Raw genomic sequence first — 121,896 nt, 5'->3', positions numbered from 1 at the left:
TGCTGACAGTGTGTATTACACAGTGTCTGGTAGCTTTTTTGTCTCAATAAAATGTATATTTTCTGAATATAAAGATAATGTATAAACGTTATGTGTTATATGAAACACCTAAAATGACAAAAAAATGGAGATGGAGGGCTCTTCCACATCAGAGACCTGTTTTTAAAACATTTAACTAGAGTACATTGATGAGAGATATACTGTTCCACACTCGCACACAGTTCCACACATACGCTTGGAAGATGTCCAGTAAACCACAGTCTGATTTATAGTCAAGTCAAGTCAAAATTTATTTGTATAGCACATTTAAAACAACCACAGTTGACCAAAGTGCTGAACAGGCTTAAAATGCCAAATACATAAATATAAAACTAAATAACAAATAAGAATAAAAGAAAAACAATAAACATAATAAGAATAATAAAAGAATTGTGGCACAATAGAAGATGAAGTCAAAGTGTCAAGCTCAACTCGAATTGAATGCCAACAAGAAGAGGTGGGTCTTAAACAGCGATTTAAAAGTTTTTAGGGTCTAAGCAGTTCTTATATGAATAGGTAAGCCGTTCCAGAGATTAGGGGAAGCCACTGCAAAGGCTCGGTCACCTCTATTTTTGTGCCTGGATCTTGGAACATCCAAGAGCATCTGGTAAGGTCGACCTCAGTGCTCTAACTGGAGTATGATGATGTAAGAGTCTTGCTAGGTAAGATGGCGCCAGCCCATTTAAAACCTTAAAAACAAGCAATAAAATCTTAAAATAAATTAATCTCTGGGTTTGCTGGCAACCTCAACAGTGGTAATAAGGGAGGGAGGGAGTAATGTTCATTTGTAAAAAAGGTCAAAGTGTAGCCTATTAGTAACACTGTATATATATCTAAATAAGTTTTGAAACATAAACTGTGAGCTGGGAGGAATTTGGGGGATTTGGAGGTCACTATACTGTCAATAACAAAAACAAGGAGTGTATCTTTCAGTATCAAATTTGAACTTTTTCTCTTTTTTCTATTGTTTTTTTGCAACTTTTATATAAAAAATATATCTATATACTATATGTAGCCTAATATATAACATTTTTTATAATCTTTCAGAAGGGTCAAATGTTTTCAACTATTTCTTTGCAAAGGCTTTGTGTCAAGAAATTGAAATGGAGTTTTCTCATTGTGTTACACATGGTGTGAACTATGCCATAGCTTTCAGGGGGGCTCACTTTTTTTTTAATCAGGCGGGAAATTTTGGGTGAATTTGCAAGTAAGCTTCCTTGTTTTCTTTTGGCATATCTGTCTATCTATCTGAGAAATGAGTAATGGCGATTTGGAGTAATGCAGAGTATTGTAGATTAATGCGCACACTGTGGGACTAAGAAAGGTTTTTTTCCTATTATCTTTAAGTTAAAGTGAGTTAAATTTATGATATTGCATTGCCACGCTTCGATGGTGATGGCAAGAATCGCATGCATGCCAGTATCTTGATTAAAGTGAATTGGTGATGAATAACCCTCATGCATGAATCATACATCAATAATAGCCTAATTTTATACAGAGATTAGATACAGAGAAATAGAAATGCATGGCAAAAATATTATTTAATAATAATATTTTAGAGACCCCACCCCCTTCTCAAAAAAAAAAAATCACAAATCATGTTTTCGGGGTAGCTCATGTCTTACTAAGATGAGCCAAGCTCACTCTGGCTCCCCCATAGGTCGCACCCTGGTGTTACACTGTGAAGAGATGAGTTCAACTTCTAGATTTACAATTTTCCCCGAGGCGCATGAAGGCAACAGGGGAGATGCGTTCACGGTCAGTTCAGACCTCAGACCTCGTTCGACGTCACTGCCACTTCCACCATGTTGGATCAGGAAGTGGGCAGAGTCGAAGCAGGAATGCCGAGCCGAGCTTAACGTTAACGACCGTCTTTACTCGATCGGTCGACCGTTTTTCACCTTTAACACTCAGGTTGTACACTGTGTCGCTTTCTAGCTGGTCGAGGTAGGCGCTTTTCTCCGGATTTGATCGGTTTTTGCAGCATCAGATATGACTTCTCTCGCGCAGAGGACCTCCGGCCTCGTCCAGCGGAGGACCGAGGCCATCCGCAGCGCCGCCGCCGACAAGGAGCGGGAGTCCGGCGGGGAGGAGGACGACGCGCGCCGCGGGGACGAGGAGGAAGACGACAAGGGAGACTCAAAGGAAACCAGACTCACACTGATGGAGGAAGTGTTGCTCTTGGGCCTCAAGGATCGAGAGGTGTGGGCTGTTTTTAATCCGTCCACTAGGTTAGCTTGTAACTCCGCTCAACGCTAACATCAGCTAACAGTTACGTTGCGTCACCAATCGTGTTTGCAAACGTCAACAAAGTTCGCTAATGTTTCCCAGATTTGCTTTGACTACAGACACAGCTTCGAGGTTTTGATTTAGCGGGTAACGCTAGTCAAAATGTATGTCAAGCAGCTTGTATTCGCAATGCTACTATGTAATAATTATTTATAATCATTGCATTGTTGGTGTTGAAGTGGGGTAAATGGTAAACGATGAGCGGAATCTAACATTACTTAGCCGCATATCTTGGATTGATTTACCCTGGCAGTTTTCTTGACAGCTCACCAGTAGCGACGTGCCTCCTTTCCAACCTGAGAAAGGTTACCTACCACCCACCAACACGTCAGCATGGCGGGTTAACAAGCGCTGCACCTTAGCTGATATTTTTCCTCCTCCTTCCTCCTCCTCCTCCTCCTCCTCCTCACAGGGCTACACGTCTTTCTGGAACGACTGTATTTCCTCCGGTCTTCGTGGGTGTATGCTGGTCGAGCTGGCCCTCAGGGGGAGGCTACAGCTGGAGGCCTGCGGCGTGAGGAGGAAAAGCTTGCTCTCAAGGAAGGTGAGAGAGATGGTGATGTGTTCAGGTGTTCAGAGGGAAGAAAACAAAGATCCTGTGTTCAGGCTACCCTCGGAAAATGTTCTTGTTTAGTACAAGACACCCTTGTGAGCGAAATCATGCATTTCTGTATCGTACGAAGAATCTGAATCAACTATACTAGTCAAGCATGTTTATGCATACATGGACTCCGATTTAGTGGCTCTTAATGCACATAAACAAAATAACAACATAGTTATCTTCAGAAATATACACAAGAAATGCCTGTATACAGATTAATTATTTATTAAAGTAAATTTTATTTGTATAGCACATTTCATACACACAGGGGGCGATTTTACCGTTAGGCGATGTAGGCAAGTGCGTGGGGCCTCAAACAGCTAAACAGATTTATAATGATGTTTAGATATGAAAAATATTGAATTATGTTACTATTTTAACTCATTGTACCCTGAAATAACTTAGAAAAGGCCCTCAAAGCTCCTAATAAACCGTATACTTCAGAGGAAAACATGACAGATAAATGTTACTGGTTACGTTGCAGATTCAGATTTTACTCATAAAATATAACGAATAAAATATGATGAATTATTATTCATGAAACTATTCAGCATTATGTAAAATAGTTAGAATTAAAAGCTCCACCTTGAACATACGTGAAGTAAATTTAAATACATTGTGCTGATGATGCCTCTCTTTCAATCTTCACTTTTAAGTAAAAAATTTGAATGCAGGACTTTCACAGTATTCTTACTGTGCGGTACTAATAGTTTATAAAAAAAAAAAAGTTTTGAGTATTTCTTCTACCACTGCCAATACCAACATTCCCAGTTAGAGAAAGGGTGAAAATAAAGCAAGACGGCGTTTGCCTGGGGCCCCCAAATCACTAAATCCGCCCCCGCACACACAGTTAAGCTCAATATGCTTTACAGTAAAACACAGAAAACGTTAAACAAATGAGATGGTAAACACACATAAAATACCCACACACACACACACATATGTAAAATATAGTTTTTATAACCCCTGTCCTATTCCCACTACAGGATGGACAACATCAGGCTCACACACACCACACACACTTAAGGGATCTCCTCACTAAACTTGTTTTATTGTGTGGAGGAGAGCACACAAGAGACTGCGTTGTGATTCCTGTTCACCCAGGATGTGAGTTTAGGTGTTACAGACGGAAACAGTCCTCCCTAGTTCAAACACATGTTTCCCTTTTTGTTTGCCAAGGTGATCTGCAAGTCAGATGCCCCGACGGGAGATGTGCTACTGGATGAGGCCTTGAAGCACATTAAAGAAACCCAGCCTCCAGAGACTGTTCAGAGCTGGATAGAGCTGCTCAGTGGTGAGATAAGCCTGCTGAGTTTGTTAACCAAAACCAGCAATAATCATTTGATAGTTTCACTTGTTGAACGTGTGGATGGCAGGTGTGTGTGTGTGTGTGTGTGGGTGTGTGTGTAGGGGCTATTTTTGCTCTTGTATCTGAGTTATCAGTATACCTTCATTGACTAATTGTTAAACTTATATTGCATCAAATGAGTATTTACCGTTTTAAAATTACCCATCATGAACAACTCTATTCAAAACTCTACACACGAGTAAATTCAGACAGTTGATGTGATTAAAATGACATTTACATACACAGTGCGGCTTTAATGTCCTAAAATGGATCTCTTGTTGTCCTTTAGGAGAGACCTGGAATCCCCTGAAGCTGCACTACCAGCTGAGAAACGTCAGAGAACGTCTGGCAAAAAACCTTGTTGAGAAAGGCGTTCTCACCACAGAGAAACAGAACTTCCTGCTTTTTGACATGACCACGCATCCGCTCACCAACAGCACCATTAAACAGGTGAGGTACAGCGATGTTCAGTGACTCTTTGTTGTGTAATGAAGGTGATTCAGTTTAGTTTTCTTTTTATACGGTTCATAGTTAATACATAACATTTCCTGTTTTGGGGTTAGCATTACAACAAGAATAATCATACTGTAACCGAGCAATGACTAAACCTCTTCCAGCAGTCTACGTCATATAGCAAGGTCTGGTGTACTAGAAAAACGTTGCTCGCCTGCTTTGCAAAATACAACCATGCAGTTCTATCTCGTGGGGTTAATAAAACTCCTGCACATTTAAGCTATCGTCTCTTTTAAGAAAAGATACTTAGAGAAGAGGCGGTAACAAGCTCTTGCAGTTTTGTTGGATTGTGTGATACAGAAATATGTTTGAACCCATTTAAAATAAATATATCAATGAAATGCCAGTTTCGCTAATAATTTGTCAATGTTATTTTTGGGGGCTGCAGCTAATGATTATTTCCATTTCTCGATAATCTTTTGCTAAATAGTAATAATAGTAAAATAGTGAAAAAATGGCATTCACAGTTTTCTCAGAGCACATTGTGATGTCTTCAATTTGCTCGTTTTGTCTGACCAACAGTCCCAAACCTTCAGATATTCAATTTTCTTTCATATATGACAAAGAAAAACAGCAAATCGTCACTTTTGAGAAGCTTGAACCAAAGAACATTTGGCATTTCTTGCTTGAAAACTGATTGAAATGAATGATCAAAATAGATGCCTTTTAAATTTTCTTTTGGTCAACTAATTGTTGCAGCTCTAATTATTTTCTGAACTAGTTCTTTCACCTGGTTGAATGTACATGATGATTAAATGTGATGCATATAGCAGCCATAAAAACACATTTGTTAATATTTTTGCCTACAGCGCCTCGTCAAGAAGGTCCAGGACTCCGTTTTGGAGAAGTGGGTCAACGATCCTCACCGCATGGACAAGCGGATTCTGGCCCTGATCCTCCTGGCCCACTCATCCGACGTCCTCGAGAATGCCTTCGCCCCACTCCAAGACGACCAGTACGACCTGGGCATGAAGAGAGTCCACACCCTGCTAGAGCTGGAGCCGGAGAAAGAGAGCGCGAAGCCCAACGCCAATGAACTAATGTGGGCTGTGGTGGCCGCGTTCACTAAATGAAAACACCTGATTCGGTTGGACTGGAAGATCTGGCTACGGTCTGTTATTTAATTGGTTGAAGGACTTCACTCTAATAAGACAGACTTCACTCTAATGAGACAATCTATTTTGGTTGGGGAGCTTGTTTGTACATCTATTTCGGATGACATTTTGGCGGTAGTCCATATTAACCCAGTGCAATCTGATTGGTGGTGGGCTTCACCAAGTCACTTTTGGTTGGTTGGAATGGTCTCTAAAATGACAAATGACTGGCTGCTCTCACACAGCGAGGTAAGTTCTCTACCGCTGGGGAGCCGGATATACTTACGAAAAAAAAAACATCGACACTACAAACAGACAGGCTTCTGTTATGTTAGATGACATCAATGAACAAAGCAGGTGACAGCAGTAGTCATGGTGAATATGAAGATTTTGACTGGGGCCAAGTTTCCCTTCCACACACATCATCTCTCCGTTACTACAAGATCTGGCCAGAATCAAACCCTGGTCTCATCTCCATACTCTCTCTCTCTCTCTCTCTCTCTCTCTCATGCATATGCAAGGATAAAAGGATAGCTAATCACACAGCTATCGATAGTCTCCTGCTTCCACCTGTTGGTTCCCGACTCGTGTTGGGAGTACATGCTGAGGGTCACTGTTAGAATAGACTGCCTGGATGTCTTCTGATTCGCTCTGTCTCCTCTCCTCTCTTTGAATCCTCCTTTCTTCTTCACTCCCATTTTTTTGAGGAGGAAAGAGAGGACCCAAATAAACGCTCCTGCATCATCAAGCGTGAGCCGGGTAATTTGGCCCTTTTTATAGACCTAAATGAAGAATTAAATCTTGAGTCTAGCAAAACTCTTTATGTTATTAGTTTCCTCTTTCTTGCAAACTGTCTCACTCTGTAAGCACAGGGTGAGATCAGTCTTCCATTTCTATTTATGTTGCTAATCGATGCTTGGGAGTAGCCTGCCATTTATCAACTATTTTGCACAGTCAATAGCCCTGTATGTAGGATGATATTTATAGGGATTTTTTTGTTTGTGAAGATGAGGTTAAAAATGATAAACCTTAGCAACCACAGTATAAATATCTCACATATTTTGTCTACAGCTATTTACTTCATGAATACTTAAAAATCATTCCTCTGGACATGTAGAAAAGCTTCTGCTCACGTTTTCCACGTGCGAGGCCCAGATGTAGGAAATACAGACGGTGATCTAATCTGCTCCGATTTGGATCTCTGTGATGAGCCTGCACAAGGTTTACAGTATGATCTTCAGCAGTCGCTTAGACTTTACAACCGGGCTGGGAAATTAGGTGAAGTTAGGCAAAAAGGCTAATTTCACTTCAGAAAATTTTAAAGGGTTGATTCACCCAAATCATTTTTTTTTTTTTTTTTTAAAGAAAACACATCTTCTCAGACATACAGATATTCATTCATTCATTAAGGGTTTGAGATATCTGCCTCTATAGTTATACAATGAGAGTGAAAGGAATTTCCTTTTAAGATGCTCATCAGCAGGAAAACACTCAGAAGGAACATTTCTTTCCAGTCAGTTTTCCAGTTACTCTAAATAATACACAGACCTCAGTGCAAATAGCTTTCATGAACAACATGAAGACTTAATATAACTGACAACAGCATGTTCTGTGGATTATATCACCAGAAGCAAATAGAGAGGTAAGTGAGAAAATGTTTTTTTTGTTTGTTTGTTTGTTTTTTTTATTTTATTTGGGTGAACTGATCCTTTAAGTTTCCCTCTTGCAATATAATGTATCTCTCATTTTGTATGTCATGTCATCATTAAGTGTTATTTCCATGTTGTACTGTTTGATACATGCAGATGATGGGAGGGTTACTTGGGCCCCAGATGAATCCTTGTTAAAGAGTGAAACAGTTTGACAATGATGCAAATCTGTTGGAGAAAAAAAACGATCTCCAAATATGCTTTAGCGCAGGTCTGAGAAAACTTCTGTTTCAATGTGAACGAAATTATGGTTGTGAGCATCATTCTGGTCTGATCTACGTATGAAGTTACATCACCTATTGTTTCATGGCAGACGTAAAAAGTTATGTCCTTTTTCTACCTATAAACAAAAAACAAAACCTACAGGTATGAGGAACTGTCGAGATCTGTTTACAGCAAAGAGACCATGCATGCTATTGGTGGAGGGCTGGGGTACTTGTGGATTTAGCTAAAGAGGAAAGGCTTGTATGTAATTATTAGTCATTTTATGTGTACGATCTAATTGAACTCAATGAAAGGGATCTTCTCTCCTATCCTCTATAATTCTGTATGCTTTTGTATTACCACACAAAATAAAGTAAGGATCCTTTAAGTGCCTGAATTTAGAAATGTTTTCCTGTGGTGGTTTTTATTTCGTATTGTACAGTGTGTGTGTATATATATATATATATATATATGTATATATTAGTAGATTATATCCTAACAGCTACTCTTCCTGGGGTCCATAGAGGAAAAAGATTTACTACAATGTCATGCAAATCAAAAGTTTGAAATGAGAAAGTGTCCAAACTTGTATGCACGTACATGATACGCGTGCTTAAATATATATATATATGTATATATAAATGGAAGATAATTTATTTCATAGTTTGCTCTGATTAAACTTGCTGAATTATCCTCTAAATGCATCATACAAATAACTTCATGTGCATCTTAGTCTGATAACTGTGTATTAGATTCATCTGATGGTGCTGAAATGAAACGATTTGGAAAATCGGTTAAATTTGTAAGCTGTTTATCAAGAGAAAATTCAAAACATTTCCTTGTTTCTGCTTCTTTAACGTGAGGATTTTCTGTTTCTGCTTTTTTTTTTAACACGATAAACGTTTTGGACAAAATTTGCAATTTTAAGACATCACCTTGGGCCCTGGAAAGTTGAATTGCTGTTATCTGACATTTTATCAAGGAAATCAATGCATTAATTGGGAGAAAAAAACAACAACAGATAAATAGATATGAAAATTATTGTTAGTTGCGTCTGTTTTTTTCTTACCACCACTATGGTACATATGACCAGGCACAAGATTTCATGAGTATGCATCTTTTATTACCATCCCATGCAATGCTTCAAAAAGAAAGAAATTGGATAAGTAACCAAGTCTTAATTATTCCAAGTCTTCAATCAACATAAAAGCGATAGACTTATAGAGCAGTGTCTTTCATGCGTTAATGTCCACATACAGCATGTGTGTCCAGATCACACGTGACAAACAGCATTTTCTGACAGTTCACTTCCCTTCAGATGTTCCTCTTTGTTCGAGTCGCCCACAGCTCTGAATGCGTGAATCAACAGAATCTGAATTTCTCTGTAGAGCTCCAGTCTTGTATATGACAGCAGTCTGTCCAGTGACGGTTCATATTCAGCAGCTCCATCTGGTTGTTTTCACCAGCTTAGTGTACATCCAACTTGAGAGCCAAAACACAGCCACCATTGATGAGTCCACAGCTGAGACTCTTCTGCTTTGCCTCTGATTGCCATCCGGCTATCCGATTCTTCTTCATGTATCTTGAAGTGATATCTCATTTGATTTTAGTAACGTTCTTGTAGTTTCTGATCAATATTTCCAGCAGTTTGTATCTCCAGTAAAGCTCGTCCCCAACTTGACGCAGCTCAAGTGCACAGAGATTCACAGTGGCAGCAAGATCTGAAGGGAAAAAAAACATTGGTTGAATATCCATGTTGCAATACACTTATAGACAGTTGAAGCTAATTTAAAAACCAACCAAATTCAATCAAATCTTAGATACTCACCTTGGCCAGTCATTTTTTATTGAGCGATAACGTCTCTGCCTGTCCGGAGAAGAGAAGAAAAGCTCTATAGATTCAGTTTGTCTTTTCCCTCAGTGCTTATGTAGCGCTGTTATTGCGGTTTGACAAGAAGGAACTGGTTTGAACTATTGATAGCAGTGCAGCTTACATAGTCCCACTGGTTGATGATGTCACAGCACAGCTGAGGAATCCCCGTCGGTCACAGCCAAGTACCTCCCACCGTTAGGTACAGGACTCTGTTTACAGTAGTTATGGGCTCCCTTAATCAGTTGTATTACATAAAATGCTTACCATTTGTACACCTTGAAGAACACAACACACACCTGTGTTGTTTGTGCAAAGAGGTGTTTTTTTTTAATTTAATCAACATAAACATGCTTTTGTGTGTAGACTAAAGGAGGAATTTACAGTAATATATCATGGACAGGTCATGTGACAATGTTAGAAGCAAACTGGTTTTCATGAGGTCACATGTCATGTTTACTTCCCTTTGTACACAAAGTAAACACAATGTCCAGCTGCAACGTCTCACATGGAGCAATGTTTCATCATCCAGACCATCTCATACAGACCACGCTGTCCCATAGATAGAGTCTGAATTTTGAGAACACTTACATAATCCCACCATAAAGATTTATTACGTTTTTCAGAGTATGATTTGAATGCACAACAACAGGAGCATGATAAGATGTTTGGCTGAGGTTGTTTTTTTTCCAGAATGTACAGCACAGAACACAAATGTCATTTCACAGATCATATAAACAAAAACACCCGAAATTCCAAATAGCTACCATGTCATGTGATCACCAGAAGGTCTATTTTACATCAAAAACATGATATATTAACAGACATCCTACACATCATTGCTCTAGCAGACAAAAGCAGACAAAGCATCCAAAGCAGACAACCTTCATTCAACAACAAAGCAGCATTTATTCCACCAACACCACCTCTAATTAAATTACTCACACCAGAGTGGTGACCTAAATACAGCAAGAACTAAATAAAAGATTTGTAATGTGAAAGATAAATGTGCATTTAAGTTCCTTCGAACCCCGTGTGATTCGCCTTCTCAAAGTAGGCTAAACCGATAACACATGATGTGTCTTTATACTATGTGTGTAAAATCATAGACATGTCAAGGCTTGCCCTGCAGTTGTGATTCTCGCTCTGAAGTAAATGGGGAAGTACCATGGAAATTACAGCAGTCTGCAGTCAGGTGATCTGTGCTACTGCCGGCTGAGTTCATGCAATGTAAGAATGTTTGTGGACAGTAAAATGTGACAGAAAATTGCAGAAGAGACAGTAAGGGCTTTTTTAAATTAAAGAATAAGGAAAGAAGATACAGTAAAAACTGAAGGAAATGCAAATGAGTTTAACGTCAAGCACAATCTAGTTCATGCAGAGTGATCGTATGGTTGCAAAAGGCATGAGCCTCGCTGCTGATAATGATGTTGTAAAACTTTTTTTTCCTTCTAGGTTGTCTGTTAATTACCACATCCTGAAGGTAGTATATGAAGAAAGCGAAAGATAGAGAGAGGGTGTTTTCAATGTAAATGAACTATAAACACACTTATCAGAGTTACTGTACAGACAAAATGTTTAGTCAACTGATATTATGTGTGTCACCAAACTGCTTGTTGTTGTTGACGTGAAAATATCGTCCAACATGTTACTTGGAAGATAAAGAAATCCTGCCACTCCCAATCTGTAAGTGCAACAGGGAACAAAGAAGTTGTAGTTTAACATTAACTATAACTAATGTTCAACTAAACACGGTTGACAGGTTGGTCTTAACTGTTCTACTCAAACTCCAGATGGGAGTGGATAGATTGTGTATATAAAACCATAAAGGACATAAATATCCTTAAGTTTATAAAGTTTATAAGTTTATCAAAAAAAAAGAATGTGTGCAGAATTGTTACCAATGAAGCTGTAGCAGAATTCGACTACTAGGTCAAAGGTCATAAATGAGTTGCTACTGACAATATATGTTATACCAAGAGTTAATTTTTGATCATATAAAAAGTGCTCTGTATTGAATCATGATATACTGGAGTTGAAGGCCATAGAAAGTGCCACACAGGGTGGTTTCATTGATAAAGTGACAAAAAAGTATATATTTGAGTGTGTTTTCAGTGTTATAGTTTGTTAATTTAACATTATAAGGAGAGTTCTGACACATGAGCTCCAATGTTTCCAGCATTCCTTGAGTTAAATGGACATCTGCCTTACAAATGACAGACTCAAAGGTCATCCTCTAAAAATAGATGAATAAATACATAAAACCACGCTCAAGTTCACAAATAACTTCATTTAGATGAAAGGAAAAGGTCAGATTAGAAAAAAGGTCAGAACCTAACTCTGAGGTCACTATTTAGTGTTTTATAATTTATAATATACTAGCTATGTAGTAGTACAGAATTTAAAATAAATGAATATAAACATAAATATATTATATTAGTCAGAGGTGGAAAGAAAGTACATTTACTCCAGCACTGTATTTAAGTACAATTTCGTGGTATTTGCACTTAAGTAATACTTGAGAACTACTTTATACTCGTACTTCTTATACTATACTTTTTACTCCACTACATTTATTTAATAATTACATAATTATAGTTACTTATTAGACTACTTAGATGTCTACTCTACATTTATATATAAGTAGCCTACTGCTTGCATGTGAATGCATTAATAATAATACTACTAATAATAATACTAATACTACTACTTCTGGTACATTACCTACTTTTTGGTAAAACCTCTGTACTTTCACATAAATTTAAAAAATTAAGGCAGGACTATTTTTTTTAGTGTGGTATTGCTACTTTTACTTAAGTAAAGGATCTGAATAGTTCATCCACCACTAAGCATAATCCATTATTATTACTGCAGTACTACCTGACTGGCCTGTACACACCTTTATTATTCACCAGATGGCAGCACATTCAAACTCAGCGTTACAGCTTGACAACTGTCTGCTACACATATCAATCCAATCTATCCTACATACTATCTATTTATAGATGGGTGACAAATTAAAGGAACAACTGGTTCAGGTCTGAATGCTCTACCCCTACAGTTAGGGGATCTGGTGGCTCTGTTATGCTGTGGGGGGCATTTTGCTGGTATGGTTCGTGTCCACTGGTCCCCTTAGAGGGAAGGGTCACTGCAAATCAATACAAAGTTGTTCTGAGTGATCACCTTTATCCTATGATGAAACATTTCTATCCTGATATCCTGAGTGGTCTCTTCCAGGATGACAATGCCCCTATTCACAGGGCAGGAGGGATCACTGAATGGTTTGATGAGTATGTCGCCTATCTGTATCTATCTATAGTATAAAATCATGCAAAGAACTTTAAGAGGGTTTATGAAATTGTTTTTGATCATTTAAATGTCAAATTATTTCGGCTAATAGTCAGTTTTGTAGTTTGTGTATGTAACTGTTGCTCATTTGATTACACTGGGACAGCGACACTTTATTAAAGTCAACATTAATAAAGGACAATGACAAAGTGATGACATATACATTTCACATATTGTACACTGAAGGTAACATAATTTTAAGAAATATATTTAAAAAAAACATTCAAAAATATATAAAAATGTGTAAATTAAACATATAAACACAACAACAACAACAACAACAATAATAATAATAATAATAATAAAAGAAGAAGAAGGACAAAAAAAAGTCTGATACATGTGTAAGAATTGTATATAGGTGATATTAGAGCAAAAACAAACAAATAATTTGATCAAAAAATGAATTCATGACAGTCAACTGTAGAAAGTATTTTTATTGTTGTGTAATTTACATTTAGTAAATTTACATTTAGTTGTTGTTTGTTTTTTTCTCTCAACTGTACTGAAAACAGTCAAATTAAAAAGACAGTAACATGTATGAAAAGCAAAAAGAGGAAACAAAGTGCCTGGGAATTCAATTATGACATATGACAGTAAAATGAACTAAAAAAAACATTGGGTAAGGGGATTGTGCAAGAAGCTTTGCATTCAATAGAAATAAATAATACACAGGAGGATGATAAATAAATAAGTAAAGGTGCACAGATTAATAATCAAGTAACATTAGTCAATAATTTCATGTTTTAAAATTGTTTGGGTCCTTATTGCTTTTTTATTTTGCAGCTTGACTTGTACTTGAATTGTAATAGAGCTCAATTTGAATTAGAAATAAGGTAAAGTTTGTTTTTCTATTGGTCCGTTTCATTTTATGTATGTGGAATTTGCCAAACAATTATAAATAGTTGGATTAAAAAGCTAACATTCTTGTCCACTAGGTTATTTAAATAAATAAATTAGGATATCACCTCCCTAAAGCATGGCCATTTGAGCAGATTTTCTAGATAGGCATAATACAAGATGCACGTCAGATGACAGGTAACTGTGACGTCAGGAGTGCAGCCTCAGCATGTGCCCAGCCCACACTGTGGCTTTAAAAAGCAAGAAGAGAAAGTGTCAACTGTCAGTCAGTTAACAGACCTGTTGTAACTTCAGTCTCCTGCTGCGTCTGCTGCATTTCACAATTATGAAAAATCTACATTTCAAGGATTTCTTTTGGGTGAGTTTCTGTTTTTGTGTTTTGAATTTTTTGTGGTGTGTGTTCATTATTACTTTACACATAGACTTTTGGTTGAAAAAAAAGTGAGGCATGTCAGTAAACCCAGCCATGCAGAGGGCATATTAGCAAAGTAACTTCACTGAATTTAACAGCAGTTTCTCTTTTGCTTTTAGTTTTGCAATGAAAATGTGAACATTTGTGGTTCTCGTAAAATAAGCTACACTTGAAAGCCATCAGTAGTAAAGTTATGAAGAAAGTAATTTGTTTACATATTCCGATATAATTGAATTAGCACGGCAAGTATGTAGCCTCTTATCTTTTATACGGATAAGAGTCAATAACCCACTGATTTCAACATGCACATGGTTTGGATGATTACTGTTGTTACCCTCAGCTTATCTAAATTATGGAGAGGTGCAGTTCAAAACACCAATTTCTTCACTCTTAGTCAATACATACTGAGGTTAAAGTGTTTATTTATGTCTGTGTTCACTGTTGTCTTGGGAACTTCATTGTGTGAAGTTAGAGTACAGCAAGTTTAGACAGTCTGCCAGTCTTACAGTAAAGGATTGGGTGTTTTCTGCCTGTCCAGGTACAGAATCTGTTTTGAGGCAATAATATTTGTGTAACGTAATATAATATATATTTATTAACTAGACATACAATCTAAACGAATCTGATGAACAGAATGAAACATTTTCCATCTTATCGACAGAACTCTGACCTGACCTGCACATCAGGTTATGACGCCATCATCCAGTATCTCAATGATGGCAAGAGGACCTGCAAGGAGATGGAGGACTTCATGAAAGCCAGGTAATGAGGTGCTTAAAATATATGATGTCATGATCTATGTGTGTAATAATGCACAAATATCTCCATGTAAATTGTGGTCTAGCCCAGACCAGCGAGATTGTAATCTAGCTCCTAATTACCGGTCAGTTGTGCCAGTTGGAGCACTAGACTGGTTGCCATCATGCAATAATAGGCAACAAGATAGATAAGCACTAGGGGTGTGGTCGAGTACAAATACATGATTCGGCAAAGCACAAATAGTGGGGTTTCTTTCACGAACATTTGTTTCATACAAATATTTTAAAAATGATTTGTTTGCAGGAAGAAAAAAAAACCCATGTCAAATACCAGCACGCAGGTCGGTTACATCGCTATCTGAGTCTCTCCTCTGTTCCGCTGTTACGCCTATCAGCAGGTCTCAACAAGGGGAGTCACATCCACCTGCTACATGACGCACGTTTCCTAATTTGGACATCACTCCCAGAGTCGGGGGTGTTCCCAAGAGATAAAGCTGAGCTACTGGCTTTCCATAACCTGTTGTTCCCCTTCTCCTTTCCACAAAGTTAGGTTGTAAAAAATAGGAAATAAATGGAAAGTGCAAATCGATAATCACTTTGAAGTTCCTCCTTATACATTACACGGTGTGCTGTCTCTGTGTTATGGGTGTATAGATAAGTAGAGGTCTGTCTGCAATGAGGCAATGAGTAAAGTTTTAGCTCAGTAGTCTGCGCAGTCGTCTATGATCTGGGAGACTCCAGTTCAAGACCCAGTGTGGGGACCTCCTTTGTAAGGTAGTTTATTCATGAACACTTATTGTTCACACTTGTTGTTCATAACACTTTTCTAAAATTAAAAGCGTAATAAAAACAAAAACAGGATTTTTAAGCCTCTTTCCACTTTTATTTGAATACAAATACACATAATTTTGCTGCCTCAACAAATATAGATACACATACAAATACTGGGCTCTCTGCACATCCCTAATAAGCACAATATAAGCTGCAATGACTATCGATCAACAAAAAATTAATCTGCAACTATTTTGATTAGCAATGAATCATTTCAGTCATATTTCAAGTAAATATACCAAAGATTCTCTGGCTCCAGCTTCTTAAATGCGAGAATTTACTGTTTTTCTTCTACATATATAACAGTCAGTTGAATATCCTAAGACCCCGACTGTTTGTTGGACAAAAGAGGCAAATAGAAGCTCACTGTAGACTCTAAGAAATGGTAAATGGCATTTTTTCTATATTTCTTTAACATTTTGTGGCACAAACAATGATTCCATTAATCAAGAAAGTAATCGGCAGATCAGTTGATAGTGAAAATAACTTTGGGTTGCAGCCTTACATAAGTTTAGGATAAAAAAGAGGAACATGAACTGTAGACTGTGGAGTCATTTTTTGAGGAACTGATGAAGTTTATTGATGAGAAGACAAAAACTTTGTTGTGGAAGTGGACATGAAAAGATCAGAAACAGAAGGATTAAACATCTCTTTGCAAGGTTGAAGCTGCTCAGGAGTGTACACTCAGATGCTCAAGAAGGTGAACTAGGTGCAATAAGGTCAAAACTGAGAGAAGGATCAACATGAGAAATACATAATTGATGACAAAAGTCTTTTTCTTGTGTTTGTTCTGCAAACCTCATGCAAAATAGCATTAATGGCATCATTTGCAAGAATTAGTTTCCAATCTGTGAATGCTGTGGTAGAGAAAGCTGCTGTAATAACCATATTAAACGCCAGAAAGGTAATCCCCCAAACAGACACCAGAATAGTAGTTGCTTACAAGAACTGATGTTTGTCCAATATGAAGTGAATAGCTGGACTTGAATATACAGCAAATTAAGTTAATGTAACATTCTTATCTGTTACACTTAGAGCAGGAACAGAAAACTGTTTCTACTGCCCACAGCGCTGTAGCTCTAAACCTTTCATAACAAATCACTTATGATGAAGCATCAGCAAGATGGACTTTACAATACAGACACTTATAAAGTTTGACATTTTAATTCCTTCTTCCTCATATAATAAGTAATCTGTCCTCTCTGCCTCTCTCTGTCATGTACCTGCACGAGTCCAGTTGGCAGTCAGTGATTCAGTGAAACAGGGCCATTGTGGTGGCATAATAAAACAAACAACTGTTGATAAAGCAAAGGAGGAAATGGAATAATACCTCAACTGGAAATTCCCTTATGTAAGAATGGCAAGCGATTTTGTAAAACTATAATGATTTGCAAAATATCAGCAGTCACACTTACTTTATAAACAACGGTGTCGATATGCAAACATGAAATTAAAATGCATAATCATAATATGATATCCTCATTGATGGACTTCATTTAGAAATGCATGCAGTCATTTGTACTAGATAGTATGCACAATGCACATGCAGCTACACAGAGAGCCCTTGTTGTGGATGAACACTTATTGTTCACACTTGTTGTTCATAACAACATGTCTGTGATATTTAATGGTTTGTGGGTTTCCTGATCGTTTATACTTAGCTCTAGCTATCTGTCTTTTTCCATATTCAGTACTGTGCAAAAAGCATGTCTGACAAAATGCTGTAAAGTGAGGATGCTTTTAAAAATAATGTTCAGTAATCAGAAAAAACAACATCGAATCAATCACACTTTGCCTTTAAAACAGCACCAGTTCTCCTCGGCACACTTGCACACAGTTTTTCAAGGTACTTGGCAGGTTGGTTGTTCCTATATCTTGGAGAAGTTCTTCTGTGGATTTAAGCGTCTCGGCTGCTTCCATCTTTTCATGTAATCCCAGACTGACTCCATGATGTAGAGATCAGGGCTCTGTGGGGGCCGTACCATCTGTTGCAGGACTCCTTTTTCTTCTTGTCAAGATGGTTCTTTATGACTCCGGCTGTATGTTTGGGGTCATTGTCATGCTGCAGGGTAAATTTGGGACCAATCAGATGCCTCCCTGATGGTACTGCATTATGGATAAGAATCTAAACATCTAAAGTGCCTAAAACCTTTGCACAGTACTGCATGTATTTGCCCTTTTGATTTTCAACTGACATCTATCAAGCCATTAGGATGTTACTGATATATCATACTGTATTATACAGTCAAATCACTTTGAGAGATGACAAAGGGTCATTGTCAGTCAGTCTAGACTAGGAGCACTTCTGTTTGACGTCTGTTTTTCCAAAACCATTTTTATATTTCTTTTGTATTTTGGAGCAAAACATGATTTTCATGTTAAGGTTTTAGAAGGACTATCAGTCTTGTCCTGTCTTTGTTCTCATCTGTTACACTAACTGATAATTTCATATGGGTAGTAATGATGGTAATTTCTCAAAAATTGTTCTCTTTCATTGATTGTATGGCTACAACTGATGACTACTTTCATTATTGATTAATGTTGATTATTTTTTCAATCAATCCATTGGTTGTTTGGGTCTATAAAATGTCAGAAAATGGTGAAAAATGTCAATCATTGTTTCCCAAAACCCAATACGCAACCTCAAAGGTCTTGTTTCAGTTTACTATCATAGAGGACTAAAGAAACCAGAAAATATTCACATTTAAGAAGCTGGAAGCAGAGAATTTTTGTATTTTTTCTGAAAACATGCCTCAAAATGATTAATCGATCATCAAAATAGTTGACGTTTGATTATCTGCCAATGGACTAATTGTTGCAGCTCTAATTCTTTGTATGAATGCTTGTATTCTGGACTCAGTTTTGTTTGTTTGTTTTTTTCTTTCAGGGCATCAATTGAAGAGAAGTATGCCAAAGATCTCCTTGGTTTGTCCAAGAAGGTGTGTGGACACAATGAGATGAAGTAAGCACCCTCACTGTTGAGATGCTGTTATTTGAGATTTAGTTACAGTGAGCCTCAGATAACAAAATGAATGAGTCTGTCTCTGCAGAACTAGTCTAGTATTTATTAGTTTGGATTTATGGGCAATGCAGAAGAGAAGATGCGTGAGCCTGCTCTGTGGTTCTCAGCGAAAATGTTGAAATATTCTAATCAGCATATGCTGTGGAAATACTCTACCTCATTACAACATAGATTATGAACTATTACACCATATGTATATTTCAGGAAATCTTGTTGTTCTCTGTTTTAGAGAGATAAAATATAGAAAAAATGTTTAAAAAAATGCATCATAATGTGACTCAAACAATGGTTGGATCATTTTACAGACTGTTGCATCTAAAGAAAGTAATCTCAGTTGATAAGATTTGATATGTTGGAGTAGACATGTTGTTTCTGTATCAGCAAGTCTAGTTCCCATTCTGTGCATGGTCACATGATCAGTGTAGCTTCATTTCTGCAGTTTCTGTTTGAAGATGTTAAGGTTTGGAAGAGGAAGGAAGACTAAGCGGGGGAGGGTGAGGCAGGGAATATTATTTACTTAGTTGGTTATTAATAATCCTTTCCATTAAAGATGCCTCGTTGAGTTTTCTTGTAAACAAACAAAAGTTACTGTTTATATTCAGTGATTCTTGTGTGAGTCAGTGGGGTCCAACTAATGTGTTAATATGTTACTAATTTCCTTCCTCATAAAACATTTACAGAGGAGATCATAAAACTATTTGAAATCGTTCACATTGGATATATCCATGTTTGCTTCATTGCAGTCTTCTTGTTGGCACATTACCACCATCAACTGTCACAACATGTCAAAAATGCACAATACAAACAAACAGGAAACCCTACTCATAAAAACATTGCTACAAAAAATTATCCACAAGGTGCCTTTAATGTCCTCAATGTGTGCTGTGCAGTGGATAATAAAAGGACTTGTAGATTCATTGTGTAATGTGTGAAATCCTTCTGTAATATGCTTTTCTTTTGTTTTTTAAGCACGTTAAAAAGATCCCTGGACATGTTCAAATTACGTAAGTGCTTAACGTTTTTAAGTCTTGAAAGTGCCTGTCATCCACCATTGTTTACTTGTCTTTCTCAGTACATGTTTTCTGTGTTGGCAAGAACTGTAGTTGTGTTTTTACCCCGCAGAGACTGAACATGTGAGTCTGTCACACTTACAACTGGCACAGAGCATGAGAGAGGAGGCCAAGAAACTGGAGGAATTCAGAGAAAAACAAAGAGAAGCGAAGAAAAAGGTTGTTAGTTTCATCAGCGCTTTGGTGCACCAAGGTGACAGTCTTGTCAACACATATGCAGACGGTGACTAGATGTTGTTGTTGTCATTTCAGATAGACCAACATATGGACGCTCTCCACAAACACAAGTCTTCACAGTACAAGAAGACAGTGGATGTAAGTAAAAATTTAAATATATTTGAATGTCACCCAGAGTTAATTATTACAGGCTCAACATGAAATAAATTATTGCAGTGTCACACCCAGACTATCCCTCAAGATATTTTCTTGGTTTCTTTTCCTTGTAATGTGTTGGGCTGATTAGCATGTGGACTTTCAGTCACGTGCAGAACACACGTGTTGACTGACCTGTCAAATTTAAAGACAAAGTGTGTTATCTGCATTAACATAACATAAACATCAAAAAGTGATATTACCGAGCTTGTTCTTTTAACTGGTGTCATGCACTCTCTAAGGTAAATGAAAACCAGAAGTATTGAGAGAAAGAGATGCCACCAGATAGTACTTTTATGATTGTTGCCATCGGAGTTTCAGGTGTGTTGTGAAAGCAGTGAAAAAAGCCATTCTTATCTCTTCTCTGTTCTTCCTCTTTGGTGGGGGAAGTTCTGTTGACCAGTCTGGGAAGTGAACTGCAGGCCATCATTGATCATGAAAACTAATGCCAAAAAGAGAAGTGTTTCTCATGCACTTTTCCCTAATGAAAATAAGTCAGCAGCAACAGAAATTATTTCAGGAGATACAGGCTGACCTGAAATAGAGAACAATATAAATCTGCTGAATGGACCTTTTACAGCTCTTGTATTGATAAACAGTTTAACTGCATTAAAAAAAAAAAGCTCTGATGGTAACTGCTGTCCCCAGTCAAAGAAGACGTATGACCAGAAGTGCCGAGATAAAGAAGAAGCAGATCAGAACGTGAACCGAAACACCAACACCAACAACACCAAGCACATGGAGAAGGTACAGTTGCAACAGTGAGCCTCTGCACTGATGGCAGATTAGTGTGTTATCCTCCATCTTTGGTCTGGCACAGGGTTTGATCTGAATTGTGCAGCTTTTCAATGAGCAAATATGAGACCAAATCAGTGAACATGACAGCATCAGAAAGCTTATTTTCACATTGGATGTGCTGTGAATGTGCCAGTTTTTCCACCGCATAGTTCATCAGTGTGGAAGAAAATGTGAACTTCTCAGTTCCACTGCATTGTATTTGACTCCGATACAGATACGGCCACTGTTAAAACATTAGTGTTTGCATAATAAATTTACAATTGCGTCAGATTTCCTCCATCTACTGTGCGTGTATCAGCTTACTTATCTCCGAGAGGCATCACATTGACGCTGACACCGCATGATTTCCTCATGGGCAATCATTTCTGTATTTGTTCCATGTTATATTGTCTTAGCCATACACCCACTACTGATGGCTTCATATGTTCTTTCTTCATCTTCCTTCAGCTCTACTCAAAAGCGCAACAAGCCAAGCAGAATGCAGAAGAAGCAGGTAAAAAAAAAAAAAGTGCCAGGGGGCTCTTGTAGATTCTGACATACACAACTATGCTGATTTGAATATGGCTTTAGTGTTGATAAACCACATAAGTGACAGCAGTGTTTAGCACAGTTTTGTAGGAAGTACTTGTATATCTAGTGTATTGGTGTGTATTTAAAGCAATTATAAACAATATTTCAATATTGACAATACATGACTACCTCCATGTGAAAGAAGTGACTCATAGTGATGAAGTCACAGATAATTATCACCAGACTCTGCTGTTTTAGTTCAGCATCATTTTCTGTGTCTGCCCTGCACCACACGGCAGACAGCAGAAAGTTAGCGGCTAGCAGTGGAGAATTAAGCAGTTAAAGGGGGCAGATATTTCCCTCAGGAGTTGGAGGAGCTAAAAGGAGAGGGAATGTTGGCCTTACATTTGTCAGGTGGCAAGACATGACTCAAAATAATAGCTAATGTTCCTTTGTATCAGCTGGATGTATAGATAGGCAACTGTATGTACTGGAACAAGAACTCCTCACCCTCAGAACTCAAAGTGGATCATGATTGGGATAATTTGAACTCAAACTGAATCAGTCAAAGATGGATCAGTCATGTAGTCGTGAGTGATCTGGTGCTTGTTGTTTTACTTGTATTGTTAGTATATTGTTGGTGTTTTGTGCTGTTTTGTATGTATTTTATGTACTTTAAAGGCCCATCTACAGACGGGCATTGCAAACTAACTTAGACTATAAATACTGTAGCATATGCCATTAGTTACGTGTCCCTATACAAATAAAACCATTAAATAAATAATATGTAATTATTGCAGGTTTAAATACTGTGTTTGATTTTCAGACAGGATATACCAGCAGAATGTGACCTCGCTGGGGAAGGTCACAGATGAATGGCTGAAGGAGCATGTCAAGGCCTGCGAGGTAAGACTCTCAAAGACTCAAGGTTGACAAAATGGGGATATAGCACACGCATCATGTAAACGAGCCGAATGTTTCCTCCACAGATGTTTGAAAAACAGGCAATGGAGCGGATCAACTTTCTGAGAAACACAGTCTGGACTCACCTCAACTTGCTATCCCAGCAGTGTGTGACCAGTGATGAGGTAAGGCCCAGTTACTAAAGTCAGCAAACTAAGAAAAAACTTTTTTATTATTATAAGAATCTTACTTTTATAAGCTTTATCAGACAAAATCTCCAAGTGTATCAATAAAAACAAGACTTACTTGGACTCTGACCTTATTTTTACTTCCCCTGTTTGTGTGTGTGCGCAGTTGTATGAGGAAGTGAGGAAATCGCTGGAACAGTGCGATGTCCAGGAAGATATTGAACACTTTGTGAACCTCAGACGGACTGGCGACAAACCACCAGGTATGAATGCAGGAATACTATGTCATTAACAATAAATCAGTGCTGGAACAGTGCTAAGAACACACCCAAATGAAGGTTGTTATCAGACCACAAAAAAAGGGTGCAGTGTTCAATCTAAATACCTTTTGCAGTTGCCAGTATGAAAACAGTGTCAGCCTTCCTCTCTAACAGCTCCAGTAATGTACGAGAACTTCTACAGTGGTCAGAGGCCTCCATCTGGAGCGCCACCCCCCCGACTGCCTCCACCAGTCATCAGGTAAACATGTCTATCCTTCTATTTGTTCATTTCCATTTGCGTTGTTCTTTATTGTTTACCTTGTTTTGTGAATTTGCAGGAGAGGGCCATTACCTGATCCAAAGCACAACAGCAGGGGTATGTCTTTTATTTACTCTCTTTAATTTACATGTCAGTCTTCTGGCATTGTGTATGAAAGAGGTATTTTTAGCTATGGCACCGAAGCTTGTGGCTTTACTATGAACTACACGCTTCTGCTTTTCATACTTAAAGATCCCCTCCAGACATGTTTTAAGAAGTTTATAAAGTACTTCTTCTTCTTCACGGTAAAGTCCATCCTTAGTGTGCGTGTACTGCAGCTGCAAGTTTCCACATCACACAAGTTGAATATTGGACCAGGATTGGCACCGGACTAGTTGTGATGTCACAAATCATGCTCAGACCTGCCCCTTAAATCTGATTTTAAATGAGCTCAGAGAAGCTTTCCACTTTCAGCAGATGAAGTGTGAAAACAGCCTTCTAGTGTCAAACTCTGCACATACATCATTCTGCACAGTGAAACATTCAACTGTACTGTAGGAACAAGAAGCAGAACACATTTTTGAGTGGAGGGGGACTTTAAACACCACATCATTTTGACCTTTTGATCTTTGTTTGGTTGCAGAAGACACAATCTACTCGACAGTGCAAGACGCAGGGTACAGTGTTGTTCAATACTAACACACAGATCTGCCGGAGGAGTCATTGTAGATCCTATGCAACGCTGGGGCTTTGTGATGGACACGAAGGTTACACATGTCTCATCACTTCCTCTTTTATGATTTCCTGTAAAGATAAGGTCTTACCAGATGGAAATGCAGTGTCATATATATGTGTATATATATATTTTTAGCGAGGTTTGTAGCATTTTGAAAGTATCACTGTGTTATAAACAGTTCAGTAAACATCATTGTTTTTATTTTTAAGTCCTTGTGTCTATTCTTAAAATCAAAACAGGCTAAAATGAGAAGTTTTGCTCAGTATTTTGAAGAAAATTACATTCTGTACAACGATACAGAAGCTGATTACACAAGTAAACACATAAAATCAGCTAATTATTATGTAAACTTAAGAAGAGTCTCTTTATTACCCACACATTAATGTGCAACACTATATTCTGCATCATTGCATCCTAATTTATCTTCAGTTCTGTATTTATTTCTGTGGATCTGCACTTTTTAAAAAAGTGTTGAACAGACATTCACAAAATAGCATAAAGTGTCATCTGTTGTTTTCAACTTGTTTTCATTTCCTCTTAGATGTGAGGGTAGCCTGTCAGATGACTGCTATTTTGGGATTGGAAGCTAAATGCTCACTGTTATTTATCTACAGTATGCAATATATGAATAACAAACCCTACATCCTAACATTTGACAGTCTTATTGTTGGCTTTATGTGCTTCATTGTTGGAATATTTGCACATTTACTTTGCTTTATTTATGTTAAGAACACATCATTTGTAAGAAGAAAATGCTACAAACTGTAGGAGGGATTAATTGGCATCTCACTGTGCAATTAACCCGGTGTTGGTTTTGTATCAATAAAATTATTGTTCTTCACAGCACTTGAAGTCTGAAAGTTTCTCTATTCTGAGTTTGTCTTCTTATTTCCATGATCACTCCTAGCAGGTGACAGATTTGATTATTTTCATTACTGACCTGGGCGTGGTGTGTGATACTGGATTAAGGTCCACACATTTTAGCTGCAGCCCTGACTTGCTCCATCTACAGACTTAGTACTTGGTTTAAATCTTACTTTTCTGTGTCCAATATGCCTGATCCCTGTTAACTTACTGTGAACTATGTAATTGCATCAGTTGGTAATGCTTTATTTCACAAGTCCCTTAATTTTATACTGATTGCCTGGAAATTAGTTAATTTTTAGGGCATTTTGCAAAAAGGCCTGGTGCAATTTGGTACAAATTGTAAGACAAATGGACAGAAGTTGGTTAAGTTGGTAAGTACTCACTCAATTTTTGGGTTCATATGTAGTTCTTAATTTGCAAAAAAATCTTAATAAATTAGATTTTTAACAATCCTTTAACATATAGAAAAAAAGATACTTACTTACTTACTTACTTTGTAGTTTTGTGGGTCAAACAATATATTAGCATATTAGGTTTGCAAGTTTCTTAAAAACGCTTTCAGTAACACTTTATATAATGGATTTCTTGCATTCCTACTATTTTCCAGGGATTGTATTCACAAACATTGTGACAATACTCTCAGAGAACTGATAATTTAGCCTAAAGGTTTCTCGCAAGGAGTCCTAGCTTAGGAGTGACATAGGAAAATTCTCAGAGCAACTCTGAGCAAGGAGGGGACAGAAACTTTTAACTTAGTGAGGAGGTGTGGTTAGCCCTGTTGCTAGGTATGACACATTATTTAAAAATGTGTGATTGGTTTATCAAAAATAATAAAAAAAAAAAAACTCTTTTAAGTGATAATGGGCCTAGAATGAACAGTGAAATCGATAGGCCTCATCATAGAATTTATTCTTTCTTAAGACATGGTGTTATTATAAATACTATTTTATGTAATGAACATCTGTGTTGAATAAATTGTGAGCCTTTAAACGAAGCTTACGAAATGTTTGAAAATAGTCCTACTTGCAAAGTAGCCTATTCACATGCTGATAGTTGTTACATTTGTTTGCTTACATTTATTTACCATGCTGGTAATTTTAGTATTTAATCTATTTGATATTAACGGCGTAAAAATGGCTCAGATTTCATCAGTTTCTGTGATTGCTGGCCAGTCAATATAAGTAGCAGTGTTGGTTGGCATGTAAATCTTTCTTTTTTCAAGCTGCCAGCAAATTCCAAAATTTTCCAAATTTTTCATTTCTGGAGTTATTGTGTTGGGTGGGAGATGTGAGCACAACTCTAATGATATTGACCACAAATATTATCCCTGCAATCTGTAGCGTTTCATTAACTTACTGTCATTCAACCCTCTGTCTTACTGCCATTTCCTCCTCTGCTTAAGAAACTCTTAAGCCTCTTTAAAGTCCTCCTCCCTACTCATAGTTTTTCACCTTTGGAGTTCTCTTAAGGGCTAAGATGCTTTGTGAATAACTTCCATTTTTACCAGAATCTAGTCTTAACTGTAAGGGGAAATTCTTAGAAAATGTCTAATTCTAAGCCTTTTCTTAGAATTTCGTCACTAGGAGAGTACAAGGAAACTATGAATACGGCCCCAGGACAGTCTTTACATAATTTCCTAGTTGTTGTGTAACTGTTCATTCGTAAGACATTTCTTTGTTTTTGTAATTTCTTATAATTTGTACCAAATTGAACCACCCCCTCTGTAAAATGTCTTAAAAATTAACAGTTAAAAACCTGCAAATTACACAGAAAATTTCAGGAAACTAATATAAAATTAAAGGACCTGTAAAATAAAGCATTTCCCAATCAATCAACCATGACACATTAAAAGGTTCAATAAAAATTAATACAGCTTTATTTCCACCACATTTGGCAACATAATTTTCTGTTTTTTTTCTCTCAAATTTCAGTCTTTTTGCATTTCATATTATTCGGTCTTCCTCATGTGGGTGAGAGTTCCTTGTAACCATCATTGCCCATATATGTCCACTGTTTGTTTGCAGGCGTCCATCCTGAATATCAGAGTCGAAACAGGAAGCACTTTGTCAACAGGACTGTACAGTAGGTGCAGAGCCCCGTCGACAGCGTAAGACAAAGGTATGCTGGTTCTTCAGTGGCAAATAAATCCTTTGTTGGTCGGATGTCACACAGCATGCTCTGATTTGATCAGCTCCAGAATCACAGGGATGGTCTTCTCACCTATAGCAGACAGACAGGATCAGAGCAAATGTAATGCTGGAGAAAAACAAAACAAAACCATATTTTCCTTTTATTTTTATGTGCAGAATAATCTGCTTCAAAACTGTATATCTCCATATTAATATTCTTATGGTTGTATTTATATAATTATTGTATAATTGTAAAATGTACATATATTACTACACTTAAAGTACAGTATCTGTACACAACAGGCAGGTAATTTCTCTTGAAAAAAATTTAAATGTATAACAAAGGGTGTTCCTCTATTAATAAAATCATAATTTGCTTGACCAAGATTTTAGCAGCTGTCAAATTATGAACACTGCAAAGCCATGCCTTGTTTAACTTTAGACAGCAACTGAAGTGCCTTTGTCATGTTTTTTCACTTGGGTTTACCTTCTAGACTCATCCGAGGGTTCTCTATCTTCTTTTCAAGCAAAGAGTCCATCAGCTTCCTCAGGTGTTTGAAGATCACACCGATCCTTACAGGAGCCTTTAAGATCGAACATAAATTGAAGTCAATAAACCAGGAATGACATCCATTTCATTAGTCTACAAAGTCAAGCTTGGGAGCCCCAGAACAACTGCAGTGACCTCTGACCTGGAAATGCATCCAACTGTCTAATGTGATGAGCCTTTCTCTGTGCTGAATATCGATGTCACCTCCAAACAGCAGCATGGGGAACGGAGATATCAGAGTTGTGTCTCGCAGGTAGATCTTAGTGTATTTCACCTGTAGATAAATGTTTATTAGCACAACTGTGAATTATTGATAACAGATATTACACACATAGACACACATTCTTCATCCATACCTTTTCCTGGTACAGCAGCCAGCCGTGTGTCTGCAGGTTGCGGTTAACGGATGAGGGGTGGACCTGAGCCTTGCCTTGCGGGGTCTCCACTGTGCAGGCCACTCGCTCGAGCACATCCACAGAGGTGGTGCACAAGACCCGGGCCACACTGTCGTAGAGCCCGGCTGTCAGCACTGCGTTCAGGACGGAGATCTGCTGTTTGGACAGCGTGGACACTTGTGGCTTTAAGTGAGAAGAGGAGCGAGACGACCAGAAACCTGCCTGCTCCATCATCTTCATCAGGTCATGCTTCACATCCTGGATAAGAGTCAAACATGTGGGATTAGACAGGAAGTGGAAGAGAAAATGATCTGCGAATAAATGTATATGTGTGTGTTACCTCTATTGTAATGAGAGCTGTTCGATTGAGGAAGTGTTTTCTGCAGAAGGACATTTCTGCTCTCTGACCCTCATTCTGTGAGTTCTTCCACCTGACAGTATGACAGGTTAACAAAAGAAAATAGGTCATCAGGAAATAACAAAATCAACAGTAATTCAGGGACTCAAAAAATGTATTTTGATAGAAAACACAACACCTTCCAAACAGTGTGAGTTATACATTTTCTACTAAAAATCTCAAATATGCAACTTTAGGAAAAATACTCAAGCTGTCTTTGAAGTCAAGCCTTTAAAAGTATTCAGAAAAGTCTGTACCCCAGATATGCATTGTATATGGTCAGGTGATCAGAGTTGGCTAATGCTAGTGCGGCTTTAGCCAGGTTGGCTTCCTCCTTTCTATTCATTGGTGTGGAGAAGGGAGACTTTTCAGTGATTGCAGCCGCGATGGTTGCCTGAAACAAAATGGCAAGATATGAAACAAATAATAATTCAAAAATATATATTTATTACATAATATAGTTATAGAAGTAGTGATATAATAAAATACCAAGATATAGTCATTACACAGTCGCAAAATATTAGTTAGAGAGTGTTTTCTGAGAAATGAGACAGCGGAACGTACTATGGGCTCCAAGCAGCCGAGAATGGCTCCATAGATGAGCATCTTGCCAATCTTCACATTGACGGGCAGGCTCGCCAGGTGGTGTCCCAGAGGGGTGAGGAGATGATGGTTAAGGTGACAAGCACCGATCTTCCTCAGCAAGTTGACGGCGTTACTGACCGACTGAGGCTGCGGAGCATCCAGGGCCCGGCTCAGAAACTCCTCTGGGGAGCCGTACTGACATTTCTACCAGAGGGGAGAGAGGGGAGAGAAGAACATCTAGGAGAACATCTAACAGAAGCTTCAATAATGTTTCCACATGTGGTAGAAGGTTGAAGTGTTTGGCTTTGAGTGAATTTTCATTTTTGTGCGACTGAGTATGGTGCATTAAATACCATAATATGGAGACAGAGCTCCTCCAGGGGGACCCGTAGTATCTCTGGAATGGAGTAATCCATGAAAGCGTCAAACCTGAGATGAAACAGAAATGCTGATGTGTATAGGTGTTTTTTTGTCTGAACACATCCTATTTATCTGATGGGAAATGATCAGTTTCCTACTTTCTGTTCTTGCAGGGACCTTTTTAACACCACATAGAATACTATTTAATTCCTGTTTCATGATAATTACAGTCAAAGAATGACAGGAAAAAAGGGCTTTTTTTGAGAGAACTGGATTTGATGCTTTTTAAGACTTTTCTGGACCTGCAGATGCCCTGTTTTGATTGAGTTACCATCTCCACTTTACCTGTATTTCGGGTAGAGTCTGAAACAGAAGCCATTACGGACTCGTCCTGCTCTCCCCTGCCTCTGGAGGGCGCTGGCTTTGGACACAAAGGTTTCCACCAGAGAACTCATCTGGCTGCTCTCATGATACCTGAACAACACAGAACACTGGAGTTAAGTCTCTCTGCAACCAACTTCACTTATGAACTTATGAACTTCCCGTTACTATAATTATTTTCTTTCTACTTAGTATTTATTCACAGAAACTGGCAATTAGATAAAACATACTTTGACAACTCCTGTCACAGAAGCCATTAAACAGATATAATAACTTACATCCCATGAGGACAGAAATATGTTTTAACTTCATAGGAGATAATATAATAACACTACAGTATGAGAGACTTTTTCTGACATTGTTTATGAGCCCTTACTTATTTTCTTTGGTCTTCCCAGTGTCGATGACAAACACAACGTCAGGAATAGTCACACCTGTCTCAGCAATGTTGGTTGACAACACAATCTAACAGAGAGCATAGCAGTACAGATTTTTAGAACTTATTGTGAATATATTGTATTTGTTCAGTTTCACAGTGCTTCAGTATAACACATTCTGTAGTACCTTCCTAACTCCATAGGAGGGCACTGTGAATGCTGCAGCCTGGTCCTTTGAAGAGAGAGTAGAGTGCAGAGCGACAATCTTGTACCTTAAAGTAACAGACACAACTACAAGTTAAATAAACTGTTTGGGGCAAGACTGTTATGGGTGTTTATTAGATAACAGTACATGACATTAATGGACATATGTCACCTGTTTTTGTCCTTGAACCTCTTGTCTGAGGAGAGCAGGTCGTGGAGCTGCTGGATGTGAGCCAGACCCGGGAGGAACACGAGAATGGCCCCATCCAACTCCGCAAATTGTGGAGATTTATCTGGCAGAGCACAAAGGCCAGAAATTTTACACATTAAAAAAAAAAGCATGCATAAAAATGTACTTTATGCTGTCTGAAACAAGCATGATGATGTGTTGTACCTAGGTAGTCTAGAAGGTCAACCAGCAAATCCATGTTGATCTTATTGGGGTTCGTATACTGCAGCACCTGCCGAGTCCTGCTGCTGAAGTGGTCCAGGTCAGGACCTAGGTCCCAGCCTGCAGATGAGTCCCTTATTATCACTTCCTGAAAGAAAGAGAAGCATGTGTGCAAGTTCCCAGACATTAGAGCATTTGATGAAATAACAACAGCAACAATAGTGATTATATAACATTAAACTAGGAAATAAACAGATGAATAAGAAAAGACTAAAAGGAAATAACAATTGTCTTCTTCTTGTCTTTATTTCCACAAGCAAACGTCTAAGAAGGAGATATTACTGCTGCAGAGATCCATCATTACCTGATGCTGTAATGTCTTGCCACCTTTTTGAGTGACAGAGATGCTAACTTCCTCTTCTTCTTCAAGAATTTTCTGGCTGTACTCCGAGTCCTTTTCCAGGACGTACCCTGTCTGCTCCACGATGTCTTCCAAATGGAACACCTGGAAATAAAACCACAGGCACTTGAGTACAGGATTTCCTGTTTCCTCTGCCTTCAGGTTCAAGTTCAAAATTCAAAAATGCATCTGTAAATGGAAAAAACAGATGCAGCTTATCCCTGTAATCCACCTCCAAAGACGCCAGAACAGACAAAAAGGACATTTAAAATAGATAACTACACCAAAACAACAATAGCTCCTCTCACCTCCACTGGGAAAGTCCTTCCAGGGATGGTGATTACTGGGCAGCGGTTGAAGTAGTTGGAGAACTTGTCACAGTCCACTGTGGCGCTCATTAGGATCAGCTGCAGGTCTGATCTCCTCAGAACAACATCTTTCAGGATGGTTAGCAGGAAGTCTGACTGGACACTGCGTTCGTGGACCTGAGAAGATGGAGGTGTGGATATTAACCTGAGGGTGGGAAGGACACTCTAAAGTCATTAGAGATGTTTTTAAACAAAGTCTTTAATCCAACAGAAACTGGTACCTCGTCTACAATGATGTGCGTCAGGGAGCTGAGGTGTCTGTCATGCTGGAGTTTCCTGAGCAGAACTCCAGTCGTACAGTACAGCAGGCGGGTCCACTCCCCGGACTGATTCTCCATCCTGATCTGGTATCCGCACAGCGACGACTGAAACATGATTTCCACATGAAACATGATCGTTAAAGCAAGTGAAAGTTCATCCTATAAGCCTGCATTATTATTTGTATGACAGCTAATCACAATGTTTCAAATTAAGGGCCATCAAGCCTTTAGATGTCTTAGCAAAGATGTATTTTCACCTTCGATCCCGGTCCATCCTCACAGCCAAGCTCCTGGCTGACCCTGCAGGCCAGGCTCATGGCAGATATCCTGCGGGGCTGAGTCACCACGATGTTGCAGGGCTGCGCCACTTTACCCCCAGTCAACAGCTCCTCCAAGAGGAACTGAGGGATCTGAGTACTCTTTCCGCTGCCCGTCTCTCCAGCCACCACGACCACAGGGTGGCGCTGCAGAGCCTCCAGGACACGATGCCGGTGTTGGAAGACAGGAAGCTGCTCTCGCTCTGCCTTGAGGGTGGGATACTCGTTGAATGACTTGGGTTCATTTCACGTAAAATGTCTTAAAGATGGTAAATTGTACAATGCTTAGGTGTGTTTACCTGTAGTTTGTGGGCCAGTGGTGAATTCTTCAGCTTCATTAAAAGCTCTCTGGATGCCTCGAGTGCTCCTTCCCTTTCCCTCCTTCCTCCTTTTTTCTCACTCTTGTCCTCCAGTTCTTCTCCTCCCTCTCCGATGTCAAGAGCAGCCAGATTCTCCCAGGACTCTTCAGGCTCTTCATCCCCATCGCCACCTAGCCCCAGCTGGCCTTCGGAGCCAGACTCCTGCTTCTGGTTCTGGTTCTGCTGCTGTTTGAGTCTGGTCAGTAGGCGGGAGATGAATTGGTCTCGAGGTTTGTTGGCAGCGGTGCGGCTTTCTTCCTGTTGCTGCTGCTCGCTGTCTCTCCACTCCAGCCAGACATCTCTGTAAGTTGGTGGGAGGAGCTGATGCACCGACTGAGAGCGACAGATAGAGAAAGGGGGAGTGAATCAATTGTTAAAAGAAAATTTGAATTAGAATATACGGCTAAAACAGGTCAAGCTGCACAGAAAAACAGTGCTATCTTCTGCTAGGTTACATGTATTACCTGTCCTTTAACCAGGGTGTAGAGTGCCTGTGTGGCTGCCAGATGTTGAGCCTGCATGCTGTCTTCAGTCAGTATGGTTGGACAAACTTCCACAACATCATCTGGCCTCTGAACACGCACCCTAATGGATACAAAGACATCACATAAAGACAAAATATTTCTAAAGGGCATGACTGATTGATATTTTCTTAGTGTGTGCACACATGTGGCATACATGCTTGAGTTAAAATGTATACAGTATATACTACTGTATGAAGGCCTAACTGGTCAGAAAGGAAGTTCAGGACCACAGCTTGCTCCCTGATTGTCCAAACAGAAGAAAACCCTGAGAGACCCCTGGGAAGAACCTCGCTCATCAAATTTTCAATTTTTCAACACATCAAAACTGTCTTAAGCATTTCTCCCTTCGCAGGTGTATCTCTCCAGTGCTACACACAAAACAGAGTGTGTCTTTTTATGTGACAGCATTTGTATATGGGAACAGAGATGCAGAATCACACACTTACTTGCATCTCCAGTATCTGCCGGCAGGAACCTTGTGAAAAGACGGCGGGGGACTCTTGGGCAGGTTCTTTCGGACCCAGTCTATGAGGAACTGTTTTGGAGACTTCCCTGTCCAGCTGCGAGCTGTGTAGTCAAAATTGCGAATATCCTTTGGCTCGTTCTTTTTCACAACTGCAGAGGTAAGTGTAACAATATGGTCAGCAACACAGTGTGTATCAGAGAGAGGTCACTTATAATCAATTATTGCATTAAAAAACATGACCACTCACTTAACACTCTTTTTATCTGTGGTCAGTGATGTGTCGTATGTATGTACAGCATCTATTACAGTGTATTACTCTTGAACCATATCAATACAATTTGAAGCTACTGTAAGCTACATTACTACATTAATAGTTATGTTTCACATTTACTATATCCTGTAAAAAATTTTGAACCTTTTTTTTTAATTCAGTTTGGCTCAGAAGGTGTTTATTTTTGAGATGTACCTTTCTGTGCAGGAGGGTCCTTTTCAGCTTGTTCAAATAAGTTGAAGCTGAGGTCTTCTTTGTCCTCAGTGACAGGAAGTATTTTCTTCTCCTTCTGAGGCGCATCCACCACTTTTATAGCTGGATTGAACATCGGATGGGACTCCAGTTGCTTCATTTCTAGAAACAGAAAATACATTTGTTCTATGAAAGTCAAAAGTAAGTTGAAAGAAATTGTTTAATCTCTGAATCTGAATGTTAAAGCACACACACCTTGCTGTATGACGCGTATTCTGTCCTGTGCCATCCTTTGGCCTGCCTTGTCTCCTTTTGTTTTGGCAGCAGTTGCCATGTCTTTAGCATCATACAGCTGAGCAGTGAGGATCAAATACCTATCGTTCTACACGGCAAGAAACAACACACGCTATTATAGAACAACTGCACCATGCCACATACTTCATTGATTTGATTTATTGAACAGGACAGTGTGCAGTATTAAGCATAAATGATGCACTGCACCAGAGTTAGCTTGAAGCTAATATTTAATGTACCAGAATATCACAAATCCTAACTTCATACAAAAACTGAACGGCTGTCATCAACCAATCTGATCAACATTTCTAAATAAAAGTATAGAGAGCATCTCTAACCACAAAAATGTGCTATAGTGTCCACCATACAGAGAGGCTATTTAAGAAATATAAAAATAATTTTGGGAAATATCCTTATTCACTTTTTTGCTGAGACTTAGGTGACAAGATCGATACCACTCTCATATTTTTCTGTTAAATATCAAGCTACAGCCAGCAGCCAATTAGCTTAGTTTAGTATAAAGACTGGAAATAAGGGGAAACAGTTAGCCTGGCGCTGTTGAAGGTAACAAAATCTACCAATCACCACAGCTCACTACTTAAAATGTGATGTCCGGTATGTTTAATGTGTACAAAAACCAAAAATGTATCTAAATCTCAGTGAAAAAGCAAAAAACATATTTCCCAAAATGCCCAACTGTTCCTTTAATTTAAAAAAAAATCTCAGATTTAAGTGTCTTTAATTTTACTTACTGGATCAAACTTTTCGTCCAGTTCAGGATTGCGCACAGTCTTCTTCCCTCCTTCCTCCTCTTCCTCCTCCTCCTCATCACTGCTCTGCTCTGCATACCTTAAGATCCAATCCTTCATGCTTGCAGCTTCATCCTTCTCTGTGGCCTGGCAAAACACCACACTTATAAGGTTTAATGTGTCACAGTACACGTCTGTTTACCCAAGACACACTTGTAAATAAACACACATACCTTGGTGGTCTCTTTGCGGGGATTACTGGGTGCTTTGGGGCTCGGGGGTGCAGGTTTCTGCTGGGCAGGAGGCTGGAACCTGGGTCTGCTCCTCTGGCTCTCCTCCTGCATCTGCTGGGTAAAACCTTCCGGCAGCTCCTCTGGTAAATAGACAAATTAAGAAAGTTATTGCTTTGACAGCCTTGTTTCCTCAGGATGACATCTTAAACAACTACTGATGCTCTTTTACCATCTTTAAGGTTGAGGCAAAGCCAGTCGAGAGCAGAGTGGAGATCCCCTCCGTACAGCACACTACTCTTCATCGCCTCCTCAATGTGCTCTCTCTTGAAGTTGAACTTCTGCAGAGCTGTGTAGAGATCCTGCAACCACAAACAAAACCCGAATACAACAATGTCCCACAGAAAAACATTGATATATGTATTAACTGTGTAAAAGTTGGAGAGTCGGTTTTGTCTTTACCAGTAATTTCTTGTTTGTGAGTCGGCCTGATACGGGCCCTTTGTCACAATTTTCCTGTCTGAAGTCATTGATCAGCTTGATGATCTTTTTCTCCAGGTCAGCTTGAATTGAAACCTGCGTTCGAAGGAAAGTTTTGGTCTCATCCCAACCATTAACAACATTTTGAAGCATGAAACACACATGAAAAAAATGTGACTCACAGCTAAATAAATGATGGACTATTTCAGCTGCTGGGACATTATATAAACAGCCCATTTAAATAACTAATACTACAGCATGTCTGACTGATTTACCTCACCCTGTAGTAAAGTCAACAACAGGTTACAGATGAAACATTTACTAGGCATAAAGAGTAATTAAAGAGAAATCCTGTCAAGCTGCACAGTAAAGATAAAGTACACAGTTAATGAACCAACGACTTACTTTAAGGATCGATTTATCTGAGACTCCACCTGTGTCAACCTGGGCAGTGTTGGCAAGACTGTAGGTCTTCGGAGCTGGAGGAGGAAAAAAGTATGTTTTACTTATAGATTACATCACAGATTTACTATCACACACTATTGTGCAGATTCAGCTACAACTAACAGCTGTTTCCATTTTGATGGATTGATTGACTGTTGGAAGTGTCTAATGTACAGTCAAATGTCCACCACAAGTTACCAGACACCAAAATTTGTTTACCAATCTGACAAGAACATTGTTCACACATCTGCCATGAAGCAAAAAAAAGGGGATTTTGTGACTTTTATTAACCTGTAACCAGACGAGGTATGTTATTTTTTACTTATCAAATTACTAAAAATAAGGACACTGTGACGAAAATATGACGTCCCATGTGCAAAAGTTCTCACAGTGAATCTGCACAACCCTGCAGCCTCGCGGTTTATGTACTAGTTTGTTTACTTGTTTACTAGTTGAAGTAAAAACAGTAAAAGACAAGTAAACATACATACAAGGCTGAACACACAATATCATTAATGTCTACACAATATAATGCAATCTATCCCACCACACACTACAGCTGGGAATGTGTCAACACACTCTGACAGTCTGTACCTAATGGAAGGACTTTTAGGATTTATTTATCCACTCTTGTACGGAGTAGATAAATGTTTATGATATTACGTCCATCTCTGTACAGATAAAAGTCATACTTTAACGCTGAGTGCCTGCCTGACTGTGTGAACTGTATAGTGATGTTTCTGGTGTCTGAATTTTGGGAATGACACCGATAGAAACCAAACAAACTCGGGAATGACGTTTTCGTGCTGGTAGATAGTTAATACCACCTTTTGACTTGTTCTCTTTGGCTGGTTTAGCCGGCTTGTTGCTGTGTGGCTGTTTCTTCGACTCCTCCGCCACGCTGTTCCCCGCTGCAGCGGCACCAGCCCTGCCCGTTGCTGCTGCCGCCGCTGCCGGAGCCACCGGAGCACCAGCCGCCGCCGATTTCTTCTTCTTACCACCCATTAAGTCACCAAAATACTGCCTCCTCTATGCGACTGTATGATGGCGGATCATCAGCCAAGCGCTGAAAGGTGGTGGTTTTAAATAAAGAGCAAAACAGAGACTGAGTCCTCACACTTCGTATATATGACGCGTCACTTTTGGACCACCCGGCTGCCGTAGAGGAAGTGTTACCGGAGAGCAACCTCGTGTTGTATTGTGGGAAGTGTGCCCCTAACAATCATGGCAGACGCATTTGGAGACGGTTTGTTCAGCGTGTTTGACGAGGAACAACAAAGTGCCACAAGCAAAAAGATACCTGCCTCACTGACTCCAGAAATAGGGTAAATGTTTGGGGTTTTTCGCATAGTTAAGTTTGGGGTTTGAACTTTAAGAGGGAACCTGATTGTAGCATGAAGTGTGCTCGTGTCTGATAACGTTAACGTCAACTGACGAGTTAGCGAGCTAAATGACAGTTAACTCGTTTATGAGACACCAGATAAAGTGTGTAGCGGTACCGATAAACGTATTTTAATGTTTTACATATAATATGTGTAGGAAGTTTAAATTTCAAACTGTTTAGCTAACCTTTCCAGCGTAAATTCAGACACCGTCGGCTAACAGCAGCTAACATATGTGTCTGCCTGTGTTTTTCTATTTTGCAGCAAAGCTGTTGTTAAAAATGGCACTGACAAGGAGGCTGGTCCATCTCCCAGGGTCAAGAGGGAGGCAGACAGCGACGGTGGAGAGGAGGTGGTGTTTGGGAAGAAACCACGACTGGAAGCCGTATCTGCGAATGACCTAAAGTGAGATGAAGTACATCTTAGAAGACGGGTTCGCAATGTTTCAAGTCTGTCTTAAAACAACAGTCATATGCCCAAATGAACATTGAAACAGTAATCATTAATCATTAACAGTAATCAGCTGTAATCATTCCTCCTGTTCATACCAGATGATCCCTTCTTATTGTACTATCACTTATATTGAAAGTGCATTTGAAGGGGATCAGTTAATAGCCAGTATGAACAGAAGGAATGATGACAACGAGGAAAACATCTTTCAGTGTTCATATGGACACCTGACTGTTGTTTTATGACAGAGTTTGCAGTCACTAATCATTGGTGGAAAGTAGCTAAATAACTGCATTCACTCAAATATTGTACAGTATTTGGGTTATTCCTACTTTACTGGAGTATTTCTGTTTTATGCTACTTTATACTTCTACCTCTCCCCTACTTCAGAGGGAAATATTGCACTTTTTACTCAGATTCAGATTTTACACACAAAATGTGTGATTGACAAATGGAATATAATGCTTTGTTATAGATGAAATACCCAGCACTTTGTAAAGTAGTTAAATTTAGTTCCACCTTGAATACTGCTTACACGAGGATGAATTTATAATTATAATCCAATAATATAATGTTGAAACTGTGCTATAGAGTGATTACTTTACTCTTTACTTTAGTTTTAGTTGAAACTGTCAGAAAGGTGTTAATTCAACTCTTTGTCATTCAAATCGATGATTTTGAGTGTTGTCACTGTCGGGTGGAATATTGGCTTGAGATGCTGCAGAATATGCAAAATATTTTAAGTTGCTGCTTTTGCTCTGTTCCAGTCTTGCAGAATTTATGCCACAAGTGAAGGTGGAGCAAGTTGAGACTGTTGAAGGATGTTCCCATGAGGTAAAGAAAGCAAATCAAAGAAAATTTACAGATTGACATATAAAAGGAAAACCAGGAAGTTGTCTTAGTAAGGCACCACAAGCTGCCAGAACAGCACTGTGTAATTGTGGCCCTGTTTACACCTGCTATTAACATGCGTCTCGGGTGATCTGATCACAAGTGGATAGCTTTAAGTACGTCTGTGTACACCTGGCATTAAAACGCGTCTCCACATGCGTCCTGAGTGACCACTTGTGATCGGATCTCACTTCCCCGCTCTATATGCAAATAAACACGGACATCATTTCCGTTTTCAAAGATCAAATTCGTTTGTTATTAATTGGCGGGAGGATCTGACTCAACTTGTTTGATAACTATTAAATAACTATTGAATAAATATTCAGGATATATATAAATATTCCGTGTCGGAATAGAGAAAGAGAGAGCGTTATATGCAGCGATCTCCCCGCAGCTGCGTGTTTCCATTGAGCGACGCTGCACATTTACGCACAAGACACAGCAGCAGAACTTCATTCCTTATTTAAATTTCCGACACGCTGACAGCAGCGGTCAGGATCTAATGTTAATTCATGTTCCATGTTCTTCTACACATCCAGTCGGTCAGCTATTACACACACAGTCCAGGTTCATACTGTTTGGAGTCGGCAGCCGTCCTCCTGATAAATCCTGAGCTTTGAAGAGGAAAACCGGTTAGGGGAACGGGAAAAACAGGAAAAAACAGGAGGTGGATTATGTTTTTAATTCACATGAAATACAAAATAATTTGTTTGTCCTGTTATCAGACAAGTTGAACAGCTTTGGACGGAGGGTCCTGTGCCTAGTCTGCCGGAAAATAGAGGACGTCAGTTGAATAGGCGGTCCCTCAATGTGGCCCAAGACGTCATTGCATTTACACTGCTAAATGAATGTGGTCACATGTGGCCCAGACCACCTCTGAATGTGGTCTGAGTGATCGGATCTCGGATGTTAATACCAGGTGTAAACAGGGCCTATGATTCACACCATTTGTGTACCAGCTATCTAGTGACCTCTTGTGCCATCTATGGCATCGTTATGTTTCTTCACTAATTTATTCAGGTGTTTCCTTTCATTTGTCACCTGTCTGATTTCTCTGATTATGAATGTCAAACTTTTATGGTTAAAAATTCTGTCTTTCCCTAACAGGTCGCTCTGCCTGCCAGTGATGAATATAAACCTCTGAAGCCGCGAGTGGGGAAAGCAGCCAAGGTATAATGGGCCTTTAAATTACAGTACTTTTGTGTTATTACTCCTCTAAGACTGTGCATTGAACTAGTTGTTTTGCAGAACTAGAATTACTTTACTTCGTTTTGATCGTTTTGTCTTGTTTGTCTTGCAGGAGTATCCTTTTATTCTCGACCCGTTCCAGCGCGAGGCTATTTTATGTATCGACAATAACCAGTCCGTGCTTGTGTCCGCACACACATCTGCTGGCAAGACTGTCTGTGCTGAGTGAGTATCATCAATAAGCATCGCTAAGGATAATTTCTGGTGGTTTTTCCCCCCCCCTTTGTTTTGCTATTGTGACAACTGTTTCAAAATTTATTTGCTTACTGTGTTGTTGAACAAAGCATGTAATTAAGTCCAGACTAAAGCAAATATTCTATTGTGTGAATATAACTAAGGAATAGCAATATTTACTAGCTTTGACTACTGGCATTGGTGGATCTGCTGCCATTGTATCTGTATTGTTTGTGTGGCACATGACACTGACATTTGATGACATCCACATGTCACTGTTTTTATAAATGCAATTTAAAATGGAGTTTTCTGGACTCTTGGATGCAGCAAAGTGGAATTTTTTGAGAAAGTTTTTACTTGTAAGTGACACTATCCTTAATGTAATTACTGTTAGAAGGTTAAAGTGAACATTTTTCCCATTCAGGATTTCATTTTTACTGATAATTAGATTTTCATAATGCAAGATCAAAGTTCTTGACTTGTTTATCTCATGCAAGTTAAAAAAATCTACTGTGACTTTATTAGTTTTACTCGTTTTAGTCAGCTGTTTGTGATTGTGTTTGTTCCAAGTATGTATTTTGGAGAGCTGTGCTCTCAGAGAACTGGAGGTATCTAAAGCTCCAAAGTGCAAGTGATAAAATTGCAAATGCAGTTTTCTTGGTAGCAAAAACCTTGAAAATCAAGGCCCAGGTGGACAGCAATCAATATTATCTTTCATTAATCATAGTAATGTCAGATTTGTGATCTAATCTGGTTTACTGTATATCCTCTTCTTGTAGATATGCCATTGCACTAGCCCTCAGAGAGAAGCAGAGAGTGATCTTTACCAGCCCCATCAAAGCCCTCTCCAACCAGAAGTACAGAGAAATGTACGAAGAGTTCCAGGATGTGGGACTGATGACTGGTGACGTCACCATCAACCCCACTGCCTCCTGCCTTGTCATGACAACAGAGGTGAGTTATAGTTGTGTCTGAAAAAGTGGAAACCTTATTAGATATGTCAAATATCACCTTTATTGGAAAGGGGCACTTTACAGCTGGGGAGTAGAGAAGGAGCTGAGACGTTGTTCTGACACAGTGAACTGCTTTCCTCCCAGATCTTGAGGAGCATGCTGTACCGAGGCTCTGAGATCATGAGGGAAGTGGCGTGGGTCGTCTTTGATGAGATCCATTACATGAGAGATTCAGGTGGGCAAAGAGCACAGATGGCACAAACACACTATTGATCAACCCACGTCCATTTCGTTTTTATGATAATTAGTGACAATTCCCTTTTAATTTCTGTGTATTTCAGAGCGTGGTGTGGTGTGGGAGGAGACCATCATTCTTCTTCCTGACAACGTGCATTACGTCTTCCTGTCGGCCACCATCCCCAACGCTAGACAGTTTGCAGAGTGGATTTGCCACCTACATAAGCAGGTGGGCCTTCTTTTGTGGAGTTGTACTGATGTATATTATAATTATAAGGGTTAGAATTAAAGTTACTTTGTCCCTCCTCCTGTATGTAAAGTGAGAAGGCCACAATTATCTGTCAGTTCTCATGAGGGGATCATGATAACATGTCTTTGTGTTTGTCTGCCCTTTATTTTGCATAATTAATGAAGTGGTTCCGTCTCATGTCTTCTGTAGCCATGCCATGTAGTCTACACAGACTACCGGCCCACTCCGCTGCAACACTACATCTTCCCTGCAGGGGGCGACGGACTCCACCTGGTGGTTGATGAGAATGTAAGGACACACACACAGAGTATACTTCAGAGTTATGGAAGAGAGTCGGCTAATTAGTGATAAATAATCCTATAGATCTCATATTAGCCCAAGATGACACTTGCTCTGTTTCCTAATTTTGGACACATCCATTGCAACCAGTCTTTAGGTGATGTACAGTATATGATGCATAACATAACTGTTTGTGTTTTGCTATTTTTCAGGGAGACTTCAGAGAGGACAATTTCAATACAGCTATGCAGGTGCTGAGAGACGCTGGGGATTCTGGGAGCAGCAGCGGAGGGGGCAAATGGGACCCGAGAGGACGGAAAGGAGGAACCAGAGGTGAGTGTGTCACTTTGATTTGAATTCATTGATATACATCAAAGTTTGTGTTTGTGCACTCACATGCACACATGGTCTCTTCAGGTCCATCCAGTGTGTTCAAAATAGTGAAGATGATCATGGAGAGGAACTTCCAGCCTGTCATCATTTTCAGCTTCAGCAAGAAAGAGTGTGAGGCGTACGCTCTGCAGGTGGCCAAACTGGACTTTAACAGGGGTACGTGCTACATTTCAGTGTTTCAGCTTTATCACAACTTATACGTGTGTATAATTATTTTTTTATACTTTGCCTGTCACTCTATGGAGATTTGCAACATCAGGGGTAATTCAGCAAAGAGACTATTTAAAAGCAGTCAAGCATGACTGACATTGTATGCGCTGCACAATACTGCTGCAAGCACCAGTTCAGTAGCTGTACACAATAGTAATGGTGGTTTTTTTTGAACTGCGTGCATAGTGGAAGGTTTACGTCAGACTCTTGAAACAGTAGATCGATGGCATGTGATGTGTATTTTAAATGAGTTTATTAATCCTTTTTCCTGGTTTGCGAAGCCCAATTCATGTCAAATTGTCTGTTAAGCAGATTCGACACGATATAGATCAATGATTTTCGTGTTTACAAAGCGTAAATTCTGGTGATTGGACTGTGATAAGGGTTAAAATGTTTTCCAGATGTGACAGTCCAGAGTAGAGTTGGCAACTCTGATTTATAGCCATATTATTGTGAGTTTCATAATCTCATGATATTTTCCATTCTGGAAAGTCGATTATTCCGACTGTGTAAAATCCTTGCTGCTTATTCACCCAGTTGTCAGTGATCAAATGTCATATTGACATAATTTACCTCTTATTAGCGTAAATTAAATAATTTTATTACAGGCTGTATTTTCACTGCATTTGTCACCTATCAGGTATAAAGGTCACTCTATCAGCACATTTAAGAGTGAGCATATTCTTGGAATTGGTGATCAGATTGTCTTTCTGAAATGCCAGAATAAACATATTTTTGCGAAAAATTGCTGAGAAAGTTGGAGGGACTTGAAATTAGGCAAGCAAAAAACCACTCACCAAAAGGCTGAACTGTTGGCAAGCTATGCTGAATGAATCCTCCCCACTGAGTGAAGCCATGAATATGGCTTATCACGCCTGCACAGCTGGTCCTGCTGTTTGGTCCAGTGGATAAGTGAAGTTGCTTCATGAGGACAAATCTCTGCATGATGGGAGATAATCCAGCAGATTGAGTTTGGCTCACATCCACCGGCGTCGGGCTTTTTCTGTTAAATAAAACATACTTACGAAGTCTTACTCGGGAAACATTTTTCCTCCCTGATCTCGGTTTGTTTTTTCTGCATGTGCTCTGACATTCTTATAAATGAAGTTTGTTTTAATGCTGAACTCTTCCAACACTGAAGCCTTTTGTCTGTCGGCACTGCCAGTTTCATCATCAATATTGCAAAAAAAACAAAAGGATCTATTCTGCCAAAGATCATTTCTCATTACCAACACAATTCTTAAAACATATGAAACTTTCTTAAACAAACCAAACTTTCCTAGAGGAATAAGGCAGATGGCATCCAGTAATAGAATTCAGATCATTTCATTTGAAGAAATGTTTCACTTAATGGGGGAAAAATATTGAAATAAGCAGATTTGTACAAGAGTGATTGACTTTTTTTTTCCGTAGTTTAAACAAATAAGAAGCTTTCATGTCAAACTGTGATTGTATTTTACGGCTACAGAAAATTGCATCACAAATATTGCTTTTACTTAATGACAGCTGAGATAATTGCTTTGAATGGTTCAACATTAAAATGCTGCATGAGTTTCAGTAGTGAATTTCTTTCTATTTTTCTTTGTACTTCTCCTCACTACTCTTTTTTGCTCAGCTTCATTTACCAATACATGTCTGTCATTTACAAACTCACAGACACCAACTCTTTCTTTTTTCCTCTTTTCTCTCTAGTAAACAGTTGAGAAGGCAGATTGTGTTTGTTGGCAGGTTGTTGTTGGCGTGGAGTTCCTATGTTTGTGTGTGTGTGTGTGTGTAGGTTGGGATATGATGAGGAGAGGGAGCAACGTGGCTCTTCTGGTTTCTCTCTTACCAGCCTCTGTACCCCCACCCCCCATCCCAACCCCCACCCCCCATTTCCCTCTCTTCTACCTCTCTGACTTTGTGCCTTCTTCCTTCAATCCTTATCTTTTTCTCAATCTCTCTCTTTTTTTTTTTTGTTCAATAGAGAAATTAGCCCCCCTCTCTCTGTCCCTGCTTTGTACTGTGACACATAGTTTCTGGGCAGTGTTAGTGGACTGGCAGAGCTGTGTTGGAGTCAGGGGACCAGCTGGTGCCGAAACACAAATAAATTGACCAAGTGCAGAGATGCAGTGACAAAAAGAAAGTATAAAGTGGTACATGCAAAGACTAATAGGTGGACAGTCTTGTGTTGTTGTGTTGTTGTACTGCAGCATTATAGTTGTTATTAGCCACTAATGGCAGGGCCTGACGTTGCTAAAGCCTGGATATTCATCATCCCTAGCCCAAGGGATGAATGACACACCTCCTCATGACTTTTGTCCACTATTAAGTCAAAATTTCCCCATGACCAACACTTAAATTCATGACAAAGTATCCTGGAAATTACTGATCAAGTTGCCATAAAGTTTGTTGTGGATATTCATGTTCATCAGAGAATAAATCGTAAAGTTTTTGATGACCCTCTGACCTTTCCTTTGCTGTCATCATCAGGACAAAACTTCCAGTTGTGCACAAAAAGTGCTGGCAAGGCGCAAAAGTGTGTGTCAGTATACTGTCATACCCTGGAGTATAATGAACTTTGCAGGCTCGAGGGGCCACAGATGGAGCTTTAGTCTTAATTAGCACACTTGCCTCTACTTGAGCAACTATGTTAGAAATCTTTAAGAAGTCTGCTCTGTTTGAGTTAATAGCTACATGTATGATATGAAGTGGATGTCATGGCTTTGAGCCATGGACTTACCTTGCATTTCATGTGTGTGTGTTCTTCTGTGGTAATGCTTTCTTATTAAACCACAGTACAAGAACCCACTCACACTAAAGTCATTTGTTATTAAAAATGCTTACTGGGTCCTTAGACACTGCGGAACTCCAAGGTTCTGACTAATACGGGCACAAGAAACAGAAGGTTTCCCAGAATGGTCTCATGAATAAAGACAGGCATGTGACTAAGTTTCCACACAGCCAGAAATGGACAGAGATAGCCAACTAGCTACAGCAAACAATGTTATGTGATTAACACAATAATAAGATAGTGGTGGTGGTGGCACAGTCAGTGTATTCACATAGTGAAGATAGATAGAGTCCAACGATAAAGTGTTGGTTAAAAATGTGTCAGCAGTCAAACATTTTCCAGACAATGTTTTTGTAATAAAACCTCAGCTTCAATTAGAGTGTTTTGAATCTGTGGATTTAAAAAATGGTCAATTAATCAATATGAACATTTGTTAATAATACAGAGAAATAAACTACAGAGTTAACAAGACTTGAAGCAAATGAAGCAGCATCATTTGCTTCCTCAGTCCCTGGGTGGTAAGAGTTTTCCTGTAAGCTGTTTCCCACAAAACTCCCCAGTGTCCTGGATTAACCACACATTCCGAGAAAAATTACATTTGAAACATTGTTGAGTTGTTGGGATACAGGTTCAAGATGTGAGAAACGACTTTGTTCTAATATTCCCAACACTTTTTCTGAACAGCTATGAGAAGTTGTTGTTAACAACGGCACGATTTGTTTGTTCCAGATGATGAGAAACGCCTGGTGGAGGAAGTGTTCAACAACGCCGTGGACTGCCTGTCAGACGAAGACAAGAAACTCCCCCAGGTGAGGAGGACTGTATTCTCACACTGTGGTCGCTCACAACTGGTGTGATGTTTTTATAACCCTCCGAGATTGTCTTACTCCAGCGTTTGAACCCAACGCTGCCACGTTATAATGGTGACAAGAAAAAGAGCCTCAACATATCCTTCATAGTCACTTTCTACTAACGGAGGACTGTTAAATAGCTACACACATAATGTCAACACGGACTCAAACACTGAGCTCCTGTTGTTTTACCCAGCTGTGTTGAGTCACATTATGAAAACCAGCCATGTTGAGGTAATAGTAGTTAGTGGGTAGACCGCTACAGCACGAGCAACGGCAAAGCCAACCATAGATCACACTTTTCCACTACGAGGGTCAGATACTTTTCCACTTTCTGCTTCTCTGGTGCTTATGGCTGTGATGTTATGAACTTGTGCGCTTGAAACCTTCATAAACAAATAGTACAAACAGTAATCTGCTAACAACACTCTGTATTCCTCAGGTGGAGCATGTGCTGCCGCTGTTGAAGAGGGGGATAGGAATCCATCATGGAGGCCTACTGCCCATCCTGAAAGAGACCATAGAGATCCTTTTCTCTGAAGGCTTGCTGAAGGTACGACTACTTCTGCATTAAGATGCATAAAACACGCTGAAACAAATCAGACTTATTCCACCTCACAGGGTTACTGCAATGGCTTAATTTTTAAATGATGTTCAAGAAATGTTCTCACATATGGACAAAATATTATTTTATCTTTATTTAATGAGGAAGTCTCTTGAAATACATGATCTCTTTTACAAGGGAGGCCTGACCAAAATGGCAGTGTAAAATAAGTTAGTTAACATAAAGACACACATCATAAATTTACAACAATGAAATCTAACAGAACAAAAGATAACAAAGGGTACTGAAAATTGATACATAAAAGTGGAATTGGTACAGTCCAGGCAGTTTCTGCTGATATGTACAATAATAATAATTAAAGGTACCTTGTAAAGTTTTTGACCACTATGAATGCATTTATGAGTCCTGCAACTCAATGTACTTTTTGCTGCTAGTTTCAGGCCATTCCACTGATTAACAGCTGGTGGCAGTAACACTCCAAGAAACATGCCAAAACAAAATGTGCCAACAAAAGGCCACGAAGAAGACTGCTAGCAAGCAAACATCTTTGTTAACAATGCTGTATCAAAATACTTTGGCTTCGCAGACGTTTTTGAGGAACAAAATGCCTTCAACATATTTATTAGCCCTCTAAGACAAACAAAACGCATTTTGATGAACACTGAATGTTTGTTTGTTTGGACCAACAATTGCACTGTCATAAAATAGAGATGAGATTATCTTAATGCTGCCTTTTTATTCTCATGCCAGGCCCTGTTTGCCACAGAGACATTCGCCATGGGCATCAACATGCCGGCTCGCACTGTGCTCTTCACTAGTGCCCGGAAGTTTGATGGCAAGAATCACCGCTTTGTAAGAGCACTCACAACACACACACACAGACACACACACACACACACACACAGTTAGTGTCACCAAACATCCAGTCAAGGGGAAATTCTATCAGCAGGAGCCCTGGATCGGTTCCCTCATCCTACATTACATGCAAAATCAAAATGTTATGTTTTCGAACTGCAATTTCCACAGCTGTGGCTGTTGACACACATAAGCAGGAAGTTCAATCGTGTAATTTATGTAAACTAGGCAATTCCTTTGGAAAAGTTTCTCTGCCTCATAAGGGGATGCTACATAGCCCATAAACATCCAATAAGAGAGCCGCATGAAGCTAATCTTCCTGTTACTGTACCCTCCCTGAGTATCCAGTAAAACTCATTAACAGTGCTATCTCTTTAAAACAATACTGCTGGTCTGTGTGCAGTGTGGAATTGACACACTGTGTGTTGCTCTGAGGCCTTTATAAGGTCTTAAAGTGCTGCAGCTCACATCGCCACATAAACAGCCACGTATTGTTTATAAGAGCTGGGGGCTGTGTGTGGAGCTGCCATCACTTAGAAGCACCCTTCATCTTCACTTCATACACATGGATTTTCAGCTCACACACATACACCCACACATACATACACACACACACAAAGGATTGAAGAGAATGCCAAAGAGAAGAAAACTGCCCTCCAAGAGGTTCATCAGGAACATCTGGTGCCTCTGATAGTGCCAAAGCTCCACGCAGGCACTCACACACTTAAATACACACAACTCTCATTCCTGAAACACACTGTGTTTCAAATCAAGTGCTGATCCCATGGCATGCCTGAAATGAGGATCAGATCATTTCAGCACAAAAAAATCTTATCTGCCTTTTTCTCTTTTTTTTTTTTTTTGCATTTTTTATTGCTCAAAGACCAGTAGATAACAAGTTTAATCAGAGCCATATGCCTCACAGGCTTGTGGAAAGCTGGTTGTCTCTTCCTCTCGAGACAATTGCATCATCTAGATTTCTATGGTACACATTCAATACTTGGCGAGGCACTGATTGTAGAAATACCTCAACTGTTTTCTCTAATATTTAGTCATATTCTCTGCCTACCTTCTTTTGTCAGTAGTAGAATATGCCATTTCTTTTTCAGCGTTCATCTCAACGACAAATATACACAATATTACAGGTATATAAAGAAATCACTAACATATTTCTTTGTTCTTAATGTTATGTGTGTTTTCACGTGATCTAGATTACTTCAGGTGAGTACATCCAGATGTCTGGGCGTGCTGGGAGGAGAGGAATGGACGACAGGGGAATTGTTATCTTCATGGTGGACGAAAAGATGAGTCCAGCTGTAGGCAAACAGTTACTTAAGGTACTGTGAATCCAGGAGCTATAAAACTTTGTCCTTTGTGTATACACTTACTAGTCATCCATCATATCTATGCAAACCTCTTCAGTTCTTATCAATGAAACATATTCCCTTGCTGTCATGCTGAGAATCTCTTGGAACGACTGATAAAAAATCGTCAGGAGTTGCTCTCTATGGATCATCAGGCCATCAAAACTTGACAACACACAGCCTGTGCGTTGTCAAGTTGTGGCCAGAGACTCTCGGTCTTATGTCTTTGATTTGACACATTTATGGCTCCGCTGCTATAAATATGTAGCCGCATAGATTTTGAAAGAGGCTTTGTTAATGTAAAACTGTTTGTTGGCACCGTCGCAGCTCTTAACTCCAAGGGTGTCTTGGATAAAGATGTCGAACACATATCTGTGGTTCTGGAGGTTCAAAAGTTATGATTACAAAATCCTCAGCAGTGTTTTATTATTTGAAAGTAACTCGGACTGCATTTATTATATATTTATTTCTTAGCACCCTTGTAAAATATTAATAATGCTATCAAAACGCACACATTAAGAATTCATTATGTTTATTTTTAATGACTTTTTTTCTTTTGCTGTGCAGGGCTCAGCAGACCCTTTGAACAGTGCCTTCCACCTGACCTACAACATGGTGCTCAACCTGCTGCGTGTGGAGGAAATCAACCCAGAGTACATGCTGGAGAAGTCTTTCTACCAGTTCCAACACTACAGGGCTTTGCCTGGTGTCGTGGAGAGTAAGCAGGTCCCCCGCCCCCCCCCCCCCCCACATATGTACTACTGTACACTCCCAAGTTGGGTGAGGTAGTAGCGACTAGACAGACACTTCTTTACATTCTTGTTCTACAGGGATACATGTGTACGTGATTAGCATACATTGTAGGCTGTTAAAGATAAATCAGACTTTACTATAAGAGGCTGCATTTTGTTTACCGTAAGAGGCTGCAGAGGTTGTATTTTGCAGCAACTTTCTTGATTCCAAGATACATTATCAGATGTCTGGTATAAATTATTTTTCATGTCAAGAGGTGAGATGTGTAGAAAAATCGTCAAGACAGGATTTTAGTGGAAGATGCTGAAATAGAAAAACATTGTCTATCCTGTTGCCCAGTTCTAGGTTGTATTTTAATCATATTGCTGATTCTTTCTGTGCAGAAATTAAGAAGTTGGAGGAGCAGTACCACGCCATTGAGATTCCCAATGAAGAAAGTGTGGTCACTTACTTTAAAATCAGACAGCAGCTGGCCAAACTGGGTAAAGAGATACAAGAGTTTGTCCATAAACCCAAGTACTGCTTGCCCTTCCTGCAGCCTGGGCGACTTGTCAAGGTAAGACTTCACATGCAGTGATACTATGAGGACAGAACGATATTTATAGATTTTTTTTACACGTCGCTTAATGTCTCTTTGTCGTGATTGCACAGGTAAAAAATGAAGATGCTGACTTTGGCTGGGGAGTCGTTGTAAACTTTTGCAAGAAGTCTAATGTGAAGGTAAGTCGGTGTCATAGTGTCACATGTATGTGAAGTCATTTTCATCTCACTGTGACTAACATGCATTTCCTCTTTTTTAGACCAGTACAGACTCAGAGCCGCTGTATGTGGTGGAGGTCTTGGTCCACTGTAGTAAAGAGAGTGTAAAAGATGCAGCGACTGAAGCTGCTAAACCTGCTGCTCCAGGGGAGACTGGAGAGATGCAGGTGGGTGAAAGTGCATATTAACAAACATGAATATGACTTCATGTGTCTGTAATCAGGATGACAATGATTCATTGTCTTTTTTTTGTTTTTGCTCAGGTGGTCCCAGTGATGCTCCATCTCCTGACTTCCATCAGCTCAGTTCGTCTTTACATCCCCAAAGACCTGAGGCCCTTTGACAACAGGCAGCTCATGCTCAAGTCTATACAGGTACAAAATGCCGCCATCTTGAAATGGAAGATGTTGAAACTGATACAGGTAAACAGAAATTAAAACCTATATGGTTTTTCTGTCTTTCCCTTCAACCATTTTGTCCCGCCGCAGGAAGTGCAGAAGCGCTTCCCAGATGGAGTTCCTCTGCTCGACCCTGTAGATGACATGGGCATCAAAGACCCTGCACTGAAGAAAGTTATTCAGAAGGTGGAGGCCTTTGAGCACCGCATGTACTCCCACCCGCTGCACAGCGACCCCAACTTGGAATCGGTCTATTCTCTCTGTGAGAAGAAAGCTCTGGTGAGAAACTACATATGTGTACTTCAGGTTGTGTGTGTGTGTGTGTGAGTTGAAAGTCAAATCATGTGAAACCCTGCTAAATGTCAAACTCTATTTAAAGTTAAACAATTTATCCACAGGTTAAAGTTGGTTTATCTTTCCTATTTATCTACATCGGTTCCATTTTGATAGATACAAATCACTGACCTTCAATTGTCTTTTCCTGGTAGACACGTCGTCCGTGACTTTATATACTGGTACAGACAAACACAGGAAAAAAGCAAGGACATTGTTCCTACAGGGCCTCACGCACAGTCATACTGTAGGTCCGATAACCGAAAAACACCTGATCAGGTCACATGGAGCAAGGCAGATGATATAATGAATAAGGACCCGTAATAAGGAGTTGATTTTATTTATTTTCTTTATCAGGTATCTGTCGAACTCTTCGAACTCTGCGTCATGTTGAATAGTAGACTAGTGGACTTCACTTCCCTGGACTGTCTTTCAGCATTTTATTGCAAGGCAGCAGCACAACTTCACTGCAGATGTAGAGAAACAAAGCATTCACAGTTTGGCCTCAGGTGACTCCAACGACTCTTACAACAGCCAGGAGCACTATAACAAACCAAGTGGTATCGATTACTTTAATAACGACCCCACACAAGTTAAACACCTGGAACTCCCAGTCAGTTAGAAGTGAAGAAGCCACTTGGATGAGAAGGGAAATGTCATCAAGTATATTCAACCAAGTCCAGTTGTCCTGACTCAGCCCTTCTTGGTTTCACAGTGTCTGTTTTGCAGATATGCTCTCTGGCTGTGTAAAAGCTCAGCAGAGTCACTAAATGCTAAACGCTGGCCAACATGATCTCATCCGTACACTTTAATGGTGCAAGCTTTACAGGAGCCCTGCAACACATATGTCTGGACAATCTTCTGTTTTGCAGATTTATGAATGAAAATAAATAAAACCTTATCTCCAAGATGTAAAAATATCAGCACGTTTAGTTTAAGTAGTTAAAGTAGCTCAAGGTCACATATTTAGCAAAAGCACTGAAAGTAAACATGGTGAGGAAAATGCGTATCTTATCAGGGAAAAGTCCAGAACTAAGGAAGGAAATAAAAAAAGGAAATGATTGTGTACACCTAGTAAAATAAAACAATGTACTTCCTGTTAAAACTCAAAATATTCTCTTTTACAGGGAAGTGAACTCAACGTTAGAACATACCGGTCCCGTAATAATATATTGGCAACACTTCAGGAAGTGTATTAAGACTAAGGAACACTGTAAATTTTTACCTTGTGAGTCGTTCATTTCCAGCAACTCATTAGTATCCTTTATGTCATCAAACAAAGAATCACGAAACTTAAAACACAATGGGCAGTAAAAAACAAAATGATAATTATTTTCCCTGAGATCACACATTGGACAATTTGACTCTTCCAAAACAACAAATCAACCCGCTTCAATATGAAGATGTAGAATACAAGCTCTAATTTGAGCACAAATTGACCTTTTTTTTCCTTTGATAAATAAAATAAACATAATTTTCAGTGAAATAGTCATATTTAATTTCACAATAAGTACGCAGCTTTAGTTTACCTCAGATCTCATTTGCCCAGTCGTGTTTAGCCTCAAAACACTTTTTCCCTTAAAGATACAACATCGATCTTCTCCAACTGACTGAATTGATCATAAAACCCATATCTACAACACATATCATACACGTCCCTTAACCACGACCCATTTTGTTGTTAATTCCATTTAAATATTATTTTAGCTTGTTTTTAGTCTTCCATATCGATTAACCTATTAGCCTGGATGTTCAAACCTTCCACCGAACCTCACAGGGCTCCTGCCCCATATCTCCTCTTATCGCTAAGAGTGGAGCATATCAGGAAATGTCAAATTGCTCAGTCATGAATAACTTCACATATAATAAAATATGATAAATAACAAGAACACCTTTTATGTCATGCTCTGCTTTACTGAAAGATCTAGTCAGCTCAGTTCAATACAACATGATTTATGGGACCAGTTGAAATAGCACTACTGTATGATAGATGAGGGAGAAACACAAACTGGACTATGTTTGACAATTTAGATAAACATTTACATCTGTCTGTGGTCTTGTGTGTGTGTGTGTGTGTGTGTGTATATATATGTATGTGTGTGTGTTGTGAAATGATAGAGTGTACAGTACAGTCTAAACTGGATTACTTTATGTTGGACTGGCAGAGTAAGACTTTTAAGATTAACCTGCTCTTCTATTAACATCTCTCCAATCCCTGGACGGCCACTCACAGCTAATCCTCGTCTTGTTTCTGCAGCTGACCTCTCCTTTGACCTTTTTAATAGTCAAAGCACTTAATTTGTTTAGCAAAGCAGGTAGCACATTATCCCATTTTGTCACAGCTCACAAAAACACACCATGGCTGCTAAAGTCGACACATGTGATACCGTGTAGGCTAAAGTTAGAACGCCATTCATTTTCTATGCTGATAGCTTTCTTCAGTATCTCACATGCAGCCACCACTTGAGGAAAAATATGCTGACATTGCTTAAGTAATAAACCACGCTGCTGCAATCTTTCTTTGTACTTGCGGCTCTGAGGTGTGTTGTAACAAACGGGTAAAGGTTGAGGTCAGTAACGGACCTCATTAAGGACAGATAGGCAGGCAGATTAACAACTGTTGTCAGATAATTCAAATGTTCTACTCCATCACTGTGACGGTTAATGTAGTGTTTGAAAGTAGCTCATGTGAGTGTAGCACAGCTGGTTGTTTTCACAGTGCATTTAGTTATTAGAAAGGCTTTTTCATTTACTTGAGCTTCCCCGAAGATACTTATGGTTGCAATATATTACAATACATTTGTTTTTGTGTTTTTAGATTGCGGCAGATGTTCGAACAGCCAAGCGAGAGCTGAAGAAAGCTCGGACCGTCCTGCAGATGGACAAGCTGAAGTGCAGGAAAAGAGTTCTGCGGCGCCTCGGCTTCGCCAGTCCTTCTGACGTCATCGAGATGAAAGGGAGGGTCGCCTGTGAAATCAGCAGGTCAGGACAGAGCACACATTCAGCATGCAATATGAATAAATAAAGTTAATTAACTTGTCTGACACTAGTTTAACAAGGATAGATGTAACAGATTGTGCAAGATTAGTTAATAAAATGTCTATTAATTCTCTTTCTGTCAATCTCTCCAGCGCCGATGAGCTCCTGTTGACCGAGATGGTGTTCAACGGTCTCTTCAACGATCTAACGGTCGAACAAGCCACCGCTCTGCTGTCCTGCTTTGTCTTCCAGGAGAACGTACGTGCACATGCGCGCACACTCACAAAAACACACATAATTCCCCTAATTCTCCGTACAAACAAATATGAAGTCTTTCCCCACATTGAGATAAAAAAGCTTATTCTCATTCCCACACATTAGGTCTTCAATTGCATTCTTGGCCTCTTCCCATGCACTGCAACCAAAACAGAAACCTGAGGTTGATGTGTGTGTTTGTCTTGCCTAATGAAGCAATCCAGTGTCAGATGGTTTAACAAACCTTTTCTTTGGCTCCACATCAGCTCATCCTCCTCAACAGAACACATTTGTGTCTAAACTGAAAAATGGCTCCCATTGTCATCGCCTCTCTTTTGAGTCTTATTCAAATGCTTTATCAGAGAGGGAACGACAACAAGCAGCTGTCATATTTGTATACCAATACACAGGACCGCTGTGTGTGTGTTGGTGTATGTGTGCAGCTGTCACCTGTCATTAAACTAAACTCATCCACTCACTTATTCTGACATGAGAGTGCTCCAGAAGACTTCTATTATTATGTTTTCGGTTTGTCTGTCCGTCCCATTCCCGTCATATCCGATACCTCAGGAACGCCTTGAGGGAATTTCTTCATATTTGGCACAAACATCCACTTGGACTCAAGGATGACTTGATTAGATTTTGGTGGTTTAAGATTACTGTGATCTCACCAAACATGTATTTGGCCAGAACTCAAGAATTCATACGCTAATTATGACAAAGTTTCACAAAAATGCCTAATAAGATAAAATGATGAAGTGATGACATTTTATATCCTATGGGTCAAAGGTCAACTTCACTGTGATATCATAATGTTCTGCAAAAACACTTTTCTGGCCATTATTCAACTTGATAACTCAGGAACAGTAGGGGAGATTGTGACCGTATTTCACATTTGGTCTGATACTGAATTGGTGACAATAATCTTGGTTGCCCTCCTTGAAACTGTGGTGATTGTTTAGATCTTCTGTGCTGCCGGGTGGAAGATGTGTGTGAAGCATTGATGTTTTAGAGTTTGTAGCTTCTTTGCAGCAACATCCATATCTGAAGCTTTGTCTTCTGTCATGGCTACAACTTTGTGTTCTGTCAGAATCTGCTTTATTGGCCGAGCATGTGAACACATACAAGGAATTTGACTCATGTTTTTTGTTTCTCTCAATAAACTTACACACAAATAGACATAGCAGAACAAGAACAATAAAGCTGAGGCAAGAGAATAGACCATGGATAACAAGCAAGACAACAACAAATGAATAGTTTTCCAAACACACTTGACTAGGGAGGTTTGCTCGCTGGGTGAAGAGCCAGAGCTGAATTATTCACTGAAATCATACATGTCAACATAGTGATAACTTCCACTTCACCACAAAATAAACTTAATACAATTCATCAAATTCCTTCAAATTTTCAAAACAAACATTATGAGTCTTGACAGACATGGATATAAACTGCAACTGGACTGGTTGGCGGAGGCATGCAACTGCCAGGCGGTATTTCTAATTAAAAGTAATTGAGTTTCAATCAATGGTTTAACGATGTTAATCAGGACAGGAAGAGGTCAGTCCGTCCCCCTGATGTCGACTTGAATGATCCTCATCCTGTGACTGACAGGGCTCTCAAAAACTGACCAAAGTTAGCACTGAATGCCTGAATTTTAGTCTGGTTGAAATAAAATAAAGAATAAATGCATGTGATCATACAGCATTTCACATTTTAGAATCCCAGCTTTATTTGTCAAATGAAAAAAAAGTATTAAGTAGAAAAACATGTTATTCATCAAAGTAAGATGTTGAAAGTTATTTGGGTATCTGTACCAAAACTTCGCTATCATATCGGCACCTACAGATAAATATGAGACTGGTATTGAAAGAGAATTAGTACATTTCCTAAAACATCAAACAATTCTTTACGAGCCAAGGATGAACCTTTGACAGGAAACCCAACGCTTTTTCGCTGTGAGAAAAAAAAAATTCATAGGGAATAAATGTTGCCTTTTGCTGACACTGGGACGTTATTACAAAAGTTAACACGCAGTCAGGTGTTAATGTATAACATTTAGAGCTGCTAGAGGTAATTGTTATTGATTAACCATCATATTGAAGTAACAAAACCGTAGTTACCAAAGACGAGCAGGATCGAATGTTTGAGTGTCAGAAAGCAGCAGCTTCATTCCTGTATTCTTCTCGTTTTAAGATGAAATGTTCAGAAACCCGTCTGACCAGTGAGACGAAACCAGTGTTCTGTTATAGTTGGGAGGAGATTTGATCTATTTCTTCTTAAACATGCCTGTAGCAGGTTTAACCAGCAACCTATTTTACCCAGGGCGTGGAATATAAACAACAAAAACAAATGTTTGAAATTTGCTATCACAACAATTAATGTCATTTTGCCCTCCAGGCCAGTGAGATGCCAAAACTGACTGAACAACTTGCTGCACCCTTGAGACAAATGCAGGTGAGACACTATAGAACAATTCCAAATTTGTATCTGCAGTTGTTTGAATCCGGTGGAAATGTGAATACTGTGGTTGTGTTCAGGAGTGCGCCAAGCGTATAGCCAAGGTGTCTGCAGACGCCAAGCTGGAGGTGGACGAGGAGACGTATCTAAACCAGTTTAAGCCTCACCTGATGGATGTGGTCTACGCCTGGGCTAACGGAGCCACGTTTGCTCAGATCTGCAAAATGACCGACGTCTTTGAAGGTGAGCCACTTATATGAATATCCAACAGACATGCCAGGAATTGAAAATGCAGGTATTAAACTCGAAGGGGAAATGTCATGCACATTTCCAGGTCTGTATTTATATTCTGGGGCTCTACTGAAATATCTTGGCATGATTTACAGTTTAAAAAACTCCTTATTCATCTTATACTGGCCCTTTATGCAGCCCCTCAGTTCAACCTCTGTCTGAAACAGGCTGTTTAAACTCTTGTCCCGATAAGCCCACTCTGTTCTGATTGGTTAGCTTCTGGAAGCTATCCAATCAGCTGACTTTCTTCAGCTCTGGCTACATAAACAAACAATAGTAGTCGCATTTGACTTCTTTTTGGACCTTTGATCATGTTTTAACAAAGACATCCAACATCATAACAGTATAAAAGTAACAGAAAATCACAAAAAGCATGATAGAACTGGTCATTTTTCTTGCACCTTCCTCGTCACCTTGTTCTATTAATTCGTTCATTACATCCATTTAGGTTTTCACAATTGGTCCATGATCTGGCTGAAAATGTGTGGCAAGCCTTTAACAAAAATTCACCCATTTACAACATGGCCTTTACAAATCCCTTTCACCTTTGATTTCTTTGATCATATACAGTCTGCAGCCACCTGGAGGCTGTCAGAGGCTCCCTGATTGATTTATTGTGTGTGCTTTGATTAGAAGCCCATTCCATCATTCTCCTCATAGTTTCTGTCTTCGCCTGCCAACAACGACCTCAGCTGTGAAATACTGGACGTCATCAAAAGAAAGAAGTAATGCAGAGTTAAGAAACCGAGGGAGTATTAGATGTGGGTGTGTGTGTATTTGTGTTGGAAAATGGGAAAGACAGAATTGAGAAATTTCAGCAACAATCTGTGTATTTTGACCTCTGTCCATTTCAAATTTGATGATACTTGGCTGTAAATGAAACACTTTGTTTCACAAATTCGTATTTTTCATATTAATTTTACTGGAAAGAGAATAATTTGTTACTGGTTGTTGGGAAAATGGGAATTTCCTTGATGCCTCATTCAAACCAAAGTAAATATTAACTGACTCATCTTTGATCATCAATTTTGGAAACTTCTGCTTGCCTAATCATAAATTTCCATTTCTGCATGCACAGCTGACTTGCTGTTTCACGGACTAAAAGACTCTCTATGTTACAATAGAAATTAATCGGCAGTTTACCAATTGAACACTGTCTCTATTTTGCTTAGAATTAGTTCAAAACTACAAAGTTATTTCCTGGAAACTTATTGGAAATTGTTAGTTTATGTGAAAATTATAACCCCATAAAATATATGAGCTGTTAAATTCTGCAGCCACAGTACTGATGATCCAAAGCTTTAAACTTAAACAATCCTTCAAGACCTCTTTATCCTCCCATCACACTTTGAGTATGAATTCATTTTAGACTACGGCAGTAAAATCTGCTTCATTGTTCGATATTATGCACACACTGAACACTATGTGGCTTTGTGTCTCCGCAGGAAGCATCATCCGCTGCATGCGCCGTCTGGAGGAGGTACTGAGACAAATGTGCTCTGCAGCCAAGGCCATAGGCAACACTGAGCTGGAGAACAAGTTTGCTGAAGGTAGGAAACCTCATAGTGCTGTTTAAAAACACACAATCTGTGCTCCACGACCTTGAAGACACAGTCAAACCCACGTTATTATACATAATCGTTGTCCCAAAGGGTGTAAACTTTAGAGAAGGTGCTGTTTTAATTTTTTTTTTTTTTTTACCACTATAGAAAAATGTATCCTTCCTTACTGACTGAGTGACACACTATTGTTTACATCTCTGTTTGGAATAAACTTAAATTAATTCAGTCTTCATTTGTGTCTCTCTGCAGGAATAACAAAGATCAAGAGAGACATCGTCTTTGCTGCCAGTCTCTACCTATAATGACCTCACATCTTTCCCACATGATGGGCAGTTCCTACTGGTGGATTCATTCTGTTTTTGACTTTTTGTCATGATTAACCCCCTATAGATCTCTTAACCATCCGCTCTTTGTTTTTGTGTCACATTAGGGTCAACTTTTTGTCTTTGTAGTTCGGTTAAAACTGTTCTTGATGGAAAAATTATTTATTCGTCCCTCAGATCACTCTTCTGAACAGTTTTTTTTTTCCATCACACCTTACCTGAACTTTGTAATGTTGAGTCCTTTTATCCACGAAGAGATCCAGGATTTACTGCTTCCATAAGGGTTCCTACCTTGTAATGAATGATGTAGGAGCCAATTTTATAACTGAATGAGCCTGAATATGTCTGAGGATGTAAGCACAAGTGTTGCTTTTTTTTTTGTTTGTTTTTTCATTTTTAAAGGCATTTAAGTGAATGCATCTATGTGGCCAGAATATATTGAACATACAGGCTTTTTATTTTTTTGCTCACATAAAGCAAAGTGGTGCATCATGAGAAAAGGTAAACAACACAAGCTTTTAATTTTACGTGATGGCTCATGGCATAATACATCAAACACTTTTGTTCCATTTGTGTCCATTTGTGTTCATGTTAATAAGTAAAATGGCTTTATTTTTCCTTTTTTTTCTGATTTTAGACATTTGTACATATTTGAAACACTTTTTTTTTTTCAATAAAAGTCTGTATGGTGATGTCTTTTTACATACAGATGATACATACAGATGATACAAAAAGTACATTGTTGTCTGTTCACTTGATGATATTAGTTCTTAAGATACACAGGGAGCTGTGATAGCAGCAGTAGCGGTCCAGCAAAGGCAACACGGGACACAAACTGACAGTCTATTCTTCAACTTTCTAACCAGACATGATACAAGTCAGGTGTTCCTCCTTGATTATATTGGATTAGATAGTTGGAGAATCAGAAGGCAGTGGCCTGGAGTCAGCAGCTCCAGATGTGAAGCGGTATTGCCTCCTCTGGTCTAGGATCAGCTTTAGTCTCCAATACATTCTGGTCTCGGGGAAACCTTCCCCTTCATAATTAGCCCTTTAATTAACCTCATCGGCAACGTTATGAAACACTGCCGTCTCTTAGGGTGCGGGAGTGAATCTAAAACTGACCCTAAATCAGATCTTTGAGCAGACTGACTCCAGGGCAGGAAAAGCACAAAGCAGAGTTACATTCACAGGTTTCCAACCCTCCTCTCTCTCTCTCTATCTCTCTCCCAGCAGTGGTCAGACCCTTTAGTGGGTGCATGCAGTTAAGTCTTCCCACTGGCTCAGTAGATATGGTTCCCATCATTACAGAATCTCTAGCCCCTAATTTACGTCTCACTCTTAAGCATATCTACAAGGTTGTCTCAGCACTTCCACATGGAGAATTGGTGGACATGACAGCAAATTGCCTAAAATTATAAAGTCTTTTAAAAATCTAAACAGGCCTGAGTTGTAGCTTTCCAAGTTTCTTGAATGTTTCCTCTGGGATGCACCATCATCCGCTAACTTTAACTGAAGTAAGAATCCACACTGTAAATCCATGCAGGGTTTTGGATGAGAATCTGCGTGAGATGAAAGGCTAGAGAGCTGGGATCCTGGGTGTGCGTTTGGACAGAGCAGCGGTATCCTCACTCTCACTTAGCTTAGTTGGGACTTTCAAAGTGGTTTCCGTTTGTGGGCGTCTCCTGCAGGGTTGTGTGGGGGATGTCTACTTCTTTACAGGAATCCACGCGTGGCTTGAAAAAGTCCGACACAAAAAAGACCTGCAGGATACAGATGGAGAATTTGGAGAAAATCCATCATTGCAATGAAACTTAAAATCCCCCCCCGCCCCCCCCTCCACTCAAAAATGTGTTGTGCTCATTGTTCTTTCAATTTGACATCTGAGCTTCACTGTGCAGAATGATGTATGTGCTGAGTTTGACACTAGAGACTGTTTTCACATTCATCTGCTGAAAGTGGAAAGTTTCTGTGTGTTTACTGAAAGTCTGAGTTTAAGACATGCGCCTATGAGCAGGATTTTTTTGACATCACACACACACAACTAGTTTGGAGCCAATCTTGGGCCTGTATTCCACATACACAAGTGTGATGTGGAAACTTGAAGCCTCCAGTGCACAAACACTGAGAATGGACTTTTCAGCGAAATAGAGGACGTCTTTTGTTCATCAATTAAACTTTAGAAAGAAAAAATATTTGCATATTCATAGATTCTGGATTTCTAATGGGTTAAAAAGGGAGTAGATGTCATTTTAAATGTCTTAAAACACATCTGGAGGGGCTCTTTAATTAGCTGCATCTGTCATTTTGGGAAAATTGCCCATATGTTTTTTTGCTGAGAGTCAGATCAGAAGATAGACATGAGAGTGTTAAAGTATGAAGCTACAGCTGTTTAGCTTAACTTAGCATAAAGACTGGAAACACCTGCTTGTACAAAGGTAACAAAATCTGCCTTCCAAAACCTCGTCTTGTTTACTTTGTACAAATAACAGTGGTAGCTTATTTGGGGCAAGTCATGTGCCAAACTATTTCATGGCCATAAGCAGTGACTTCCTGGAGTCTCCTCTGGTCACCTGGCAACCACAAGGTGACTCCAGGGGCTAAGAAATAGTCCCATATGTAATCCCCCAATAAAACCACAATTTGATGCTTTTATAGTTTTGTTTTTGTACAAATTAAATGGTTTACATGTCAATTAGAGGTAAGTAGGTGGATTTTTTTTTTTTTACCATTGGACAGAGCTAGGGTAGCTGTTTCTTTATGCCAAGCTAAGCTAACTCTCTTTAGCTTCATATTTAAAGTGGTGCTTGCTTACTTAATCTTCTCATCTAAATCTTACTGAAAAAAATGAATGAGCACATTTCTTAAAATGTCACACTTCCTCAAAGGCAATGAATTTGTAACCAAACAGCTTAGTTTAAGATTACAGCACAGCACTTACCACCAGGAGAGCCATAAGGGCACCCTGCAGGAGTCCGGTCAGCACGTCACTCCAGTGGTGTTTATAATCTGACACCCGTGACAGTCCTGTGTACACTGCAGCAGCAATCAAGAAGAACTGGATTGTGGGTCTCAGCAGCCTCGCCCATTCAGTCTGGAGTCGAGCCTGCAGGTAGAGCTGATAAAGACGACACGGGACACACAGTACGTTTTTAAAATGCTTAGAGTCACAATAATAAAGTGTTTCTGGCGATGATAAAGACAAGCGGAGAGGGCACCAGGTTAGATCGTCTAAATAATCATTATAGTGGGCAGCATTCCTGCAAGACAAGCAAATGAGCCGGAAAAAAAAAAAAGAGCTGCAGTGATTTGTAGATGACTCAGTGTGTTTACATTTCCACACTAGAAACAAATCTATCATGCAGGAAAAAGTAATAAAAATTGTTTCCTAATGTTCCTGCATTGAAAAAAACATCCCCTTTTTTATGGCTCAAAAATAAGGGTGATAAAAGGTGAGAAAATACTCCTACAGCTGGTTTCACACGGGTCATGACCACATTTTCCTCCTTACTCATAGGAATAATCAGTATAACATTGTTTATTATATAATCACAAACATTATCCGATCTGATACTTAAATGCTGATAACACGGCCTCTGGTCTTCGTTCAGCTGAACATCAAGTTCCTCTGTGGCATAAACCAGATTCTAAATGTTGTTTGTATTAAAAACCGGGCGTGTCTACTCTCTTTGTTTGAATCAAGGACAAACAAGTGTAGCCACTTTATCCATATCCATGTTTCTCTTCCTGTTACACTCCACTTCTGATGCAAACTGTGTCATTTAATGAGTGGCAGGAGAAAAGTACTTCAGGGTCTGTAGGTAAAATGTTCAAATGTCAGCTGCTGTTTCTTGGACTACCAGTCCATGCAGAGGGAGAGAGCTTTGTATTGGCGCCAGGACTTTGTCCCTGTGTCTATTTATATCCCCTAATGTTGGATGAATCAGCAGCCTATAAAAATGATCAGGGTCGAGCAGTAAAAGCAGCTCTGAAGGATACTCAAAAAAAAAGCTGCAAACCTTTAAGTTAAACAATGCCACTGATAATCTAAAGAAATATAAAATATACGTAAAGAAATCTTGAATCACTGCAGTTTAAGGGAGTAATTTGATATTTTGGGAAATAAGCTTATTTACTTTATTGCCAAGAGTTTGATGAGAAGATTGAGACCACCTTCATGTCTGTACGCTAAATATGAAGCCATAGCCGGCAGTTGATTAGCTTAGCTTAGCATAAAAACTGGGAACAGGGGGAAATAGCTAGCCGGGCTCTGTCCAAATCAGCCTACAAACACCTTTGAAGCTCTATAATTAACATGTTTTGTCTTGTTTGTTAAATTCATACATAAACAGAGCGTAAAAATGACAAGTTGTGGATTTTGTTACCTTTGAACAGAGCCTGGCTAGGTGTTTCTGCCTGGTTCTCGTCTTTATGCTAAGCTAAGCTAATCTGCTGCTGGCTTTAGCTTTATATTTAAAGCACAGATACCAAGACAATTACATCTGATTGACAAGAGCCGTGACACTGTTTACATAAAAGTTGGTAAACTCTTTAAGTAAAAGGCGTGGACTGCCCGCCCACCTCAAGGTGTAATTATCAGTCTTTACAGCTTGAGCACCTGGTGTGGAAGTTAGTATGCACACAGACTATCTCAGTGGGCTTTTCAGTGCAGTACAGTGCATGTGTCAACCTGTCCCTTTATTTCATGACGAAATATACCAAAATAACAAAGGAAAAGGAGGGAACGACACCACACAAATACTTTGAATATAAAGGTTGATTTTCTCACCAAACTCTCAGCAAGAAAGCAAATGTAAGCATGTTTCCCAAAATGTACTCCTCTACGCTAGTTGCTCTGAAGCTTAATATGCTTATTAACATGAATAAATAGATATCAAATGTGTTTTCCAAAGACACAAATGAAACAACCAGAATGTCCCATTCTGCCGCCTGCCTTTGAACACAGCCTTCCAATAAATACTGATTTAATTGCGGATGAATATGCAGCTGTGTTTGGTACTTACAGCCAGGAACATCATGCAGTACATGGAAAAAGAGGAGTGTCCGGAGTAGAAGGATAGCCTGCAACAGAAAAAAGACAGAAACATGGCTCAACACTTTGCAATGTGCTTAATAAATTTAATGAACTCATTAAAAAGACACATCTTGTAATAGGTCAACATCAACATCTGTTACTCAGAGGCACACACCCACACAACACCACATCCTGGCACCTATATGTGGGGGTTGTAGTGGTGTCAGTGTTCACTGACAGGTGTTTGTTGCTGCGGGTGAGAAGTGACCACTTAGATTGACGTTGAGAAAAAGAAACACGCCCTCCAGTCCCCACCACCGCCTTAGTTACTTCCTGTTTACAATAACAGTGCTACACACATACACATACTGTACTATAACTGTACACCAGCTCATTGGTGTGTCATTCCACTCTGGTGGGCGATGAAGAGTTCAGGGCTTCACAGTGTAGAATAAGATGAAATATGTATTCCAGAGTTAGTCTCTAATGTGGACAAACGACCTGCAGCTCGTTTAAGTAGCAGGTTTATTGATTTGTCTGGATAAGTTTGGCAGGTAAATCCCTGACCTGCCTTAAATCTCAGACGTGGAGTGATGGAAAATAAAGGAGCTGTTCTGGGGTTCAACTTGTTTCCACTGTAGCCTCATCACAAATTAAGTCTACCATTGGTTTTAAGAATTTTATAGCGGCTGAAATATCTCAATAAATGCTGGATGGATTAGTCTAAGATTTGCTACAGACATCAATGCTCTCTAGAGGATCAACCCTACTGACTTTGGTGATCCCCTGACTTTTCCTCTAATGCCACCATGAGGTTAACATTTTTAGTTTTTAATGAAATTTCTCATAAACTATTGGATGGATCGTATTAGATTTGGTTCAGACATTCATGTTCCCCTCAGCATGAATTGTAGTAACTTTGATGATCCTCTAATTTTCCATCTAGTGCCATCATCAGGTCAAGTTTTTGATTTGTTAAATACTTTGATTCATGTCCAAATACCTGCGAAACTAAATCACTTTTCCATCAGCCTCAGCTGTATTTTGTTTTTAGTGCTGATTAGCAAATGTTATCCTGCTGACACGCTAAACTAAGATTGTGAAAATGGTAAACGTGGAACCCTTAAATTAAAATGTATTATTCAGGGCTGCAACTAACAAGTATTCTCATTAGATTAATTAATTGAAAAAAACGGATCAATCAAGTAATTAATCAATTTGTCTATTAAAATGTCAGATATGAAAAATACCATTACAAAGTCAATGTCATATTTTGTGTGTTTCTCCAACCAACAGTCCAAATACCTAAAGATATTTAACTATATAAGGCTCAAAGAGGCTGAAATCAGAGTTGGCATTTGTGTTGCTTAAATGACTCAATCCATTATCAATATTGTCTTGCTGTAATCGTTCCTCCTGTTCATACTGGCTTTTAAAAGATCCCCTTCAAATGTGCTCAAGCGATGGGGGCCAAAATCCAGGGTCCTTGTTTTGTGCTAAAATGTGTTTAAAGGGCTAATTTGAAGCTTCAGCAGACTGAATTAATCAAATAAAATGCAATCTTCCAAAGTTACAGTCATGTTTATATAAAATTCCCTCTTTGCATTTCCAGTGTTTCCCTGTTGAGCAGCTGTGGAAGTACAATAACAAAAAGAGGGAATTTGGCACTAAAAACACAAGATATTGACTTGATTTGAATAATTTGGATGACTGAAGCTTCATATTATCTTCAGATAAACTTTTGAATACATTGTTTCTCTATATTTTGTCCCCCGTCACTTACATTGAAAGCACATTATGACGGGATCTTCTAATGGTCAGTATGAACATGAGGAACAATTACATGAAGCCAAACCTGTTTGAATGTTCATTTGGGCACCTGACTGTTGTTTTAAGACACACTTGAAAAATTGTGAATCTACCCTTTAATTTTCTGGTGATCAAGTAATCAATTAATCAAAGTGTTTGGTGGTGGACAACCCAGGCTAATCCAACAGACCTCGGTAACATAACCTCACTTTCCAATGCAATAATAATGCAACAGATTAAAGCTGCAAGTTGGTCAGACCCTGTGAGGGCTACGCTCATTCTTTATTAAGTAATGCTATCAAGTCTGACCAAAAATGTGTTTCTTATAGATATCTACCTTACAAGAAAATCAATATTTTTCATTACACATTCAATCTTTTAGTATCTAATGAATCTTTGCCTTTTAAACGCAAAACACACACACACACAGCTCCGACAGCAGGCCTCTTCTTCCCTGGGAAATGTAAATTAAGCTAGGGAGGAATCATATTACAGTAAGATGATCCAGAACAGACTACCCTGACCTGCTCTCTCCTCTCCTGCTGCACTTATTTTCTCTATTAACGACAAGCAGACCAGTCCAAGCACGCACACACATGCACACACACACACGCAGAGGAGCTGGAAATATAATGTGTCCGGACATTAATCTTAAAAGCCTTGCGTATCTGCCTTGAATCACCGGATCTTTTCTCTTGGTCTGCTGATAAATGTTTGTCTCATTATGATGCATTAAAAACTGACTGCAGAATGGTAGAGGGGGCTCCAGGAAATCTCTATGATTATGCACCACACCCTCTAAGTGTAGAGCAGATAACCCAGAGGAGAGACAGAGAGGGTGGGGGACAAATTTCCACTCAGCTCGTGGGGAAGCTTTCTGTTCAAGAGGAAGGGCGAAAACATCATACACTCTGACCTTTAAGTAGAATAATCTAACCTTTGAGTACAGTAGAATAAAACAGTTTCTCATAGCCCTATAAGCCCTTCTTAACATTGATACAATCGTCACTATTTAGGCCTCCAATTCTATAATTACTGCTGGTCTCTGTGGTTATGCCTATAACAGAATGAGAGGTGGATATCCCCTCCGCCCTATATACTTCCTTCTGCTCTGAGCTGATAAGACATAGAGACCTTAACCAAAACAAATTCTACATTCCTGTGATACTTACTCAATCCTTCCTCTGCTCTCTGTTTTAAACTGCATCTAGCATATATTCACTATTAACTGTTGAAATGTTGTACAACCTCGAAGGCGAATGCTGTAATAATTCTGTTATCACCGTTACTATTAGCCTACATAATCATAGGTTGTGTAATGATACATTTAACCTTTGCACTTTGCGCTTGCACCATGAATTACAAAACAATGCAGAGCACAGAATTTCTTTTTTTTTTTTCCGTCAGATTTCGTTAATCTGTTTTGCAAGAAAACAACGGCCGAGAGTGCCACAAGTTTAAATGAGGAGCTGATTTCAACATGAACTATTTCACTCGACCATTTGTGATTGCTGGAAAAGATTTGGATATAACGGTAATACCAACCTGCCCTCATTCACCATTCTCGCGTCTCCGGTGCAGGTGAAGTCTTCAATGTAAGCCCCCGCCGAACAGTTGATGAGTTTCCAGTCAGGTTTGCACACGTCCAGGAAGTGCGGCCTGAGCCGGCCAATAGAATACTTGGCTATGTCGGTGAGAGACTGGCTCATCGCAGCACCAAAGAGGAAAGTACCGACTGCTTTGTAAACACAGGCGAGATAGCTGCCGAAAGATGACTTGGATTTGAGGCGTTTTAGATAAACTGAAAGGCACTCGCCAAAGATCATCTGTAAGAGGGGGGGGGGGGGGGGGAGGGGAAGGAGGAAAGAATACAAAGTTAAATTTAATATTCAACTGAAATCTGCAACATCAGAGCCTGCAATGTTTCCCTAACCCAATCATGGGATCTAAAATAATTGGATATGTGTGAGAAAGTACAGCCTATTACATACATATAACATTACAGAGGAATGTCCACTTATGTGAAATAGCACTTAATATAGAAAATGTCAAGGCCAGAGGATGATGTCCACTTAAAATAATAAATATTTATATAATACTTCATTTAGAGGAGGAGATGGAGTCCAACTGCTTGCTAAAAGTTTCTGCCATATTTAGTGTCTTTTTGCAAAGTGCTGCAGCAGCTGCACATTAAATGATGGCTGGTAACCTTTGTCTTTCACCTTCAAATGTCACAGAGTTATTAAAGTTCTCAACATGATGTTAGCAAATTAGCTTACAGTTAAATGGTAGTGATGACTTTTGCATGCAATTAAAAAACACACACGTTATTACAGGATAATGTATTTAGCAGCAACCGAGGATTAAGAGAAAAGACAGAAGTAAAAGTTTGAGTGTAAAAATGGGGAAAATTATAGATAAAAGGAGGAAGAGAAGGAGTAAATGTAAAATCACCAAAAAGGGTAAAAAACCGTTAGCAGAAGACAAAACAGATGCACTTACAGTGAGTAATGTGACGGGTATCATAACACCTCCTAACAACTGATAGGAAATGGTGTCTTCTTTATAGGGGTACTTGATTGAATCGTCATTACAGAAAAAGCCCCGTTGGAAAGGTTTGTGTTGCACATTGAGTATTGCAAATGGCAGTCCAGCTAGCAGAGAGGTAACGAGAGAAAAAAAAAAAAAAAAAACACGGGAAAAATTACAGGTTATAAGATCATGTCAATAGGCCCCGCACCCCTACCCATGATGCAACAGTGTGTGCCTGGGCAAAGCAAAAGACCACAGCCCAGTTGCATCCTCTGCGTCCCCTGAAGGCAGCTTGCCAAACTTTCAAGAACATCAGGTTAAAAATATGAATGGTTATTGTGTTGGCATGGCAACAGACAGTTAAAAGCTGATAAGGGGAGGATGTTAATAGACAAAAGTCAAAACTTAAGAGCACAAAAATGACATTTCAAAGCAGGTTATTGAGCGCGACTGAGCTCTTTTTCCTCTCTGTTTGAAGCTGTGATCGGTGAAGTAGTGTTTTATCAGGGATCGTGTTACCAGATTGGCTCATGTTCTTTCTTTTGAATTCTCGCCAACAGACCCACAGCGAGCAGAAGTCGTCAGCATGTGAGAAGAAACAGTCCATATGTGACCGAAACATCCATACACTACACACTTTGTTCTTCACTTCCCCTCAGAACAAAATGACACTTACTGTCTCCTCTTTATCTCTCTTGGCAAACCCACAAACTTTCCCTCTGCCTAAAACTGACTAACCGCTCTGTATTCCCCACATATTCTCACACACCTTCCTTTGCCAGACATTGAACGATGAAGTGAGTCCTTAAAAAAATTAGACTACGATAACATATTTTAAAAAAAGAGAAAAAAATTGTTACAGATCAGTTATGATTACTCATGATACATAAAAGACTACAGGCGGGGATGGAAGAGATAAATCACCGATACCACAAAGCAGTAACAGAAGACACACACACACACACACACTTTCTGCCTCTGCCATTCTTCAAAAACAATCGTCTCTGTTCCAGAAGAAGCATTCCAGCTATTTTAAGGAGCAGAAGGACACAGCACACGGCCTGCATGTCTGTTGTATTCATTAACAACACTGACCGAAAATTTCACCCAGTAGATTAAGACAACAAAAGCCTGTCCTTACTATTCTGGAAGCAGAAGAGGAAACTGTTATGTGCTTATTCTCACTACAGCTATGTAGAGCTGCAACAATTAGTCTTTCAATTGATTAGCTGCCAACTATTAAATTCATCGCCAAGTATTTTGATAATCCATTAATCATCTTAATCGTCTTTTTTTTTTTTTTTAAGAAAAAAAAAGTCCAAATTCTCTAATTCCAGCTTCTCCAATGTGAACATTTTCTGGTTTCTTTAGACTTCTTTGATAGTAAACTGAATATCTTTGGGTTTATTAGTCGGGATAAAAGAAGATATTTGAGGACGTCATCTTGGGCTTTGGGAAACCGAAAAAACCGAAAAAATGATCATCAGATTAATTAATAATAAAAACGATTGTTAGCTGCAGCCCTACAGCTATGACTAGATTAATTTATGGTTTGAGACCAAGTTTCAGTATGTATGTTTCAAATGATTTGGACTGCAGTTACTAAAATTGATTAAAATCCAATTTAAATATATATATATATATATATATATATATATATATATATATATATATAAAATCAAGGCCCAAGATGAAGGCTAAAAAACTAAAATCCTGGCAGATCAAAGCACAATACAAAATCCGGGGTAAATCTTTGGCAGAAAGTTCGATCAATCCTGCTGTAGTAAGTGGGATGTTGAGAATAGTTGTTTTTTTAAGTTGACTAAGGATCTAAAATGGACTGATTCTGTTTAATACTGATTGTTTTTAAGTGGACATCCTCCTTCGCCTTACGCTTTTCGTAAACATCTGCAAGAGCTGATGTTGGTGAACACCTCTACTAATGTCATTACGTGACACAAGCCTCACTCTGGGGATAAGAAACAGTAGCAGAACTAAAAACATACTGCACATATTTGGTTTCATTGAGTTTAACTGTGCTACTGTAACAGCTACTGAACAAATGAAGTTATCTGTGTTTACATACAGGCAGTTTGAGTTCTGAATATATCCTAAAAATAACTCTCTGGAGACTTGTTGGTTCTACTTCCTGGTCCCAAAAGAGCCTTTCTCACAGTGGATATTTTGACTTGCCATAGCAGGAAAAGCATGTGTAGCTGATAATAATAATAGTGGCTTCTTTCCATGTAGGTGTGTCAGTAAAGCAGCACACACCGACCAGAGCGGATGCACTGGCACACCTTGAAATACATTTAAGTTACACCTCTGATTGACAAGTCAACATATTTTCCATGAGACAGGTCATGTGCCTACGTCAAACCTGCCTCGAGTGACTCCTACTTACGCAGCTAATGGGCAGGGTGAAGCCCACAGTGTAGAGCACTGTGGAGGAGATTGTGCCATGGTGGAAAGGGTACTTGATGCTCTCGTCGTTACAGAAAAAGCCCCTCTGGTAGGGGCGGATCTTACCCAGGTTAAAGGCTGCCAGAGGCAGACCTCCTGTGGACGGAGAGATCAGGAGGAGAATTTTAAAAAAAAACATGAGCAAAGCAAAAAGTTGAGATCTTCAAATCTGTCATCTTTCAGGTGGAAGTTAGAGGACGATGGAGCTTATTAGCATCGTAGGAAAAGAATATGTGCCAAAATGAATTTGTGACAGAAATGAGAGAGCCCAACCTCAGTTAAAGGATAAGGCTGGAAGTATTTTTCCTTGTGACATCAAATCCCATGAAAAGCCCAAAACCAACAATTCGTTAATCCATCTCTCAATACTTTCTGACTTCTCCCGCTTGTCTATGGCTCTCAGCCCTGACCCCATTTGTTCCTACCAGACATAAAACTTTAAAAACTGAACATGAATATATACCTTCAACTTTTAAAAAGGCTAAATATTTTCCTGAAACAGCTGGGCACCGTAGCTTTTAGGAAACGTTACTAAAACAGGACTTAACGGTGCATTTGTTGGGGACTATTTTCAGCTGTGGATTAATACACATTTGGTGCATTAGTGAGTATTTACAGCAGCAGGACGGTGCATGTGAGAACAATTCAAGATAAACTACAGCGTCCATGTTCATCGTAATGAAGGAACATGTCACGCAGTGCAACAGTGGGACTCTTTGGTACGTTTTTAATAAGTTTTGGACAACAATAACACTCTACGACAGAGAAATAAGCTATAAACAGACTTTGGATACACAGGAAAGACATGTTAGAATGATAAACTCATTGTTGGTTTTGGACTTTTATTAATGAGATTTTTTAATGTTGATAATAATATGGCCAGCCATATCCTTTGAGGCTGAGCTCAGTCAGAAACTCTACAGCATTATATATCACACAGTAAAAAAAAAAAAAACCTTAACAACAATGACTTTATTACACACAAAAAACATGTTATCTTTGGGCAGTTTTTCAGTCTGGAGGATTGAGAAGCTTCTGGCTAGAGCACCGAGTCACATTGGTATGAAAGACATAGCATTGTGGACATAGCTAAGCGCTCCCTATAGATAAAATACCATAAAGATAACAGATTATGCTAATAGGTTGTGACAGTCCAAAGTCTGGATGTAATGCTGCTTTCATTTCACTGGCTGGTTGGCCCATTTAGCTCGTTGTATAGTAGGGGAAAAGACAGTCATTCGTCCGTTCAAGCAGAAAATTAGGGTCGATTATTGAGCTGTAAGGCCCATTTTAACAAGCCACAAATGGCAGAAATCAAACAAACACACACAAACATCACACAAAAGATACACCTTCATCTACAAACGGTCTGCTTCTTCAATCCTGTTCTGTCTGCTGTTTCTACAGCTGTCAGTGTCAGCTGTGCCACCCTGAGTTGATTGGCTACAACAGCTGGAAATGCCACAAAGTCGAAATGGCAACACCCTCGAATCACTTTCTAACTGCACCAAGCAACAGTGTTACACTTTAACTTGACCTCCTCTAAAACAAATGTGCAACTAAAAGGGCTAACCAACACAAACATACAGACAAGAGAGAAAGAAATAAAGAAAAATGTGGATATTTTCCAATAAATCTCTCAGCCTGTACAGTGATTATATTAACAACAAAATAAAAAATGATGCATAAGCACACCAGAGCAAACACTCTAACCTGCTCATTATGCATGTTTTTACATCCTGATTAATCACATTTATCAAAACAGTGTTCCTACAAGCTTAACCTCAACACTCACTACGTGTATATGCATGTTTGGTAACAAGCAGTTCTGCATGACTGCGGGTGGCTGACTATCAGATTCTTGGGTATAATTTAATAGTCTGTTTTTGTATCATTAGCAGAACATCCAAGTTTTCTTCGGCATCAGTCATCCAAACAGCACAGTGAGATTGTACAGTCATTCTCACTGACAGAACACATGTTCCCTTGTGAGGCACTTACAAAATTATGCAATATAAAACACATCTGTAGCCTCTGGGATTTAGCAATACTTCAAAACAAATTGTGTCAAATTTCTCTAAAGAAAAAAAATGTGTAACTTTAGGAAATATTGATGACTGTGCACGGGAGGCTATAGCTTTATGAGTCATGGTGTATATCGATCATTCATAATGAGATTTAAAAGACATTAAAGCCCCCAGAGAAAATGTCTGTCTCTGCCTACCCTGCAAAAGTGAAACCACACAGCACTTATACAGTGATTCATACATTCAATATAAAGACTGGCTGCAAAAAAATGAAGATGGATCAATTCACCACACTTTCAGATAAAGTTAATTATTTGAAACAGCGGTTTCAGATGCTAGATAATCAACTCATACACCGTAGATAACAGAAATTTTACCCTGAATATAGTTTCAGGACTGATATGAGTACAAGTGCCCGCCTTATAACGACCTTAGACTTCCTGAGGGGAAAATGTGATTACATGAACCAGGAAACTTAGGTGAACTGTGTCAGTGCTGACACATGAGTTTAAAACATAACCTGTAAGGTAGTGATGTCAGTTAGGCTATAGCATAGTTCCTCTGCAACACTCTTAAATTCGCAGATTAGAAGATTAATCAGTTTATATCTATCTTTGGTTTATAAAAATTTGGAATATGTACAGTTAAATATGAGTCTACAAGTGACCCACAAAATATGACATATGTGAAATGTGACAGTAACTTTTAACTACAGATAAATTATTTACTGGATAAGTGCCTAAATATAATTGACAAAATATTGATAACAGGGACTATTACAGTGTCATACTACATTTACAGAAAATCAACTATTTTGATAATCTGTTAATTGTTTTGAGTCATTTTTTAAGAAAAAAAAAAAGCTCAGATTTTCTGGTTCCAGCTTCTTAAATGTGAATATTTTCTTTAGTCCTCTATGATAGTAAAAGGGACAAAATAAGACATGAAATGATTGACATTTTAAAGACCAAATGACTAATCAATTAATTGAGAAAATGACAGATTAATCTCTAATGCAGCTCTAATCATTCAAGTCCCCATCCACTCAAAAATGTGCTTCTTGTTCCTTCACTTGGATGTTTAAGCTTCACTGTGTAGAATGATGTATGTGCAGAGTTTGACACCAGAAGGCTGTTTTCACATTTATCTGCTGAAAGTGGAAAGTTTCTCTGTGCTCACTGAAAATCCAAATTTGAAGTATAATTTATGACATCACAAATAGTTTGGAAGCCAATCGAGGTCCAAAATTCAACTTAGACACATGTGATGTGGAAACTCGAAGCCTTCGGTGCACAAATGGTGACAATGGACAGTGAAGGAGGAAATATCTGGTGTTCAGCAGCTCAACTTCTGAGATGAAATATATTTACATATTCATCAGTTCTGAATTTTTTATGAGGGAGAAGAAGTAGATGCCATTTTAAGGATTTTAACAAGATAATTAACATTTTTTTGTGTGGAAAAAAACAGTTTTATTACTGAAAGCAGAGTATTTTACATACATCTTTAAAATGTCTGGAGGGGATCTTTAACCATTAAATGCCTGTGAGCACCTGAAACTCACGTTGGTGTGACTCATTAAATTTGCATACAATGGAAACAAATCAAATTCTTCATTGTATTGAGAGGGGAGGGGAAAAAGCTACAGCAACACTTGGAAAAATCACTATAAATACATCACAAATTCCATAAACATATTGCTTGATTAGTGGCAACATTAGAAGTTAAAATAAACTTCTGTTAAACACAATAAAGTCTCAGTAAATCTCACCCTTGTGCTGCTGAGCATTCACCACTCCCTTCACGTGATGGCAAGCAAGTTAATATCCGAACAGGAGGATTATATTTATCAGGTCACAAATCGGCTTATTAACAATAATAGCAGCAACTAACAGCCCACAGCAGTTGAGCAGGCAAAATTAGTAATTAAAAACACATACCTAGGATCAGACAGGCGATGTCGAGCAGGACAAAGGGGATTCCTCTCGTCTCGAACATGTTTGCTCTTGTCCGTCTCAGCTCCGAGTCCCTGGCTTGTGGTGCGTCCTCTCCTGTAATAAACACCAGGGGGATGCTCCTCCTCGGGACGTCGCTGCTTCTGTTTCCGACCCGAGTGTGAGGTCAGAAACTCGCTACAGCAAATGCTATATAAAACCACAATGAACCGTCGACGCCCCGGTAAGAATTAAACAGACCGTCCGGGGCAGCTGCAAAGCACATACCGATGATAATCAGGCGGAGAAACGCGTCTCGCTGCTGCCGCTGTTGTTGTTGTCGTCCTCGGGTGTCGGGTGCCGACTCTTCCGCTTGTCTGTCATCATGGTTTTAAAGCTGTTTTGAAGCTGTTGAGGGGTTTTTTTTAGCACTCACTCTCACGGGGGTCCGAGCATTTTAAATAGACACCTGCTCAGCGCCGCTGTGTGTGTAACCGGCGGTGCACGAAGCGGTTTTGACGGATCCGAAAAGCTCCGAAGGCGACCGCAGCTGCAGGCCTGGTGCCGCCTTCAAGTGCAGGCAGGAATGTCGGAAACACGAAGGTTAACCTCCGTGTGTTACTCGGTGGTTGATTCGATGACATCCTTCAGAGCAGTGGTTCTCAAACTTTATCACGTCAAGGACCCCTAAGCTGATTAGACCACGGACCCCCATTTGATAAGATTTTTGCTTTTAGATGTTTTATTACAGAAAGTGTATGAAACCCATGACCATAATAGTCATACATTATGTTATTGTGTTACTTATGTTTGGAATTATGGTGAAAATAAATAATCTCCCTGTTTTGCTAGGGACCCCCTGGAACCACCTCAAGGACCCCGACCCCACTTTGAGAATCACTGCTTTAAAAAGGACAGGTTCACTTTTTCAAGTCCGTCTTGAAACAACACTCAAGTGCCCATATGAACACTGAAAGAGGTTTTTATTCCTGTTCATAAAAGATCCTTTCGATGTGCTTTCAATATAAGTGATGGGGGGCCAAAATCCACAATGTGTCCACACATTGCACTCATTTTGTGCAAAAATGCTTTAAGAAGTTTATCTGAAGCTTAGGCATCATTAGGCTTCATTGGATTGTGATTATAAATCCATCCCTATGTGAGCAGCATTTTAATATAGCAAGTCAAGGTGGAACTAAATTTAGCTACTTTACATACTGCTGTGTATTTCATCTATAACAAGACATTATATTCCATTTGCTGATCACATGTTTTATGTGTAAAATCTGAATGTGTTAACTAATAATCAAAGCTCTCAAATAAATGTAGAGGAGTGAAAAGTGCAATATTTCATTCCGAAAAAGGGGTGAAGTAGAAGTATAAAGTAGCATAAAATGGAAATACTCAAGTAAATTAGTACCCCAAAACTGTACTTATGTAGTATTTGAGTACTTATTTAGCTATTCTCAGTGGCTGCTAAGTAAGTGTTGTTACATCAACAGATAGAAGTTATAACAACACTTAAACACTAAGTACAGGCTCACAGTATTAAAAGGATAGGTTCACAATTTTTCAAGTCTGTCTTAAAACAGCAATTAGGTTTCCATATTGTAGTGTTCCTAGGGGGGAGAGAGGGTCGGCGTCAGCAACACCTCTCAGTTTTACCAGTTAAGTTACTGTAAGTGTTGTACAGTGTGTTCAGCCAACTCTATTAAGTGTTAGTCAGTGAAAGAGTCAGCAGAGATGTCAAATCATGAGTTGTTCCATGCACCAATAATGGCATTCCCCCCTCTTAGACAGTAAATATTGTAAAACTGTTGTGCCATCCCACTGCTGTTGTGACAGATATAGTTGACTGTGAAGGGAAGGCTCACTGGTTCCTGTGCCAACATGACCCAGCTCTACACAATATGAACACTGAAAGAGGTTTTCCTCTATGTGCTCATTCCTCCTGCTCTTACTGGCTGTTAAAAGCTCCCCTTCAAATGCATTTTCAGTGGCCCCTTCTACACAGCTTGTTCAAGGCGGGAATGTTGTGCTGCTTTTCCATCGCCATTCTGTATAAAAAGGTACAAACACAGAATGTGGTCACATTGCCGGATTGACATCTGTGTAAAAAAGACAGCCAGTATGGCGGGACTACACACACTAGACGCCGATACTGTTGTGTTACATGTCACAGCTCTTATCTGGAACGCCAGCATGCTATCTAAAAATCACATAGGGGGGCGGCATTATGCTGGCTTTGTTTGCTTTAGCGCAAAAAAGAAAAGCCAGCATAATGACAAGTCTTCTTTACAGCAACATCGTGAGATCTCTGTATAAAAGGGGGTAATATAAGTGATGGGGGCCAAAATCCACACAGTCACTTTGTGCAGAAATGTATTTACAAGTTTATCTGAAGCTTATATGAGGCTTCAGCAGTCTGAGTTAGTCATATCAAGTGGATATCTGCCACATTTACAGTCTGTTTAGCATCAAATTCCCTCTTTGTGTTTCCCTGTTGAGCTGTAGTGGAAATACAGTAACACCCAAATGAAACACAGGTGAGGGAAACGAGACACAGGTGAGACACATGAAATAATCAAACACAAGAAGTAAAGTGAGCAGACACAAGGAGGAAATATTACAAAATAAAACAGGGACTAAAGTAAACAAACAGGTGACACAAAAAACACAGGAGGAACACACAAGGGAACAGAGAAAACCAAAACCAGGAAACAAATGCAACACAAATGAAAGAGCCCCTCAAAAAGTCCAACTAAAAACAGAAAAAGTCTGAGGGCATCAGAAGGATAACAAAAACCAAGGAAGTCAAAAGAACAAAAACACAAAGAGTCCAAAAAACAGAAAAAGTACCGGTGGGACTTGACAGTAGAAAGAGAGATAAATGCAATTGAGCTTAGGTGTCCCACATTGGGTGGTGTCCCACATTACTCTAAAGCAGAGTATTTTCATATCTGGAGAGGATCTTTAACTTCATCTCATTAGCTCTGGGAACATTTATCATGCATGGAACTACAAAAAAGCCACCGGCACTAGAGAGGTCATTTAACCAATAATTATTGGGATGAATTTAAATATTATGAGAAGACATAAAATGACATATTTATCCCATTTGTTCGATAATGTTTTTATACACTTATCTGTTTGCAGTTTATTGCCTTAGTCAATATGTTCAGCTCAGTATGTAGCCTATAGGTAAACATACATTTCATTATCTTTGATGGTTGAACTGTCCTTGTTAATTACTCACTGACCCCATCTAGTGTTTTGGAGGTTAAGCTACACTAATACAATACAATACAATGTTGAAAATTGTGATGATACAAATAAACACTTGCTCCAAACCGACAGTAATGATGAATATTTATTTTCTTCATATCATATATATTCTTTTTTTTTTTTAAAGGGATATACTAGTACTCCATCCACCACTGGATATCAAGTCCTTTGATCACCCACCTGTTGCTCTACACTACCCCATTGTAGTTTAAGATACTTTTACTCATATTTATGGTCAATGTCAGTGACATTTAGCACAGAAATACATATAAACCATTTATCTTAAAGATGGTGTTATTCAACCACAGTTTTGAATGGGGAAATTATTTATGCCTCCAAGCACAGGTGCTAATATCACTTATTTTCGTATTTTATATATAAATAAGACTAAACATTACCATGTCTCCAGTGTGGCTGCTGATGATTGATTGATTGCAGGTTAATCTTCTTAAATGTTTTCATCTCTATCAAAAAACTGGAGGTCCTGCACACCTACACAAGTGTTTCCACTTCATAGCACCTGATTAGACCTCTCAAGTTAGGTGGAGCCTTGCTAGAAATGTCACAAGTTTATCAAAGTGCAATAAAAACAAACATGTAAAGTTGTATGCTATCCCGCCTCAACAGGTGCAACAAAACTAAAGTCGTCACAGATGATGATTGAAAACACCTGTGTGAGTGAATCTTTGGGGCAGTGGGGCAGCAGGGGTAGTGGTGGCAAAAGATTAGAGAAGCAAGCTTGTGACTGGAAGGTCATCGGTTCAGCAGGATAATTCTGGATGGGGGAAAGTGAAAAAGCAGCACTTGCCCCTCCCTCATTACCACCACTAAGCTGCCTTTGAGCAAGGCCCTCAACCCCAATTGCTCCAGTGGAGCTGCTCAGTGGCCGGCAGATCAGACTGGTTGTACTGGGCAGCTTCCAGGTGTGAATGTGTAACTGTGACTGTGATCAGGGTGTTACTGTAAAAGAGAGCATTCCTATCAGTGAAACTTCCCTGAATAAATAAAGGTTAAAAAAAACATTAAGAGGAGATTATTTCTAATGCATAACTCTATTGTTCTTTTTGAGAGTCTTAAATATACACATAGTATAAGTAACCTGACTACAATCTTTGTTATATCAAGGCAACGTGATGTTTTCAGTGCTTATTGTGATTTTAAGTTGACTTCATTTCACAAACAGGGCCTTTGTATGGAGAGCCAAAGTGTTCAGTATTGTTGTTCTCATAGCCAATTACATAATGTGCTCTGCTCTGTTTGCCTTCATTGACAGATAAAATCTTAGTGATTAAAAGTAGCACTCTCAAATAAACCAGTCATTGCAAAATGGCATTGTGAATTAAAAACAGACTTGAGACAACCATTACTCCTCCATAATACTTGAAAATGTTGTGAAAATAAGCAGGATGATATATCATTTTATAATAATGAGTTCAAAAATGTTTATAACTTAAAGTTACTTTTGTCTTTATTCATACTAGTTTTTTATAATGTCTTATTTATTTTCTATTTAATATTTAGTTCCTCAACATATCCCTTAGAACAAAATAAAGGTAAATGAAAGAAGGTAAATTGTAATATTTATGTATTATTACATGTATCATCATAGGCCAGCCAAGAAACTAAAGTAATAATTTTGATATATAATAATATCTACGTCTTACATACCACCTTAACATTGGATAGGACTTGATGAACTACTGTAGATGACAAACATTATAATAAAATACACACAATGCACAAACATTTTTTATTCAACTCATTTACATGAAGTGAAAAACAAACTTGAAACTTAAAGAAAATCATTCATGTTTCAAGAAATGTTTCAATGGCAAACAATAAAAACACGATTCAGAAAGTGCCTCTCTTCACATCTTTGGTCCTCCACCAAAAGTACAGCTCTTTTTGATTGCTTCTAACGGACTGAAGTGCTGGAGCAAAATTTAAGGACAGAACAAATACAAAATAACCATCTAGGCAGTTGATGAAGATGGTTTTATATCTCTAAACATACAGCATCTCTAGTTACTGTGACTGCTTAGTAATGTAATGACATGTAATGTCACATTTTCTTTTCATTATTGCACTCCCAATTCTGTGTAGGTGTGTATATTTTTGTACAAAACAGTCACATTTGATTGACAGACACAAAAATATTAAGATTAATAGGCTCATTCTGACTTATTAAGTCATCGTCAGTGTCAGGACAGTGAACACTAAAACTGCCAGTCAATAATTTTTCTTTTTTTTTCTGACCACTATGCATCAACAAATTAGTTAAATGACAAAAACACAAATTAGTCTACATTATCTTTTAAATTAAACATTTAAAAAATAAATTTATCTCACCAGGCCTCATACTCATCAAGCTTTTGTCATTTTACAGACAAATAGCTAAAGATGATGTAATTTATGGCAGGTTTTTCTTTCTCCTTCTCACTTCATTATAGAGGCAAATGGCCCACATGTAATACTGTCACCAGGCACCAACTGCATTTGAAATGAGAAAAACTGAAATTATAATACTTATAAATGGTGGCATTTACAAAACAATAACAAACATAAATAAAGGAATGAAGATTAAGCATCAATAATTTATATAAAAATTATGTTTACAAGGCCATCCCAGGCTTTAAACAAGTCCTTCATTTATTTGCCAGCATGTCGTTCACTTTCAGTCCACTAGGTGGTGCTGTTTCCCTACATATAAAAACCTGTAGATAAGTTCAGTTTTAACTGGTTCATCCTGAAGGGACAGTGTTAAGGTTTTATTCACACAAGGCACACGGTTCAGAGAGATGTAATAGCTCAAACTTAGGCTCTGTTTTCTTTCTGAGAGGGTTTGCCTGCAGTTACAGAGAAATATACAAATGTTTAATTACAGATGGATGTATCAGACAGGAAATCTGTTGATTATCGTCCATGCATGGGCGAATGTCTTGAGCAGTTTTAACTTTATGTTGCTCTTTCCAGATCAAAACAGAGCAACAAGGTGCGCTGAGTCCTTGAAAAGTAAAAAGTCTTCACATTGTTTCATTAAAGGAATAGTTCAACATTTCGGAAAATGCATTTATTTTCTTTCTTGCAGAGAGTTAGATGAGAAGACCAATACCACTCATATTTTTCTGTTAAATATGAAGCTACAACCAGGAGACAGTTTGCTTAGCTTAGCATAAAGACTGGAAACAGCTAGCCTGGCTTTGTCAAAGGAAACAAAATCCATTTACCAGCGCCTCCAAAGCTCATTAATTCACATTTTATCTTGTTTTGTTGTTTTTTTTGTTGTTGTTCTTTTAAATCTGTACAAAAACTGTGTGTAAATAGTGTAAAAATTACAATTTGGGCTATTTTTTGGACGTGGAAGTCACTTCACCTGGCCAAGAAATAGTCAATAAATAGAAACATAGATGTTACCTTTGGACAGAGCCAGGCTAGCTGTTCCCCCTGCTTTCAATCTTTATGCTAAGCTATCCTAACCATGTCCTGGCTGTAACTTCATATTTAATAGACAGATATGAAAGCGGTATCGATCTTCGCATCTAACTCTAAAGAGAATAAGCCTATTTCCCAAAATGTTGAGCTATTCCTCTTAAATCTGATGTAGTTCAGTTCAGTTGAATTGATCTGACTGCAGTCATTGCGATGATGTAACTCAACTCAATCAGGTGCAAGTCTTCATGTCTTCTTGGGGTTTGAGTTTTGCTGTTTCTGCTTGCGAAGGTGAGCCTCAATCTCGTGCCTGAAGAACAGCATCCCCAGCTGGCCGTGCGAGGCCTCGTTCATGGCCTTGGACTGCATGCACATACGGTATTGGTCTGGAGGGAGCTCATCAGCACAATGCTTCTCGTGCCACAGGTGGAACAAGCCACGAGACGGCGCGCGGACCACTAGGAGGTTACTGTGGAGGTACTTTCTGTAGAGGTGGACGTCTTCACCACCCCAGCCTTTGATGTCAATGTCAAAGCCTCCTGGAGATAAGAGAGCAGAATGGGAATGTAATGTAAAACTATTATAATATCATTATAGGATGTGTTGTTATATTAAGTGGATATTTCAAACCTCTTTATATGCAAACACTTTTCTGGGCTATTTATATTTTCAGAGCTGTGTTCGCTACCTCTTAAAGGAATGCTGATTATGATTCCTGATTAGAGTGTACAGCATGTGATGATAATCAGTTTTCCCTCCACACTGCCTGGTTTGTTGTTTCATAAGTGGGCACTGAGGACATTTTGGACTGATGATGATGAACTATTCGATCCAACATACTTAAATTTGCAGACTTGAGAACTACTCATGTCAGCTTTTGCTCAAGCTTTGTGTCTCCCTGCAGTTTTATTTTCATTACTTTGTCTCAGTCTCCAGTTTTTAAACTCGTGCTTCAGGGCTAAACAGATAAGACAGGAATTTGAACACAGCAGATGAATCGCTCATTTGTTTGCATGTATGCACTCATGGCCTAAATAGCTCATTTCATTCTTTTTTCTGAAGAACATAGAACTGCACAACTTAATTTGGCTTTTAAAGTAATGGTCCCACATTTTGTAAAATAAATACATTTGAACAGCTACCCTGGCTCTCTCCAAAGGTAACAAAATCAGCCTACCAATACCTCTAAAACTCAATATATAGTTGTTGTTTTTTTTGTTTAATGCGTATAAACAGAAGTGTAAAATACGAGTTAGAGTCTTTTATGGGAAAGTTAGTTTTCCTGGGCAAGAAATAGTCCGGCACATAACCCCCCATTGTCGTTTTTATGCTTCATTTTTAGTACAGATTAAACAAATGTGATATAACGAGTTAATCGGTGAGCTATAGAGGAGCTGGTAGACAGATTTTATTATGTTATCTCTTTAGTATGCTAAATATGAAGCTACAGACAGCAGTTGGTTAACTCATCTAAACATAAAGAATGGGAAAAAGTGGAAACAGCTAGCATGGCTCTCTCCTAATGCAAGAAAATCCACCTACAACACCTCTAAACTTCACAAAATTACATGTTACATCTTGTTTGTTCAATGTGTTAAGTGTAAAAACAACAATTTGTGGATTGTGTTACTCCTGGGATAGAACCAGGCTATCTGTCTCCCCTTATTTTCAGTCTTTATGTCAAGCTAAGCTTTTCTGAAAATGTCAAAATAGTCCTTAAAAACAGACTTCTGGCCCTCCTGGAGCCTTGTTTTGTGTGAATTAATCTGCATGCTTGTGTGATAGTGTTTGGGCCCTAAACAATAAAACACTTTCAATTTCACTGTTGCCTCTAACTGATTTCACTTGGGGGGGGAATTAAAAGTGATGTAAATCTGTCTTGAGAGCCAATATTCCTCACCTAATATACAGACGGAGAAGACATGGGGCTATGAGATATGCTAATGTATGCTGCTGCTGCTACTCAGCGCTATTCCATACAGAGTAATGTAATGAAATCTCCCCAAAGTTAAGAAAAGTAATGTAATATTGAACCATTTGTGCTTGAAGTTTTTCATATCCATTAAGCTATGGCACCATTAACGTAGCTGTAGCGATCCAGGAAGCCCATTTTACCGTGTTATGTAACGCCTCTGCACAGATAATAAACCCCCAAGAGCCACTGTTTAGACATTGCTATATCACTAATATGTTGTTGTGATGTGATGATGTTGTTGCTCTGTAATAATTACCTATGTTGATAAAGTCAGACCTGTACTGGCAGGTCATACCGAAACCGAAATCCCTCCAGAACCCTGTGTCTTTCTTGATCACCTGAGGAGAAAAGAACCGCAAGTCTTAGAGAGCTATGAAGAGAAATATATCAGCACAACACACACAGGAGGCACTTCAAACAACGCTTCTGTTGATTTGAACACCTCACACCTGGAGAGGGGAAATATTTCAAAACCTCCAAGCTATATAGCGTAGCATTGAGTATGATATTTTCCACAAGTGGCTCTCAGAGTGTTTGAAAAAGGAAAGAGAGAAGATAGATTTGATTGGTATGTGTTACCAGCTGTTGCTCCACAGGTGGGATGTGCTCAGGACTTCCGTAGATCAGAGTGGGATTGTACTGGCTGAATAACACCGGGTAAAACACCTTTTTGCCTGAGAGGGGGAGAATCAGCGGTGTCACACAACTAGGCTGTGATTTGATGGGAATGTGTGTGTGTGTGTGCGTGACACACTGTGTGTCTCACCAGGCTGCGTATTGAGGCGGCAGGTGTTGAGGAAGTCAGCGGTGAAGTAGATGTCCACGTCGCAGAAGAAAAGGAGCACGTTGCCTCCTTTCCAGGCTCGGGCCCCGACGTCTAGACCCCGTCCTCGAGAAAACTCCTCGTCCAGCTGCAGCAGGGTGTAGTTTTTAAAATTAACTTCCCTGCAGACACAGAGAGGAAGCGAGGTTAGTCAGTGGTTAACAGTGGTTAGACAAAAAAAAACAGTAGTCAGTTCTCTTATGAATTGACCAAAATGATAAAAATAGAAATAAGTTTCCTGAATTTACTCAAAAGAAGAGCTTATTCAAACTCTCCTTGGAAGACTACTTTTGAATGTATTCATTGTAGAGCTGCAATGATTAGTCGATTAATTGATTAATCGATCGACAGAAAGGTAATTGGCAACAATTTTGATAATCAATTCATCACTTTTAGTAATTTTTAAGCAAAAATGCCGAACCTTCTTCAATTCTAGCCTCTCAAATGTGACAATTTGCTTTTCATACATGACAGTAAATTGAATATCTTAACATTTTAAGCTCTAAGTCAAGCTAATTGAAAACATTACTGTGGCCTCTGAAAAAACTGTGAATGCCATTTTTCACTATTTTCTAACATTTCACAGACTAAACGATTAATTGATAATAAAATCAATCATAAAATAATCAAAAAAAAAATTGCTAGTTGCAGCCTTCACCCATTGTATGTATTACTGGTTTTGTTTACGTACATATATACATTGGCAAGATTTTGTTTGTTTTTTTCAAAACACCATGCCAGTAATTCATTGAATTAAATTGTAGAGAATTAAACTGAGTTGTGAAAAAAAGGGATTTTTTGAAAGCAGAAACCTTTTTGGATTGTGTGTTGTGTGAAACGCTTCAGAAAATGTGCGTTAGCTTAATTCATCAGCTAATATGAGCGATTCAAATGGTCAACAATGAGCTTTATATATTGCAATAAGCTTGCAATATATAAATATAATCTCGGTGTTGACAGGAGTCTCTAAACCCATTGTGCATCCCAGTTGTGAAATCTCTCCCTGCAGCAAAACAGTCATCGTGATCTGCATTTAGGTATGTCGGCACCTGCAGCACAGACAGTCCTGGAGGCCGGATTACAAAGCAACTGCCCTGGGGCCCCTGATTCGCTCTGTGGCAATTAGTTTGTGGTAATTTGATTAACTTATCAGTTTGTTTGTTTGGGAAAATGCATCAATTAAAGAAAAACTGAAAATGAGAACCCTAAGATGCATTTTTACCTGATCTCGAGGCCCTGTCTTGTGGAGGTGCCCTGCGCCAAAATCCAATTCTAATATCTTTATTCTTCCAGTTGATATTTTGCTCCCATGATGCCTATTCCTAAATGAATTAGTGCTTAATCAAATCACTACAAACTAGCTCAGCGCACGAGGGAACAGATAGTAATTCAGAAGAGGAGTGCTGGTTGAGTTCTGGGGCTCTGGGCAAAAATATAATTAAGCTGCCATGTGGACTGTGCCTGACGGGTATTTGAAAGCAACACAATACAATATTTAGAGAGTGGAAGGATTCAGAGGGCCTATAGAGAGCTGACATCATGATGTCACGTCTGGTTAGCCTTCGTTTAACTAGCTTCTGTAACTCAATGCAATCTCTCATTAGCGTTCTTTCATCTGTCTGTCTGAAAGACGAAGCATGTTCCTGGGGTCGACTTTCCATATTCTAAGAACACTCAGCATCCACTCCAGCAGTTGCTATCAGAAATTTAACACTTTGTTATTTTAACAAGGTTAAACACCATTTTTGTTGTGTGCACAGAAAAAAATACAGCCCCCATTAAAAGAACTACAAACATGGCGACACTGGTATGTTGCCATGCAATCATAAAACTCCCCAACGCTGTCTTCTAAAGTAATTTTTCAACTTTCTAGTTGTAATCTCTGCTGCGACCGCGACCCCCTCACTCACTCATGGACTCGTCTCCTCTGCCGAGCCAATACATTTAGCCTACAAACGTTTAGGACTGATGGGAAATGATGTTCTTGAAGGCCGCTAAAAAAACATAACTATTAAATAAACAACGATATTAGATTGTGTTCCAGAAAACTCCCGTCCTTATCTAAAATATGAAGCAAGCCACATGACATGCTGCTTAGAAATGTTCTGTTGCAAGGCTGGATTTTTAGTTATTAGCATAGTTACAAATGTCAGTGGGATTTTCAGTGAGGTTTTCCTACTTCTGGAGCAGAAGCCACAAGTTCCAGATTGACTTTGGCTCTCTTTTGGGGCCCACAGCTCAATTTCGACCTGGGTTCCATCAGTGGTAGCGGCCCTGGTAATCCTCAATTCGCTTCCCTTTATGTCTCACATCATTGGCATTTTCCACCGAAAGATTAAAACATCATGACCTCCACAATCTCCTTTCCAAAGTCCACATAAGCACAAACTTTTGTGGACTGAACTGCACTTCGTTCCTCCAACATGTTCCTTGTTTTTAGGTTCTGCTTGTCTCATACTGATTCTGTTGGAGATACGAACAACAAACCTTAAATGAAAACTGAAAATCAATCGGACAACAAAGCGTCCTCCATCACTGATCAAGGTCGCTTGTTTCAAGGATGTGGTGAGAGTAAAGAGAAACAGCTGCATCCAGATGTACTCTGAGGCTGTGGCTTTCTCCTAAACCGTAACAATTCACACTGTTAGTGACTAATGCTTTATTCATGCATGCACATTGACTGACACACAACACAAGCACACACGCACCCTTGCATCAACTTCAGATAGAGGACACTGATGAAAACTGGTTCACATGTCTCTGTCCGAGGCAGAACAAACAGGATCAAGCCTCTGCCTTCATTCATGTGATGCTGGGTGGCATAAGACATGGGAAAAAGTAGCCGGAGAAAAGGTAGACATGCACAGCTTTGTTAAAGGAAACAAGGATGACCAGAGGAAAAACGGTCTGTTTGTTTTTGCCAGAGGCAACTTGAATCATGCTCCCCACATTTCCATGTCTCACTTCTGTGCCTGTGGATGTTGTGTATCAGCATATTTATTCATGTTTATTCCTGCATAAAAACCTTTCTCTTGCTCCCATCCTCTCACTCAGCCTCTCCCATAAATAAGACATAATAAAACCATTTGATCCTGGTCGTAACTGCCCTAAATCCCAGAGAAACATAAACACATCAGTACTCATGAGCGTCTTATTTGTCTGTCTGAATAACAACTCTGGTTGACCAGATAAACAATGTCCTCACATCCAAAATATGTGTCCTGACTTAAAATATAAAGGGAAATTTCCAGAAATAATTAAAATATCAGGAACTATTACAAGACTTCTATGTCCGTCAATACCTGCCTGTGTATTTTTGTGCTGTCAGTCAAAACATCAGCAGACAAGAGTCCAGTCTCCACGTCTTTCTACAGTTTACGAATCCAAACAGAGTCAATCTGTTCCAGTCTACACAGAGTCCCAGGAGAGGTGGACCCACCCGCTGGCAGTAAACTGTCAACAGATGGAAGACACAGAGCACAATAGCCCCGTTTGTCTCAAACAATGTTAACCATTCACATTTTGATTCAGTCTCAACTTTGAAGGATGTGTTCACAATTCTTCTTGCCTTAATCATTCCTCCTGTTCATACTGACCATTAGAAGATCCCTTCATAATGCACTTACAATGTAAGTGATGGGGGCCAAAATCCACAAGCCTCTTTCTGTGCAAAAATGTACTCAAAAGTTTATCTGAAGCTAATATGAAGGTTCAGCTGTCTAAATGAGTCAAATCAAGTAGATATCTTTCATCGTTACAGTCTTTTCAGTGCCAAAGTCTCTCTTTTTGTTACTATACTTCCACCGCAGCTCAACAGGGAAACACTGGAAACACAAAGAGGGGATCTGATGCTAAAATGACTGTTAATGTGGCAGATATCCACTTGATATGACTAACTCAGAATGCTGAAGCTTCATATAAGCTTCAGATAAACTTTTGAATACATTTTTGCACAAGATGACTGTGTGGACACACTGTGGATTTTGGGGCTTAAACAATAAAACACTTCAAGTTTCACTTTAACCTCCAATTAATTTCACTGGAGGGAAACAAAATAGATGTAAATCTGTCTTGAGAGCCATATTCCTCACCTACTATAATAATAATTATAATAAGCTATAAGAAATGAAATAGTCCAACAGCTTTTTTCCTTTCAAACTCAGACCGCAATATGATATACCTAATTCCCTCATATGAATCAGCTTTCAAGTCAAGCAAACCTGAACATAAGACTGTTAATGTGTGGACAGATAATTCAATCAAGACACTAAGGGTTTTTTAATTGTACAGATTGGTCTATATTTCACACACTAGAGCTTGATGAGGCTACCGTCACCATAACCGATGACATGAAATTCTGTGTCGACAGTGTGGTAGCCAAGAAGGATGTCGTCGTCTATCCTGACAATAAACCCTATATTACAAAAAAAAAAAAAAAAAATCAAAAACTGCATAAATAGGAAAAAGCAAGCCTTTAGAAATAAAGAGAGAGCAAGACTATCAGTAGTTCAAAAAGAACTTAAACAACTTACAAATACAAGGGAACAACACAGGCAAACGGTGGAGCAGAGCTTTCAAACTTCAAACACTATAAAACTCTGGGACACAATGAACCCTGCAAAGAAACAAATTATCACCTTGAGTGAACAAAAAACTTCTCTCATGACGGTGACAATATGTTGCAGTCTCTGCCAGACACTGATGCCACATGGACCCACCTAGTGTTCAGCGTCTTTTCAGTAGGGTGTGCACTATTAAGTTCACAGGCCAAGACGGACTGCCAGCTTTTTTGCTCAAAGAACGTGCAGAGGAATTGACATCAGCATGGTGTTCTACATTACAACTCACACTGTCCCAGCTTTGTGGAAGAAGTCAATCATATCACAAGTGTGTAAGAAACTGTGCCGCAGTGAATAATGATTTTCATCCTGTAGCTTTTACCTAAATTGTCATGAAATATTTTAAGAGATTTGTAGCATCCCTGCTCAAGACGCAAGTCGAGCCAATGTTAGATACAGGTCAAATTCTCAATAGGCATGAGCGCAGCACTGAAGACGCCATTCTCAGCATCTCATCTCCAAGCACCTTGAGAACATAAAAGCCTCTGCTCGAATTTTATCTATTGATTTTAGTTCAGCGTTTCATACTGTGCAACCCTACCTGCTTTTAGAGAAGCTGGAAGACATGAGTGTTAACACTACCCTGATTAGATGATTTTATTCCTTTTTAACTAATAAGACACAGCAAGTGAAGGTCAATGGCACATCGTCAGAGACCAATCACAGCAGTACAGGGGTTCCACAAGGTTGTGTGGTATCACCTGTACTCTTTTCATTGTGCACTACTGACTGCAGGAAAGTACATCCCAATAATTATATTATAAAATTTGCTGATGATACCATGATTTTGAGCTTTCTCCACAAGGACATGGACCCGTCTGTGTACCACAATGAGAAAGACACCTTCCTGAATGTCACCTAAATACAGATGGTCTATGACCCGAGGTAAGTGACTGACCATGAGCCAGTGGTCATCAAAAACCAGACAATCATTCAGGTGTCCTTGTATAAATACTTAGGTGTCCACATAGACAACCTTTTTTTCTGGAAAACACACATTGATAACCTGTGCAATAGACTGCAGCAGAGACTTTACTTTGTAAGGCGATTGAGGCTGTATGGAGTGAGCAGCCAGATCATGCTGATGTTCTACCAGGCAATCCTAGAGAGCATCATTAGATATAGAATTACAGCAGGGTTTGGCAACCTAACAGTGCCACTGAAAAGCAGACTTGCCAGCATGAACAAGACAGCTATGAAATAATAGGGAAGAAAGAATATGAGCCCAGACAGAGCCTGTACAAGCAGAAACAATCAACAAAAATCATTGCAGATTCTCAACATCCTCTCTTCTCTGAGTACGAACCTCTGCCATCAGGAAGAAGACTTCTTGTGCCAAAATGCAAATCAAACTGCTTGAAGCTATTGTTTGTTCCAGCCTCCATCAAGCTACTGAACTCTAGTGCTAAATCTTAGTGCAATAGAGCAATGTGCAATAAATGCACAAGCACTTCAGCACTTCCGCACTTTTGCACTTTAAATCTTACAGCTTCTTTTTAAGCCATTGTGTTGTCAGTGTCAAATGTCTCATATTTTTTAAGATGTTTACTACTGACTCTACAAATAACCTCCTGTAAAACTACAAATTGTCACATTTGTTGTACGGATTAGCCATGCTAGCTGTTTCCCCCTGCTTCCAGTCTTTATTCTAAGCTAAGCTAAGCTAATGGTTTACTGGTGGTAGCATAAATTTAAAGGATAGATATGAGAGTGGTATCGATTTCCTCATCTAACTCTTGGCAAGAAAGCATCTAAGTGTATTTCTGCATTATCCATAATTCAGTAACACTGACAACATAGGTTAGCTATGATAGCACATTTGTACACTTTTACTATCTCCTGCAATCATTTACAAATTCAGCCCCTCATAAATAAACTTTAGGGGACATGCAGTTATAAATAATTTATTAGTAGTATAAAGGGCGAAGATATTTTCCTGATTACCAGTGTTATTTAGGGGGAAATGTAATTGTCTCTGTTTGAGCCAAGGTTGATCTATTCATCCTGGCAAGTGCATGGTGTGTGTGTGTGCTGTCCTCGGCGCATTAGCTGTGTAAATAATTCTCACATCTCCATATGTATGTGTGATCCCATTTTCTGAGCCCACAAATGCCAGCACAGCCTGGCTATTGTGTGTCAAGTGGAAAAGTCCACTTAAATCCTGCAACATCCTCGTTCTCTAAATTACTTCTTATATCCTGCTCTTTTTCTTCTTCCGTCCCCTCAGGCATTAGCATCCTCATTAAGGCCTAAAATAGTCAGTTTGTTTACTGTAGGCGTGATGGCTGGTACCTAGTAGCTAAATTGTTGAAATTGTGTCAGAGTGAGAAGCCTGTAAAGAGCTGTCATGTTGTGTCTTAGCAGCAGGCCTGATCCTGTTAGTTCTGCTTAGGACAGGGAGGGGAGAGACCAGATTTTCTCTCTGTGTTTGTTTTTTTTCTCACTCAGTAAATCTGTGTTTGTGTGCAACCATTTGTATATATGTGCTTGTGTGCAGTTATAGCTCGAGGACTGACTTCAGACTACTTGCTGAGTCTCGACAGTAAGCCTCTATATGTGGCCACATCCAGGCTCCTTTTCAGTCTCGACACATTTCTGAGATACCAGAGGAGCACGCTTTCTTTTTGCCTCATAAATATGTTTTTGAACTAAAGAAGCTGAACCGCTCTCACTTCTTCAACATCTCTGTATGTTTTCTGATGCAGCATTGTCAGTCAGCGTCTACCTCCTACCTGGGAACTCTTTATGCCTGCAATAATTTTCAAACAAATCATATTTCCTGTGTCTGTCTGTCACCTGCCTGCAGTTTACAGAGCAGGGGAGCTGGTGTATCCTCCCTGGGCTATTGTGTTAAAGAAGAAAACAAACCTTGTGCTTTACAGTGAGCTGGGGAATCAGCAGTCTCTGCATGTAATGGAGAGGTAAAGTGCAAGCTATAAAAAATGCAGACTTGTTGTGATCACTCTCAGACTCAACCCTCGGGCGAGACAGCTAAACAAGTTATTAACACCGAGTAATTTGCAGAATGGGTCTGTGGTGATCTGTTAAGACACATGCTCTCCTAAATATGGACGTTGGACAGCTTTCAAACTCTGTCTGTGATTTGGTTATCATTTCATCCACTCATAACCTTCTCCCAATCACCCTCGGCTCAGCATTATCCTCTTGCTTCATCAGAGAAGTCAGAGACTCTTCAGAGAGTTGTTGACCCGTCTGTGAACTGAATGCCACAATAACACGAAAGACTTGTTTGAGAGGCTGTTGCAAGTTGGTATGAGAGAAAGGCGATGGCTAAAGAAGTACTTTGTTTCTTTGGCTGTCCAAACTCGTCCTTCTCTTTCTTATCTTTGCATCCCATTTTCTTTGAGATCTTTGAATCTCTTTTTGCAGCGGAGCCATGCCCTCTCTCCCCTCTTGTTGTTTTCCCCCTCAGACCTCTTCTCTCCTCTGCTTCAGGAGCACAGTAATTATTCATATGTATCGACTGGTATCTCTTAAAACACCCATTCTTCTTCTTCCCTCCTTCACACAAAATGTCCCTTCGGCTCTTCCTCACTATCTCACGTTGTTTTGAATTATTATTCTTGAGCATGTAAGGCTCAGAAACCTACATGCCCCCCAATGGTTTGAGACTGAGTCTAGTCTTTGAAATACGGATGTGTAAGCGATATAGCAACTGATTCTATCTATTTTAAACGATATCCCTGGTGTCTGGCAGAATGCTTGAAGACTGAGGTTCAGATTTGCTAGAGCACCTCTTTCTCACTCTTTTATTCTGCTAGTTTTGGCTGTTGTTACAGAAGAACTGGTTCAGCCTTTAAAGGATATGGCTGGCAACTCACAAGTATTGTGTGTGTATCCAAAGCCTAATATATCTTATTCCTCTGTGCTATGGACCTCTGTTGTAGGGCTGCAGCTAACAATTATTTTCATTATCGGAATCTGTCGATTATTTTCTCAATTAACTGAAAATATTCACATTTGAGAAGCTGGAATACAAAAATTTGCACAATTTTTTCTTAAAAAATGATTAAAAACAATCAATTATAAAAAATATTTGCCAATTAATTTAATTGTAGGCAAGTAATCGATTAATTAACTAGTCCTTGCAGCTCTAGTCTGTTGTTGTCCAAAAACTATTAAAAACATGTCAATGAGCCACACCGTTGCACCGGTTGACATGTTCCTTCGCCACGAAGATTACGGTCACGGTAGTGTGTTCAGAAACGGCTCCAAAGACTAATAACAGCGATCATGTTTTCTGTCTCCGGAGAGTAGTTCCTTGACTTTGTACTACATTGTAGATTGTAAATTTTCAAAGAACTTTAGTACAAAGTCAAGAGGTTGTGATATGTAGCACAACAAGCTAGCGAAGCTCTGTAAACGGAACCATGTTCCTTACAAGGAACTGCTCTCTAGAGACTGAAAATGGGATTACTGTCATTAGTCTTTGGAGTTGTTTCTTAACAAACTACCATGACCATAATTGAAGCGAAGGAACTTCACTCAGTGCAATGATGTGGCTCATTGATGTGTTTTTAATAGTTTTTGGGCAACAATGAAGGTCTACAGCACCAAGGAATAAGTAGGATCAAGTCATTGTTGGTTTGGCTCTGCACATGAGATAGCTCCTGCAATAAAAAGCCTTTTCACTCTCATTTAAACCCTAAAGAGGCGTTGACATGGGATAGAAAACTGGTGAAGATCCAGTCAATTTAGATCTTAGATTATGCCAGCTGTGGCATTGCAGCCATTTCTCTGAGTGAGCTTCATGGGAAGTTTGCCTCGAGTAGTTTATATTGGCTGTTGATAGTCATGTAAATGTTGTTTTGGAAGAATGTGAGCTGGGACACTGTGCTACTAAAAAGCACAGAGTGTGACTGCATGTGATTTCACACAGAAAAAGGCATTGCTAGTGGTTATTTGGGACCAGACACAAACCAAACTAGAGGTGAATTTAATTTGTTGGAAGGGCAGTGTGCAATCAGATCAGCTGCTAATGATACCATCATTGCTGGGAACAGATATTGACTTGTTTGGGAGTGAAGGTGTGTGTGTGTGTGTGTGTGTGTGTGTGTACTTGTACTTGTACTGTATCTTTGTGTGAACCATCCTCAAGTTTTAGTGTAGTTGGTTTTAGTACAAGGTCATTCTGGCCAATCATCAACTCTTCTTTTAGGTTTTAAACTTGGTTCTTAGGGTTAAAATTGGAATTTAGATTATTTTAGGTTAAAAACTGAATAAAATCAGTTAGTATGTGGGATGCATCAGACAATTAATTTAACACAGTTGGTCGATAAAAGAACAATTGTGATAATTGATTTATTCTTCAAGTCATTAATCAAGTAAAAGCACCCCAAATCGGTTCAGTACAACTTCACAAATGTGAGGATTAGTTTGTGCTTTTGCTTTAGCCACATTAGCGGCATGGGTCTAGGGATGGCAGGGATGTCAGTCTATCTGTCGGTTAGTTGGTCCAACACAGACTGAAATATCTCAACAACTATCTGATGGACTGACATGAAATTTTGTACAGACATTCATAAGAATGGAGGTCTAGAAGATGATTCCTTCTGACTTTGGTGATCCCCTGATTTTTCCTCTTGCACCACCATGAGGTTGGTATTTTTGTTTTTTAGTCAAATGTCTCGACAACTTTTGGATGAATTGACACGCAATGTAGTACATACTGAATGTTCAGGTTCCCTCAAGATGAATTTTCACAACCTCGGTTTTTCCTCGAGTGCCATCATCAGGTTAAAAAAATTAAACGTGTCCAATATTTTGGTTTATGACCAAATACCTGAAAAATATTCCCATCAGCCTGAGCTATACTTCGCATTTAGTGCTAATTGGCAAACGTTAGCATTCTAACAGAGTAAACTAAGAACATGGTAAACATTATACCTGCTAAACATCAACATGTTAGCATTGTTACTGTGAACTTATTAGCATGCTGATGTTAGCGTTTTGCTCAAGTACTTCACAGGGCTACTAGTGTGGCTGTAGAAGGTCTTTTTTGTTGTATTTTTTATGTAAATTAAAAACACCTTTAGATTTTGACCATTAGGTAGACAAAAAAGCAATTTTAAAACATTACTCTTGCTCAGGTAAATCGAAATGGACTATTGTTACTGTTTTTGACATTTTATGGACTAAGAAATTAACTTGTTCAGCTAAAAAAATCAATAGAATGAAGAAAAGAATCCTCAGCTGCAGCCCGCCTGCACATGCAATCCTATATTCACTTTGTGATGGTATTTGTGCACACTGTATGTGTGTGTCTGGATCCATGCGTGTGAGCCTGGGGTCTCAAATAATAGCACCACAGGAAGTTATGTTCTTCAGATGATTTCCATTCATTTCCACCGCAGTCTAAAAGCCAGCTAAAATAGAAGAGGAGTACAGAGTTGATTACAGGAACTGATTCACACTCAGATAAGCTGCAACAGAACTGGTGACTGCATTGTTAGGCTATGAGAAGAATACCAAAAGACTAAAAGAGTTCAAGGCAGAACCGCTGCTCAGGGAGAAAAATTACAGGACGAAGTGCTTTATTCAACCTCCTTTCACTGACTATACTCTCTCTTACTTCTGCTCTAACTGTTTTCCATTCAGTGCCTCTCTGTCTTACAAACCTTCGCAATCACTCTTTCAAGAATTCTCCCACACTAAAATCAATTACTTTGCAGGTTTCTGTGTTCTTCTTTCCATATGTTTTCTTATTTTGCCTTCATTAATGCTTCATGTGACCCTTTTCAAGTGTATTTAATGCTGCCTTCTTTAAATCTCCCCTCAGCGACAGCAGCAGGCAGAAATACGGAGAGACAAAGAAACGCTGTGTGATACTGGTGACAGTCCGACTGATTCAAGGCCACACAAAAACCTTCGAGGATGGGAATCGACAAGCATCACCATAGCAACCCCCTTAGGGAATTTGTGGCTCAAACCACAGTGGATCTGACTCCTGATCAGCTCGCAGCAATCGTCTCCAGAGGTGTGGGTGTCAAAGTCCACGGGAAAAGGTTGAGCTTGAGTCAGGGGACGATCACAGACCTGTTGTAATTTATCTGGGTTGGCTGGTAAAGGTAGCCGAGCTCTCGGCTCCTCAGCATGGGTGGCACACTGCTCCATTATTCATCAGGCAGATGACTGGCTGTGGCAGGATGCCGAGCCAGGAGGTGTGTGTTGCGAGAGAGAGACAGATTACAAAACGCAAATAAAGGAGGTTTCTGAATGTGCGGAAATGTGCGAAAAATATTTTTACAGCTTCTGAGCCTCTGAGAACAAGTGCGTGACACCGGCTGCATTTGTTTCATTACATAAATTGCGTTTCATATTCTGCATTTGGCTTCTAATTCAAAGATGTGATCTTGGCTGTGGTTCCAACGCACCTGGATGTGTTCTCCAGTGTGCTGCGCACTTCGCTCATCTGTTCTTTCCCAAAATACACCACTGTCAGATGGACCCGGCCGTCCTGACGCACGCAGACTTCCCTGTACGTACACAAAAAACACACAGAGGAAGAGACATTATGGATGAAAGGGTTCTCAAACTGAGAACTGGGGGGATTGTAGGAAGGAAGAGAACTGTAATAAAATGAGGGGTTTGAAGAGGAAGGCCCTGGTTTGCAAGTTTTATTCTTTTTAGTGCAAATTGAACAACAATTCTGACAGTTAATTAATCATTTAAGTTACTCACCAAGAAAAAATGTTGCTTGCTTCAGCTTCTTAAGTATAAGAATTGGCTGTTTTTCTGTTTTATATCTTTGTATATAATTTGACTTTTTGAGGGGATTCTGGGGATCACCTTTGCATCTGGGAGACTGTGATTGGCATTTTTCATTATTTCTGACATTTTATAGACTAAATTACTCATCAATTAATCAAAAAAAATATTGACATTTCCATTGATAATGAAAATAATCATTAGTTTCAGCTCTAATCCCGACTCTCCTCATTCTGACACAGTACTAAATTAAAGCACAGCAAGGGATTGTAATGTATGTGAGCAGAGACCAGGTGGGAGATGCCTGCAGGCACTTTGATGGAGACATGTCAAATATACCACACACATGCTGAAGATAATTCACCTCCTCTCCCACAAGACACACACACACTTACACACACATACACACACACACACATATGCGCAGATGTCAGAATTTTCCCAGAAGCGGATGTGGGGGGGGGGGATCTCATAAAACTCAACTGAACACAAGATGCTTAAAAAGACTAAATACGTGCAGAAGATACTGAGTAGTCTTGAATAATAACATTTTTACAGTCATTATAGATGCTGTTGTGTAAAAGGCTCTCTCTCAAATGTCGGCTTTATTAGAAGTAAATTGATTTTCATAATTATTTCATCATGTAGTAACAGCAGTAGTATTTTCTTCTTTAACTCCAGAGCGCCTGTCTGCAAATGTTTGCAGTTTGTTTGTGTTTGTGTGGATTTTATCTCTATTCTGCACTTAGAAGACATACCAGTTATTTTCCAGTCTAACATATGATAAACACAGAGTCACTTGCTGTTATCAACCCCTAAACACACACTCAAACACATAGCCACGTGCAATTTCTTCTAGTACACCTTCAATATGGATGAGCCTAAAGTGTTTGCTCAGCAACTCGACAAGTCTTTCAAGCAAGTACACTTCTTGCCATGCTGTATATCAACTACTGCTGTTCTGCCCAGGGGGGCGTTTTAATGGGCTGCAACACTGCTACTAAGCAGGATTTACCATGTAAAAAGAGCTGTGATAAGCAGCAGCAGCAGCAGCAGCGGCAGCAATAAACCACAGACATTAACGAGGATGTTTCCTCAACTGATGGTGACAGACAAGCACGTTTTGCTGTTAGCTGATGAGGTTTGACTGCTAGTCACAACATGAATGTGAATTTCTTAAAAATGACAATAGCTACTCTCATTATAATTGCCTCGCAGGGCTTTAATAACAGAGATTCAAACCTCTATCTTATACACATACTAGTCTGGATCTACTTGTGATTAAATTGCTGTATGCCTTAAAACGTGTGCAAGTACGAACATTACTTGTGGTCATGTGGCTTCTGATAAAAACTGAGCTGGGATCTGTGAGGCCGTCTTTATTCATATTCATGTCAGAAACATTTAAACCTTGCTCAGATTTGTTTACATTCTGATTATGCCTACCAGCACCAAAATAAATTAACTGATAACACTACATGTGCACATTCAAAATGTTAATTACATGTTCCATAAAAAAAAGGGAAAATTGCCTCTCTGATGTTAATTTTCTTTAATCTCCCCCACAGTCCCTGTGTGTATCACATTTTCCTGTGTTTGTTATTTGTGATACAGAAAACACATTTTGAATTATTTAATATGGGGCTTTTTGGTTTAAGTCGCATTGTTTGCATTGCTTCAAAATTAACAGCTGGAAGCAGAATAAAGAAATCGGAGAAAAGTTGAATCACTAAGTCTGACCTGAAGTTTTGCATGAACTGCTTGAACTTGTCTGTGCGTCTGGACAGTGGGACGATGATGTTAATCGGGACGCCGGCTGTGTCCACCCTCTCGTTTTTCACCTTCATCAGCGGCCCAAAGGGACGGAAGAGGATCAGGCGCCTGAATTCATTACTCGACTCCCCTCTGAACGTCAGCTCATACAGCGTCCCTTTGTCCTTCTCTGTACGAGTGATACCTGTTGGGTGCGACACAAAGATATGAACTCATGACCAAATAAAGTGAAGGTGACCATGCATGTTTGTCAGAAGTTTATATAAAACAGTAATATACAGTATAGAAGCCTGTTTAAAGGAACAGAGTTAGATAAGAAGATTCACTCTCATGTCTATACAGTAAATATGAAGCTAAAGCCAGGAGATAGCTAGCTTAGCTTAGCACGAAGACTGGAAATGGGGAAACAGCTAGCCTGGCTCTGTCAAAAAGTAAAAGAATAAATCAGCTGACCTTAGCTCTAAAATTCACAAATTATATCTTGTTAGTTTTATCTGTCAAAAAACTGAAGATTAAAAACAACAAATTGGGGTTTTATGAGGCGCTATGTGCCAGACTATTTTGTGGCGGGACCAGTGTCAACAAGACTCCAGGATGTCTGGCCCGGATAAAAAATAGTCCGCAACACAAACCCCCGTTACACCAAAACTTGTCGCTTTTACGCTTTGGTATATGTACAGCCCTTTCCTCTTTATTCCAGTCTTTATGCTAAGCTAAGATTACCATCTCCTGGCTCATAGATGCAGAATGTATTATTTCATAGAGGGAAGCCCATTTATCATTTTTCAAAAGTTATAGTTGTTAATGGACAGGATGTGTTATACTGGTTGCAATGGTCACAGTTCGAAAGTTGTAGTGTGCTTGTTAGAGCCAGTTAGGTCAGATATCAGCCGTTCACAAGGTGATATAAAATCTTTTTATATCACTATATGAAACCACTGAGTGGTCAGAATTTATATGGATCTGCCAGGACACCAAGAAAGCTTCATCTGGGAACGGACACAGGCTTAGCGCACACTCAAGACTCTGCTATGCCCTTTTCTCCTGATATGGTCACAGTATGATTTTCCGTCACAATCAGTGCCTATTTCTTAGCTGTAACTTAACCCTTACTTACTATTCAGGTCAAATTTGAGCCATATTTACATTTGGGAGCACTAAACACAATCTAAACAGCCTGAAATTGTATGACTTTAACTAAAGTGACTGATACATATGTTTGTACATAGATGTTCTGAGTTAAATTTGACCCATATTTATTCAAAAATTCAAAAATCACCGATCAAAAATTTTGTTGCATTCTTCACCTTCAATAACATTCATTGAAATCATGATTGCTGTTATGTTCTCCTGTTTTAGGGAAACATTGCACCATAATATAGTGTGATTGTGAATGTTGAAAATAGTGTAAAACCTAAAGAATATACCCTCTTTGCTCTCTGTAAGCTTAATTGGGGATTAATCATTAATAATTTGTTAATGAAAAATCACATGCTAAAGTTGTAAATAAGCAACTGTTTATAAATTGAACTTCTGTTAATTTTTGGACAGATGTGTTGCAGATCACAATAACAGTATGAATGCAGGACAAAATGTAAATGTAAAACCTGACTGGATTTTTGTTGTACACTGAGTTTTAATATCAGATTTTAGTCTCTGTGCCTGTTGTTCCTCTGCGTCTCTTTTTGACACAGTGATTTTGTTTTCCCTGTTTTCTCTGGGGTGAGGCCTTTCTGTAAAATCCTTTGGGATTTCTTTGTTTCTTTGTGCCAAGGACCATATTTTTCTTTGTTAGTTTTTGACATCTAATTTAGAAAATTGGTGGGAAAATAAACATTTTTCAAGAATCTGAGCCGAGGGACTATCATTTTTAGCATCAGTTTCATCATTATCTCTTTGTGCATCTGTCAACGGTGCTCCGTGGCAGACTGATCTGATATTGTGTGTATATGTCGGGGGAAAAAAGAGAGAAATAGGGCATATGAGGCCACACGAGACATTGTCCATGCACTCTGCTGTTGCTGGGCAAAGAGCAATAACTGTACATACACTTACAGTGTACGTGTACACAACTCAAACACACACACACACACACACACACATATGCCGAAAGAGAGGCTATTCTGGTCACCCCGACCAATTTTCTTGTTGCAAGCCTTACGTCAGCCTCCAGAGTGAAGTTGTTTTTCAATTACTCTACTATTACTAGGGTTATTACTTGCAAATTGACCTACTAAGGTTGGTTGGAGAGAGAAGGAAAAAGGGAAATTGGATACAGAAAGTGAGAAGTGAGACCTGAGAGAAAATAAACAGACAATTGTACAAAGAGGAAGAAAATACATCACTGTATAAAGACACAAAGTCTTCAAAGAGAACATGGATGACAGAAAAAGACCAGACAGAAAGATAGATAACAGAGGAAATAAAGAAAAAAGAGAAGCATTTGTAAGCAAATTACAGAGAAAAAGAAGAAGAGAGAGAGAACAGAAAGATTCACAGTCTGATAGCAGCTCGAATTAAGGCCTTCCTGTTAAATTTGGCCGGCTTCCTGTGATGGTAGGCCTCATTTCCCAGAGGGACACGATAAGCTTTCATTTCGTTAATATGTTGAACAATTTAGACTAAATGCCTTCGCTTCCTGTGTCTGTTTTTCTGTCTAACTGCACTTCTCTGTCCTTTCCTGAGCACAGAGCTCAGCAACTGACAAGTTCACTTTGCATACCTCCGGTGTTTGTGTGCAGTTTCAGCTCACCAGCTTGCTAATGCAGCCTTGAAAGCTCCCTAAAAGATGCTTTTGTCAGTCTGGCCATCTAGCCTGCCTTTCACTCGTCTGGCACGTTGGATAAAATGCTGCTTATTCAAGATTTTGCTTAAAATCGATGTTGAAGTCCATTAAAGAGCAGTAAGTGCAAAATATGAGGAGGGAGTCGCTATTTCATTCTTAGTGAGCTACACTTTCCTGCTGTCTTGGTGAGGAATTATAGAGGCTGAATACACACGGATACGCGTAAATGAATGCACATCTATTAAGATCTACCTCATATAAACACATACTTTGAGCACACAAGACCACACACATGTTCATACACATGTAAAAGGGGTTCCATATACATGGTGACCTATGGCTCATTTCCTCTGAGCCAGGTGCCACTATTACTCACTTTTAAGCCCCCCACCCACTCACGCACTGAAGACGGTGACCTTCAAAGAGAGGATCACACGCACACACACACACAGTAAAATACCATGTTTGAAGAGATGCTCAACTGTGAATGAGGAGCAGCTGGCTTCATTTCCTGCAGTTGTGATCAGAGCAGGACAGGATATCCTGGCTGTAGTTGTACACAAACACACACATATTTCTGACCTTCCAGGGATTCATGTACAAAGAAAAAGATGAAAGTAACCCAAAAGTGAAGTATAGTGTTGTCGATAATAGAAAAGAGCAGCAACAATTAGTTGATTAGTCGAAAGATTGCAAGAAAATGAATTTGAAAGTATTTTGATAATCACTTTTTAGCAATTTTCCATGCCAAAAAGCCCCCAAAAATGCTGGTTCCAGCTCCGGAAATGTGAGGATTTCTGCTTTTCTTTGTTTTAAATCATTTTAAATGGAATATCTTTGAGTTTTGAGACATTTGAAAATGTCACCTTCGATGCTGGGAAACTGGGATGGGCATTTTTTTTAATACTTTTTGACATTTTATAGACTAAATGATAATGAATTAATTAAGAAAATATTCTGTTGAATAATCAGTAATGAAAATAATTGTTGGTTGTAGCCCGAGTGCACATAAAGATAGTGTGTTTCAGATTTGTTCTCACCTTCTATGAAGTCAGATGGCGTGTAGACTTTGCTACTTTGAGTCTTTTCAGCTGCACCCCTGCTGTCTTGTTGGGATGAGGGCGAGTTGAGGCTGTGCAGAGCCGTTTCCAGCACCTCCCCCAGCTCCTCTCTCTTGTCCTTCCTCACAGGCTTCTCCTCGGGGTGACGTGTCAACCCCATTTCCAGCTGGTACACCCTCTGCAAGGTGAAACTCTCAAAGGGCACTACCGCGTATTCGCTGGGCAACCTGGTCCCGGCGGTCACCTCGGCCTTCGACAGCTGGCTCCTCAGGAACTCCTGGAGGTCCGCCTGCTGGCTCTTGGCTCCCTGAGCCTCCCCGAGACCACCTCCCTGGGATACAGCCCCAGTTTCCTGCCCCTCTGCTGGGCCCCCAGCGGCTATCTTCAGGCTCTCCTGTACTCCTTTCAGCTGCTGGCTGCGCTCCTGCAGAGCCTCTTTCAGCTGAGCTATCTGCTTCTTCAAGGAGGAGATGTGGAGGCGATGTTGCTCCTCACGCTCTTGGAGGAGCGCCTGGTAAGATTGGACACCTGGGGGTCCGCCACTTTGGGGAGGTCCAGCTCCTGCTCCTCCTGTCCCACCGACTCCTGCTGCCAACCCTGGCCCTATACCCCCCAGACTGGGGTGGTTGGGACTAGCGCGAGGCAGAGCGTGACTCAGTGGGGGGTCATCTGAGTGCGGGGGACTGCAGGTCATCACATAGATGAGTGACAGGGAGCAGCAGAGGAGCACCAGCACGCCTCCAACACGGGAGACCCAGGCTAGTAGTCCACGCCGCAACATCACTGCAAGTAGCATCAAAACTCACCTCTCTGAGTTAGACAGCCATCCACACACACACACACACACACACAAAAATCATGTAACCTCACACACCCCAGTCACGATGATAAGAGGCCATTTGTGATTATGTTCCATCACCCAGCTACTTATCAGCGTGAGGTCATTTAATCTGAATTAGGTCATTACCTCTCCGCTGCCTGAGAATGTAACTGTTTTTGTCATTGGCAAAGTCACTGAACAAGGGTCAAAAGCTTGTTAAAAAACACTTTTTCCCCTCTGTCTCGGTCTAATTAGCTTCATGTCTTGCTAGAAGACTCTGTCCCAGACACTGTTACATCATCTATCTCTCATATGTGACTCATTTGTTCGCATGTGCTATGACTCTCTCAGTCAGTCCATAACGTCCTCTTCCTGTCTGCCTGTCTGTGTAATCAAGCACGGAGGAAAGTGTCTCAGGAAATGTCTTGGAATAAATGAATGTTTGGCCGCATCAGCCCGGATAAAGCTGGCTGATGCATGGACCAAGAATTGTTACGTTCCATGAGAAAGCAAAGCCTCGGTGGTCAGCGGCGGTTTCTTCATGTTGTTTTCCTGACGGCTCTGAAGGCAGAGAGAGAGAGAAGAGTGTCATTAGAAAGACAGTCATTCTTGTCTTGACCCCGACAAATCTATCACATCATTTTCTGTTTTTCTTTCCTATATCACATCGGCATGTCATTTAAAAGTGTCACAAATCAGAAACATGCCAGGTTACTTTGACATGTTAGTTTAGGATGGCAAAGGGTTGAACTGCCTACGCCAAACCAAGCATTCCTCCGAGACTACAGCTCGTGACAAACGATGTTGTCACTGGTGAACGAGAATATAAGGGGCGTGTGCTTAAATGTGTACAAAGGATGTGTGTACTTGTGAGTGTGAGTTCAGTGGATACAGAGGAAAGTGGGACCTGGGACATATCCATACATTTATCTATTTATACCTGCAGTATTTATACAATGGATGAGGGTAGGGTAACACTGCCAGACTGTTCTCTATTTATTTATTTATTTAACTTTTTTTAACCACGTTTTTTTAGATACATTATCTATTTTACAAGACTTGAAATGATATCCTTGCCTATTTAAAACCATTACATCCCTCATGTGGCATTTTTATAATGTGGCATTTGAACGCCAGATGTGAGTTTCCGAATTAAGTTCATCTTATACATTTTTTTTTTTTTTTAAGTCAACGGATTATTGAGGTGGCATGTTGGTTCACCTCACAGCAAATCCTCTTTTGTTTTAATCTAGAACAGACCGGCTAGGGCCTGTATGCATGGACTTTGTATGTTCTACAATCCAAACGCATGTTTTAGGTGAACTGGAGACTCTAAATTGCCTGTAGGTGTCATTGTAAGTGTGAATGGTTGTCTGTATGTATGTGTTAGGTCTGTGATAGACTGGTGAACGGTTCAGGTGTACCTCACCTCTCGCCCAGTGTGAGTTGGGATAGTTGGGTTTAGATAATGGATAGATGGACTGTTTGAAGTATTTTATGCAAAGATAGTTTTTCTCAATTCAGAAAAGACTGTTAGGGATATTATAAATTATCCATCTAGACCAGTGGCTGCTATCCTGGGGGTAAGGACTCTTAAAACGGTACCAAGAAAAATATGAGGCCAATAGATGATTAGAGCAGTTCGACATTTTGGGAAATATGCTCATTTGCTTTCTTGCCAAGAGTTAGATGAGGAGAACGATAGCACTATCAATCTTCTCATCTACAGTAGCAGTCAAAAGTTTGGACACACTTTCTCATTCAAGGGAATAGGAAGGTAATAAAGGACAAAAAATACTTTTGATACACAGAATTAATTACTTTTTCTAATATTTGCTTCATTCTTGTGAAGATAAGAGGGTAGATTCTGTCTTATATCTAACACCAGCACTGAAAACGTGAGTGACATTGAGGTGCATTTCAATGTGTGAATGTGAGTTTTGATTGAGAATATATATATATATATATATGTTTTTGCGGGAAGGTGTTTCAGTGTTTGCATTACTGTACATATCTGTAAATGTATCTCTGTGTATCAGTCTCAGCCTCTCTCAACTTCCCACACAGTCAGCTCTTTGACAGAGCTGCCTGAAGCCGAGCCCAATGAAAGGATTAGTATATGGCAGGAGTGAATACTGGACTGTGCTCCAACTGACGGCTGAATCAGGGGAGACAGGGCGTCTCTCCAGCAAGACCTCCACTGCCGAAAATGTTTGAGAAGAGGGTGCTTGGTGTGTGTGTGTGTGTGGGGGGGGGGGAGGGTGAGTGAGTGCGGGAGAGCAAAATATGGCTGCTTTCATGGAGTATCATCCTTTCAGTTACAGAAAAATTCATGATGTCATATGAGTTCATAAATCCGCATACAAATATGCTGTGACATTTAATTTGGGCAGCTGGGTGGCTCAGCGGTTAGCACTGTTGCCTCACGGCAACAAGGTTTGAAACCCGGCCATCCCAGCTCCTTGCTGTGTGGAGTTTGCATGTTCTCCTTGTGTTTGCGTGGGTTTCCGCCGCGTGCTTCGGTTTCCTCCCACCATCAAAGATATGTATGTAAGGGTTAATACTCCTGTCAGTGCCCCTGACCAAGCCACGGGCAAAAGAGCACTGCACTGCAGCTGCCCACTGCTCTTAGTGTGTGTGTGTGTGTGTGTGTGTGTGTGTGTATCAGATGGGTCAAACGCAGAGGGTCAATTTCCCCACGGGGATCAATAAAGTACTTCTTCTTCTAATGGTGTGGTGGCACTTTAATCACTCTCTATGGCCGGTTCACAAACGACCCTCATTAGCCTTATAGCCGTGTGATCACAGCCCGCAAACCTCCTTTAAATAATTACATCACTTCTCCCAGATGACTTTGACTTTCCCGGTTTTATGGCTTCCCGTAACAAACTACACTTGATCTAATGCCAGTGAAAGTGACCGTGAGTCATTTGCACAAATGAAAGCATGCACTTAGTTGTGACATTGTGAAGGCCAGTTTCCCTTTTTTTTTAAAAAAACAAATTCACTACTTTGCATATTTTAACTACTGTAAGTCTCTGATTTTTACAGCCACAGTAGTAACTTATCTTCACACGATCACAAGACAAAAATCACTTCTAGTTTTATTCTGCAATGCAATTTAAAATCATAAAAAACTAATAATAGAAGTGTGATGGCTGCACCAGCTGTAATATTATGGGTGATATCATGTTCACTCACCCTCACTTTAATTCTGCTTTCTCTCATTTAGGTTTACATTCAGTTACAATTTTCATAATTAAATAACCAAAACAATTTATTAGTATTTTTGTCGTACATAATTTCTAGATGAAGTGTGCACATTTAGTTAACTTACATGCTGTTAAGTTGTACTAATATCATTTTCTATCTTTTGAGTTTCCATGGTTGATCTGAGTGACATCTGGCTTCCATCATGTGAAAGATTGGCACTGTTAAATACCTGCACCTGGGTCCTGGATTATACCAACCTCCTGCAACAGCAAGCAGGGTTTGGAGAAAGAGCTTGTCTGTTTGTGTATTTTGCAGTTAATTTTGTAAGTCCAATTTAGAGTTATCGTGGTTAGATTTCGCTTAGTTGATACTGAGTTAGAAGCAAACTGTCTATGCAGTGTGTGTGTTTATTTGTAGTTAATTTAGTTGTTGTGTTTGTCCACCCCTCCTGTTTGTAAAATGGTTTGGTCAGCCACTATATATATTCCTCTCATGTGTCATTAGTTAGGTCAGTTTTTGTCTCTGTTGAGGTCAGTTAAGTTATGCAACTGTTCAGTTCCAGTCTGTTGACCTCTTTTAGGGACAAATTTAGTAATTAGTCACAATTGCTTTGTTCTTTTTGCATTTTTTGGGTAAATAAAAACTCACCTCGTTTTCCTTATTTAACATTCATTCCAAGACATCTTACTGTAAATATACACTATGTAACACAATATAAAATAAAGCTGTAACTAATGAATGTTATCGTTATTAATTAATTTTTACAGTATTTATTACATTATGTTTCATATGTGATATTGTCTTGGTCACACGGGCATTTGTCCTATTGATTAAATGTGAGGATACTATAAAAAAACATTTGTATACATTTCCAGAGCCCAAAATGTCGCCTTCAAATTGATTGTTTTGTCCAACGAACAGTCCAAAATCTAAAGAAATTAAATTCACAAGGATATAAAACAGAAAAAAGCAGCAAATCCTGTCTTTTGGGAAGGTTTTTGCTCGATAAATGAATTAAACAAACAATAAAAAGATGTTTGATTTTCTTTTGATTGACTACTTGATTAATCATTTCAGCAAATATGTAAAAAAATATGGTATAATGATGTCATACATGATAAAAAGAATAATGATGCATATCTGTATTTGACTGCGCTGTATTTCCTCCCCTGTGACACATTGCTTTTAGAAACAGCTGCCAAATGTATCATAAACACAAAGGGAGTAATGATTCTCTGTGGCAAAGCAATCGATCCCTGCTGGAAAGTTATGAGAGAGAGAGAGATTCACCTCTAGGAAAGGAAACTGGTGCGACGGAGATTTATGAGCAGAGACTCACAAACCACTGAGTCTCACTGGGAATGAAAGAGTTGATTCAGCCCCGGTTATTTGACTCCCCGTGGGGATAGGCATGGTTGCAACACAGGAAGACTGCAGCTAAATCATCATGTTTGATTTTATTGGTAGTGGGAAACAGGCGTCAGTAATTTCCTGCTTTGTGTTACTGTATTTGTGCCTACACAATGTTTATCTTTACAGTGTTTGCTGAAAGAACGCTGTGTTTGATGTTTTCATTTCCTTTTAAATAGATAACAAAGCCCGCTATTGTATTAGATGTCATTAAGAAATCCATAATGAAAATACTATACATTTCCATTAAACTTAACTGTTTTGGTTAGCAATAATGTCTTGCTGTCCAGACTGAAATAAATAAACAACTATTAGCTGGATTTGCACAATATTTTCATTCATATTTCCCAGACCATGTACCCTAATGACTTGGTGACCTGACTTTTTTTCTACCGCCACCAGGTTCACATTTGTGGTTTTGAGTGAAATGTCTCGACAACTATTAGACGGACGGCCATGAACTTTAGTTCAGACTCTTGCCCTCAGAATGAATAATGCTAACTTTGGAGATCCTTTAAAGGGGATGAACAAATGTATAAATGGTCCCTGCAAGTCAAAAGTCAGGGTAAAACTGCTATGAACACTGATGTCAGCATGGTAGGCATGCCCATATGCGGTCATCGATTCCGTAGCTCGCTATCAGCTGATAGTTCTGCATCTTTTTCCATGAGTTGTTTTCGTTGTCGACTCTCATATTTCGGATCGTATTTCAGCCCTAATATGTACGGAAGCTAACCAATCACAACAGAGTGGGCTCATTGGGAGAGGGGCCTTAAAGAGACAGGAGCTGAAACGGCCTGTTCCAGACAGAGGCTGAACTGAGGGGCTCCATAAAGGCTCAGTAAAAGTTTGTTGTTTTTTTTTTACTGTAAATCATGCAAAGTTATACCATTAGAACTCCAGATTAAAAATATAGACTTGGAAATGTGCATAAATTGTCCTCTTTAACTGTTTATCTTACATCATCATTCCTGCAAAGCTATAATGACATTCCCATCAGCCTCAACTGTACTTTGTATATAGTGCTAATTAGCAAATGTTAGCATGCTAATAAGCTAAATTAAGATGGTGAGCATGATAAAACATTAAACCTGCTTAACATCAGCATGTTAGCATTATCACTGTGGGCATTTTAACAGGCAGACTTTAGCATTTAGCTCAAAGCACTCCCGCTGTGCCTGAGTACAGCCTCACAGAGCTGAACGGCTCATGTCTGTAGACTCTTAGCCTTGTTAACACTATGGAGCACATTCCCAAAAGACAGTTTTTCCCCCCTGAGTTACAGTTTAAGTGTGTGTTCTCTTAATGTTGCACAGATAACTTTGTTGATGAGAGACTTCAGCTTCAAACACCCAAGAACCAAAGATGTCATGACTCCCAGTAAACCCAAACTGAGAGGACATTACATCATATGATTGTCTGACTTTCTGTATGGCACATTAGCACAACACCCCAAATATTGCATATATTGTTTTTGTATTTTATGCTCTATTTTACAATATAATTCAACCCATGTCTCCTAGAAATATGAAGAAATATGTTTATTTATCTACATTCATTTATTACAAATTTGCAACAGCAAATTAGTTTTGTTTGAAATGTTTGAAATACCGCCTACATGATGATTTCTGTCCACATGATGAAGAAATATTACTTATTGAATTTGGCAAGTTGCAATGTCGCAATACAGCGACTGCATACTGTTGCAATGTCAATACTGAACATATCAGAAAAATGTTCAGTGACTCAGAGCTGCTTAAGTATGATTATATTTTTAATTACATTTAGGAAAGATTGTGGTATTGGATAAAGACTAACTTAACAGCAGGCTGAAAAGCACCATTTTTCTTCTCTCTCTGGTTGAAAGTTTCAAGTCTGTTTCACCTCTAACTACACCCACCATCACTGCAGAGTGCAGCCGAACCTTAATCACTGTGCTTCTGTTGCCTGAACCCAATCACACGCAGGAATCAGGATGCAAACTCCAGTTTTGGTGTCAAAGTCCTGTGAGAACCATCCACCCTGCACCACCTACAAGAATCAAGCACTTATCTTTCTGGAAAAAACTTTCTCACCAAACCAAATCTTGGCAGCAATTATGTTTCCTCCAAAACGTTCATGGCCATCTGATAACGGTTTCCTGGTATTTGTCTCAACCTCAACTGCTCATCCTGCTCTGGCACAGCCACGATCAAAGTCCTCATGAAACTGTATTTGCCAACAATCGTCTTTGCAAAACAGAACTAATAAATCTACATGTAATATGAACACTGTCAGGCTTGTTTGTCGACAGAGAAACAAAGCAGAGAGTGCATTTTCTCCAGATCCTGAGATGACATAACTGATAAATGTGTTTTCTCCCCCATATCACATCTTTCATTCTCTCTGCCAAGAATAGAAACAGAGATGCAGAGACGAGAGTTGGAGAGGGTCAGACACTGACAGATAAAATAAATGATCAGATGATCAGGCCATCATAAAGGAGAAAAAAAGAGAGAGAGGAGAAAGAGAAAGATTTAGTATTTGGTGGCCAGAGATGTTTCCAAAGCAGAGCTCGGCAGCATCTGGTTCAGCCTCCGAAATCACTTCCTCCCCTCCTCCTGCAGCTTCCTGCCCACAGGGCATTTGTGTGTGTGTGTGTGGGAGGGTGGGCATATGTGTGTATCTGTTCCATTTGCAGCAAAAATATTAATGTTACCCTCTTAACACCTGTTAAAAGTGCTGTGTTTATCTTTGAGTGTGTGTGTGTGTGTGAGAGAGAGTTGCATGGAAAATGAGTCCACTCAGAGAAAACAGTGTTGAGAAAAGGTATTGAGCTAGAGATAGAAACTACAGGAGCAGTAAGTTTGCCAGAGAGAATGAATTTCTTCTCAGTCCTCTGCACCGTTTATTGTTGACAGTCACACGAGTACAGCAGAAATCACACACAGCTGACAGGTTCAGGGTGTGTTTGTGCCCCTCTGTACTACAGTGTGCACAGGTCAACCTTTAAATGTCTGACACATTTGAGAAGCAACCTTGTGAGCCTCACATCATGACAAATGCAGCATGTCAGACATCCCTGCTGTCTGATTTAAAGAAGAGATTCTCTTTGCTCTCTGCTGATATTTAATATATTCAAGCCCATACAGGCCAGAATAATGTATGCACTAAGAACATACAGTATATGGCATATTCAAAGGCAGAAGCACTTAGAGGATGCGTTAATAGAGAGGGTGGGAGTGTGTGTGTGTGTGTGTGTGTGTGTGTGTGTGTGTGTGTGTGTGTGTGTGTGTGTGTGTGTGTGTGTTTGTGTGTGTGTGAAAGAGAATGCAAGTGAGAGAAATTGCACGACAGAGTGAAAACAGACCACAGGACCGAATAAACCACCGAAAAGATGGTGTGTATCTCATCTGAACAATCTCATCAGTGTGTTAGCACATTATAGCTCTTGCACATAAAAGTCTGCACGCGGCTTATTTTTGCTCACCATTTCGATATGCATGCCCAAGTTTTAGATTTAGATAGATTAGATTAAAAATATTTTCCTTCTGTTCTTAGGAGCCAATATTTGAGCCATTATTTTCCATTAATTTGTTTAAAATGTATCAGCAGATTCATGAAACTTGCTTGAGTTGTGTAATCCATCATATTGAACATCAAGTGTGTTTTCATTTTTGCCAAAGTTACATTACCATTGCATGGTTAATCAGTTTAAAGCAGTACTCTGTTGATTTAGTGTTGCACTTTCATGAAGGTGGGGGACTTCCAAGTGACGAATTTAAAAAATAATTTGTGTAGCCGAAGCTAAAGCTAGATTTATAGTTGTGTGTTAAGAGGCTAAAGTGAACTTCCTCAAAAATGTAACACAACATCCAGGCTACAGCGGCTACAGAGATACCACATTCATATCTCATGAACCGCAAGAACTGTGATTGGTCAGCGTGGGTATCACACTGGGTGAAATAACAAAAATATGGTGACTGCACAGAAAGAGATAAAAAGAATGAAAGATAGGTACACGCCTTAAACTCTTAAACAAAGAGAAAATTTCCACTTCCAAAAGGAGAATGTGCAAACAGTCCTCTAGTGTCAAACTCTGCACATACATCATTCTGCACAGTGAAGCTCAAACATCCAACGGAAGAAACAAGAAGTGAAAGACATTTTTGAGTGGAGGGGGACTTTAAAATAAATACAGTAAATATATCCATCTAGAGTTGTGATGGTGCTATCAATGGGTGCAATACAATGCTGAACTATAAATCAAAACCTATGCCATAGGTATTTATTGGTACTTTTCATTAACATTGACTTTTTGTCCCTAGTACCAGTCAAGCTTTAAAAAAAAACACTAAATTCCTACATTTTACATAAAGCAACCAACAGTATCTCTTTGTTAGACCATCCCTTCTTGATGAATTCTCAAGCGCTATGCCCCCAGTTTGTGACACAGTTTGTGTTCTGGTATATATGTTTAATCTTTCAGCCCAAACTAAGATAAGCACCGATGACATCATCAGGATTATTTTCTCAGACGTGACAAAGCTCCTCCAGAGCCAGAGAAGACATTACACATCTGTTTTCCCACGCTGATGACGAATAAACTGATCTTGATGTGTGAAATTAAAGGAGTTCTCCTTTAGACTAGATGTTAAAAATGTTGCCCTACAGAACTAAATAAAGTTTTAAGAGTCTGCTGATGGAATGGAAACTAATAGATGCCTGAAACACTGGAGAAACATAAAAATGATTAGCTGTGATAATAAGTACACTTTATGGGGAGTAAATGAGCTAAAACATGCAAAACCACCGGTACCAACTCCTCTTTCTCTTAAATCTCAGATTTAAGTGCTTGTCTAAAACGTACACATATGCACACATGTTTATATGAGAGTGCATGGATGCATTAATCTTTTAGAGAGCTCCCCCTCCTCCCTCAACCCTCCCCTCTGTAAGTGGCCTCTGTAATCATTACAAACAACCAGATAACCCACATAACTACGCATGTTTAAGCTTTATCCCACACTTTGTCTCTCTAGCTTTCTCCCTACAGCCTCGGGTTGGGTTGTGTGTTTGTTACAGGTCAAGGCTGGTGATGCGTTTATGTGTATGTGAACGTGTTGGCCTCAATGAATGTCAGGACTTCTTGTCAGACGGCTCTGTCTGAACCTGCCCTCCAGCTATTGCACTGTAAAAATGAGGAATGTCCTCTATCAGTAGAGGAGAGGAGAGGAGAGGAGAAGAGAGGAGAGGAGAGGAGAGGAGAGGAGAGGAGAGGAGAGGAGAGGAGAGATTAATTAAGATAATTTTTGAAAAAATGAGTGGGACAAAAAGGAGGCTGGGAGAGTGTCAGCTATGTCCACAGATTACTTTAGGGAACTATTAAGTGGGTAGATCAGATACATGGTGTGAGGAGAAAATGAAGAGCAAAGCGGAGTGAAGTCAGTATAAAGTGAGCATGAAGGGGGGGGGAAGAATGAGCGTAAAGCGGAGAAAGGTTTCTTTGATGTTTCTTGTCCCCTCAGGTGATTCTCCCTCCCATTCATTAGGGGCCGGTTTCCCCGGAACCTTCCTGTCGATGTGCCATCTGGAAGGCCCTTTAAAAAAAAAAAAAAAAAAGACACACTACACTCCTCTACTTCTCTAAAAGCGCCCCGTGTTAGCATTCGGCACACCTCTCCTCTCCTCTCCTTTTCTCTCCTCTCCTCTCCCTTTCTCTCTCCTCTCCTCTCCCTTTCTCTCTCCTCTCCTCTCCTCTCTTTTCCTCTCCTCTCCTCTCCTCTCCGTTGGTCCCACTCCCTCAAAGTGTTCCATTTCCTCACAGTTAGGTTAGATTGTATCAGATGAAACTTTAATGGCACCCATGGGGAAAATGGGTCATTGCAGCGATGGCGAATGTAGATAGACAGACAGATAGATAGATCTTAATTCATATAAGATTCATAGATGTGTGTCACTGTACGTGTTCATAGACAGAGTATGTCAAGAGTAGAGCCCGACTGCTGCAACAGTATTTGATACATTCGATTTTAAAGCTGCACTAATCAATATTTTTATATTAACGATGTGTCAAATGACTTTGTGTAATGTGAAAGGGATCGCTTATACTGATTAACCCACAGAGAATTATCACCCAACTCTGCAGCCCAATTTAGTGTCTTTCAGCTCATTGTTTTGGTTTTGCAGCCCATGACTTTAATTTTTTGGTTCAGTGCTCTGATAGCAGGCAGCTGTTTTCAGCAACAAAAGCTCTGATACATCGACCGTACGCTACCTGTCCACCACCAGCAACAGCAAACAGACAAGATTAGTGACTAGCTGGTGAACATAGTGGAACATTTAGCTGCTCAGAGAGCCCTCGAGATGTGCAAACAGAGCACAAAGGAGAGTGAGTATTGGATTTATATTCATCAGGTGGCCAAAGACTCCAAATGAATGCTCATGTTGCTCCATGTCTGCTGGTGTGAATAAGCAACTGCAAACATGTTCACCATATGTCAGCTTTATAAAGTGATAATACGTCAACGGTCTGTTTACAGATTGTTGTTCTGCTCCAAAGCAGACAAAAAAAAATCAATTTATGCAGGTTTAAAGGGGACAGTATGATGCACATTTCCATGTCTATATTTATATTCTGTGGCTCTACTGGAATATTTTTGCATGATTTACAGTTTAAAAAAAAACTCACTTATCACATAGTGGCCCTTTATGCAGCCTCTCAGTTCAGCTCAGTTCAGTCTGAAACAGGTAATTTTAGCTCCTGTCTTTTTAAGGCCCCCCCTCCCAATGATCCCAATGTGTTCTGATGTCGTCCCCCCACGTAAACAAACAGCAGTTGCAGGATTTCTCGTTCTTTACTCGAAATGGAAACTTCTTAAATACATCCGTACAATTTTGAGCCTGAGACCAATCTGAAATATGCAAATGGACAACGCAAACAACCCGTGGAATAACTGTAGCAACAAAAGCTATCAATGGATGCCTGAACAATCTGCCTGATCAATCATCATGAGGAGGAAGTAGGGGCAACTTTGCAAACAAAGTGTTCAGTGCAGTCTGAAGCCTTGGCTTTTGACTTGCAGGGAGCATTTTTACATACACTCATCTCAAGATTGGACTGTGACCATGTTAAACAAACAGAAAACACACAAAGCAGGATATGCCCCCTCTAAGGGATTCTTATCAAAAATGTTTGTTTATATTATGTGTTTATAAAGTAGTTTTTTTAACTACCAAATATCAAAATATCCGGTATCAGTATCCAGTACTGGGATACACAGTTGATACGTCAGATTTTAACCTTATAACAGATATATCTGCATACATGTCGGCCTATAAGTGACAAGAAATTGCAGTACAGAAAGTACTGAAGTAATTTAGTTTGTTCATCTGAGATTTCAAGTTAGTTTTCAAGTGTAAAATGCCCTGATCACCACATATCTTGGTCACAATTCTAAGTATTTTTTGGGCATTTCATACCTTTATTGGAGAACTAACAGCAGGGAGATGGCAAATTTAAGGGATCATTATTGAAATGTTTATGTATTTAATGGCCAATAAGTCATTATCATATTTATATTGTTGAATTCTTTTCAAATGTGGAGATTTGCTTCGTTAGCATTTAACGACTGAAGTAACATTTGTCACCCTTCACAATCAAGTTACTCTGATTTCTATCCAAAGTGAACAGCGAGGAAAGACAAACATGTAGGAGTCAATTTGTGATCCAAATAAAAAGATTGATCTCTTCAGTGAACCAACGATACAATAACAGCTACCACCCAAATTCTACAGTGTGCTATATACAGCACGTGTGTGGGCACAGTTCATTCAATAAAACACAATGAAAAACCACAACACAGCTCTGATAGGTTGCAGCTCATCTGTTTGTAATTATGGTGCAACATAATAAATCTTAGTGTTTACAGTAAGACACGCAGTAACTCTGTGACACATATTGTTCACAGTGATTCTACAAGAGGGAAATTAGGAATAGCTGATAATAGAGCAATAACAAGAGAGGAAATAAATTAAGGTTGACACTGCTTAACAGAATAAACAGTGAGTTCACAAATCACATCTGTTTACCATCATAAAAACATATCATCACCCTCAGAGTTCTTGTCACTTATGTAATTGAAACCCAGTACGGAAATGTTTAGCAAGTGACTTGTGAAATATGTTCAACAAGACTCAGTTTAGTCAAGGCCAGAGCTCATTACTTCCCTCTTCTACCCGGACAGTAAACTGCCGCACGGACATTACTCCCACACTGTGAGGTTGCATTTCTCAACTGCAGCCTGTTTGCATGCAAAGGTACAAAGCTTTTAGGGGTTAAAACGGCTCTTTGTGTTGTCTTTAGCCATAATTGTAACAGAACCCGGCTCCACCCACTTGCTGTTGATAATTTCTAATTGAAACTGACAGTGGAGCTCTTGAGGCAATATACCCTTCAGCGCCATTCAGAAGCTCTCCATTTAATAGATTTTTATAAACCGGCATCATCTAAATGAGCATGGGCAACTGTAATATCATGAGAGGTAATTTGTCAATACACTGCAGGGACATTACATCACTGCCATTAAAATGTCACCGGGTGGATTCTGTTATCTAATATGTGAAACATGAGAACACACACACACACACACACACACAAACACACACTCCCAGACATGCACATGTAGGACAAACACACACACACACACATGTATTGAGCATCTCAAATGGGGCAACTTTTATCTCCCAGGCACAGGAAGCACATATATGTCATCATGTATCACATCATTTTTTTTTTCCATTTAATCACTCATAAAGGAATATACAGTAGAATAATTTACCGTGAGCATATACAGTATGTTTCCCACTCTCCAAAGTCAGCCTCTCTCGTTTCTGCTTGCTTGCTAAACAACCTCAAATCCCACATAATCTCCAGTTTCATTCTTCCAATATGAGGGAAAACAACTCTGCCAGCGTGCACACCAAATATTTCAGGGTGCTAGGTGCCTGTTAGTGAGTGCACTAAGCAGGATTAGAACCATTTTGCTGATAAAACCTCCAGCTCACTCAGTATGCTGTATGTATGTGTGTGTATGTATGTGTGTGTGTGTGTGCGTGCGTGTGTGATGCAGAGGAACACCATGTAGAAGCATGCACTTTGGCTGAGTGCATGTAATTTTATTATCTGGGTCTACCCATCACAAATTATTGTGGGCGGTTTTTTAATTCTTTCATGTGATTTTGCTTTCAAATGGCCTAAAACATGATTTACAGATTGAAAGCGTAGCTGGTCTTTGAAGATATTTAATTTAATTAAGATTAATTAATTAGACTGTTTTATTTATATTAAATATATGAGAAAAGAAAGTGAGTATCCATACTGAATGGATGAATAAAAGCTCCTCAGCACAGCTCTCAGTGAAAGCAAGCAGACACATTTTACTGTAGCCTCACATTTAGACTAAATGAAGAGTGCTACAAACAATATGATTAAATTACAGTTGTTTTTGCATGTTCCTTCACAAAAAGTTAAAAGAAATTAAGAGGGAAAAGATTAATTAAACTCACAAGATTAAGTATGTTTTAATAGTAATATTACTATAAACAGGAATATTCATTTACAGGCTATATTTGGACTTATTCGGTGTTATCTTGCCCTCTCACCCGGCCAACTCACCTCTTGTTCCCGCAGTGGTTAGTTGGTTTCAGCCTGACTGGAGGTTTTGTTCCGTCCCGGTGCAGTGGTGCTGTCCTGCAGTCTTCCGCCGGTCGACAGCCGACACTTCAGGCGTGCAGGAGCGGGTGTGAGTGTTTGTATCGCCGAGTTGAGTCAAGTTGACCGGAGAGAGGCAGGAAAACACCGGAACATGACGGCTGCAGCCTTCAAAATACAACCAATACGTTGGATGTAATTCAATCAGAGTCAGAATCGGCTTTATTGGCCAATTATGTTTGTGCATTAAGGGAATTAGACTCAGGTTTACAGTGGTTCTCAATGCAAAGATAAGTAAGCATAAACATATTATAAACAGTATTAATTACAGGAAAGGGGGTGTATATGACAAGTCAAAGAGTTTCTGTAAATTGTAAATATGGATACAAGTAGTGCAAAGGTGTGCAAGAGTGCAAGAAGTGCTGAAATAAATTTTGAATGCAAGTTACTTTATATACATACAGACAGTACAGCAGGTGGTTATGTACAGTATATGTTCAGTATATACAGCCTGCTTAAAGGTTTAAGTAGATTTTTTTGATTGCCTCATCGATTTGATGATGCCAGAGTTATTATATTTTAGAGGGTTTTAGTGTGTTTTTATAGATTTTAACAGGTTTAAATTGCTTTAAGTGCATTTCAGTATGACCCAGAGTAGATGAGTTCCTTGTTTGATGTAATGTTTATAACATGTGCTTATTTGCTTTCTGCTGAGAGTTGTGTGACAAGATCAATGCCACTGTCATGTCTGTGCGATAAATACGAAGCTATAGCGTCCAGTTAGCTTAGCTAGACAGATGTGAGAGTGGTGTTCTCATCTAACTCTTGGCAAGAAATTAAGAATTAAGCGCATTTCCCAAAAAATGTGAATGTACTCATTGAAAGGTGCTACAACCTATAGCCTTATAGCCTACAACCCCTGCAGAAATTCTCACACATTACCCAAAAAGCATAACATCATCATTATCATAATTATCATTTTCCGTTGCTGTAATTGAAGCATTAAGTATGTACATTCTCAGCTCTAAAATTAGCCTTTTAAAGTCTTGACAATATCCTATAAAAATATAAGTATTGTAGCCTATCCTATGATATTAGAAACAAAAACAAGTTCATGTTTGTTATTTCATATATCATTCATTTGGACTCTTATTGTGGTCATCGCTGGTAACAATTCAGCTATTAGTATATTTCACATTATGGTTAATAATGTAATGATAAGAGGGCCTGCTGTTGGCCTCTCAGTGGCTACTGTCAACACAAATAAGTTAAAGTATATGAAAATTCACTATATTTCACCATGTTTTACAGCTTGTGTGTCATTATTTGTAGCAGACTTTTTTGAAACATTTCATCAGTTCAAAATAGTTTTTATAAGTAATTTTCATGAAACATAAAAAGTCATGAAGTATCAAGGTGAAACAACAACGTTAATTATGTTTTTTTGAGTTGTTAAATGACCCCCCCCCCCCCCCAATAGAATATAATGCTCTCCACAAAGAAATATAAAGTATGTGTCTATCATCCTCAAATGTCAGAGCTGTGCAGTTTGATCTGATCTTATTCACAGTAAGTGTTTCTCTTGTGATGGACTGGGAAGAAACATCTAAACGTCCATTTATCAGTCTTATTCTGAAGGTTAACAGAGGAAGTCTTGTCTGTTAAATGTGCTGAGCTTGACACCGGCGCTCCTCTCCATGCAGGGTCCACCGGTCCACCCACCTCCCCGCCTCCCTCCTTCCATGCTCTCACATAAAGGCAGCCTTGTTGATTCAACACACCGTTACAGCAGCAGGAAACACTACTGCCTTTCATTATAAAGCCAACAACACGTCCGACTGACTCCAAATGTGAAGTCCACATAAAGATCCATCTCAATCTAAACTGACCTGGGAAGTTATGCGGACCAGGGTCGAAACCAGACAGCAGACAAGAAGCAGATGCAGAAATGAGAGGGGCTAAAGTGAGCATGTAGTCAGTCTACGGATGCAATCTGCGTGTGTTTCCGTTGTAATTGTGTCGTTAATCCAAAAGGAGGTATTTTAATGTCCAGTATGAACAGGAGGAATGATCACAGCAGGAAAACCTCTTTCAGTGTCCATATGAATTACTTTCTAATAAAACACCCTCTATAAAGATGGTAACTTATGGTTTTACTGATGGTAAAAAAAAATTATTTACTGTAATACTTTATAAATCAGTTACAAGCTTTTATGAGAACATTTTTTGGGATTAAAGATTGTCAAAATCTACTATCCAGAGGCCCCAAAAGCCCCAGGTTTACTCCATGCCAATTAGGTCTATATAATTTGATTGATCACAAATTTGTTAGAAATTTGTAGCACTTGAATAACAATATCAACCATACTATCCTTCATCTGGCCCTGGTTTTTAAGAAGGACTCTGTGTCAAAATCAATCAAAGTTCTAAAACATTAATTATGTTTTATCAAATTGCACAGATAAAACTGAGGGCACGGTAGTATTACTCCATCACAAGAGTACTGTAAGGCTGCAACTGTTATTTTTACAGTTATTTCATTAACAATAGATCTGACAATAATTTTTTCTTGATTGTTCAGTGTATTAAATGTTAAAAAAACGGTGAAAAATACCTACCTTACTTGTACTTGTTACCAACAGTCAAAGACCCAAAGATGTTGACTCATGGAAAAATGGGAAAACTAGCAAATTTGAGAAGCTGGTACCAGTGAACTTTTTGGCGTTTTTGCTTAAATAAATAAGTAAAAAATTAAGTAATTACCAAACATTTTGCCAGTTAATTTCCTGTCAATTAATCAACTATCATTTCAGCTCTAGAGTACTACCATGTACAGTGGGAGCCAACTGGGGCCACACAACAAACTTTTGCCCCGGGTCCCCACAGGAGATTTATCTGGCCATGCATAAATGTCAGTATTCATTAATAAATCATCATTGGTTTGGCTCACTTTCCAATAAGCCATCAGGTCTGCAGCTGTAAATGTTTGTTCATGAGTGGAGTTTGGTCCCTGCAGCACTTTTCCAGACAGTAAGTGGTCAAAAGGTGCACTGGAGAAGTCTTCTTGGAGGAGAATAAACACCAGCCAGAGAGATTTTTAACAAGCTGACAAACCAAAGATTTTTCTTATTAATGGCCTATAACTTATCTAAAAACCATTAGTAAATGACTCATTCAAGTTAAAACGTATAAACCCTTTTTATAAGATGCCTTATTAGAAAGTTGTAGCTATAATTTTCATATACAGCAGGCTGCATATACTGTACATAACCACCTGCTGTATGTATATAAAGTACTTTATCACTTTTTTACCAATACAATATTTATTTCAGCACTCCTTGCACTATTTACATCCTGTTTACAATTTACAAAAGCAGTTTTTACCTGTATACACACATTGCATGTTGTTGTCCATTTGTTGATTCTACATGTATCTATCTAGTTTTTCACCCCATTTGCTGATATATACATAATCGTGATATGTTGAATCATCTTTGTTCGGCTTGTTGTCCTTGTGTATCTCTCTGAACATAAGCACATCGAGAGCTACTAGAAACTGGAGTCAAAATCCTTGTATGTGTACGCATACTTGACCAATTAAGCTGATTCTGCCCACATTCTTGCTGTTATATTTGTAAATGTCCCACAGAAAAAGAGATGATGAGCCAGAGCCAGAATAATTAAGGTAATATAAGGTAGGATAATGTTATTTCTACTTAGGCATATAAAACAGACATGTTTTATGTGACATGAGGGAAAAAAGGACTGGAAAGATTAGGATAGGTGAGGTGGGTTATTACATCCACTGCTTTCAAACTCTGAGTCCTCTTAAGACATGTTTTAGGACAAAAAACCCATTTTTGATATGATTTTTCCACCAAAAAAGTTAAATTAGCTCGTTAAAAAACATTAATTATATTATTATAGCTCCCTGCTACCCACCTCCCACCCATTACAACCCCCTAAAACAGAGCCTCCAAACAATAATTAGATGGATCGGTTGATTAGTAAATTAGTGAAACGTGAAGGGACAGGAGACGCTTGTTAAAAATTCTTAAAATTACATCTACGCCTTCTCTCTCGTCTCCTTCCTCACTGAAAAGTCTATTCTCACTGCATGTACAGGATGTACGCCGGAGGCTTTCCACATCAACACTTCTGTATTTTGAACCACGATTTGCTAGTTGTGATTTCACAAATCATGCTTAAAGGTACATGTCTTCAACTCAGATTTATGGTGAGCACAGAGAAACTTTCCCCCCTTCAACAGATGAATGTGAAAACAGTCTTCGAGTGTCAAACTCTGTCACAACATTCATACGATGTACACCTTAAGCGTAGGATGTGTCAGTGAGTGTGAGGGTGGGAGAGTAGTGCACTTTCCTAAATTTAAGGTGAAATTCAGAGTTTATACACCATATTATCATATATTACTATATAGTGACCCCACATGGTAGACTATGAAACTGCAACTCCCTAAATTCTGTGAAGAAGCACATCAGAGGAATAAGGACGCAAAG

General features: G+C 39.3%; 6 protein-coding genes and 1 long non-coding RNA gene across 14 annotated transcripts; 3 read left to right on the top strand and 4 right to left on the bottom strand.

The window, feature by feature from the left end:
* Positions 1-1,644: 1,644 nt before the first annotated feature.
* On the top strand, positions 1,645-8,198 carry LOC121886003 (Golgi phosphoprotein 3-like). Its single transcript, XM_042395875.1, has 5 exons — positions 1,645-2,241; positions 2,741-2,872; positions 4,109-4,223; positions 4,567-4,727; positions 5,600-8,198. The coding sequence occupies exons 1-5, from the start codon at positions 2,032-2,034 to the stop codon at positions 5,861-5,863; spliced, it is 882 nt and encodes a 293-aa protein (XP_042251809.1). The 5' UTR covers positions 1,645-2,031; the 3' UTR covers positions 5,864-8,198.
* Positions 8,199-8,591: 393 nt separating this feature from the next.
* Positions 8,592-10,138, bottom strand: LOC121886004. Its single transcript, XR_006092657.1, has 2 exons — positions 9,626-10,138; positions 8,592-9,518 (listed from the first exon to the last, which is right to left on the bottom strand). It is a non-coding gene; the product is annotated as an uncharacterized LOC121886004 (long non-coding RNA).
* Positions 10,139-10,377: 239 nt separating this feature from the next.
* On the top strand, positions 10,378-24,838 carry pstpip2 (proline-serine-threonine phosphatase interacting protein 2). Of its 3 annotated transcripts, none has more exons than XM_042395373.1 (14): positions 10,378-10,897; positions 14,947-15,047; positions 18,762-18,836; positions 19,866-19,900; positions 20,019-20,125; positions 20,219-20,281; positions 20,987-21,085; positions 21,584-21,629; positions 22,473-22,552; positions 22,636-22,734; positions 22,904-23,000; positions 23,172-23,256; positions 23,336-23,373; positions 23,900-24,838. In XM_042395373.1, exons 1-14 carry the CDS (start codon positions 10,823-10,825, stop codon positions 23,953-23,955), a joined length of 1,056 nt encoding a protein of 351 aa, XP_042251307.1. In that variant the 5' UTR covers positions 10,378-10,822; the 3' UTR covers positions 23,956-24,838. The 3 variants fall into 3 exon arrangements, with proteins under 3 accessions (XP_042251307.1, XP_042251308.1, XP_042251309.1); XM_042395374.1 differs by lacking the exon at positions 10,378-10,897 and adding an exon at positions 14,124-14,231; XM_042395375.1 differs by lacking the exon at positions 10,378-10,897 and having other exon boundaries at positions 14,960-15,047; positions 18,762-18,813.
* Positions 24,839-26,712: 1,874 nt separating this feature from the next.
* dhx29 (DEAH (Asp-Glu-Ala-His) box polypeptide 29) lies at positions 26,713-37,004 on the bottom strand. Its single transcript, XM_042394293.1, has 28 exons — positions 36,810-37,004; positions 35,944-36,017; positions 35,521-35,634; positions 35,291-35,420; positions 35,062-35,201; positions 34,832-34,975; positions 34,041-34,167; positions 33,789-33,947; positions 33,303-33,471; positions 32,797-32,917; positions 32,273-32,665; positions 31,914-32,180; positions 31,618-31,761; positions 31,337-31,513; positions 30,993-31,133; positions 30,632-30,776; positions 30,410-30,530; positions 30,221-30,305; positions 30,033-30,121; positions 29,621-29,749; positions 29,269-29,344; positions 28,895-29,119; positions 28,588-28,724; positions 28,274-28,364; positions 27,895-28,191; positions 27,681-27,812; positions 27,476-27,572; positions 26,713-27,079 (listed from the first exon to the last, which is right to left on the bottom strand). The coding sequence occupies exons 1-28, from the start codon at positions 36,985-36,987 to the stop codon at positions 27,024-27,026; spliced, it is 4,158 nt and encodes a 1,385-aa protein (XP_042250227.1). The 5' UTR covers positions 36,988-37,004; the 3' UTR covers positions 26,713-27,023.
* Positions 37,005-37,119: 115 nt separating this feature from the next.
* mtrex (Mtr4 exosome RNA helicase) lies at positions 37,120-59,534 on the top strand. Its single transcript, XM_042394294.1, has 27 exons — positions 37,120-37,307; positions 37,629-37,769; positions 38,582-38,648; positions 39,813-39,875; positions 40,006-40,118; positions 40,907-41,081; positions 41,225-41,315; positions 41,422-41,546; positions 41,757-41,855; positions 42,059-42,179; positions 42,264-42,395; positions 45,952-46,031; positions 46,516-46,626; positions 47,389-47,490; positions 48,705-48,830; positions 49,425-49,575; positions 49,994-50,166; positions 50,262-50,330; positions 50,411-50,536; positions 50,633-50,743; positions 50,858-51,046; positions 53,919-54,082; positions 54,232-54,337; positions 56,732-56,788; positions 56,872-57,034; positions 58,528-58,632; positions 58,894-59,534. The coding sequence occupies exons 1-27, from the start codon at positions 37,207-37,209 to the stop codon at positions 58,944-58,946; spliced, it is 3,114 nt and encodes a 1,037-aa protein (XP_042250228.1). The 5' UTR covers positions 37,120-37,206; the 3' UTR covers positions 58,947-59,534.
* On the bottom strand, positions 59,457-78,663 carry plpp1a (phospholipid phosphatase 1a). Of its 5 annotated transcripts, none has more exons than XM_042394297.1 (7): positions 75,053-75,365; positions 74,771-74,974; positions 70,745-70,899; positions 67,354-67,634; positions 63,989-64,046; positions 61,906-62,082; positions 59,457-60,727 (listed from the first exon to the last, which is right to left on the bottom strand). In XM_042394297.1, the coding sequence occupies exons 2-7, from the start codon at positions 74,826-74,828 to the stop codon at positions 60,608-60,610; spliced, it is 849 nt and encodes a 282-aa protein (XP_042250231.1). In that variant the 5' UTR covers positions 74,829-74,974; positions 75,053-75,365; the 3' UTR covers positions 59,457-60,607. The 5 variants fall into 5 exon arrangements, with proteins under 5 accessions (XP_042250231.1, XP_042250232.1, XP_042250230.1 ...); XM_042394298.1 differs by having other exon boundaries at positions 74,771-74,928; XM_042394296.1 differs by lacking the exons at positions 70,745-70,899; positions 74,771-74,974; positions 75,053-75,365 and adding exons at positions 68,311-68,462; positions 78,448-78,663.
* Positions 78,664-81,197: 2,534 nt separating this feature from the next.
* Positions 81,198-117,490, bottom strand: csgalnact1a (chondroitin sulfate N-acetylgalactosaminyltransferase 1a). Of its 2 annotated transcripts, XM_042395553.1 has the most exons (9): positions 117,341-117,490; positions 102,222-103,623; positions 101,642-101,728; positions 98,364-98,580; positions 96,290-96,391; positions 84,220-84,398; positions 84,033-84,127; positions 83,710-83,791; positions 81,198-82,017 (listed from the first exon to the last, which is right to left on the bottom strand). In XM_042395553.1, exons 2-9 carry the CDS (start codon positions 103,036-103,038, stop codon positions 81,725-81,727), a joined length of 1,872 nt encoding a protein of 623 aa, XP_042251487.1. In that variant the 5' UTR covers positions 103,039-103,623; positions 117,341-117,490; the 3' UTR covers positions 81,198-81,724. The 2 variants fall into 2 exon arrangements, with proteins under 2 accessions (XP_042251487.1, XP_042251488.1); XM_042395554.1 differs by lacking the exon at positions 101,642-101,728 and having other exon boundaries at positions 117,341-117,487.
* Between the last annotated feature and the right edge of the window lie 4,406 nt (positions 117,491-121,896).

This window comes from Thunnus maccoyii, chromosome 19 (genome assembly GCF_910596095.1).
Source record: "Thunnus maccoyii chromosome 19, fThuMac1.1, whole genome shotgun sequence".
NCBI lineage: Eukaryota > Metazoa > Chordata > Actinopteri > Scombriformes > Scombridae > Thunnus > Thunnus maccoyii.
The sequence above is the reverse complement of the archived record's forward strand: the minus strand, read 5'-3'. Positions and strand labels throughout refer to the sequence as shown.

Coding starts and splice junctions, on each gene's coding strand:
- LOC121886003 (XM_042395875.1), top strand. CDS start 2,032: ATGACTTCTCTCGCGCAGAGGACCTCCGGCCTCGTCCAGCGGAGGACC. Junction 2,242..2,740: donor TGGGCCTCAAGGATCGAGAG/GTGTGGGCTGTT, acceptor TCCTCCTCACAG/GGCTACACGTCTTTCTGGAA. Junction 2,873..4,108: donor AAAGCTTGCTCTCAAGGAAG/GTGAGAGAGATG, acceptor TTGTTTGCCAAG/GTGATCTGCAAGTCAGATGC.
- pstpip2 (XM_042395373.1), top strand. CDS start 10,823: ATGGGGAAGTACCATGGAAATTACAGCAGTCTGCAGTCAGGTGATCTG. Junction 18,837..19,865: donor TGTGGACACAATGAGATGAA/GTAAGCACCCTC, acceptor TTGTTTTTTAAG/CACGTTAAAAAGATCCCTGG. Junction 20,126..20,218: donor AAAGAGAAGCGAAGAAAAAG/GTTGTTAGTTTC, acceptor TTGTCATTTCAG/ATAGACCAACATATGGACGC.
- dhx29 (XM_042394293.1), bottom strand. CDS start 36,987: ATGGGTGGTAAGAAGAAGAAATCGGCGGCGGCTGGTGCTCCGGTGGCT. Junction 35,421..35,520: donor TCACAAACAAGAAATTACTG/GTAAAGACAAAA, acceptor TTGTGGTTGCAG/GATCTCTACACAGCTCTGCA. Junction 28,365..28,587: donor ATATACAATGCATATCTGGG/GTACAGACTTTT, acceptor TCATACTGTCAG/GTGGAAGAACTCACAGAATG.
- mtrex (XM_042394294.1), top strand. CDS start 37,207: ATGGCAGACGCATTTGGAGACGGTTTGTTCAGCGTGTTTGACGAGGAA. Junction 38,649..39,812: donor TTGAAGGATGTTCCCATGAG/GTAAAGAAAGCA, acceptor TTTCCCTAACAG/GTCGCTCTGCCTGCCAGTGA. Junction 57,035..58,527: donor AATGACCGACGTCTTTGAAG/GTGAGCCACTTA, acceptor GTGTCTCCGCAG/GAAGCATCATCCGCTGCATG.
- plpp1a (XM_042394295.1), bottom strand. CDS start 78,511: ATGAAAACATTTAAGAAGATTAACCTGCAATCAATCAATCATCAGCAG. Junction 70,900..78,447: donor GCAGCCACACTGGAGACATG/GTAATGTTTAGT, acceptor CTCCGTCCACAG/GAGGTCTGCCTCTGGCAGCC. Junction 60,728..61,905: donor CCCTTATGGCTCTCCTGGTG/GTAAGTGCTGTG, acceptor TGTATCCTGCAG/GTCTTTTTTGTGTCGGACTT.
- csgalnact1a (XM_042395553.1), bottom strand. CDS start 103,038: ATGCTACTTGCAGTGATGTTGCGGCGTGGACTACTAGCCTGGGTCTCC. Junction 98,581..101,641: donor TGAGCATCTCTTCAAACATG/GTATTTTACTGT, acceptor CGCACCCAACAG/GTATCACTCGTACAGAGAAG. Junction 83,792..84,032: donor CACCTGTGGAGCAACAGCTG/GTAACACATACC, acceptor TTTTCTCCTCAG/GTGATCAAGAAAGACACAGG.